Consider the following 142,193-nt stretch of genomic DNA (forward strand, 5'->3'; position numbering starts at 1 on the left):
AGTTTTATGTGTTTTAAAGAGAAGGGATGGCACATCCCAACACTGAGACCACCCTTGCTATGTGCTTGATGACCAGCAGCTAATTACCGACTTTTCTCCAGACATAAAAACATTCTCCCTTATAATTTTGTGTCATCACCTGCATATTGTTGTGGTAAAATGTGCTTTTAGGCAGCAAGATGTTGTTTTTATATATTTGACAGTATCTGGAATTACAGATTTTTTTCTAGACTTATTTTTACATCCATTCTAGCAATATTTCTCTGAACACGGATCTGCAACAGTCCTGCTCTTATGTCAGCACTGTATTTGCTGAGGATATTTAGGGGGATGAGGAACGTCGCTAACTGGAAACACTGTGGAAAAGATGGTGGGAAGATGAAGCAGTTGCCGAGACATGATCCAATGGGCTGTTGATAACAGTCAGGTGAGGTAAAAACCATGAAGCGCTTTGGTATTTACAGCTGAGATTCCCAATTTTACCACTGAAGACATCAAGCACACAGCCCACCCAGCAAACACCTCTCAGCAGGGACAGGGCACCTTCTCGATGGCATCTTGGCCTGGAGCTGGCACTGGATGAGGCAGGAGGAAGCAGAGGAATCGGCAGGCCATGCAGCCCAGTAGTGCCTCAGAGCACAAGGATGGTGAGAGGACAGTGGTATCTAGGGCCCACCACAGTGAAACGGCCACCCTGGGCAGTGGAGCCAGCTTGCAGCCTGTGCAGGGGAGGCCACTGTGGCACGTGGGGAAGCCGTGAAGGCTGTGAAGATGCCTGGCATCTCCCTGGGCCTGCCCGCCTGCCTCCCTGAGGGGCGGCAGCCATTTTGTGAGTGTGCCATGGCGACGGGGAGATCCCCCCGCACCCGCTTCCCCTACACGTTAAGGTCCCCGCACTCCCCCGGGCCGAGGCTCAAGGAGGACATTGGCGCTTGGGATTCTCCCTGTGCCACCTCGGGAGCGATGCCTGGAGGCAGGGGCGAGCGGAGCCTCCCGCCAGCCGCTATTTTGGGCGGCTTCGCCACAAACGGGCGGGGCGGAGAGCGAGACTACATGTCCCGGCAGCCCCCGCGGCCGCACCCTACCGCCGCGCTCCGCCCCGGGCGCGCGGGGGCTGCCGGGGGCCGTAGTCGTGGCGGCGCCTGGCGGGAGCGAGGAGGCGCCTGCGGCGGGCGCGGCGGCGGCGCTCGTTGCCATGCCGGCTTTGTCGCCTCGCGGGCGGGCGGCGCGGGATGGCTGAGCGGGCGGCCGCCGGGGCAGGCGCCCGAGGGGTGAGCGGCGGCGCCGGGGGCGGCTCCGGGCAGGTGCAGCGCGGGGAGGGGGCGCCAGCTCCCGCCAACGGCCGCCGGCGGCGGGGGGAGACACGGCCGGGGCCGGCCCGCGGAGGGGCTCGGCCCGGGGTTCCCACGCGAGGAGGACGGGGGAACCTCCTGCCCCGTCGCGGTCCCTTTCCGAGCCCGGTGGTGCAGGGGGGCGGCTGCGAAGGCCCCTGGGCTCCTCCCCAGCCTCTCCTCTGCCGGGGGAAGGAGAGGCGTCTGCCCCGGCCTCCTCCCCTTCCTCCTCCTCTTCCTCGCCCCTGGAGCTCACGAGAAGGTGCCGCCACCCTCCGTGCACCCCCCTGAGCCCCGCGAGGACCCTTCTTTGCTCGGCCATCCCCGCAGGAGTGCTGGATGTAGGGACGTGGGGTTCTTTAGCCCTCCCTTGCTTCTGCTTAAGAGCCAGTTAAATCCGCAGCATGCGGTAGGTTACAGTTGGACCCAGCTTCTGCAGTTAATGTAGGTCATAAATAATTACAACTACTAACTGAAAGAAATAGCTGGTCACAAAACCAAATGCCATACAGGAGAAGCGAGTCTTCAAAGACATCTTCCCTCCTAATCTCTCACATCAAGATTTTTCTCTCAGGAAGCTCCTTTTCTCTGTCTTGCAAACTGAATAAAAATCTGGACCTTAGAGGGTTTTTGAAACCTACCCTCTGCGCCTAAAAGGTTTTATTTGGAACAGGTATGTTAGCGAAGGAGGAATAATTACCAGAAGTTATAGTTGTTAAAATTGGAATCTAGAAAATATCAGCAACTTTATGTTCTTGATTGAATTAATGCAAAACCTAAATAGAATTATTAATATCCCAAATTATTATTAATATTCCAAAACTTATGTTGAACAGACTTTAGCACAGTTGGCCCTGAGCTTTCCCATTTGAGAGTTTAGGCTCTAGATTGCTAGTGCAAAACTGGACCTAAGTATCCTGACACCTGCATGCTCCCAGTGGGAGCCAGCTATCTCCTGGGATAGTTGTTTGTCTGTGTAATTCACTGCTAGCGCTACATGGCAGAAATCCTTGTTCTCGTTCCAAATACCTGCTGTCACACATTAGTTACTTTCTGGGAATGTGCTTGCTCTGATTTGTGGTTACATGGTGCTCAGTAATGACCTAATTGCAACGTTTGTGCTAGGGAGAACAAATTCTGATTTGCGTTTTGTAGTTCAGCTTCTTGGTTAGTAAATCATTGCCCCGTCATACTGTTTACCATCAATATTGTCACTTTAGCACAACATTTTGAGAGAAAATTTTATGGTGAAAATGCTAGTAAATGCACTCTGAAGTATATGTGTCTAGACCAGCTGCTCAGGTTTGTACCATTATTGTGTCTAATTTAATTTGGAGCAAGCATAGGGCACTTTGGAGATAAAAATGCTTGAATCTGGTTATCTATAGCAGCTTTCTCACCACTAAAGAAAGTGTTCTGTATGTTTTTGGTGTTGGGAAATTTCCCCAAAGATTGGCAATATGCAAGCAGCAAAAAATCCGAAAAAAAAATGGTGCAAGTCATTTTTTGGCAGTCCTCCCATATGGAAGAAGAGAAGGTGTAGAAGGACATGGGATGAAGAACGAATTGCCACTGGTGCAGGTGACGGTCAGCATGGCATGAGTGAGGTTTTGCTGTCACAGCAAGTTTTGCAGCCTAATACTAAGAACATTTTCCTAGTGCACTTAGGGAGGGAGGAGGAGGGAAGAGGATTCCTGGAGAAGTGCACAGCCGCACAATGAAGCCTTTGGTTTCTTCCCCTGCACATTTGTAGAGAGCTCACGTCTTCCTCTTACCCCAGGAGACATTCCCGTTTCCTTTGATTTACCAGTGCTTGGAAGGCAGAAGGAGATGAGGCACTGTTGGGTTCCCTTATTAACTTAATCTCTGGGAAGCCCTACATAAATCATTGAATTTCCTTGTCTTGATAGAAGTAGATATTTGTACAGTGAAGTCAAACAGAAGATGGAGGTTCCTGCACAGCGAGGCATTGATGCTGTTCCAGTCCTGTGCCTGTGACTTTAGTGTGCATTTCTTTGAAGTCTGCAGCTTAGGAGTCTGCATTAATGATCAAGGGACAGAGCTGAATACTGAATTCAGATGGCACGAAGGTAAAGGTGTGGGTCTGAATGTGGGAAGAGAGTATTTAAGAGCAGTCTAGCTTGTATAGTTAATACAAATGAGAGTGTCAGCATTTTAATTTCCTGCAGTTGCTCTAGTTCTCAAGATTTTTAGCATCTTCTCATTCCATATAAATCAGTGATCTCTTGCTGAGTCCCGCCCTGCCTAAAATATTAATTTTACTGAAAAGTATAATACTTCAGATTTGAAACCTTTGCACATTTTGTATGATAAGAAGTTTGCTCCGCTTCTTTGGGCAAAAATCTGTGTGTCCCTATAGGGTGTTGCAGAGCACCGTGCTTAGCATTCGGCTGTCGCTCTTTGTCCTGCTCAGCCGAGAGTCAGTGATTCCGAATGCTTAAAATGTTCCTTGGGACTCTGCAGATGTAAAGCATCTTCTGAAGATGCTATTTGTCAGATATTGAATGCATTAGAACAATTATTTCTGACTTTGATTTACAACTATGTTAAAACTAACTTATTTTTTATCACTGATTTTTTTAATATGACTCAGCTGTTTCTCTAACTCAGGAGCTGTTCTTTACATTGTTTGGAAACTAAAATACAGACATCAACCAACCGAAATCATGAACTAGACCTTATTTTTTAATTTCTGACCCACTGTTTTAATTGCTTTTTCTACAGCTCTACCCTCATTGCTCCTTTTTCTTGTGGTTTTGCATAGCAGGCGGTTATTCTCGCTCCTCTTTTACTTGGTGCTTTTCTTGACTCAACACCAAATCAATTCCCCTCAGAGCCCAGGATTGCATAAATTTGGATTTTTGAAGAGACAAAGGAAAGGTTTTCAGGCTAGATTTTCAAGAATTCAGCTCCTATATGGATTCCATACTAAGCAGATCCTAGGATGGTGTTTATATGCTATCGGATACAGAGCTGTTTTCAAAGCACCAGCTCCAAGCACCAGGTGATTTGCACTCTTACTCTTTGACGTGTCCCGTATGGACGTAGAACCCCAGAGCCTCATGACACTGGTGGCGCAGCTCGTGCTCTCACCAGATTTGGTTCAGCTGGTGCTCGTACAATTCCCCCTTCCACACCACTTAATGCAGCTGTGGCTGCACAGTGCACCCAGCAGCAGAGCTGGGGTCGACTGTGTCCCACAAGTGGAAGAATCGGAGAGTGCCCCATCCTTCCCATGAATTGAATAGGGCCTCTTTCCTCCTATCTATCCTCTGCTGTAAAACTGGATGTCTTCAACATCCAAAATACTTTTGAGCCATCCTCGTTAAAAGCTCCTGAGGGCCTCGCAGGCATTGAGGGTGAGGGATGGCAAGTGCAGCCTTTGCTGTGCGGAGCTCTACTGGGACAATGGCTCCAACTTGGCAGACGTTCTTCTGTGATGGCTTTATTCTGAGTGAAACTGATAGGGTCATGTATTTTTTAGAAGTCAAATTTATGTACGTGAGTGTTTAATGCTGTATTTAAAGTAATATTTATGAAGGTGCTTGAGATTTTAGGCTCAGATGTCATGTAAAACTCAAATGTGAAGCTTGCTTTAGCGCAGGCGAAAAGCCTCATCTTTGACATTGTTCTACCCTCTTGCCCCCGGAGAATGAACGAGACAAGACAAAATTATTTTAAGCGGTTCCACATGTACTGAGCCCGAGTTCATTAGCTAGAGTATAATGTCTCTCCATGACTATTTAAAACTAAAGAACAAAAAGCTACCTTGAAAAATGGCTATTGGGAAGCAGCCTGGCAAAAGTGAAGAAACTTGAGCTCTTGGCTGATGAATGTTCTGTCCTTAACTCACATTGTCTCTTTTGTTTCCCACACTTTCAAGAGCTGCACATGGATTCAATTTGCCAGTTTTTAACTCTTTTAGTGGTGCCTGATCTGTGCAGAGCTCTGAAACTGGGACAGCTGTCGCTTAGGTACTTTGCTGTGCTCTTATTTTTTGCTGCTGCTCTACCCATCCCTGTGCAGTCTCTGGCTGCAGTACATCCAAACCAGGAGCGTGGGGTAGGTTTGGGTGCACACAGGGAAGGAGTCAAAGCTTTGCAGTTTTTCTGGCACATAGACACTATCTAAATGTGCTTGCTTAAAACGTTGATAGCGTTTGGACTGTTGTTGCCGTGGGGGAAGGCATTGGTGCTGCGCTGGGGCATTTTAAGAGGAGCGTTTTTTCCTGGCGTAGCTCTAAAACTGATGGAAAGTCAGGATGGAGCCAGGAGATTTGGCATCATGGCAGCCCTGCACGGCAGCTTTGGGCTATAGCACTACAGAAATACTTTCTGCGGAGAGCGGCATTAAACGCTTAATGTTTCCTTGCAACAGCAAAACTTATTCGAGTGAGCGGCAATTGCCTGTAGTGAGTGCAGCTCTCAGTAATGACTATATTGTTTCCAGAAACATAACTAACTCCTAGAGCTGCTGTTTGGTAAATCGATATGCACCTAATTATTCCTCTGTTTAAAACTGAAATGGCACGCGGCACCAAACCCGCGGTGCCTTCTCCCTCCTCCTTTCCCCCGATCGCCGCAGAGCGCCAGCAGAGAGTGCTGCTGCACTGTTGAGGCAGCGACTACATTGGTTGCAAAATCCAATCGAGCTTTATTCTGTAATTAATTTCTACTTTTCATTTTTGTGAAAATAAAGCATTAATCAATTGTCTGTTATACGATATCTTACTGTCTCTACTTAGCAATCTTTTTATAGTTCACTACCAGATAGAGAGATGGTTTATTAGAAGCACAACCATTTGCTTAAAAAATAGCAGTTATATTTATCCTGCCATTATTTAACAGACTTTCACGCATTTTATTCTAATGCACTTGGCCTTTTTGTACCTTACATTTTTTCCTCTCACTTCTTATGTTTTTTGCTTTAAATAATCTATTTACTATAGGTTGCAGTGCAGCTTCCACCTAGTGGGAGAGGATGGTCCTGTCTCACTAGATGATGATGTCTGTATCTGTTGTAGCACTCAGCTCCCTTACACTGCAAGGCCTTGTGCCCAAAGCTTACTTTTGGCTGGACCTCTTTCATACGTTAGCTCTGAGACCGATTCTGACATCAGCATTAAAACTGAGTTTCAAAAGAGGTAACTAAAAGATGAAAAACCCCATGGTATTTTTCAGTACCTTTGCAACTTTATGAGTCCTAGGGACTTGGGAGGTATTGACTTTTTTGGTTTAAATCAGCCATGCTTTTTTTCTCCCCTCCTATTCATTATGACCATTGAAATATCGATACTACGAGTTGGATTGCAGTGTAGATCCTGCTGTACATCTTAAGATTTCCTACATTCTGCTGTACAGAGCAGTTGGTGACTGTGCTGCAGTACAGAGCTTTCTTGCCTGGCTCTTACACTTCAGTCTGATCCAAATCCGTTGGACGTTGGAGTCCAGTCCTGTGTCATGAACCTGGTTGGGCGAAGAACAGTAGGCGCTGACAAGTCCTGTAAGCTGTAGAACATGCATCCATCTCTTTACAGGTGGTACGAAGAGAGCAGCTTGTGCCACTCGTGCGAGGTGTTACCCAGGCTGGCTCGTTTAAAGCCTTCGCACGCAGTAGTGCACAAAGCCAAAGACGAGCAGGAACCGTGTTGCAGTGTAAAGCTCAACAGAGACAGGACGTGAAGTTGCCTGTGCAAAAAATGTACGTAGTTATTCCTTCCTGCACAGAAGTTATGTGAGCATTAAAGTTTTATTAGCTAGAACCAGCAGAATAATAAACTGTTGTAAAAAGACATAGTAAATGCTTGAAGAGGGACAGAGGAATATATAGAGCATAACTGTTCTGTGCCGGTGTTCTGAAAAGCAGAATTTTTCTAGCAAAAAAATTCCTAGCAGAGTTTTCCCAGCCCAATGTGGGCAGAGGACAGCTCAGACAGCCTCACAGCCTCATCTCCTTCTTTTAGTACTTTTTTTTTTTTTTTTTTTTTTTTACTTTTGGCTGTGTTATTTGTTTATGGTCAGGCTGTTATTTCACAGAATGGTGTATATATAGGCCAGGCCAAGAATTTCCTGCTTTGGTAGAGGAGAATATTCTGTCTGATGCTGAGAGGAAAATGGCATCTCTGAGTGCTGTTAACGAGTTATTGCTATATGCCAGCAGAAAAGCTAAACTGGCCAGAGAAGAGAACCACAGAAATTAATGGGCAGCGCGCTCTGCCACGCTGAGTGGATGCAGGACGGAGCCGTGAGTCCCTTCCATATTTTAGGGATAATTTCGGCAGCTTCCTGAACTCCAGCTGCTGCGGACAAAAGACAGCATTGCAGCGATTCCTGGAGGGAGGAACTTTAAGATGGAGGAATTTTAAAGAATGCAAAGGACAACCTCTTAAAACATTGTAGGTGGAGCAATTCCAGGTCATCTAAACCCTTTGTACTCTCCAGATTTATTTTCCAGCTTTGACATAGTTGCCGTCATGGCGCGTATCTCTTGTGCTTTCTAACGCATCTCCTGTGACCTTTGCATGCAGAAGTTGGCCCGAGCATGCTGGAGCAGTTATTAGGATCCCCTTGCTCGTGTTGTTTCCTGAATTCCCACATTGTGGCGTGCTGTGGGTATGGAAACTGCTCGCTTCCTTCGCTGGCAGCCGTTCAGCGAGGCGGCGCACGAGGGGGCTCCTGTGGCCGGCTGGGCGGGAGCTGGCCAAGGGAGGATGCAGAGGGAGGATGTTTTAAGGAAGAGAATTGGGATTTTCGAGCCTCTCTTTGTTCTCTTCCAGGCCAGATAAAGCTGCTATCGCTGGCTGCGTGGGTTAAACATGAGCTTGCTCCTCTTCTGCAGAGTAAACAGAGGCAGATGACTTGAGGTTAGTGTGCCTCGGGCAAGGCTAGCTGCTTTTCCAGTGTGCGAGTTGAGCAATATTTTTACTTTCCTGCTGACTCTCCCTTCTCTCTTTGCTCCTTACTCTTTAGCGCGTGGGAGGGAGACAGGATGCGTAATTGAAGCCGAGTTGATAACTCCTGCATTCCCTGTTGTTATGTATTTCCCTTGCAGTTCCATTTTGCAGCACCTAGCCGGTGTGTGCTTGTTCTCTGCCTTTGCTTTTGCAAGCCATAAGGATGTTAATGAATTGCTTACATGCATTTCTGCAATTGTTCCAGTGAATGAATATTGGTCGCAAGTAAAAAAAAAAAAAAAAAAAAAAAAAAAAAGAAAGAAAGAAAAGAAAAAACCCACGTTTATACATGGTACGCTTGTGACTGCTGAAATCTGACTTCTAGGTTTTCCATTTGAATGTTAGTTGTGAATGTTGGAAAGGCATCATTTGCTCCGAGCTGTTACAAGGTAAGGACAGAGTTGTTGTGTTACCATTTCTCGCACAAGCAGCCTCACGAGCACAGGCCGGATTGCACGGTGCACAGGTTGGACGCATGGGCAGTCTTGGGGTGCTTGGTACTTTTGGAAATCAGAGTGCAGGCCAAATGTTACCAAATAGAAAATGCTTAACAGAGGTGCTTTTTTGCATGGTCAGGCCTTAATATATACAGAGATAAGTGGGATACACGGTGCCTTGTTGTGTTTTACTCTCTTGAAGTTACAAGCTAGTGGGAAGGAAGCAGGAGACCGAAGCCGTTGCTCGCCGGGGGGGATGCTGCCGGGCTCGGGCTCGGGCCGGGGCTCGGAGGTGCCTGGGAGCAAGGCAGGGTGCCGCTGCGCGCACCGACACCTCCCCGCGCTCTCTGGGCCGTGTTCGGGCCGGGGCGGCCCCGCTCGCAGGCGCAGGTGCGGCCGGCGGCGCCGAGTGACGGGCGGCGCAGCCAGTGGCGGCGTTGGCGGCGGCGCTTCCTGCCCGCCCCCGCGCCGCGCACCGAGGCGGGAGGCGGCGGCCGAGGCAGCGCGGCCGTTCCGCTCCCCTCCGCTCCCCAGCGGCCGCTGCCCGCGCTCCGCGCACAGGTAACGGCGGGGCGGGCCCCTTCGCTGCCCCTTCCCGCGCTCGCCTCCCTGCCCTCAGTCCTGAAGCGCAGGGCGAGCGGCCGCCTCGCGTCCTCCCTCAGCCCCGCACAGCGCCCGGGCGGGCAGCGCCCCTGCCCCGGGAGGCCTTGGGGTGCCCGGCGAGCTGCAGGGTGCGAGGAGAGCAGCCCCGCCACCCGCCTGAGCGGGGCCCGAGGTAAGAGCCGTGCACCGAGCCCCGGCCTGCGACTTCTTGCTTTGCCTCTTGCTCCCCGCTCAGCTCTTCCCCTTGCAAAAGTGTCACCAGCAGCACGATTGTGCTGACGTTTCACCACCGATTGCAAATATCAGTCAGAATGAATGCTGTGCGTGTGTGGATGAAGAGAAACTTTGGGCATAAGTGGGATGTGTTTGAAGGAAGCCGTGCTTCTTGTGCTGCTCGGAGACGGTGACCACGGTCTGCAGTCCTCGTCTGCGCGGCAGGGTTGGCTCTGCTTGTCCCGTGTTGCAGGGAGCATGAACGCGCTGTTGTGTCTGCTTGTATCTTGCCATGGCTTTTACCGCTGGCGACTTCTTTCGTACAGAAGTTTGTTTTGGTTTAAGTGCTTGACTCTCTGTCACAAGGCGTGAAAACGCTGATCCTGTAATTAAAGGTGTGCGAGTACTTTAAGCAGTAGCAAGATTGGCGTTCTGCAGAGGGAAGATCTGCTTTTATTTTTCAGTAAGTAAGACTGGAAAAGCAGCATGGATGTGTGCACATAGTACCCAGGAGAAGGCCTGGCGTGTGTGCAGGGCTGTGTTTGCAGCACACCCTGAACGCGTGTCCACTCCCCAGTGCTAACGCTGCTGTGTGTTGCTTGCTTCTCTTCTCCCTCAGCCTGGCATCTGTCCCTGCTTCCTGTAGGGCAGAGTTCCATTGCTCCCAGCCTGTTGTGCGAGGGAAGGGTCCATGGGGTTGTATATGTAGCTTGTACTCCTGCTATGCCAGGAAGATTATGTTGTTCCCTGTGGAAATGTATGGCATCCCCTGTTGGGAGGATCTAGCTGTTTATCTAGTGCGAGCAGCCTGGATATCAGACTCTTCCCCACTCTGTGTTTTTCCGGTGGATGATGCAGGAAATGCTGAAGACTGGTCTGTTGTGGTCTCTGTTCCTCTTTTTCTTTTTTCTATTTTTTTTTCCCCTCTTCCTCTTCCCTGGAGGGTTTTCTGTTGGATGGTTAAGTAGAAAGGTGGCATGTCCTGAGCTGGGGGACCCTTGGAGAACTGAGGACCCTCAGACTCTGCTGAACTTCTGTGCTAGCAGTTGCACCTCTGGGGATGCTCTAGGGTCCAGTGCTAGGCTTGAGGGAGAGGACGTGGCACAGGTTCTAGTTGCTCTTTTGCTCTTTCTGCTGCACTTGACTTTGTCTGGGGACCAAGTCTCTCTACCTGAGAATCATCCTGTGGAGCTCAGGCTGCACCTTTGCGCTGCTGCTACGTGAGTGATGGGTAGCAGCATTAGTGTGTGCTCACAACTGATGCAGAGATAGGAATCCTACAATCAAGACCATGACCCTGTTAAATCCGCGGGTCGGATTTTCACCAGCATTACCTCACTGACTGATCCCGCTAGGCGGAGGATCATGAGCTGACCTGGGAAAACTTCATCCCATGATGGAAGCTGTGGTTGCAATTTCATTTGGGGCACATGGTTTCTCCCTCTTTTCCTCCAGGACACTTAATTGTAGTATAACCCCTGTCCTTAAAACATTGCCGGAACTTCCAAGCACAACACATAGTGGTTCTTTCCAGCTCTCACAGTCTCCTGAAGAGAGAGTAGTGAGCTCCAGGAGGAGGGAAATGGGAATGTGGTCTTCTGAGCTCACTGTCTTCCTGCTTCTGGAGAAATCCTGCAGGCATCTCTGCCTGGCCTTGAGAGGAGGTCAGGGGCAGAAAAGAAATCAAGCAGTGCAAAATGGGCAGAGATGGTCGTGATACAGTGGCACACAGGACTGCAGATTCATCAGTTATGCTGCCACCTAATAATTTTGGCATGATATATATTTTGAATAGTCATGCCTGGTTAATGCCATAGCTCATTATTTTACCTGCAAGTGGTGACCGAGAACAGGCATTTTGCATTTCTTTGATTCTTTGGAGAATCAAAGAGTTGCTCTTTGCTAGAGCACGTGCAAGTGGCTTTGGACTGCTCTGCAGAGTGTGCACAGCTGGGCAGCAGGGTTTTCGTATGCCTGTAATGTGAATGCATAAAAGTTCTCTGGAGTTTGAAATACAGCTCAAAGGGCAGCTGATTTAGGCGCGCTCGAATGTTAAGGTTAGGAGATCACATTCCAAGGGTTGCTAGATGAAGGCAGTTAAAGACAGTGTAGCATAAATATTTGATTCTAGTAGAAGGGATTGGTGCACAACCTTTTGTTCCTTCTCTGCAGATGCTCTATAGGCAGAGTGCTGTCGAGGGGAAAAAAAGAATCATATACAACTTCTTTGTGCCAGAGGAAGTAGAGTAACATAGTGTCCTGGTGCTGAATTCCCCTGGAACTCTCCTCAAGGGATATGCTGTTGTCAGCAACAGCTAAGAGAACTAATGTTTTTAAATGTAGAGTGACTCATAATACATGGGCTCCTGAAGTTGGGTTTAACATTGTATGCAAACATTGCCAGCTGGTGGGGATCTTTCTGGATAAATAAGAACTCTATTCGTACACGGAGGCTCGAGTGATGTATTTCAGATGCATCCTGATTAGCATAAGCTATTCACTTTGTAAAAGAATAGCAAGAATCTCAGAAGTGTAGATAATTTAATAGTCCTCTTGTTCTCTCTATCCCCTCCTCCATCAACAGACTGCCTGCTCTTTTTGTTTATTTAGAAATGAATTTGCACTTTTTTATTGCCACGTATTCCTAACCATGGCCGTGAGAATTTGCATCCCCTGGGTTCTTGAAATATGAACCTTTCTTCCTCTTCCACTCCTTCCTTTTATCTCCAGCTGGGACTAATGTGTGTGGTTTTCCTTTTGTTTTTTTTTTTTTGTCCTTGATGGAGTCAATTCCTGTGCCAGCACAAGGATGGCTCGCTCTGTGGCTAGGGCTCTTAACGTAGACCAAAGATTTAGGATCATAGACCAAAAGTTCCTGCATGTTAAAATTTGGTGTTAAACTAAAACCTGGCTCTGCACACCTGTAAGCAATGAGATTTCATGCTCAGGCCAGAATATGGTGTGTGTTAGGCTCTGTTCTGAATTACAGAAGAAAACTATGACCTTGTTCTTGGCAAAAAGTTCTCGAATTATTAGATGTTCCCACTTTGGGGCAAAGCGTAAATGCTTTTAGCATAAAGTAAGGTGCCTCTTTCTCCCCACCTCCAATCTACCTCTTCCTGCACATTCTCCTGTGTCAAGGTATTCTCAGACAGCCGCTCTTTCAGGGTGCTTTCTCAAAGTTTTGTGAGCTGAAGCAGGATTCCTTTGCCTGGCTGTTGTGGATGCTCCAGTGGGGGAGGAATGTCCTTGGCTGCCAATGTTTGCTGCTAGGTATCCCCCCTCCATGGAGACCAAATGTTTATAATAGTGCGAGAAGGGCCATTGCTGGTGAGTGGCAATGAGGTGAAGGGTTCCCGTTCCCCTCTTCCAGCTGCTGATATGCCAGGGAGAACTTGGAGCTCTTGGTCTCCGTAGAAGTGTGCCAAAGTGCCATTGCCAGGGTTATAAAGTTTCAGGAAGCACTAGAGGATTTGTCAAGATGATTTAGTCCATTGTGTTGAATCTGGGCTGCAACCAATTTTTCTACACTCATTTTCTGCCTTCAAGAATTCTTCGCTTGTCTTCCCTTATCTACCATGTGGTTGCTCTCTAGATCAGACCTTCAGCTATCTCTTGTGCCTGATCTTCTCTCTATATGTGCCCTCTATGTGGCATCATCATTTTGTAGGCTTTAAATCATTGTCTTTATGAAAGAACAGACACATAGCTGCCCTGTGAGCCCAGACTGGCTGTGAGCTGTTCACGTGTTAAACCATTAGACAGCAGAGAGTGTATTCCCAAATAGCTCGGGAATGCCGTGTTGGCCATGGGGCGAACTCTGTACTGCAGGCTCCGTGCTGTGGCCTCAGCTTCAGCTTTTGCAGAAATATTTAGTTCATGCTTTGCACAGATCTGACACTGAAATAGTATCCATGTGAAAATATTGTACTGTGTAGCAGCAGAACTCCAAAGTCAGCAAATGTCCAAGTTTTGCACGTTGCTTGGCTTTCCAAATTAATCTTGAAACTTTATTATTCCCCAAAGTTGTTGAGGTTGCTTTTTGCTTGAAGAATTCTATAAAGGAGGTCCTAGGAGCAATTGATTTTTAAATATGTAATGTAATATTTGTCTGTCTTGCCTCTAATATTTGTCTTCCTTGACTGTTACGCCTCTAAGTGCAGGGCTGATATAAGTTGTGTATACCAATTTACCTAATTTTCTAGCGTAACCATTTACCTAAAACTTATCTGTATAAATGCCATTCGGGGCAAAGCGGTTGATTTTAGGTAGAGGACTGGTGAATGAGGAATGAATAAGTGAATGAATGGGGATGATTTTTCCATCTAAAGCATCTGCTTTAGAGTGGTTGCTGGAATAGGTACATTGCAAGAAATCAGTTCCCTGAGTGACATAGTTGTGACAACAAAATCATAAATGTAGGTTGGGACTTGGCTAGTCAACTCTGAACACAGCAATATCTCCTTCCATTGTGGTGATGAGGCTGTATTAAACATCTTATAAGGAATTAAAGGTTTCTACAAAAAGCACAAGAAAAATCCAGGTGGTTATGAAAAAAGAACACCAAAACCACTTTTATAACATTATTGCTTTCTAAAAACGAGGCGATCTAGATCTTGTTGAGTTTTCCTTACAAAAGGCAGCTCCATCTTTGTGAAAGCCCGTGCTCTTCATACCACGGATGCACTTGCTTCGTAATTCTGCATCCCACGGCGCCCGGAGCCGCGGGAGCGCAGGAGCAGTGTCGCCAGCCTGGTTGGGATGACTGACATCTGCTAAGCTAACTGTATTTTTAACTAGGTCTTCAAAACAGAAGCAAAACGAGCCTGGAAAGCAACGCTTTGTAAAAAGGAAGGCCTAAGCCTGCTTGCTTTCCTTACTCTGTGACTAGTCCCATTAAATTCTGCAAAGCTCCTTGGTGAAGTAAGAAGAGCTTCTCTGTATGAGAAAGAGCTTAAAATAGTTTAAGCTGTGGTAATGCCAGAAAAGCCAGAAAATTCCCTGCTGAAGTTAGGCGGTAGGGATCGTTTTATTTTCTACACTGTTCTCCAGCCACAGTTTTTATTTGTATCAGAGTAGGATACACACTTTCAGGATGTCACAACCGGAGTAGGAGGAAAAGCTGTGTTAAGGTAATATAGCAGTGAATGTTTTGCTTAGTGTATTTCTGCTTTTTGGGGGATTAAACTTTTAGCTTCAAATTCTGCCTTTATTTTAATGCAGATGCTGATTCTAATCTTCCTTTTATCTTGCCAGCAATTAAAACAGCCTGATCCTATCAGCAGAGACAAATGATGCACTGTCAACATTTTGCTCGCTTCTGATAATGCGCACGAAACCGGTTTGCATGTCTGAAGATTACATTTTAGCCTCACATGGTTCTCATTACCCGAGCGCCCCGAGGAGAGGCCTGGACTAAATCAGCGAGGAATGGCGAAACCGCGCAGCGCAGCGCGAGCCGTGCTGGGGCATACTTGGGATAGTTGTGGGACAGGGGCTGCTGACGACAGAGGCGGGGCGCTGCCTGAGCACTGGAGCATTCTTAAACAAAGCTCAATGCTGTGGTAAAACTGCAGCTTGGGTTTACAGTGAGAATAAGTCCTGGAAACCTGTGGAGTTTGGAGCAGAGGCATCTTGCTTAGCGTGTGCTGGGAGCCAGAACTCTGGAACAAGACCTGGTGGGCCTAAAATGGCACAAACTTAGTCTAGTTTTATCAAGCAAGGCGTCTAAAAGGTGATCTTTTGACCCTTCTAAAGTTAGTGGCAGGGCTCCTACTGCTTCTATTGCAGTTGGGGTTTCAGTAAAGATGGAGAAACGGCTGCACGTGCTGCTAAAGGGCTGTGCCCATGCACATGTGCAGCTGTGCTTTTGCGGGGTGCCTAACAGATCAGAGGAATGAATTTTGTGCTGTATGTTCTCACCAGAGCCAGCTGGATGACTGTTCCTCAACAGGATTTGCTGTTTGCTGGACCAGTATATCTAGAAGAAATCCCTGTGTCCCTTTGAGCAATATTGAGAAGTTCCAGTTGCAAACTCTTGTAGTGAAGGTTAAAATCCTGTATGCTTACTGAGATGCTAAGAGCCATGGGGCATTCCTGCTTGGACAGGGTTCTGCAAGTGGCTTCCTGCTTGGACTTTTTAATGTAAATCCCAAGTTATGTTAAGATTACAGGTGGAGAAATGGATACTTGGTAGTGATGGAGTGGTAATTTAAGGGTCACATAAGGTCTTGGGAGCTCCTCCCCGGAGATGTTACCGCAGGGATTCTTTTCAAGCCTCTGCTTTGCTGTGAACCAGAGCCAGCAGCTCGGGGCTGCCAGCACTTCGGGGCTCTGTGCTGACCCGGTCCGGCATGGCGAGCGTTTGAGGAGCTGCCCAGTGGTGTGGGTCTTGCCAAAGCTGGGCTCTGCTGGGCTCCTGCACTCCCTAGAGCCGTGATGGGTCTGCAGCGGGTCTGGGGCCTTCTCGTTGCCCAATGAGGTAATGCAGTGAGCACGCGCTGCCTTCACACCTCCGGGTGCCGCGGTTCTTGTTTTTACTCGGAAGAAGGAAGTTTTTCTCGTTTGCCCGGTGACGGTGCCGCTGCGGTATGCGGTGAGTCACGCTGGCGCTGCGCCGTGCACCTGCCGGTGCCACCCCGCGCTACCTGAGCCGCGGCCGCTGGGCTGGGACACCTGTCCAGCCGGAGCCCGGAAGAGGAGCAGGTACCAACGTGGCAGGGGAGCTGCGGGGTCTGTTTTGTGCCGCCTCGAGGGGTTGGGCGCTGGGGTAGTGCTGGGGAGCTTGTCCTGCCATGGGGTCTCTCCCTGCTGCCTTCGCACGGGGCCAGCATGGCTAAGGGATTTGGTGCTGGCTTGTGTTGTTCATGTGATAGCTTTTGGGCACTGCCCCTGTGCCAGCACCTCTTGCTGCTGCAGTCTGTTGTTGCCCGTGAACTCCATATCCTTCCCTTTCTGTGCTGTTTAGTAGTCCCTCCCCGTGTTACTGCGTGCAGTTATTCTGAAGGTAGCTGAATCTGAAAAACTACCTAAGGCTTCCGTCTAACTCATGAGCCTCCTGTTACCTATAGGCAACAAGCACAAGCAGCAGTGAATACATGTCTTTTAAGAAAAACATGGAATTACTTAACAAAACCTTCAGGCCGCTTGGAAGACTGCTGCTTGAAGAAGCTAAATCTCCCAAGTGCTCAAGTTTGAAGTCCATCACTGTCAGGGGTTCCTTTTGTATCTGAATGCTGCAAAACGGGCTATTAAAACTGAAAGTGCTTAACTGTCCTGCAGCCCTGTGGAGGCAGTGAACCTGTTCCCATCCCACCTGATGTGTAAGCTAATTAGCCTCTTGGCTCAGCAGCAGTTCGGGGCAAGTGTGTGCAGGCAGCCTGCGCAGGGACTCTTGCATTCCTCTTAGTTTCACAAGCAAAGATGCTTCTCTTCGCTTGCGAGGTGGTTATTGCTCCATGCAGGTTAATTGAGTATAGCATTATAGTCGCTCATCAAACAGTGGTGAGTAGTTCACTTGTCTAAGCTTGCTTATTTTTTATTTATTTTTTTATAATGCTGAGAAATATTTGCATGCTCTACGGAAATGTGCTACTTTGGTTCCTAACAGCCTGGTAGTGTTATCATTTAAAATTCTTCATTAATCTCTGTCCCTCACAGGGGACTGGCAAGGTTCCTGGCTATAACTGAGTACTCTTTAAGGCAGAAGCCTCTGTCACTGATTTTCTGCACCATGCCCTGCAAGCACAGGCCTTTTCTTCCTTAAGCAGCAGCTATAAATTCCCCTTTTATGCCTATTCCTGATGCAACGCTATTTGCAATTTCTGCATTAGTTCTTCTGTCAGTTCTAAACTTAGATTTTTGGCTCAAGAACTATAAACAGATTGTGTATGATTTTATAGTAGAAATTAAGATAAAGTCCAGAAATGATAGAGCTCTGAGCATTGCTTCAGTCTGAGAAGTTTCCTCATGGTGCTGCTTTGAAACAGAATTGCTCTAGAACCAAATTTTCCTCTTAAACGAGTTGTTTCCACACTCTGCAATTAGGAGCAATGTCCCAGCCATACATAGTTTTGCAGAGATTTGGGAACTCTAAAGTAAACCGAGTGTAGCTGACTGTTCAACCTCATGCATTGCAACTGATTTAGGCTGAACCCCCAAAGATGACTAATGTGTCCACAGAACCTACCCCAGTTTTAGCACGAATGAGCAGCTAGTGATTGTGTCTGAAGCCACAAACCGTGTGTGTTTGGAACACTCTGACAAAATTTCTGGCTCTGTGGCAACAGCTTTTCCAGTGCACCTCACTAATATTCAGTACAGGAATCTTTGGCACACTGGAAACTGACATTGCTGGAAGAGTAGCGCAAATACAACTTGGTGTCCAAATAAATAACACATGGGCTTCGGGACCCACTGTACTGTTCGTTTTTATGTTTCACTAGAGAAAAAAGTGCAGCTACTGCCTCTGCCATGGAGCTTCCAGCTTGCTTGGAAAGCAGTTTCCAGGAATCCTGCCACCCAAGTTAGTTGCACAAGATTCTCTTTGTTAATTAAAAATAGTAGGATAGAACTTGGGGGGGGGGGGGAGGGGGGGAGGAAATCTCAGTGCTAATGGTTGATATGTAAAGAAAATTGACTCCTTAGCCAGAATACAGTCCTAGGGTGTCTCAGTCCACCTTTTGTTCTGAATTTGCAGGCTGACTTCTGATTTGCACCCACACTAAAATGAGTAGGAGTGAATGGCAAACACTTTCGGTGTGACCTGTGGCCTGTCTTCCCTGGATCGGTGGAATAAGCTGGCATTGCTGTGCTGTAAAGCGCGTGTGTGAAATGGTTGCACATGCAAGTACTTCCTTGAGCGTTTGAAAGAGTTAAACAGGCACAGATTGACTGTGTCTGCTGAGAAAATCTGTAACGCAGAGAGGCAGAATCTCAAGCTGGGTTGTGTCTTTGTATTAAAAAAATAAACAGCCCCCCCCCCCCCCAACATTTTTCCAGTTGAGACAAAAGAAATCTTTGGGTGGAAAGCAGTATCACATTGCATAATAAAAGCCTTTTTTATGCTCTAATAAAAAGAATTCCTTAGGGTAAATTTTTTTTCTTAAAAAAAAAAAAAAAAAAGTGATGATATTAGTGTGAGGGGGACAAGGAAACTTTGACTTTTCTTGTGCAACACCGGGAAGAGAGGCTAGAAATTGCTTTAGTTATCTGTTATCTTAATGCTTGGTTTAAAGGTTCTTTGCTGCATATTTGCCAGCAGCTGTTTTCAATATATCCCTCTTGAGCTAAGTCACCAGTTAAGAATTTGACATTAGATGTTTTTTTTTTTTTCAACCACCATCTTGAGTACCCTACCACACAGCACAGCCTTGTTCCCTAGCTAGATATTGTTCATGTGCCTTGGAATTGCTGTTGACACCTCAAGTATTTAACTTGCAGATCTCTGATAATTTTTGTAGGGTGTGGATGTGTGCCGTAATAAGGCCGAGACAGAAGTATCCATGTCTGCATTCCTTCACTGCATCTGTTTGTGATATTTTTTGCAACATTCCAGGAAATTAAGTTAAATTATACCTCTCAATGAATACTTTTAATTTCGCTAGTTGTATTTTGTTGCAATTGTCTGCTCTTAAAATACAAGCATGCTGCAGGCACGAGTATGTTCCATTTCTTGTGTGTCCTCTGCCTTTCTCTTTAGGACACTTTTGGTAGTAGATTTAACTCCTTCTTGGCTAACATACCTAAATGCCTGTTTTTCTGTGCTCACTGGGTTCTTCACTCAATAGTTAAAAGTTTTTTTTTCTAGTGCTTTCCATCCTAAAAGGGAAAAATAACGTAATTAAAGAATGCTTTGGGAATTAAGAGCTGAGCTCTGCAATATATTTCTGGCATGTACTTTGGCAATGTCCTTCACTTCTCTCACTTTCCCCATCTGTAAAATAAAGCTAATACCCTTATACAGAACATTCTCACAGTGAATTTTGCGATATAATTCATTGATGTTAGTAAAGCCAGAGCACCTTTCATCAAAGGTTTTCTACTGAAAAAGAAGACATTAACACAAAGTATCATCATCTGTGCTGCAGCTTTCCTTCTTAGCAAAAAATAAAACAATGGAGTTAAAGAATTAGTGGTTTTTAATCACTGTTTCACTTGAAAGTACAGATGGGACAGAGCATTAGTTGGCAACATTGAATTTCAGAGCAGAAATTGTCATGATTCAAGCAGCAGCTGGAGTAGATTGTTAGGTACAGGAGTTCCCTTTCATCCTAAAGGGATCGAAGTTGCTGGACCCTGGGAGAAAACAGGGAACTAAAAAAGAAAAATATGAATTATTGGTCAAGGTTTATTACTCCTTTTGTCTCATCTGCTCATTAAAATGTTTTCAATGCTTTCCTCAGAGTTACTTTGGAGGCGAGGAGAGTATCAAGTGGTCTGGTCTACTGAAGAGGAGCCTGAAGCCATCTCTGAGAGGAGATCTTGGACTTGCAGGAGGGAAGCTCCGTGTCCTCCCATGTGTCAGATCTGCTCTTCCTCCCTGAGGACATCAAAGTGAAGGAAATAGGTATGTGCCTCTTAAAGCAGCATTCAAGAGAATCCCATTCCAGGCCATTTATCAGGGCCTGAATTTCTAGATTGGTAAGGCAGCTGGGAAGGAGAAGGATTTTTTTTTTTCTTTTTTAAAACTAAAGAAGGGATTTGTCTGCCTGGCACATCAGGGCCTTTTATTGTATTGATAGATCCGTGCAGTTGGCTGTCTCGGCAGAGGAGACCCGGTAGTTACAGAGATGTAGAAGAAATGAGACTTGTTTCTCCTGACTCTTGCAGTCTGTCCCTGCTTCTGCCAGGAAACAAGCTATTTGGGGCAAGTCACCTTTTGCTGCAGGACAACTTTATACAAAAGAAGAGTCTCAGAATAAAATGAATGCCACTGTGTACTCTGCTATTGAGGCAGAGCTGCAGCTCAGCCAACAAGTAGAGCACTCTGGGATGTTGTTCTGGGCTGTTCTGCCTCTGCCTCTGCTTTTAGTTATGTTTCTGAAAGGTCTTGTGAATTCTGGCTATTTCAACTCATGCAAGGCCAGCGGGCTTAACTTTCAGTAATGACATATTCCTGTCTCCACTGGGAGGTGGATCGTGCTGTAATCGCTGTTGGATTGAATCCACAGGCTGTTGAATCTGTACTTAGGATGTGCTTGACATGAGCTCTTTACATTTCTTTCATTGGTACACAATGCTTTTTCCTGTCACTCTGAGGTCTTTGTCTGTGCCTTAGATCAGACAACTCTTTCTTTCCTCTTCTTGCTTTTGCATGCATTCAGATGATGATATTTAAATGTGTGAGGATTTGGTTGCCTTTGTATAGCAGGAAGTCCTCACTTGCACTGGTATGTGGGATTTTCTGTAGCAGGGAGACAAAGTGCTGATCTGACTCTGGGTTTTTAATTAGTCTTTAAAATCTGCTGGTTAACCAGGTATTCATTACTTTAAATGATCCAAGCTAAGAGATTCCTTTACTTCCTGTGATACATATATTATCTTAATGGGTGTCCGTTTTTTTAAATTCTTCCTTAAACCTGACAAATCGCTGATTTCACCCTTTTATCCTTGCCTGCCTGCAAACAGGGGAAACGTTTCATTGTTGGTAGCCATAAGCGCAGAGCAAACAGAGTTCAGGCATTTTTACCGTCTTCCGGTGAATTATAGGTCTCCTTTCTGCCTGAAAGTAGCCTTGCTGCCTGATGCATTCAGCACGTACTCTTACAGCTTTCAGTTGATTAATATTCTTCTAAACTTGCAAGTCACCTTTCATCACCTTTGGAGGCTTTGCCCCCTTAGCATGCGCAGCCTTCTCATGTTGAAGGGCCTTAATGACCCCTATTGTTATGGGAACCTTTGGTAATCTAACCTGCATTTTTTACTTATTTCAAGCCATTGCTTTTAAATATCTCCTGCTTGATCCACTCAGGCGCTAATAACCGTGTCTGCTCTCCTCAGGTCAAGGGCAGCTTTTACATTCCACCCAAAAGGCACCGCAGGTTGAGATGAGGAATTCAGACGAGCAAGCAGCTACGACAGTTTTACAGCGCCTGCTGCAGGAGCAGCTCCGATACGGAAACCCAAATGACAACCGCAACCTTCTTGCCTTGCATCAACAAGCCACAGGAAATGCTCCCCCTTTCAACAGCACCACGAGTCCAGCGTCTCAGAACGAAGGGCTGAGCTCCCAGGACCACCAGCTAGTGACTCATGCTGCCCGTCAGGAGCCCCAAGGCCAGGAGATACAGGTGGACAACAGCATCATGGAGAAGCAGCTCTCCCCGCGCCTCCAGAACAGCGAAGATCTCCCGACCTACGAGGAAGCCAAAGTCCAATCGCAGTATTTCCGGGGCCAGCCGCACGCCAGCGTCGGCGCAGCGTTTTATGTAACGGGGGTCACCAACCAAAAGATGAGGACTGAAGGGCGGCCCACGGTTCAGCGTGTGAGCCCAGGGAAGGTCCACCAGGATGAAGGACTTAAGGACCTCAAGCAAGGGCACGTCCGCTCCTTGAGCGAAAGGCTGATGCAGCTGTCCTTGGCCACCAGCGGTGTCAAGGCCCATGCGCCTGTCACAAGTGCACCACTCTCCCCGCTCTCTCCGCTTTCTCCCCAGCAGTCAAGTGACCCTTACAAAAATTCCGGTTCCAATGAGTTCTACAAGAACTCGGTGCAGCCCCCTTCCCAGCCCAATCTCAAAGGGATGGAACAGCGGGGTCCTCCTCCCGAATATCCTTACAAAAATGTGTCCACCCCATCCATGAACTGCAAACCTCAGGACTCGGGACATTTCTATAGCGATCATCGTATAAGCCAGCAGGGAAGATCTGATGGTCCTATGATGAGGTATCAGCATCCCCCTGAGTATGGGTCAGTCAGGTAAGCATGCTCTTAGAAAAAAAGACAAAATCTTTGTGACTTTTAGCCACATAAGGAGCAAAAATACAAAATTCGATCCCTTCCCTCACTCCTGCGGCAGGTTATCATTCAGCAGAGATCCCGTCTCCATTACATGAGATGATGCACCATGTTCAGTAGCAGGCTGTGTGTGGGAGCACTATAACCCACTCTGTTAGCTTTCCTGGAAAGGTCTGACCCTGAAACACATGTGGGTGAAATGAAGTTTTATTCAGGCTGGAATATGGCTCTGCTTCTTACCATCTTACTTCTAAGACCAGATGGGCCTGCAGCATGATGGTTTAGGCTTGACTTTGAAGCTGGAGGGGTGATAGCAAAGCAGCAATGAGAGGGTGTTGCTGCAAACACGAGTGGTGCAAGGGCTCTGCGCACTCGCGCTGGGTTTGGAGGGCAGCAGGAAGAAGAAACGAGGCCATGCGGGAGTAGAGCTGGAGTTTTGGGGAATTTGAATCCGCTCAGGACCTTCCCAGTCCGGCGGGGAGCTATTTTCAGAGTTTGTCCACCATTGTTTTTGATCTGAAATGACTTCAGCAGCATACAAGCCTGATGAAAAGGCCCTTTGATCTGGCTAAATAAATAATAAAGAGGCCAGGAAAAGGGGAAGTAAAGGGCTTTCAGGGGGTGGCCGAATGGTTGTGGAAGCTTGTTGAAAATGCTTTTGAAAATTCCTAGGCCTCGATGCTCTGTGCACACAGGAAAGGGAAACAAATCCTTAATGGCCATCCTGGATCAGAAATACTCAGGATATATAGCGTATCCGCGCTGTAGCCTGCTGCTGGGTGAGGGAGAGGTATTTGAAAACATGCCAGCAGTCAGCTCCTCTAGACAGGGCGATTTTTGTCTGTATTGGACAGATCCTGGCTGCTTAGGAAGAAAAGGGGGGGAGGAGGAGAGAGGTTCAGCTGGCAAGGTTTCCAGAAGGGGAAGTAACTGAAATTTGTCTTCAAAGCCCTGGGAGTCTAATGAGGTTACTTTTTAACCTAAATAGCTGCGCAGGGAAGAGTTTTCCTTTGCAAGCAAATGCTGAAGCAGGAGAACAAATGCCCGAGCAATCCATAAATGATGGTGCGGCCTCAGCTCCCCCTTCCCACGCACTTTGGGAGAAACTCCTTTCTGCAAAAACCTTCGGTGTTCCTCAAGGTGCAGCTCGGTCACAGATTAGTATTTTAAGGGATCCTTTTATTTTAAGGGATCCCATTTCCTTCGTGCTGTGCAGTGCTCACGAGTCCCTGTAGCCTCTGCAGAGCTAAAGGATTCTCAGCAGCTCCAGGTTTCTGTGTTGATCAGGATGAATTTAGGCTGTTTTAAGTGCATTTTTGAACCATATGTCAAGGAAGCAGAGCCCCTTCTCTCCCTTCTGCCGACGGCACACCCTTTGGTGTGGGTTTTTTCCCCTCATTGTTTGGGGGAATTTGAGGGTGACCTACAAGTACGCTTAGCTCAAACTTGTTGAGCAAGATAAACACAGGGGAATTCAGAGCGTGTGCGGCGTGATTCACCCTCCCCGGCTGGGAAAGTAGCGCACCGCACCGGGAGCCCACACCAGGCTGCAAACAGTTGGCCTCACCTGCTCCTGGGCGGCGAAGCTTTGGAAACACGGATGCGTTCCTAAGGATGTTGGTGTAATGTAAATACCAGGCACGCCGGAGGCATTGGCACTGCTATTTGGAAATTGTAAAGCTCACAAGAGGGCTGGTAGCATGGGAAGCTCCAGAATCCTAGTGTCTCCCTGTATCAACTGCACTTTGATATCAGTAATAGGTGAGAATGTTTGGGCGAGGAGGAGAAGGTGGGTGGGCTCTGTGTGCTGCATGGTCTCCATCCCTGGACAGCCAGGCATGAGGGAAGCAGCTGCTTTCGGCAGTGGCTCACCTTGGATCGGTCTCTCCGACCCCAGCACCATACCCTGTTCAGAGCCTGAAAGGCAGAGCTCTCGCTGAGGGATTAATCCCACCGCCTTCCCAGGAGCTTGCTGAGAAGGAGCCTGCAGAATTTGTCCCGTAATTAGCAAAGCACTTCTGTGCGCTGCGTTCCCCCAAACAGCATCAAAGCAGGGGCTAATCAGGTATGACGAGGAAGCAGAGCAAAAACGCAGCCCTTTGGTTTTGGCAGTCTAATCAAGCACAGCCTGCTCCTCCTGTAGTTAATGTTTCCCGGGCTGTGCGAGAAGGGGGGAGGCTGTAACTACTCCGTCATGATGCAGCTGGGGAAACTGGGAAGCTGGAAACGCTTTTAATGAGCCAAAGACCTCGCCTGATCTCTCTATTCTTCATCCGTCGCTGCTTCCCTTCTCTCCCAGCACATTCTGTGCATGGCTTGAAGCTTGCAGCGTGGGGACTGCTGATGGCAGATGTTGCTTGCAGAGCTGTCCGCAGCTTGGGCTTCAGGACTTCAAAGCTTCCATGACCCTCTTAGTTGCAGAGCCATAAATCCAAGCATGGCCTTGGCCACGTGATGCGTTCTCCGGTACGTGCCAGAGGGTTTAAGGCAAGCAGAGGCTCTTGTGTGCTAGTCTTCAATATGAATTTAAGTATTTTATCAGACAAAATTGAAAGTGGTGGTGATGCTAAATAAAGAAAAATATGTATTTGAATGTGTATGAAAAGGTTTGCAAACACAATTTTATAAAGCTGTTAGTTGTCACTGTGAAGTTTCTAGGTAAAACAACCTATCTTTTAAAAATGTGTTCCCTCGTTGGATTATCTTATTTTGGCAAAAATATAGAGGCTTTTGTGGCAGTTTAGAAGCTGTTGCAGAGCTGATGCAACAGTGCAACAGAACTAGTGACTCCTAGCTTTCACATTGTGGCTTGAACCCACAAAGTGGGTATAATTTCAAGATGTGAGAGAGTGTTAGTATCTGAGTGCCAAAATGCTGGAAATTTTGAAAATGTTATCTTGTTTAGAACTCCTTAGCCATGATTTCCTAGAGTTCTTCTTTACAATAGGTTTAAAAAAATAACAATCGTTTCCAGGCATGTCGGTACAGACTGTTGCTTCAGATTTTGTCTGCTGTTGCTGTTTTTAATTTTTATTTTATTTCTTTTTGGCCATACTTGCATTCTTGTTGAGCCCTATGCAAATTGCAAGATGCTGCCTGTGCTGCTTCTGGGATGGCCAAATAACAAGATGCTTTTAGTCAAATGGTTCCCACTGTTTAACATTGGCATCTGAATAACACCCTGAGATCAGCAAAGTCAATCAGCCTCTCCTCACAGTTGCTTCAGGCTCTTTCCAGACTTAAAGAGGTATTTTGTGGATTCAAAATTGGAAGGGTACTTTTGTGCAGCCAGGAGGCAGACTAGCAAAATACCTGTTTTGATCAAACTGAGATTAATTGTCACAACAAGGTTGTTCCATAAATGTTTTTGACATCGAAACAGAGCAATATGACGTTACGTAAAGAATAAGGTCAAGAAGCCAGGTGATTTCTGAAGCTGCAAAGTTAGCACATAGCCTGGGTGAGGAAAGAAGGTAGCTGGAAACCATCTGTGATAAACTAGGTGACCTTGAACATGTCACATGGCTTTTGTGCCTCATTCTTCATTAAGAGAACTAACAAATAAAAGCAATGAAATAAATACAACAATAAATAGAAATGACCTCCCAGGAGAGGAAGAGCTGAGTGGCTGCTACTAAAGTGAACATTCCTGAGGAAATTAGTTGCACATCTCTCGTCTGCATGACCCCTGAGATCCTCATGTGGCATATGGGTCTTCCTGGGGAAAAACAGCTCTTCAAGCGACCCTGCTGACAGGGAGCACAGTCCCCAGAGTGTGAGGAGGAAATAAACAGCATCTAGAGCACTAAGCCCTTATTTTTCCGCTACGTGTTTTGTTTTCTGCTAGGTGGGTGTTTCTGTTCTTGTCCCTTAGCAAGGATGCTTGGCAAAAGTGCCGCCTTGGCTAGAAAGGTGCATGGTGCTGGAGTAGCAAACCGTGTGCCGGGCTCAGCGTGTGCGGCCTCCTCCGTGCCTGCCAGCCAGATGTGATTAATGCGGCCGTTTCCTCTTCGGCCGTGCACGGAGCGTCGGTGCATCCTGCACGGAGCAGGAAGGATGATGCCAAGTGTTTGCACCAGGAAACCCGACGGGTAACCCCTTAGCTCCGAACTCAGCTCTGTGCTTGCTGGTATCAGTGCCGTGCGGCTGGCGCTCCTGGCGAGGCAGGAGGGCTATGCTGGGGGCTCCTTGTGCAGCACATACCCCCAGTGCCCGCGGGGGTGGCCGTGGTGGATGCAGTCAGCTGTGCAGGTGGAACGGTACGTGCTGCTCCAGCTCCAGGGTGAACTGAAGTCAGTGGGGTTGGAGATGTTCTGAGGAGCGTTTCAGAACACACCAAACTGCAGGGATGGGGTTGCTGCAGCCTCAACTCTGTGCTCAAGAAGGGACTAGCTGTGACTTGGGAAGGGAGGGATTTTAACTGCCAGTGCAAAGAAAATGCCAAGAAGTTAAAGGTTGAGTGTCTTCAGAGGAAGAAGCCAAGCCTGCCTCCTGAGGTCATCCAGGGCAGCAAACCCACACAATGTTCCAAGAGTGGATGTCTTCTTGGCTAACACAGCAGAAGTTGGGTCTGGGATCTCCAGGGATTGGGAAATGTGAGCTGGTGAATCTTGAGTTAGTTCTCTAACAGTTGTGCATGATGCAGATTGTCTTTGATATCCTACAGCAGTTACTATTAGCAGTAGTGAACACATGTACAGCATAGGTCTGAGAGAGCTCCTGAACCCAGAGCCTGCTTCTGCCTCTTCTCTTGGTTTTTACATCCTGTAACTCTCTTTTTACCAGCCTGTGGCTTCTTGGTTTGCATTTCAGAGTGCTTGGAGCAGTAGTGCCTGGCATAGTAACGGAGAACTTGGCCAGTGCCTTTAACTGTGCAGCCTCTGAGGAGAACTTTCTTTCTGCATGAGAAGTTGTGCATTTCGGGACAGAACAAAGCCTTGTATTTGTATAAAAGTCTTTCGTGTGGGATGATCAGTTGGTAGCTACCCTTGGTTCACACACAGTATTCTACATGACTTTTGGAGCTTCTGCTCTCTGTTTTCTAGGCAGAACCCAGATGTGCAGCTGCAGTTACAACAGAGACCACCTCACCACCACAGTCCAACTTCTTCCTTAACGTCCCTGGGATCCTTGACCTTGCTCCAGTCTCCACCACCATCCAGGCTGTCCCCTTCCCAGCACCAGCCACCCCTGACTCCAAGCCAGGGAGATCCTGCCATTCTGCCACGGACCCAGCAGCCCTTCTTGTCGAACCAAGTGCATCAGGGAGATTTGTACCGGCTATGTCAGCCCTTCCTAGGCCCACAGCAGCAGCAAGGCGACTCCTACTCTGTGATTTCCAGAGCTCAGCAGATCCCTTCCCCGTATCAGCAGATGCAAGTAGATCCTTTTGCCATAGTGTCCAGGGCTCAGCAGATGGTAGAAATCCTGTCAGAAGAGAACCGGTCTTTACGGCAGGAGCTGGATGGATGTTACGAGAAGGTAGCCCGGTTGCAGAAGGTGAGTGGTTTTGCATATTGCATACTCTGCTGTGCCTAATACCCACCAAAATGGAATCATCTCATCTGCATTTGCTACATTGCTTGCTTAGGGGACTGATTAGCTAGTTTAGAACCTCACATATCTACAGTCATCAGTCTGTATCCTGTCCCTTTGGATGGTAATTTAGTTTTGTCAGAGGATACCGTCATGTAGATGATACCAACATATTTTGTCCAACAGGTGACCATGCTCCAAGCAGCATCCCCATCAGCTGTCCTGAAGAGACTGACTGCTTGGCTGGCTTGCTTAAAGCTGCTGTCCTTGTTTCAAGGATAGCATAGGCCTCATCTCCTCATCAGTCTGGAACGGGCTTAGAGAGTGGTCTCAAACTGTATTCGTTCAGGGGGACGACAGGGGACATTGCTGTAAAACTGGTTGGCAGGACAGTATGCAAGAAGAGTACTGCTGCTGTGGCCGCGTTAGAGACGTTTGGACTGAAACTAATACATTTTTTTGGCACTGAAATTACCTTAAAAAAAGCCCCCTCTTAATACCACACAACTTCTATGGTAACTTAATGTGCTGTTTGAATCAAGCTATTTGCTGCCTTTGGCTTTATGAAAGGACTAAATGATGCCAAGGACGTTTGAGATATTTTAAGAAATACCAGTGAGAACTGTCACTAACACGCGCGTGTGGATGTGCCCTGGGTGCAGCCTCGCAGCAGTCTCATGTTGATGAGCAGCGATTTAACGTTGTGCCACGTCAGAGCTTTGCGGCCTCACGGTGCTCTTTGATCCAAGCCTTCTCCAGGGCCATAAAAATGTGTGGCTGATGATAAAACATCTGTTCGAGTTCACTGGCCAGTGTGACTTCCCATGCAGGTTCATTCCCTATGTTACCTCTATACATTGCCATGTTCATTTTGTTGTATTGTTTTTGGAAGGCTCCTGGCCAGGAAGTGCTTTAGTGACATGTTTGACAGCTTCCTGATAATGAAGCAGGACAAAAATGAACTTGTCTTCCTCCCCTTGGTCTTTACTGCATACCCGGCTGAGGGGTTTTCTCTTGCATGGATCCACCCTTCCATGGCAGTGCAAAATCATGCCAGATGAGAAGTTTGAAATGAACTTCCTTGTGCCCTGGAGGATCAGTTGCTCAAGAGCATATTGAGAAGTTCTACACTGAAGGTTGGGAGGAAGGAGAAGACATGTTTTATTGCAGCTGTCCACCCCACACTTAGAAACTACTTAGTAAATTGAATGTTTAAAAGCTGCTCATGAAACTGTAGAATTATAAGCTCAGAACATCAGGAGGTTTTGTTGTGAATTTTAGACCACAAAAACAGAGAGACTGCTGAGTTCATCAGTAATGCAGGATCTGGCAGTAGCATTTTAGTATAGTTTTGTCTACTTGTCTTGTTTTATTTTACTTATTCAGCTTTGTATCATATCAGCTGTTTATATATATATATTTTTGTGCAAAGTAACAGTCATGCCAAACTATTACACACTATGCCAATCTTAAAAATAAGTAAATAAATGGAGGGGGTAGATGACACTTGTGCGTTTTGATACCCTGGATCTGTGCTCTGATCACACGGAGCAAACACCTAGAGACTAGGAGGAGAACCTAGATTTTTTTTTTTTTCCAGCCATTGGCTCTTTAACAGAGGAAGTCTAGTTGCTAATCTGAGGCACTATAGTTTTACATGATGTATTGATGTATTCTATCTTAATAAGATAGACTTTAGAGCCTCAGAAGGAAGTAAAATTTCTTACTAGTGATAAAATATTAAGTACTTGTTTTCACTTCTACTGCAGCTGGAAACAGAAATTCAGCAAGTGTCAGAGGCATACAAAAACCTGGAGAAATCTTCCTCTAAACGGGATGCTTTGGAAAAGGCCATGAGAAACAAGCTGGAAGGAGAAATTCGTCGGCTTCATGATTTCAACAGGGATCTGAGAGGTGAATGAAGTAACCTTTTTATTTGTTTTATTTTATTACTGTACTTGCTAGACAAGCCCGTGCTTTGCTGTGGGATTTGCTGTTTCTGGCACACTTGGAATATTACAGGATACTCAGGGATACTCAGTCGGGGATTTGAGGCAGTTGTTGAGAATATGGAAAAGACAGGTTTAGGAGCGTGCTGTAGTCTCTCCTTATCGGCCTGTTTCTCACTGAGAAGAAACATGTGATAAGCCAAATACCATAAACCAGATGCAAGCCTGGAATTCTCTCTTGCCTTATATCCTAGGCACAATTTGTACAATTTGTTCAGTTGATAGAAATGGAAAGACGTTTTGCTGACTGCCTAATCCCACACCAGGCATGTTAACTTTATTTCCTGTCCAGTGACCCCTTCACGTTAACATACAAACTGCAGACTCTCTGCTCTTCCTGAAGGTCTTGTCGTTTCTTATCAAAACAGGCATCTGGCTTTTTGGATCCCCCTATCTTTTCCAGGGTGAGATGTTTTCAGTGTCTGGTTCTTGCTAGGAGGCTGAGCCAGGATTGTGCTTGGGAAGGGAGAGTGCTGTTGAATGGTATTTGACCTTAACATGGGCCAAAGTTTAAGCGTTAGAATCTGAAAGGCAAAAAAAAAAAACACTTGTGATTTTAGACATTTAGAGGTGCATAATAGGTTTTTTTTAATATATTTTTTTATAAAAACCTTCTTACTGTTCTATACATCATCTGTTCTCACTGTCCTTAGTTGCTTGCTAGACCATATTCCCAGAAACTGTTTTGCATCTAAGAAGGCCATACAGTGCCCAGTGTTATCAGAAGGACAGTACACAAAGGCCTGCATTAAATAATCTTATTCATAATAAAATTCATAGCATAAATATTTCATGTATATGCTTGTAGCCTGATCTAAACTTCTGATGCCTGTAGCAAGCAGAACTGTTAAACTGTGCTTAGGATCTTGTTTTTCCCTGAAGTCAGATAATTGAACCACAGTAATTTAATCTTCTAAGTCTTTTGATTGAGTGGAGGATTATAGGGGAATCTTTTAACTGCATGATGAGATTTATTTGGGTGGAAAAAATAAGTTTCTTTCTGCAGATGCTTGAATTCATTCTTTATAAAGCAGATGCAATACAAAAGACTGAACTGAATCTGTTTCTTGTACTGCAGTCTATGAAGTGTCTTAACATACTTGTAAGGATAGAAAAAATAAATTTGTAATGCATTATTATTGTTTAAACTAAGGTCTTTGGAACTCTGCTTAATCCCTCTTACTCTTTATGAAAGTCTACTCAAGGACATCATTAGAAACACTTTTTAAACTGCTTTTGCTTTTGGCAGTATAGAATTGGGAGATCTAGCTTGCATTAGAAGTATCCTGAGGAGGTGTGACTTTGTTTTTGCAAGTTTTTGATTCTTTGGTGTTTCTTTTGTTGCAAAATTCTGCAGAACGTATGGAGACGGCCAACAAGCAGCTTGCAGAGAAGGAATTTGAGGGGTCTGAAGACAATCGGAAAACCATCTCTCAACTCTTTGCTCAAAGTGAGTTACATATTTGTTGTGCGTCAGTAGAATTGCTCTGGTCAGCCTGGGAAAGATAAAAAGTTCAGATCTGTCAGTTTTCTACTCATCGACATTCCAAAACTGGCCATGGAGAAAGGAGGTGGAATTCAGCATTCCTTTTCTGTCAGTGTGTAAAGTCCATCTGATGGCATTTATTTAGTAGAGATCTCAGAGCAACTAATGTGCAGCTACCTTGCAAAACTAGCATTTATCCCATAATGTGTAGGATAAATTGTGCATTTTTTTTTGTCCCATGCAGACTTTGGGTTTAAACCATCATGAGTCCTGGGACTCGGTGAGCTTGGGACCCTGAAGGTCTCCCAGCTCTTTCCTCTTTAATTTGCCTCTGCCATATCCAGTTCAGCAAAAATAAAGAGAATTAATGCTGCCTGCAGTATGCTGGGTGAGGGTCATGGATTCTGCCCACAGCATTGAATTTATCACAAGGCAAACCAAAATGACACATGTGAAATGCTGCTTTTTCTTTGTACTGAAATGTCTGGAGGCTGACGGTAGCGAGCCAACTTTCCTCTCACCCCATGGTGTACTCCACCCTTCTGACAATGCTCACTTTTCTCCAATTGTTATATAAAAGGTAATGCAATAAAATTGCAAAATAGAGAAGATTTTCCATGGTGCAACACTCGTTGCTTCTTCTCTTACAAATGCTGGTATCGCTCCCCAGAGTTGTCTTTAGTCTATTCCTTGTGGCTTAACATCACAAGCAGATGGGTATTGGGGCATGAATTAACTCTCCTCGTGGTGTGGTGCTAAGTCTGTCAGTTCAGTCCAGCTTTTAAAAAGAGCTGGTGGACTTTGAGATTCAAAGGTGCACCCAGGGAGGTGGGAAGACGTGTTTAGTTGCTTATGGTATCTCTGAAACAAGGCCAAAGCTGTGAGGACTCGCATGCCCTATGCATTTTGGCTGCTCGTGGAAACCTCTCCGCGTTACTCCAAAAGCCTTGCTGCAAGCGCTTGCAGATGAGCAAGCAGACTGCTGGCACTGATGGATACCTTCTGGCGTAACGCAGTCCCATCTCATCTCTACCCAACCTCAGTACACTGTTGCAGGCTGACACTGTCACCAACTCATCTCCCGAGTGGGGAAGTAGGTAAAAGAATAGGATGGTGGTAATATCAGCCTCTCTCTGAGTGGTCTTTTGGCATGAGGTAGCTCAGAGTTGGGATCCAAGTTAGTTCTGCAGGTCCTGGAGCACCCTGTTTGGGCACAGCTTGCTCTTGCAACCTCTGTGTGGGCTGCACAGCTTTCCTAGCAGAGGGGAATCTGCTACTGCTACTCCTGTTTTTGTTCTGGGCTCTCTGCTGGCAGAAGGAAGGGAATAATTGTGGTCCTGTAAATATAGTTATGCAGATGCTTGCACAAACGGGGCTGTGTACTCCATCTGCAGTCTCTCCTAACACCCAGGATCTAAGTCCTGTTTTTCAAGCCCTCCACTCCTTGTCCTCATTCCTTTGTCGTGGGATGTTGGTTTCTGGAATGCAGTTTCTCTGGTGTCATCAGCACTGGGTGTAGATCACTCCAGGGAGTATTCTGTGGTTATGTAGCCAACGAGTCCTTTAATGTTATCATTGTAGCTGGCTGGCTCCAGCTGAGAATGGCAACATACGCAGAGGACATCAGCGCTCTGTTGTGGCTTTGCTTTGCCCACTTGTGTGATAATTTCTCCAGGCCCCAGCCACTTTGACCAGTTTATTTTTCCTAATGAAGGCAGCTGCCTTGTTCCTGAAACAGCATAACTGCTCGCACCAGCTCCAGCTCTTTCTGGAGAGCAGCCGAAGAGGAAGAGTTCTTGGGTTTGGAGTGGTTCTAGAGCTTTGGGCATGAACTTGCAGAGCTGGGCAAAAGACTCTCCTGGCCTGCAGCTCTGTCTTGCGCAGGGCAGGTACAGGTGCCTCAGTTCTGGGCGTTAAAAATGACCCCATTTTTAAGGGCAGCAGCAGAAGATTGAGAAGGAGGACAACCACCTGGGCAGAGGGTGGAAAAAAGGAACCCTAGTCCTTCAGACACCAAACTACCATCTTCTCTTCCCAGCCTGTGATATTGAAGTTACTCAGTTTGTTTCCAGTGCTGAAATATCAGAGGTGAAGAGATGCCAAGTTTCACTGTATAATCAGAGCAAATTGCTTAACTGTACTGAGGGAGGCAGCTTCTCCCCCTCCCCGCTAGCACTGTGGGGCACGTTCACGTTGTCACTTGACACACCATGCCTCATTTTCTGGGCTGCAAATTCTTCTCTTCCTTGAAAGCCACACACATTTTTCCCCTTCAGGTAGAGTTGCATTCTCTCTCTCTCTCTCTCTCTCTCTTTTTTAAAGGAATCTCCAAGAAAAGCTGCCCATCTTTCCTTCAACTGTGGAGTGAAGGACCTCTGAAAGCTGGGCAGAGAAATATTGCTGTCTAGTGATAGTTCTCCCTCTGTTTTGATAGACAAGGAAACACAGCGGGAAAAGGAGAAACTGGAAATAGAACTGGCTGCCGCCCGCTCCACAAACGAGGACCAGCGAAGACACATCGAGATCCGAGACCAGGCCTTGAACAACGCTCAGGCCAAGGTGGTGAAACTGGAGGAGGAGGTAAGGAGGTCAGCAGAGCGAATCTAGGGAAGCTCACGTTCCTGTAACAGTGACTGTGGGAATGAGTTTGTCTGGTGCAAATTACGAGGAAATCTGCCTGCTTCAAAGCTGTTTATATCAGCTTAGCTTTGTGTTGGTTAGCTAAACCGCTGAACTGCTCACAGATAAGCCACAAATCTCTCTCTCCTTGGAAGAGCTTTCGTCTAAGCAGCCGCATTGCATTTTCTTTTTGTTTTAACTGATAAAAGTGGGTTGAAAGTGAAATTCCAGCCCTGGCAGCTTCCTGAACTTGGCAGAAGTATGAGCCCGGGTGGACTTTTAGCTAAGAGCAAGGGAGCCTGTCTTGTCCCCTTGCCAGGTGTCCTGCTGGCAGCAGGTTATCGTGGAGCGCAGCCGTGCAGATCACGGTGTGTGCCCAGCATTTGTAACAAGCTGGGCATGACCTTGTTTTTTCTGCCTTCCCTTCGTCCCTCTTGAGAGGGAATAATGTGTTTGAGCTGCTCTGCCAGGCAGCTCTCACAGCAGTGTCTTTTGCAGCCTTGTCCTGCTGCTCACGCACGGCTCCCGCCTCCTTCTGCGTCACAGTGTCCGTCCTCTTTCCTCCTGCCTACTCCTTTCCTCTCCAAGGCTCCATTTCCTGCTCTCGGCCTCTGCTTCCGTTACTCCTACTCTTCCTCCAGAGAGAGCCTCTAAGGAAATCTCATGGCCAACTGGACTTCCTTCCACTGCAGGCTTGTTCTCTTGTCCCCCAGCTCTGCCATCTCCCTGCCTGCCAACTCTCATTGCCTCCCTTGGTCACGCACAGGGCCCACATCCAACTGTGCCTTGGAGATGTTGCTCAAACCCTCCCCTTGGCTGCTTCTCCTCTGCTCTCAGTTCAGAGAGAAGTGGCGCTCCGTTCCAGCAGAGAAAGAGGCTCAGATAAAGTGAACATCCTCCTCTATTGTCTTCTCTGCCTTCCTCCTGTCTCCTGGCGCCATTTCTTAATTTTAGTCTCTTCTAAGCTCTGTATTTGCCCCAGAACCCATTCTCCTGAATCCTCCTGGCCATTCCTTCTCCTCCTTTTCACCCTCGCAGCATACTCTGGAGCACTTTGACTTCACAGAAGACCTCCCTCGGTGGCTTGAGCCCTGCGCTTTCATCTGTGCAGTGTTGCCAGGCCCTGCCCCACTGCTGGGAACCAGCTTCTCTGTGAATGCAAATTATAATAATAAAACAACAGCAAAAAGAGCAGAGTCAGAAGAATGCTTAAATATAACAGTCCTGGTGTGCACCGTGAAAAGTCTTTTGATTTCTCTAGAACTGCAGCATCTCCTGGCATGGCAGCTTTGCACCTCTTAGGCAGGGACAGCTTAGACATCAGAAGATTCTGGTTGGATCCTAAGTGATTCTCTCAATTGAGTCTGCAATATACTGGGCTCTTTGGCTGTTGTGCAGACACTCTAGAAATCTGGTGTGAGATTAAGTGAGGTTAAGACATCCTCCTGGCCTGTGTGGGGCTGTACTCCCACCTGGAATGGGCCTGGGTCTAGGTGCCTTGGGCAGGCAGGGCCAGTGCACAGCTGGGCTGGGCTGGATCCCTGTGTGGGCACTAGTGTTTGCAGCTGGAGGCTTCAGAGACAGTAATAATTGTAAAATTTATTTTAAAATGACTGCCTCATTTTACCAGAAGACTTGAATATGGCGCTGCTGCAGAATACTTGCCTAGATGAAATAGGAAAATAAGTAAATCTGGGTTAGGTTGCATGCCACCTTAAAAAGCACACAAGCGTAAGTACCCGATTTTGAGTGAAGTTTCCTAGCCTGGCTTGCCTGAGGGCTTGTGGTCATTTGCATCCAACCTTTGCTCGAATCCCAGGGTGCTCAGGAAGTGCCACCCTTCCTGTTGTAGATAAATATGGAAGCGTCTCAGGGAGCAGGAATTAACTCTGCTCTTTCCTAGAGGTGAGGGGGAATAAAAGGAAGAAAAGATGAGGTGAAGAGTCACTTTTGCAGGTTTTCTAAACGACTTTTTAGTGAAATGCTTAGGATTATAAAGTGTTTGTTGACTCATTAGCATTAAATTGTGGGAAGTTATGAAATGCCTGAGCCATTTGGTAGCTGTTCAGTGCTCGGAGCACCACTTAGAAAAGAGGTTGAAATGTCATCCTGAGCTAATGGCATTCAGTGACCAGGATATATGAACAATTTGTCAGTTATTTCTTTTATTCCTGCCAGCTTCATTTGAGTTGCTAGTGCCTGGAATTGTCAGGAATTTCCAAGCTCATCCTGCAGAAGAGGGTGGAGTTTCTTACGCTAAGGTTTGGCAGCTGCTCTGGCTCAATGCCTGGGGAGTGGGGGGGGTGCATATTTTAGTTGTTGCATCCTGTAATGCAAGTTTTCAACTTTTTTCTCCTTCCTTTCTGACTTCCTATAAGCAGAGCTATCCTGCCTTGTATTCACCAGATTCTTCAGTAAAAAGAATATTTCCATTTTGAGTGCTGCAAGCCGTTTAACACTATAGTTGAGTTCAGATGCTGCTGTGCTATCAGAATCTCCAGATTGTTTTTGAAGTCCTGAATTGCCAGGACTGAATTGCCATGTAAAATGTAGATATTTGTCCACTTCTATGGACCATTGTGAGTATGTTGGATTCTTGCATCCAAGGTAAAGGGAAGAAAGAGAAGCACAGGCACTCCTTGCGGAGGAAAGGAATGCTTTTGGGGATATCTAAATATAGTGAGAAGCAGTGAAAGCAAAAGTGGATGTTTTCAGTGTATTTTTCCCAGACAGTTAGGAATGGTGAAATGACTCTTCAAGTTTTAGGTAAGCTGCCATCAAAATTAGGTAATAGGGAGTTTATATCTGCTAAGTGGCAAAATGCATGAGTGATCATGGGTATTTAAAATAAACATGTCTACAAGCAGACTTGCAGAGTGTGTACACGTTGTATATATAATAGTTATTACTACTCTGCTGTACGTAAAGCTATGCAGCAGTGCTTAAGTCAGCAGCTCAGCAAACTTGTTTCTAGTGAAGGGTTAGTCTGTTCTTTTTTTTAACATTAAAACTGCAATTTATTTTCATTTCACACAGTGAATTTGAGATAAGTTGAATACATCTGAAGTAAAATATATGCTGGCTTAAGTATATACATATATTGCAGTCAGAATTGATCAGTGATAACAATATTAACCAAAAATTCTTTTTTTTTTTGTCATGAGAGTCTCGACTTTACAGTGTTTGAATGGCTGCTGTGTATAGCAGGTATGTAGTTGGTAGACAGTCACGGATGGCCTGTCTGTGGAAGCATTTAAAAAAGTCACGTTACCAGGTGCCTTAAGAACCTTCAGGAAACAGAGTACAGTGTTAAACTTCCCTTTGCTCTGAGCCAAAGGAGAATTGCAGGGTTTATAGAAGGGAGCACCCTGACCAGTCTGCAAGACTCTGGATACAGGCTGGCTTTTTCTGAGCCCTTCCCAGGCCTCTAATACTGCACCACAGAGTTTGTTTAGTGCCAAATATTTTACCTAACCACAGCTGCTGGATGTACAGGGTACAACTGCTACTGCTTTTACATTTTAAAAGTAATTTTTAGAACTTGCATTGAATTTGGATATTTTTGCTTACCCTGGTTGGTTCTTACTGTGGAAGGCCACACTTCAAGTTTAAGATATATATATTCACACACACACACACACACACACACACACACACACACACATATGAAATATATTTGTTTAAGCTTGAAGTTACACTTGTGTGTGTGTGTGTGTGTGTGCATAATAGTGTAATTTGTACTGCCTTGTCCCAAAACTTAACAAATGCCTTAAGGATTAAGGAGACAGTTTTGAAAAATAGTGACTGCCACAAAGATAGAAATACCCATCCACTCTTTGCCATCTCATGCACATAGCTTACAGTGGAAAGAAAAGCTGGACATCCCCACTAATGGATGAGAATTGGGAAGGTAGGCAAAGGGAAGCAGATTGAATGAAATATCCTGTCTGAAAATGTCTTAAATTTAGCGGCTGTCCAATCTTTCAGCCATGAGAGCTCAACATAAAGCAGATACCAGAGCTTAGATCCTTTGCTCGTTTCTCACTCGGCTCTCGCGGTGAGAACTAGCACACTGGCTAACACTGGGGGTTCTGTCTGGGGGGAAAGGCAGAAACATTCGTTTCCAAATGCCGCCTATTGTGCTTTATGCTCCGTATGGAAGATGCTTTCGGAACAGAGCTCGGGCTTGTGGGGAAGAGACCCGACGGAGAGGCCGAGTGCTTGAAGGCTTCTCTGTTCTCCTTTCCCATCATGTCTGTGAGCCTATAAAAAGATATTCCTACGTGCAGGGACTCGCAGAGCTTATATGACTGTTCTTTCAGGACAGAGTTGCTTTTAAAGGGAACGCTTTTTGGAAGTTTTACTGTTCATGGATGGATAGAGGGGAAAGGAGAGAGATTTTCCCCTCTTCCTTGTAACATGCAGATGTTTAATGAGCTGTATCTCTGTAATGACGCAGAACTGGCTTTTTATTACCAGGTCTCTGCCTCTCAGATTCTGCCTGTCAGTAATTTTCCAGAGGTGGCTTCGAGAGTTATAACTTATTTTAATGCAAGCAAGCGGAGGGACGACGTCCTGGCATTCCCATGCAACGAGCTCTGCTCCCCACACGACGATAGTGTTACCAAATTGCTTCAGCAGAAGCTCTCTCTGGGGCCCGTGGCACCTTATTGGGCCCAAATTCAAACAAACTGTGGGCTCAGAGGCATCCAAGAGGAATATATTCCAAGTGCAAGAGGGAGAAGTGGTTCGAATGTGCTTGTTGTCTTTCTCTCTCTCTCTCTCTTTCTCTCTTTTTTTTTTTTTTTTTTTTTTTTGGGTACATTTCTGCCCATTCCGGTGGGGAAACGCATTTTCAGCTGCATCTAAATGCAGGGATAAGGATAAAATACAGCTTCTAGGATAAACCCAGAATATAATGAAAACACCCTGAACGTATTAAAGGACTTTGAAGACCTCCGAGATGGTGGGTGGGAGAGCAGCAAATGCTGACAAGTGTTACCAATTTGCTGCAACAGGAGCTGTCCAAGATGACAAGGGTAATGTCTGCATCTGTCATTGCTCCTGGGAGAGGGTCTGAATTCCAGCTGGCTTGTAGGAAATCCCCTCATCTTCCCCAGAAAAGCGCTTTGCTGAGCAACCCCTGTGGAAGTCACGATGACAGGTGGCTGCTCCTCTCCAAGAGGACCCCTTGGTCCTCAGCCACCGCTTTTGGACCATGCGACTGCTCCCTGCAGCAAAGAACCGTGCAGGCTGCCCGGGCTGCCAGCGTCCTAGGAGACCTGTTCTGTGGAGCTTCCAAGGAGCAGTTCCTGCTCTCCATGCCTCAGCGCAAGCATTTGTTTAATGGTTTCATTCCAGTACATTCAGAGAGGCTGATTCATCTCCCAGTGCTGGAAGCCTCGGCGTTGGGGAATATCACTGCACAGGCGTTTTGAGGCAGTACATCTCTGACTAAGCTGGAAAGGGACTGCTCTTCAGGCCAGCAGGTCTCTGGTGAGCAATGCTGGCTCTGAATCCCTCTCTCTGTCCTGGAACCTCCCAGCCCGCGCTCTGTGTTGGGAAGCAGTTTTAATAAGGGAAGGAGAAGAAGGGAAGACAGACAGGCTTAGGAAGCGCTGGGGAGGAGCTCAGCCCTGCTGAAGGGCTCTACTGTGCTTCCAGTCATGCCTGGAGCTTCTTGGAGATCTCATGGTCTTCAAGAGGTGTTATAATAAAGATGTTGTTATAAGTGCTCTGTATTTCCAGAGCACTCTTCAAGGCAAAGTAGTTACAATCCATTATGCGAACATAAGCTTGCTCCTTAGCTAAGTGCAGTACCATCAAAAGGAAAATTATCATCTTGTCAAATTTGTGCGAGAGGATGTCGGGCAGGGTGTGACGGCGTCCGCGGGGACGCGCTCCTTCCCTGCTGCGGCAGGAAGGGCAGCACCCCCGGGGGACGTCTGCACTGCTGCGGCTGCTGCTCCCGGGGCCGCCTGGGCGCTGGCGGGTCCGAGGCAGGTGAAGGACTCCCCGGAGGTGCTGCAGGTTCACCGAGCGCAGCCACTGTGCGGAATAAGGCAGCCCTCATCGAAAGGAAAATCGTGTCAAAAGGCACCTTAGGAAAGCTGAATTTTCTCTGGTGTGTTTATGCAGTTAAAACCGATTGAGTATCTGTATTCCTCAGAATCTGAAATAATTTAAAGGATTTCTTAAGCCATTTAAAAAAAAACACACCACAAAAAAACATATTTTCTAATATTTTATAATTCTTATCGACACAGTAAAATGAAGTGTATTTTGTGAAGGGAGGAAAAATGAAAAGAAAAAAAAATGCTGTCCTTGAAAAGCCACTGAACAAGCCGTGCCTGTACTTTAGGTCTGGTGCATGAGCTGGACGTGTGCAGGCAGTGCTGGTAAGTTGGGCAAGAGCGCATGTTGCAAGGTCTCACCTGCAGGTTGGGCCCATGGGAGCGCTTTCAAAGGGAACGTTTCACTGGAATTTCTGTGTCCTAATTCTCCTTTTGGCTGGGCTCTTGGTATTCTTTGAGTGTAGGCCAAAAAGTTAATCCACACATGCACATTCCCAGCTTTATTAATTATGAAACTAGGAAAATGTTGTCATCGGCTCCCTTTTGCAAGGAGAATTTTACCTGTGTGTTAGGGTTTTTGTTTGTTTGTTTTAATACTTTGTAGTTGCTGTTGGGAGACAAAGGCCCTTCCTTAATTTTATATACAGAACGATGGGAACACTGTGGTTCTCACTAGGTTGTTATTACTCAGCATATTTCTCTGGTAGCTTCTTAGTTTGTTCCTTACCCATGTGCAGAAGCTTGTGTGCAAAGCCAAGGGATGGCAGGTTCCGCCACTGACTCAGATTGTCATTTTTGACTGGTCAGCCAGATACTGTTAAGCTAACTTAATATATAATTCATTGGCACCTGAGAGCGCTTAATTCAGTGTTATTAAGCACTGTGATCAGGGATAAAAAGGATCTCTGATAAAACGTCCCTATTGATTTTTCTACGGAGCAAGAATCGAGTTAAGTATTAAAATGTTCTTGTCTCTCTCAGTGTGAATGAGTTTGAAATCTTGAGCAATCAAAGAATAAAAATACCTTTCTAATGTACATGCCCTGGTTGGAAGGCCTTTGGCTGGATTACTCAGTACTTACAGTAACTTTTATAATAAAATACTTGTTTGGGGAAAATCCTCTAGGGCAGCAACATTCATGCTATGAGATTAGATTAGATTAGATTCACACTAACTTTAAAAAGAGAAGAAAAGGCTACCATGTCTGGGATTAGTCGAGTTTGCAGATCTCCTCCTCTGCAACTCACACTGCAGTCTCAGGATTGCTTCAAGGAATGTGAAAATATTGAAGGAAAATATGGTAAGACCTTCTTGGAAGGAGAATGCGAGTGGCTCATTGAATTCAGATCAAAGATGCAGCAGGTCTAATATCCTGTCTCCAGTGGGTCTTATACTCAATGCCTAGGGAATACTACAGGAATAGGGCAAACAATTAGCCATGTTTTCTCCAAACACTCTCCCTGCTTCCATGAAGGACTTCCGGAGCTGGACGCAGTGAGCAGCTTTTGTCTTTCATGTCTCTCCTTGCATTTTTCTTCCATTAGGTCATGCTGGAGCTTTTTGAACTTGCCAACTTGCTTGATTTCATTACTTAAGTTACCTTTTTCCCTTTGTTTCAGCTCAAAAAGAAGCAGGTCTACGTCGAGAAGGTGGAGAAGATGCAACAGGCCCTGGTTCAGCTGCAGGCGGCATGCGAGAAGCGGGAGCAGCTGGAGCATCGGCTGCGCACGCGGCTGGAGAGGGAGCTGGAGTCTCTGCGCATGCAGCAGGTACCCAAGGGCTGTCTGTGCTGTGCTCCAGGGCTTGGAGCAGTGAGCATTGCACCAGGCGTATGAACGAGGGCAATATTTTTTTTTTCATCTTTTAAAACTAGAAAAAAAAAAAAAAGGTAGATATTGTCACGGACTTGCTGACTTTGACTTTTCTTTTTTCTTAGTTGATTAAAATATTGCACTTTAGCCAGAAAATGTAGATAAACTGTAGGAGTTCCATAATGTGGCAAGGCTCAGATATAGCCAGGCAGCTGGATGCTCTTTTAGCTTTAAATAACCTGGTTATGCATTATTCCACATTATTTTAAAAAATATTACTCGCAGTTTGAGCCTTTACATAAAATTCTCTACCAGCTGGACTGAAAAGGCCCCTTAAAAAGCTTTTGCCTGTGAAAAACAATTCCATAAATGCAGTTCATGCAAAGTGATAAAAGCTTCATGTAGAATATGTGCTTCTAATTGCAGCTTGTATCCTTCCTGTGGAAGGAATGGGAAGTCAGCTATGCAGTGGTGTTACGAACTGGATGTGCAGATTCAAGTTTATTTTAGCACATCTTAAACATTAGGTGAACTGACAGGTTGGTAAGTTTGGCTGGAAATAGGATGCAGGCTTGTTCAAAATCACATTTACTTCCAGGTGAATTTTAGTTGTCAACTGCCACATCCACATAGGAATGGATGCTTAAATCTTAATCACATTTTTGCATTGGTTTTAATAGGGGTTATGATGTGCAAATGAGTGGGAGTTAAAACTTGACAGTGATCTGTACCCATAAAGTAAAAGGGGTGAAAAGATGAATTGCATCATACCTATACCTTGTATTTAACAGATAACTCTCTTGGGAGCTGTTTCACATTGCATTTAAAGACCTAGTTGAGTGAAAGTTGAGGCACTGTAAATGCAAAGCATGTTCTGTTGTTGGCTTCGTTCATTTTCGCTTGTATTGGTGTGTTGTTTAACTGATGATCTTGCTAATATCACAATAGGTATAAGTTTGCTTAAATGAAGAGAAAACAAATTAGTGTACTTTTATTGAAAGTGTTTCAAAGGAGAAGATTTTATGCGGGCCTTTTTTTGTTAAAAATAATTGTTTAGTAATTCTTCTTGTTTGACACAGATGTGCATAGTGAATGTACTTTGATAAACTTGTTTCTTCTACTTTAGCTTTAGATTAGGTACTGCAGACCCCACAACTTTTGACTTTGAGCCTGAGCCAAAACAGCAAACGAAAACCCTCATGTGCCCAACTTCTTTTCTTTCTTTTTTTTTATTTGTATTTTTAATCCTGCCAATACCAGACAAGACTCCCATAAAAGCTGTATTTTTTATCCTCTGAACTTTTAGCGCAGCCAATCTCAACTCTCTTTCATGTTCAGGAGAGAAATAACAGTGTCTGTCTTTCAGACCTTGCTTTATAACTGATTATTTTTAATCCTCATTTTCTTAATCCATAAATACACGCAGATCATATTTCAATAATCAGGTCATTCTAGAATATTTTAGATGTACTTTTTGAAGGTAGAACAGCTCCTGTAAATTACCTCTAGTTCTCCTATTTCTATTATGCTTTCATCCCTGGCTAGTATTATACAACAGTTCTCATTTAACACTGATCTTTCATTAAAAAGAAAATAGAAATCTGTGTCTTACGAGATTTGGAGTAGAAAATTTAACAAAATCATTTATTTAATGTGATTATGCATGTGCAGGGGGGTTGGACTAGATGACCTCTAGAGGTCTCTTCCAACCTTAAGCATTCTATGATTCTATGATTATTGCAGTAGGGCCATTCTCACATTGTTTGGATCACCTGGTCCACGTGTGAGTCCCTGAGTGTTAAGGTGAGCTGTGTCTCTGTATCCCAGTTCTCCTCTTGTACAGGCTAGGCTGAGTCCCTTTAAACGAAGGTATTGGTGAGTTTTTGCTTGAGGCAGTGTCGGAGGTAAGTCTGCTAGTTTAGACAGTGCGGATGGGCTGAAGACATCAGACTTGAGCAGTATGGTGCAGTTCTCCAGCACATTTTCGTGGCTTTGCATGTAGGAAAGGGTCTTCACGAGTATTTTCCATTGGAGATACTTTCTTGTTGGTGTTCCCAGCTCTGGGAAGTGCCAGGAAGCAGTCCAGCCTAGGTGCTGCAAATGGCGCTGTCTGTTTTGGCAGTGCAATGTCTGGGATTTGACTGTTGAACTTGGGCATTTGAACATTAAAAGGTGCCTTTCTTGTGTTACATGAGCTTGTTTGCAAGTTTTGACAGAGATAGACTGAACTTTCAGCTTAAGCTCCAAAAGATGCGTGAGCATCACCTCATTATTCCCAGCGTGGCACGTGTGCGTTGCTCTCTGAGGGGTTCTTGCACCAAGCTGGTACTGCTCTGCGCCAGCCTCGGTCCCGCATGCTAAAAGAAACCAACCACCCCTGAGTCTGAGGTGCCTCCTGAAACAACTTTCCATTTTCTTTTTGGAAACCAGCGCCAAGGAACGTCACAGACGGCCAATGTCTCGGAGTATAACGCCACGGCGCTCATGGAGCTCCTACGTGAGAAGGAAGAGCGGATTCTCGCTCTGGAAGCAGACATGACCAAGTGGGAACAGAAGTACCTGGAGGAGAGCGTGATGAGACAGTTTGCTCTGGATGCAGCTGCAACTGTGGCTGCTCAGAGGTAAATGAGACTATTCATCGTACAGGGGTTATTTTCTTTTTCCATTTGATAGTCATATTTCCCACCAAGGAATGTTGTCATACCACCCTCCCCTGCTACCTCTCCTTGCAGTCCAAACAGCATCTAAAACTTCTGCATGTAAGTGGAGCTTGGCTGCTTTTCCTGGGAGCTGTGTAAATGCCAAAAATTAGAAACTTTTTTCCAGGGGTAGATTCCTCCCCTACCATGCAAGAGCCATTTGCCAGGCTAGAATTGCTCTGAGCCAGTCCTAGAAGCTATTGATTCCAAAATAGATATATGAGGAGGGTTTTGTTTTGTTTTGTTTTGTTTTTAAACAGGAATCGGTCCTCGCTGAAGTCATGTGAGATGGGGTAAGCTTGGTGATTCACATCGTTCACCCTGAATGGCTTACTTGTTCTCCAGAATATTTTTGCAAATTACTTGGTGGTATTATCTGCAACATGGTTACGAACCCAAGACATCTACTAGGAAATTCTGCTCAAAATGCTCTGCTCTGCGGGGAGGGCACTGCTTGTGGGGATGGGAAGGGAAGGGTACCTCAAGCTTGGTAACAAGCTCACATTCCAGCACAACTGTCCAGAAACACTTAGTATGACTCCAAATAGGCCCGAGTGTTTTAGCTGCTTAGCAAACAAGATCTGCTGTTGAAGTGCAGTTCTTTAACATTAGGTAGTGCTTACAAATAGTTTTATCACTCATTAGTTTCTGACTCTTAGCAGCAGCAGCTTTTATTTTAGCTTGTTTCATGATCCAGCTTCAAATAGGGAGGTTATCGCAGCCGGGGTCTTGGCTCATAACATCATCCTAGAATTCCAGGGGGAAAGTTGCAAATCTGGTAGGTTAGCATTTAAAGAGTTATCTTATCTTGCACCAGAGGTACAGGCTGTTATTTTAGGGTATTAATGTTTCTTGTGCACTGTTTTCCGCTTCTCCAGAGATTCCAAATCTCTCCAGAGATTTCCTAAAGGCCCTGCTACTACTTGTCCCTAGAGGCCATCTTATATTTTCAACATGCCCTGATAAGTAGGGGCCTGGTCTTTCCTTCATCGCCGAATAAGAGGGGATGTGTTCGGCCTGTGCATGTTGTGTTAAATGAACAAGAATGCTTTCCAGTCGAGAACAAGCCAGCCTGTGAGACCCAGTTCTCCATTTCCTCCTAACTTCTCCCCCAGAAAAGACTATACCGTTAGCATACATGCTGTGGAACTTCGTATGCAGTAGGCCATAGGGTAACCCTCCTAAAAACAAGCAAGCAGACAAAAAGCCCCGAGACATCCCACTAATTTCAGGGGCAGCCTCTTCTACATTGTGCACGATTGCTTTCCCTTTGCTTTTATAGTGGGAAAGAGGTTGTGGGAAGGATGCTTTAGAGCAGAGGCAGGAATCTGGGTTCCTTTGTGCCCTTTAGTGCTCAGTGCTTTGCTATTCCGGCTTGTTTGTTTGTTTGTTTGTTTTGCTTTGTTTCTGTAGGGTACTTTTGTTTATTTTTTGTTTTATTTTTGTGTGTGTTTTTGATGTTTATTCATTTTATTATTTTTGCTTGTTTTTATTTGTTTTAGGGTTAAAGGTACGTTCCCTAGCCCATTCTAACTCCTGCTGGATATGAGAGAACAAATTGTTCATTCTAATGCATTGAGCGAGTGTCATAGTCACTTTATTCTCATTGAACAGCAGCAAGTAGGATGAATGATACACTATATTTTTGTCAGTGGACTGAACTACTTAGTAATCTGTAGTGCCAGTCTAAAACCATTTCTTAAAATACCTGTTTTTAGCCTACTACAAGTTGTTTGGACCAAGCTATTTAAATTTAAGAAATGTCAGACTCCCCTATATGATGTTGTTAGATGGGGAAACGACAGCTTTACATATGAACCTAAATTTTCAGCATCGCAATCATGGAAAGTGCCTGATATTCTATACCGTTTCCCACCCTCTTCATGTCCTTGGATTTGCCCTGTCAATCAGCTTACAGTAGTTCAGTTAAGCAGTTCAAAATATCATAGATTGGCATGGGGTAGGCAGTAGATTGAGTGTTGTTTTTATGACTTGTGTATTTTTGTAACCCTCCTTTCGTTAGGACCGAGAATTGGAGTTTTGGAAGACACTGAACCAGCCTATACTCAAAAAAATAATAATAATAATAAAAGGATGTTCTTGTTTGTTGCTTTTGAGCACTCATTTTGTGCTGCTGGGAGGAAAGCAGCAAAGTTAGGTGGTCCTTCATCTGCTCTACTGCTTGTTCCCAGGGACACGACAGTGATCAACCACTCGCCTAACCCTAGCTATGACACCTCACTGGAAGCTCGCATTCAGAAGGAGGAGGAAGAGATCCTGCTTGCCAACAGAAGGTGTCTCGACATGGAGGGCAGGTAATGTTCAGCTTGCTTCTATCTGGATTATTTAGGATGGAATTTTAAGTGAACTGTCTGGGGTAGGTGGCTCGGAACCAGAAATTCTTGTGTCTTCACCAACAGCAACACTGTAAGGTGCCAGACACTTATTTGGCCAAAGAAGCAGCTGCATGACAATCCAAATCCTATCTTCATACTGAGGGCTAATGCTTAAAAAGTCTTGTCTTCGATTTTGCATCTTGTTTATTCTCCTTTTCTCTTCAGGGCGTCTTCCTCAGACCCTATTTTCAAGCCACCTCTTAAGAGGTCCTGTAGAGCTGTTTTCCCTGGGGTTTGGCTCAGTGCAGACTCCGAAGAGTGTTAATTCCCTTATACCTGTTGGTCTCATTTTCTGACCATAACTCTCAGCTCTGTCTCAAAGCTTCTCTAGTGTTGTTCAAACCAGCTTTCAGGAGCCAAAGATGGTAGCTCAGTGGAGTGCCTTCAGGCACATGTAAAGGAAGTGTTGTGTGATCTGCCATGGGGGACCAGCGAGCAGCCAGGATTTGGAGTGCTGAGCTCACTGGCATCTTCTCTCTGTCTCCCCGAATGCCTAAGGGGGTTCTGGCCACGGCATAGGGACACTGAGGCCTCAGTCCAAGGAGACACCAACTCAGGTACCTTATTCCTCTTTGTCCTTCCTGAAAAGGATCAAGACTCTGCACGCCCAGATCATCGAGAAGGACGCCATGATCAAAGTCCTGCAGCAGCGCTCCCGCAAGGAGCCGGGGAAGACAGACCAGCTCTCCTCCATGAGACCCGCCAAGTCGCTCATGTCCATCTCGAATGCTGGCTCGGGCCTGCTGTCCCACTCATCAACGCTGAGCAGCACTCCCATCCTGGAGGAGAAGAGGGAGGACAAGAGCTGGAAAGGCAGTCTTGGTGAGTTTTAAGCAACAGTGGCAGTTCAGATATGCAAGTCACCATTTTAGAGGGGACAGCAGCAGGAGCAGCAGGAAGAAGGTGCGTTTGACAGACTGAATGATGGAGCTAGCATGTGGTAAAGCTGACTGCGAGCAAGATGGCACACATTTGGAACAACAGCTTGTTTTAATCATTTTTGGGGAAGCAGTGGCTTCTGATGGCCAGGCTCTGTCACTAAATATTTAAGCTTTAATTTCCATTTGATTTGAGTACCTGATTTCAGAGACACTTGGGATCTATTTTTCAGAATTCCCAAGCACTTGCTTTCAGCTCAGTTGTTACAGCTGTCCGAAGGTGTAAAGTCTCCTTGAATAAGTAGCCAACAGGGAGATGAATCAGGATTGCTATCCTGTAATGTTGTACCTGCAGTAATGTGACTCCTGCCCGGAATGGCTCAACACCCTTGTTTGGAGAAAGTGGCTTGTAGGAAAGCAAATGTTAGATGTTTTTGTTTTGTTTTTCTTTTTCCTGAAGAGGGACTAGTTCCAAAGCTTCTCCCCATGAGCATAAAAGACCCTGGGATGTAAGTGAAAATGTGCAGATGATTTCAGGGTGTGCAGCTTTATCCTGCCATAGCTAGGCCACTGCTTAGAGATAGGGAAGTAAATTGTTAGTGCCCACTTAGGTATCTTTGCATGCAGCAACAGGAGGCTTCTGTTGTTTGTTAGGTACCTCAGTACTTAGTGGTGAAAGGTGTTACAGAAAGGTAAATTAGTGCTGTCTGCTGAAGTACAAAGTGATTTCCAAATCCTAGAGCAAGTACTATGAAAAGTGGCAGAGTGAATGCTGGTTAGTTTACTAGGGCTGTGAAATTTCCTTCTCTTTTTCCACAAAGGTGTTCTGCTGGGAACAGAATATCGCTCCGAATCCATTCCCTCCACCCCCTCACCAGTCCTTCCTTCCACCCCCTTGCTGTCAGCACACTCAAAAACAGGCAGCAGAGACTGCAGCACCCAGACAGACCGGGGCAGTGAACAGAGCAAAGCTGCATCCTCGGCGGCAGCTCCCACCCCAGCGCGGCTCCCCGGGACCAGCCTGGCCTACAGTGCAGATAAAACAGGTAACACAGCTCAGACGTATCAAAAGGGGGCCCCTGTCACTCACCGTCTCTTCTGCTCCATGGCACCAGCCCTGCATGTGTCTCTGTTCAGCTCTGGAAAACAGAGTTTAGTTTTTGGGAAGACATACAGTTCTCAAGGACAAGTTTGACCTCATTCTGAGGTCATGCTGAGAGGTATCCAATCACCCAGTAAGAAAAAAGCCCTGAGCGGTAGTTACAGCAGGTCCACGCTGGGTGGAGAGCTGTAGCAACATTTGAGATTCCCTCAGCAATTGGAGCAGGTACAGGCTAATCTCAGAGTAGTCTCTGAGTTGGTGTCTGCTCTGAAGTAAATTGCGAGTCGCACATTCACAATTAAACAATGTGTAAAAGTGGGCTGTAGAAAACTGGCTATGGCATTTTAGTGGTTATTCAGAGTGAACTGCACTCAGATGAGGAGGAAGAAAAAGGAAGGGTAACTATCATGATAGAGTTGTCTAGTTGCTGCACTATCCGGTTGCAGGACTGACCTCGGCATTAGCCTAAGTAGGTCCATTTGACAGTGACTGTCACAGAAGCTCAATTTGCTTCCCACAGAGCCCCAAGCTGGCAAGAGAGGCTCATTTTCCATCCAACTCTGCCAAATCAATGCAGATTACACAACCTTGCCTCTTCTACTTACAGACCCATTACAATTATCTTGTTCTTTATGGAAGAGTGAATTTTGGCTGGTCTCCTGTGCACCTTGCCCATGCTGGGCTATTTAATGGATATCAAGGGCGACAGGTGAACAGGTTTTGTGGTGAAAGTCCACACTGACTGCATTGCTTTAAATGTAGTTGGTCCAGTTTTATGTGCCATTGTAGGTCAGTGGGAGGTACCTGAAGGGAATTTGAGAAAGTGCTTCTGTATTTGTCAGGCTATAAACATGAAGAAATGCATTTTTTAAACCAAATAATCAGTCCTTTGGCCAGTGACAGATGACTTTTAAAATTTTAACCCCTTTTTTCTAATCCTGTGCTCACGGTGGTTGTCAGTTCAAGCTACAGCTTTGATTGTCTGTCTTTTGTTTCTCCTCATAACGTAGATGGGCCACTCTTCCACTCCAGCACTCTCGAAAGAAAAGCCCCTGTTCAGAGCGTGGGGCAGGACCTCCCAGATGGAGAGATGGTAGAATACCTCATCTGAAAGGCTGAACTGGGATCTGAGCTGGGATAGCAAGATTTTTTTTTTTTTTTTTTTTAAAAAGACATTTTTATTGGGAAAAATTTGTAGTACCTGAGTAATAAAAGAACACTCAGCTGTTTGCTCTTGTATATTATGTCTCAAAAATATGGACAGGTTAATTTATAATTTGTTCTAAATTATCAAACCCCCTTAACACTTGTTCTTTGAAAGTTTCCCTGCTTATTTTTTAAATATTGGATCTGGTAATGTCTGGAGAAAAAAAAACATGGTCTTAGGTGCACTACATTTTATATATCATTTCAGTATTTTTTAAAGTCTTGTCTTTTTAAAACAAGCAAAAGTATCTGCTCTCAGTAGCTGGTTGACTGTCTAGCTTGAACCTGGTAAGATGGGTGTAATGGCATTACAGTGATCAGACCCGAATGTGGGCCCTGGTTGTGAGCATCAGGGTACAGGTATTCTGAGGAGCTTCTATAAACTTCTGAGCTGTGGTCAAGGAAGACTTGTCTTTACCCATGGTGTGAGAAGTCAAAATAAGTATTTCACATTCACAGGCTGGAAAGACTTCTGTTTTCAGAGTGCTGACTTTTTTTTAGTTGTGAAATTGTGGTATTTCTTTACAGAAAATACAACCCCAGTGATTGATGTAATGTTTGACATTTTTAGTTGCATCAGAAGATTTGTCATACTTTCATGCACAAATACTTTTTCAATAATTTATACAGTTGTTAATAAATAATAAATTTCATTCATGCCTTTCAAAAAAAAAAAGAGAGCAGTGTTACAGGCTCAGTCCTGATCTCTGTTAGATCCAGTTTTCTGCCAGTGTAATCCCACTGGCTTAGTAGAATTACTCCAAATTTACAATAGTCTAGGCCCCTTGCTTTTCAATGTTAGTGAATTGTTCTGCTACCTCCGTGGTTTAGCAGATCTTTCTCTATTTCAAATCCTCTTCTAGCTTGTATGTGCCTCATTCTCAGAGATACTAGATTCTTTTTTTCTTTCTCTTTCAGCAGTCCCTCAGAGCTAGAACTTTTAACGGCAGCTTTGGATAAAGTTTCACATGGAAAATTGTGGCCTTCCAGAATGTTATTCATCATCATTATTATTCATCATCTGACTGGAGAGAGCAACTAGAATCATTACAGAAGATGCTTTCACATTTTAGTGATCCGTTTCTCTTTCAGATTCTTGGGGATTAGCACAAATGCTGCAATACTCTGGATGCAAATATTTTAAGGAGATATTACAACTAATGCAAGTAAATGTTTTAGGGCTTTTTCATAGTGAACTTGCATTACTAAAACATTTCAAAATTAATTTCTACTAAAAATTACTCTTTTTTTTAGCTTGAATGTTAAAATGTTTAATTGGCCGTGGTCACATCTCAGGAACCTGGCTAGTCTCAACTTTCTTTGCGGCATTAGAGTAGACAGATTTCGGACCCTTTCATTCCAGAAATAAGGAAAATAAGTAATTAATCATCTAACAGCTACTGAATGTACTCAGTTCTTACTGAGTTGACACCATTGACATGGTGTTCATTTGAAATGGCCTTACCAGATCAACAGATACAACATGAATTTTCCTGTGGAGGGTTGGGAGGTGAAAGGAGAAAAGTGCCTTTTCCTTTTCCTTTTCTCTGCCACTCAGGTGCCTTGGCAGTGTCTATGGAGCAGCTGTGGCTTGGAGTTCATTTGTCTTTGGAGATAACTCCTTTCAAAAGCAAAGCAAATGATTCGCATCAACTCTAGCCGATTTGCTCTTTGTTGCTGTTCTTCAGTCTATATTCCTAGACCCACTGGAGGCAGAGATGGCAAAATATGTAAGTAACCTCTTTGCTGAGGACCTCTCTAACGGACAGAGCAGAGCCCCTTCCTTCACTGCTGCCTAAGACACCTTGGAGCTGCACTTTAAGGCTTAGACTGTCTCTGTCGTAGGGGCAGCATCTTCCTGGGCGGTGCGGTAGACCTTCCCTAAGTATATTTTAATAATTTGTCTGAACTAGTTCCTCATTCTTTTCTGCACAAACTGTTAACAGGCATTTCGTTCTCATCCCTGAGAACAACTTACGTTTATTTCTGTTGGCTTAATTCCATCCCATTATGTGAAGTAATGCCCACGCTGGACAATTTTAAGTGATTTCTTTTCCTCCTCCACAGTTGTCGGAAATGCAGGAGAATCTTTTCTCATTAGGTCACTGTGTTCATCTTCCTGCCATTTCAGGATCATTTTCTCTATTGCATGATGTGCTTCAGGCTTCGGATGAACAGAAGGGGAGATTGAGTGCCCGTGGTGTGTGTGTGAAAGGGATTTTACATCTGTAGAGCTCCAGACAACCTGCTCCAACTCAGTTGATCCATGTTAATCCTAAAACACGTAGGAAAAAAACTGGACTGTTTACTGACAATCTGCTTTAGAAAACTGATATCCGCAGCAGGTATTGACTGTTCAACTAGGTTAGCTTGAAAATGCATCTATTCTCCTTGCAGCTCATTGTTCCCAAACTGAATTCCACCATAATCTACTTTTACAAAGGAAGAAGTATATAATGGCTTTCTGTGAAGAAAATACAGCAATTATCTCCTCCAGCAACGGGAGCCAGGAGGTCTCTGGCAGTACAAGCTGTGGGGATCACATAGTGACCTTAGCAATTCCTAGACCAGTGCAAGCAAAATGAAAGGAGATGTCAGTTTTATACTGCTCTGCTCAGGTTCTTTGCCCTGTTTTTTAGTTTGGGTTTCTTCCAAAGTTAACTCCCCCTCCCTAGATCTCTTGCCATGGAAGTCTGAGCTCATCTCCCTCTGCAGACAAACGGGGAGCCTGCACGAACATAGTCATTCCTTGGATCTTTCTCAGAGCCATCCCGATGTGAATGTAAAAGAGCTGCTTGCTTTGAGGAAGATGTGTACCATAGTCTTTGGTCTCTCTGTACAGATTTTTATGTCATTTTTAAGCAGAAACTGCTTTAAGGAGACAAACTGCACACCTAGTTCCTTTTTCTTCTGTAGAACTTGTTTCTAGTAGAAAGTAATCTTTAACACAACATGATTGCAATGACCTTCTTTGCAAACCAAAACTTTAGACCAAGAGTTTTTCTTAAACTCGGGTATTAGGAGCAGAATTGTAGCTTTTACAAAGAAAGCCGCATATTCTTCTTGGTAGAGCAAAACAAGAAAACGGAATTTAGTTATTTTTCCTCTCTCCCTTCATTGCTTCCACAATGGCCAAATTCATGAGTCCTCCTCTTGATCAGTCCCCTGGCCCTGCGAAGTCTCGGGAAGCTGCCTAGGAGCTGGAGCCTTTGGTTCCCATATTATTAACAACGCTAAACAGCTCCTGCCTGGCCCCTGCTGCAGAGTCTGGAGCAGTAGTTTCCATCTGTGGTTTGAGGACCCTTGGGCATCTGTGGGTCGCTCCGTGCAGGGGAGCTATGGTGAGCAGCTGCTATTGGGGAGCATAAAGTCTTTGCACGTGGCATGTGCCTGCTGGGCAGCTTGGTAGAGCTGAGCAGAGGCGGAGGTGCCGCGAGCGGCGTGGGTTTTGCATCCACCTTGAGGCTGCCCGCGCGCGGGGCCCTGCAGGGCGTGAGGCCGGAGCCCTGGCCCAGGAGCCCGTGCGTGGCTCTGCGCTGGCGCCCAGGGATCCGGGCAGTGAATTCTCATAACCACAACCAGGCACCCGTGTTTCCCATGGTCGCAACGGGGCGGCTCTAGAAACCCGGCGCAGCGCACGGAGCAATCCTGAGGGAGGTTGGCTTTCCCTCCCTTCCTGGGCCCGCAGGAACCTGGCGAAGGTTGGCCCGGGATTCACTGTGCTGCTCTCTGTGTTTTGCTCTCTGCAAGGCCAGGGCTTGGGGGATCCTCTTTTCATGTATTTGTATAGGAACCTTTTTTAAAAAAGCTAGCATTTTTATGTCTAGAAAAGTTAAAAAAAAAATGTAAAATGTAATTGTACTGTATTTATGAAGAAAATACATTTCTTTTCAAAAAGATGCCATTCTAAATTGATTTTAGATTCTGGGTTCGGACAGTCACCTTTCCTGGGCTTTTGGGAGCACGAGATCTGCGTCTGCCTCGCGCTGCAGAGCCCAAACACCGTGTTGGGCTGTGCAAAACTGTGGAGGCCTAAGGAAAAGAGCCCGGCTGCCTCCCAACTCGAGCGGAATGTGGGAAAGTGGTTGTGAGGTGTCTGAGGACCTGCTCCTGTGCAGCGTGCTGGGGTGGGACGTGGGACACGGAGGCGGCAAGGGAAGAGCCCAGGCACGATTTATCCTCCCAGCTCGGCCTCGCGTAGCCTCTTCGGACGGGCCCCTGGGAGCTGGAACTTGCCTTGTGGAGTGGGATTAGTCCCTGGAAGAGGGCAGATGGGGCTCCTGGCCAGGTGTCTGCCCTTCACAGGATCACAACTTACGAGGGGCAAGGGGAGCCCCTTCCCCTTTCAGAGTTGTGCTCCAAGGGCAAGAGCCAGGAAGAAAAAAAAGGGACAAATAAGCTACTTATCTGTAGCATCCCAAACATCAAAGCATGTTTTCAAGTATTAAAAGTTTACAATCTTAGAAAACATGACAAGAGAAGGAGCTTTCCTATACAAACCTAGGCTGAAAGGAATTACATGGATTATTTTTTCTTCTTTATTTAAACTGTCGAGTTAATTTTGTAATTTGAGAAGGAGCTGTTTTGTAATTCTGCTAGGGAAGCAGCCCTGAACACTTTGAAGATTTCAGCTGCTTTAATTCTGGAAAAGAAAACAAAGTACAAATATGCACTAAGGTATCCTGTAGATGTCCATCATCGTGTCTATAGTTAGCCATAGAAATATTTGGTGTATTTTTAAAGAAAGGATCTTGTTTTCAGTTTCTTTTTCCCACCAAATTGCTTGTTTTGCAGTAAATATTCTTAGCACAATAGTGTTGTTGATATAAAACAAAAATAATCTCTGACTTCAGAGGAAACTTTTACTGAGCGTGTGCTAGCACCTCGGAGACCTCGCTGGGTCGTGAGGAGGAGGTTGAGGAAGAAGAGCAGCAGTGGCAGCTTTGCGCATTGGAGCCCACAAGAGGGAGCTGGGAGCCCCTGCACCGCAAGGATGAAGGTGGGAAATTTGGGAACGTGGCCCCTGGACACTCTCGTCCTGCCTTGGGCACAGCATGCTGGCCTTGTGTGCAGCGAGGAGGAGGAGGGTTGGCCTTCCTGTCACCATCCAGCCCTGTTTCCACAAGCCCGGACATGGAGCCCCGCTCTGCAGGGCTGCTTGCCAGGCTCCTTCTTGGTGCTTTGGAGACCAAAATCCCAGATCTGGGGGAAAGGAGCAGGGAGACGAGTGCCCTGGGGACTCGCCAGACCCCCGGGGCTGCTTCCCGTCCCCCAGAATTGGTGGACACGGAGGAGCCTGTTCCCCTCTGTCGGTGCTTTGCCTCATAGCCGGGATGAAATCCAAGGCAAAATTGGCAGGATTGGTCAAGCTAGTGCCACGACAGCTTCCACAGGGGAGAATTTGCAAGAAGCACGAGCACTTTTGTGCTTCCTGGGTGTATTATTTTTTTCCCTGCAATTTAGGGGTTTGTGCCAAGATTGGAGATTTTGTTAGCTTTTCCACGCACAGTTGCCCGTAGCCAAGGGAAAAGCAAACAGGGAGGCCGGGCTGCTCCCTCCCGCGTGCTGCAGGGCCGAACCGCTGGCAGCGGCGACGCGGACCTTGCTCCATCCAAACTGCTGGGGCAGCTGAGGCTGCATGGGCCTTGACAGGCGGCAAGCAATTACCCTTCATGCACGTCTTTGCTCTAATTACAGGGCCATTCTGCTTTTTTATTTTTTCTTTTTTAAATCACACAGCAGTGGAGGGGCAGAGGTACAGAATCCTTGCCGATCCCTCCCGTTTCCACACAGAAATTGGACGTGCAAGGCAGCGCAGCGCATAGTTTCTCTCAACGCGTAGCCGCACCGAAACGCCTCTCTGCGATGGCGTGCTGCGGTCGGCAGCAACGTCGTGGCCCTGGCACTGCTCGCTCCCCCTTGCGAGGTCATCGGGTCTTACGGGGCCTGATGAACCCCAGCCTCAGCACGATGACCTATTTATGAGGGCTACTAAGAAGCTGAAGCGCATGGAGCCTCTTTCTTGTGAGGAGAGGCTGAGGAAGCGGGGCCTCTGCGGCCTCAAGATGAGCAGGTTTGAGGGGGATCTGAAGGGAGAGGATGGAAGGGACAGTGCTGGACTCCTCCGGCTAGGACAAGTCCTCGTGCCCTTCCTGGCAGCCTCTCCTGGCTGCGTGCGGTTTCCGAGTGGATTTCCATGAGAAGTGCTCTCCTTTGCTGAATTTTCACAACTGCTGCGGGTCTGGATGTGCCCGGCGCTGCTATGGCAACGAAGCAGGAGCTCAGCACTGGGTGCCGCTCCCTTTTCGTCCTTTTTTTAACCCAGGAGTAACAGGGGATGGCGCTGGCTCTCCTTCCACACCACTCGCTCCTAAAGAGCCCGCAGGCTCCCGAACCCTCGGCACTGCTCAGCTTCTCCCACACCCTGCAGTGTCGGCCCTGTGGGCCTTCCCAAATGCTTTCATCACTTTTATCTCCCTTTCCGGGCTGCCTCTATGAGCCATGGCTTAAGTAACACTTTTTCTAGCACAGTCCCTGTGTTATCTTTCATCTAATCCTATAGGAGCCAGAGCCCTCAGGTCCTGCGGAAACTCGCCCCTGTGGTTTAAATGCAGCTCCTTCACTTGGGATCTTTAGACCGCAGCAGCAGGAAAATTGCAGAAGGAACAAAATGCTGCCTAATTCTCATCCTGTAAGGGGCCTTGTCCTCGCCCCATGTCCACATGGAAGATGCTTTTCTGTTTTAATGTTTCCCACTGAAATTCTTGTACGGTGGTTGCTCCTTGCATGGAGATGTTATAAGGTAAAACTGCCGCTCGGGCAAGGTGAATGAGGAGAAAGGACACGTTTGCCTTGCCAAATATTTACTGCTGATGCTGGTAATCGCTATTTTTAAGCTATCTTTGCCTTTCTGAAAAACACACCAAGATGAGCTGGGAGCATCCCTAGCAGCAAGAAATCTGTCAGACCTTTCTGGGACGGAGGTATTAAGTTAATAAAAATTGTCTATAAAATGAGATAGGTTTTATTAAGCACTAAAACGTGCGGGCTGTTTTATGGCTGCTTTATAACTAATCTGCCAAACCCTCTTCGTTAGGTCTATAACTAAGAGGCTGAGTCCACGTGCGGATTTATGGTGGTTCCAAGGCCGTGAATCACCGGCTGCATTAGAGGGGCTGCAGAAACCGGCTCTGGGTTTGCACAGATCCGTATGCTCCTGGGCCGCAGAGAGCAAGAGGCAAGTAAAAGCGATGAGGAGGATCTCGCGATCCCCACAGAGGAGCGATAATCTCCGCCGTGTATAGCTGTGCATACAGGCGTGCGTTTGGATGCCCGTGTCCATGGGGATGGTGTGCTGGGATGCGTGCCCACGTGCCAGCCTGGTGCTAGAGCCGTGGCGCGGTGCTGCAAGCACCCTGCAAATCTTAGTGGCGTATGAATTATTCAGAGCAAGCCCAGCGGCGCATGAGCGGATGTTTATTGCTCTCGTATAAACAATAATTGTATTAGCGAGGACAGCGTGATTAATATTAATAGTTTCATGGCTGCAGCCTGCATTTACATATTGCACGTTAGCGGTGTCATTACTCCAATGGGGAAGCACCGTCGGGACCACGGCGGGATTTTCGGAGCAGGGGAACACGGCAGCCGGCGCCTCACTCTTCCGTGGCTGGACGAAAGCCAGCATGGAGCACGCTCAGCACCGCGCTCATGAGCTTTACTGGCTTCAGCTCCGATCCCTCCCGTTGATTTTCCCGCATTGAGCCTCAAATAGTGTCACCTTCCTAGATCCTTCCAGGCCTGGAGAACAGGGCCGTCACTTCCATCTGGGCCTGGGGTGAAATTAACCCCTTACTGGAGGAATATAACTTCTATCTAAGTCATCTGCTGCATCTTCAGCCACCTTGGCTCCAGTGGTGAAAATGCACTTCTGTATTAAAACTAATATCTGCCATAATTTTATATTTTTTTTCCCCACAAAATCCCGAAAACACTCTTCCCGAATCCACTCCTAGATGGCCGTGGCATGGGATCACTGCAAACTGTGATATTACATGCAATTAATAAGCCCTGGTAGCTCAATGCGCTTGTGTGCACAGGCGTCTTGGTGTAATAAATATCTGCTCACAGATAAAATGAAGATTTTATAAAGCAGCGTAATTAGTACCCCACTCTGTTACTGTCTAACCCTCCCTCGTGCCAGCCAGGAACAGGCCCAAATAAATGGCAGTTACTAGAGGAAATGACAGAGAAATGTGGCTCCAGCAGCCCTCCAGAAAGTGCTCATGGCTTCTTAGAAGTCACTGGCGATTTTTAGTGATGGGCAAGGCCAAGACCCTTGCAGAAACCTCGTGGACTCTCCTTGGGGTCTGCATTAGTGCAAGACCATTAATGAGGGGCGGCTGGTGGCTCGGTCTGGAAGCAGCAGCTGGGGAAGGATTTCTGCGTGATGACTTTGCTGTATTTTGTCATGGAGATTTCTGTGACGAGTAATTGCATGTGTGTTTTCCAGCCGTCCGTGCCACTGTAATTGCTTTCTTCTCGATGTATGGTTTTGGAGGCTGGCTATCATTAATCAACAGAAATGAGGCCAGATTTAAAGCTAATTAAGCAGCTAATTGTTGCGCGAGGCCCTTGACCACCTGCATGAGGGAGCCCAGGGTGTGGGGAGGGTTCGATCAAAAAGTCTGTGTGCACTTTTGGCAAAAAAAACAGGAAAAAATAGCAACAGCATTCCCCCAGAAAGGCAAAACACACCCACGGCCTCTAGCTCCCAGCTGAAGTCCTCCTCCAACAGCCAAGAGGGACACTGGAAAGTGTTTAACTGCTTTAGCAAAAGGAGAAATTGTAGCTTTGATAGGCAACAAAGCTGCAGGATGGGACGTCCAGTACATGGTGGGTGAGGAGGTGCTGGCTTTGATCGTGGTCCTAGGCCTGGTCCTTAAAACAAAGAAGAACTAAAAAAGAGAAGCAAAACAAGGTGCTCCCTCCACGAATAATGCTGGAAAGAGCATTTCTGGTTCTGTCTCAAGACCCCTCCATTTCCCGAAGCTCCTGCACCCAAGTCCTGCTGCCTTCGCGTCTCCCTTTGGCGCAGTCCCTGGCACGCCGGGATAGGCCCCCTCGGTGAGAGCGGCTGCAGCGTCCCGGCCTGCAGCGGAGGCTGCTGCTCCCCAGGGTGTCTCGGCCCCGGCTGGGGCGCAGCGGGACGCAGGAGGAGGCCTCCGGCGGGAGATGCTGTGGGGAACGCTGTCACTCAGCAGCTACTGACAGGGCTAATTTGTTTCTAAATGCTGCAATAAAAATACTCCCAGAATAGTGCGGCTGCGAGCCTGTGGGGAAAGTATTAAACCGCCTTTATCATTTTTGTATATGTGTATTTGGTGCTAACGGTTGTTGAGGCGGCAAGGTGAGGCCACCAAGGCTTGGAGGGGTCTGCCCAGCTGGGGCTGACATCAAGGGAAGGTGACACGGAGGGGTCCCAGTTCCACTGAGTCCAGCGTGAGGGCGTGAAGAGTGTGCAAGGATGCATACAGATGTAGGTAAACGATGTATTAGGAAGCAGATAAGCAGGTATCTCACTAATAAAAACTTCCTAGGAAGTTAAGAGGACACTAAGTCTTCAGCCTGGCATAGTCAGGCTCACTGCAGGCCTGATGCCTTAAAGTAAAAGCAAAAAAACGAATGAAATAGTGTCATCACCTTTATATTCTGACCCAGAATATATCATCTCTCCACATAAACCATGTAGCACTTCATGACTTACCCTTCATAAAAAAATTATAAAGTCAACAACCGCTAGTGCTGCCCCCGGGAGCAGCCTTGGGAATGCCATTAATATTAAAGCCAGGATGTCTGTCACTGTACTCACTGCCTCTCTTCAGCTCCTTATTTGCAGGTCGAAAAATCATCTGGGCAGTCAATACGTATGAGTCGGACTCGCGGACGGGTGAGAACCGCATCTCGGTTTAGCAGTGCCGGGTTCTCTGCTGGAGATCGGTGCCAATAAAGAGAATATTTTTCTTTGAAGAAAAATTAAACCCTGCCGCTTTGCCCCCTGGGCAGTTATTTTTTAAGAAATTAGGCTATGAATGGTTGTAATTTTGAGTCCCTTACATGCATAATGCAAAGCAGCGAGGCCTCGGCAGCGCTCAGCCTGCCCGATGCCATTAGGAGATGTAGCTTGAATAATTCAGGGGCGCCTTGCCTTGCGCTCCGCATGCTCCGAGCATCCGCTTCCAGCGTGGAGCGGCCGGGCCGGGAGCTGCCTGGCTCTGCCCCTCGCCTTCGCTCCTCGTGCGCGACCCCGGCTCCTCGCAAAGCCTCTGGCTTTTGCCAGGGTTTGAGCCCTCGCTGGCTCTTTCGGCTGCTCAATCTGATGCCACCAGCACTGAGCATGGGAAGAGAAACAACAGGTTTGGCAGTGATTGATGGGAGTCTATAAATATTTGGAAATATTATTAGCAGAACACAAGGGGAGTGGAAATTCCATGAACTGGCAGCCAGCTCGGTGATTTTAGTGGAAACGCCTTATCAGGAGGCCCTAAAATAGAGCAGGTCTGGGGAGCTTTCCACTTCTACCAGCCCGTGGCCACAGCCAAGCAGCGCATTCCCTCAGGCGGATGCCACAGTGTCCAACGCCCCTCCAGGACCAATTTCTCACACAACGATCAGAGCAGGAAGAAAACACAGCCTAGAATTAGAGAAGAAAAAGCGGGAGATGATGGTGAAGACATGGACCAAGCGCCCAGGAAGGGCCGAGCACTCTCCCCGCTGTCCTGCTATCTGCTCTACCTGCCTTTTCCCAGCAAGGTGCAGTATTCCTGGGCAGCCAGTTTTTACGATCCATACTCGGTAAAAAACGAAATCGAATCCCCAAAGTCTCATGTACCCATCTCTGTAATTAATGGGTGGAGAAAGAACTTGTGTTTTGAGAATAAAGTCAGGGAAACTATAACTTTGATTCAGGGTATTGGATCTTTTTAATGCTGCTTCACTTTGTTTCTTCATGTAAGCTCCCATGTGATATTCAGCACTAACTCATGGGGCATTATTCACCCATTAAAAATACATGGTGACAAGGAAAGTGCATTAGTGGGTGCAGGGGAGAACCAGGCTGCATCCCGCAGGACCAGGAACGTTGGTGGCACTTGGAGATCAGTGACACCTTTTAACATTGCACTAAACCTCCTGCTCTGAACCCACAGTGCAGCACGAGGGTGCAGCACTTATCCTCTCCTTGCTTGTTATTTCTGAGTTGTCTTGTACCATATATCTCATTTAGGGCAAACCAAGTCACAGCCAGATTAGATTATGGCAAGGAAATAGGATTATTTTAAGTAGATAATATAAAACATGGCTATGGAAACGCCATAATAATTGTATTAACTTTGGTACATTGTGCGAGAATTATCTGTATCGCATTAAGTGGTGGAAGAATGCCAAAAAGCTGTTTAAAATGTGAGTTGGTCATGACGACCAGTCAGTCACTGGCTGCAGACAGCTTGAAAGCTGGGAGAGATCCACGCTCATCACTTCTGACCAGCATTTTGTCCCCTGCTGCCACGGCTGGGGCTGCGGAGAACAGCCACAAGCCAACAACTTCAACGCAGACAAGACACTCTGAGGACTATTTGGCGTCAGGCAACCCTTTGGAAGCCCTCCCTGCCCTTTGGGAACCGTCAGGAAGGGTTAAAAACGTGCAGGGAGCCAGTGCCAGCAAATGCTGCTTGGAGTCAATGATTCTGTTTTCATGAAACATTAAAGTTTCTATCATGATTTGTCCAATCTGGCCCAAATGACAGTGACAAAATTTGTAATGGATTTTTTTCTCCAGCTGACAAGCATCGGGGAAGAAGAGAGGCGGCTGTCAGCAGCGCCCTGGTGCCTTTGGGCTGGCTTCCCTCCAAGAGACATCAGCAGGATCAGAGGTAATTTATTTGACAGGCTACTAATGAATCTAAATACGACAATGAAAATGACTTTCTGATCTAGCTGAGGATTTCGGAATGGGAATGCCTGAGCACACTGCTGGTTGGAGAGTCAAACTGCCTTGGTCTCCATTCTCAATCTCTGAAGATTCAGGGGAGAACTGATAAAATTACTAAATCCCCAGTAATTTGGCTGAGATGACCACAGTCAGACTACAGAACTGGCAGCCCAAGTCTGTCATCTGGAGCCGCCTCTGCCAAGCACTTGCTGTGCAGCCTTGGGCCGCTGACCTCGTCGCTCGGCTGCGGGCGGATGGGAACTGTTTCCTCCCTGGGAAGCTCCTTCTACAAGCAGTGCTTTCCTTCCGTGCTCTGAACGCCCCAGGGTCCCGAACAGGCATTTCCCCCAGGCAGCAACAGCGGCCAGCAGGATTCAGACGTCGCTTTGTAGCTCCTCACACCTGGGAACAGGGACCTTCCTCCACTTGGAGACCACGGGCCAGCACAATCGCAGAGAGCCTGGGATGCAAGTATGAGGTGGGACTTGGTAACTGTGATGTTTCCTGTAAATATAAGGTGCGACATGGTAACTGTGATGATCTCGAAGGGAAGGGCTCTGGAGCAGACGCTCGTGCTGGAGCACCTTGTCTACAGGCGAACAACTGCGGCAAAAACCGCCAAACGAGAAAGCGCAGGCAGCGAGAGGCAGCCCCAGCTGCCAGGGCGTGGCGCGGCAGTTAGCGGCAGTTGGTGCAGGCACGAGGTGCAGGCAGGGGGCAGGGAGTCTCCTCCCAGGTGTGGAAAAGAATTCTCTCCACAGACTCTTCCACCAGCAGGAGATCAGGTGAAGCCATGATCTCCACTCGGCAGAGAGCTTCTGCCAGGAAGACTGTGGCAACACAGACTGAACTACCACATAAGCATGCAGAGGTCCAGGTTTCTAGCTGTGGGGAATGCCTGAGCCTCTCCATGTTACCAGGTGGTAGCGAAAACATCGCCTGCCTTAGGTGTGAGCAGGTGGACGACCTGCTCAGCCTGGTGGTGGAGCTAAAGGAGGAGGTAGAAAGGCTGAGGGCCATCAGGGAATGTGAAAGAGAAATAGACTGGTGGAGCTGCGTTCTGCAGTCTTCCCAGGAAAGCCGCTCAGAGAACCCCCCAATTCAGTCTGTAAATCCAGTACCCTCTTGCCATAGGGCAGAGGGGGCAGAATTAACAGTATCGAGGGACGATCAACAATGGAAACAGGTCCCTACTCAAGGTGGCAGGAGAACCCTTCCACGGCCCGCCTCACCTCCACCAGTGACCACGTCCAACAGGTACAAGGCCCTGGAACTTGGGGATCAGATAGAGGAGGTCATGAACCAAGGCCCATTTAGGGGGCTGTCTACAGAGAGGCAGTCAGGTCCACGCCCTGAGGCTGCTCCCCCTAAGGAGAAAAGGAGCACCCAGAAGAAGGCAGTGAGTGATCGTCATGGGTGACTCCCTCCTGCAGGGCATGAAGGCACCGATATGTAGACTGGACCGTTATCCAGAGAGTCTGCTGCTTGTCAGGGGCCCGAATAAAGGATGTTACAGAAAGGCTCCCAAGGCTTGTCCAGGAGTCTGATTATTACCCCTGGTACTGTTTCACGTGGGCACAAGTGATGCCATGGGGAAACTGAGGGATATCAAGCGAGATTTCAGAGCCCTAGGGATGGCCGTCAAAGGTATGGGAGCCCAGGTAGTGTTCTCCTTTATCCTACCAACGAGGGGAATGGATTCAAGGAGGAGAAGGCGGATATGGCAGATTAACAACTGGATGCGCCGCTGGGCTTGGCAACAGGGTTTTGTCTTCTATAACCATGAGACTCTGTTTTATGACCACCAGCTAGTGGGGAATGATGGGAACCATCTCAGCAAGAGGGGCACACGTCTCTGTCAAAAGGCTGGCCAACCTGGTTAGGAGGGCTTTAAACTAGACAAGAAGGGGGAAGGGGAGTGTCACACAGGCAGGGCGATCAGTACCATCAGCGGGAGTATGGTAGTGAGGAAGTGAGGATAGGATATGATTATAGAGGGTCCTGAACTTCCTGGGGAACCTGCAGGCTCTATTACTTCCCTGAAATGCCTGTACACCAATGCATGAAGCGTGGGGAATAAGCAGGATGAACTGGAGATCTGTGTGCGGTCCCAGCGTCATGATCTCATTGGAATCACAGAGACGTGGTGGGATAGCTCGCACGACTGGAGCGCTGCCATGGAAGGCTGTGTGCTCTTTAGGAAGGACAGGCTGGGAAGGCGAGGTGGTGGAGTAGCTCTTTATGTGAGAGAGCAACTGGAATGCATGGAGCTCAGCCTGGGGGTGGATGATGAGCGAGTTGAGAGCTTGTGGGTAAGGGTTAAAGGGCAGGCTAATGTGGGAGACACTGTGGTGGGTGTCTGCTACAGGCCACCTGACCAGGCCTTCTATAGTCAGCTGGATGTTGCCTCATGGTCCCAGCCCCTGTTTCTCATGGGGGACTTCAACTACCCTGACATCAACTGGAATGTTGATGTTCCTCCACGCCCAGCAACAGTGCATCCGTGTGTGTAAGAAAGCAGGCAGAGGGGGCAGGAGACCTGTGTGGATGAGCAAGGAGCTTGTGGCAATGCTCAAGCAGAAGGCAGCGGTATACAGAATGTGGAAAAAAGGACAGGCCCCCTGGAAGAAATACAGGAACGTAGTCAGGGAATGCAGAGATGCGACAAGGAAAGCTAAGGCATGTTTGGAACGCAATCTGGCAAGGGATGTTAAAAATAACAAGAAAAACCTCTTCAAATATCTTAACAGCAAAAGGAAAATAGGGGAAAATGTGGGTCTGCTGGTGAACGGGGTGGGTACCCTGGTTATGAATAACACAGAAAAAGCAGAGTTGCTGAATGCCTTCTTTGCTTCAGTGTTAAACAAGGGCAGCCCTTTAGAGCCCCAGGCCCTAGAGAGATGAAGACTTGCCCTGGGTAGAGGAAGACTGGGTCAGAGAGTACCTGGGGCAACTCGATACCCACAAATCCATGGGCCCTGATGGGATGCACCCCAGAGTGCTGCGGGAGCTGGCAGAGGTCATAGCTAAGCCACTCTCCATCATCTTTGAGAGATCCTGGAGAACAGGGGAGGTGCCGGAGGACTGGAAGAAAGCCAATGTCACGTCAGTCTTCAAAAAAGGCAAGAAGGAGGACCCAGGCAACTACAGGCCAGTCAGCCTCACCTCCGTCCCCGGAAAAGTGATGGAATGGCTCATACTGGCCGTTGTCTCCGGGCACATGGAGGACAAGAAGGTGCTCAAGAGTAGTCAGCATGGATTCACCAAGGGGAAATCTTGCTTGACTAACCTGATAGCCTTCTATGATGGAATGACCAGCTGGATAGATGAGGGGAGAGCGGTGGATGTCATCTATCTGGACTTCACCAAGGCTTTTGACACCGTCCCTCACAACATCCTCCTGGGCAAGCTCCAGAAGTGTGGGATAGATGAGTGCACAGTGAGGTGGATTAGGAACTGGCTGGATGGCAGAGCCCAGAGGGTGATCAGCGGTGCAGAGTCTAGTTGGAGGCCTGTAGCTAGCGGGGTCCCCCAGGGGTCAGTCCTCAGGCCAGTCCTGTTCAATTTATTCATCAGTGACCTGGATGAAGGCACAGAGTGCTCCCTCAGCAAGTTTGCTGATGATACCAAACTGGGAGGAGTAGCCAATACCCCAGAGGGCTGCGCTGCCATCCAGAGGGACCTGGACAGACTGGACAACTGGGTGGTGAAAAACCTCATGAAATTCAACAAGGCCAAGTGCAAGGTCCTGCACCTGGGGAGGAATAACCCCAAACTCCAGTAGAGGCTGGGGACCGACTTTCTGGAGAGCAGCTCTGCAAAGAGGGACCTGGGCATCATGATGGACGACAAGGTGACCATGAGGCAGCAGTGTGCCCTCGTGGCCAAGAAGGCCAATGGGATCCTGGGATGCATTAAGAAAAGCGTCTCCAGCAGGTCGAGGGAGGTGATCCTGCCCCTCTACTCAGCCCTGGTGAGGCCGCATCTGGAGTATTGTGTCCAGCTCTGGGCTCCACAGTATAAGAGGGATGTGGAGCTGCTGGAGAGATTCCAGTGCAGGGCTACAAGGATGATCAGGGGCCTGGAACATCTGCCCTATGAGGAGAGGCAGAGGGAGCTGGGTCTGTTCAGCCTGGAGAAGAGAAGGCTGAGAGGGGATCTAATCAGTGTCTATAAGTACCTCAAGGGAGGGAATGCAGAGGATGGTGCTGGTCTCTTTTCAGTGGTGGCCACTGACAGAACTAGAGGAAATGTCCAGAAACTGAAGCATCAAAAGTGCCACAGGAACTTAAGGATAAAATTCTTAACAGTGAGGGTGCCAGAGCACTGGCACAGGCTGCCCAGAGAGGTTGTGGTGTCTCCTTCTCTGGAGATCTTCAAAACCTGCTTGGATGCAGTCCTGTGCCATGTGCTCTAGGTGACCCTGCATGTGCAGGGGAGTTGGACTAGATGATCTCTAGAGGTCCCTTCCAACCTTAAGCATTCTATGATTCTATGAAGCGGTCTGGGTTTTGATGCTAATCTCCATCTCCTATCTGTGCTTTATTGGCTGCAACTTGTTGTGACACCTCACTTTCTGGGAGAAACAGAGGAGGAGGAGAGCCCTCAACTTGGCTGTGCATTTCTGCCCGAGGCTTTTTAATAGGATAACTGGCTACAAGTTGGGTAAAGTCTTGGGTATGGAAAGCTTGTTGTTTTGAAGACAAATTTGAAAATCCATGTTAAAGAATGTTTCCATTTTCTGTCATTTATAACCCTGGCTTTACAAGCACAGGAATCAGGATGTTCATCAAAGCTAGTTTCAAATTTGATCCAGAAATTCTCCTTTTAATGAAACGTTGATCTTCAGTAAGAGCGTGCCATCCAGACGAGGAGAATAGCCACTGCTTTCCTTCAGCTGCACATATGGGAAAAAGCCATTAAAAGTGTTTCAAAGCACTACTGATATTCCCATAAATGGGACGATTCCAATAAATGGAACATTCAGCATCTATGGTGTATAATTACAGGTTTCTCAGGTTAGTGCCCCCATTAAAAATATCCATTGCCAGAACACATAGGAAGCTCTTTTAAGCCCCTGATCGTCATTGAGCCCAGGTATTTCATGGTGATGTCTGTGTGCTGAGCCAGAGTCTCATGCCTGGAGCTGGACACGGAGCAGGTGGCCTAGGAGAATAAAGAAAAAAGTGAGTTTTATATTCAGCTTTTAAGCGAGGACGATAGCGCTGTGCACTTCAAAGGCCATCTATCAAGAAGCTGGGCCATTATATGTTTAATTAATTTGAAAAATGGGCTGTTACTTTTCTGTGTTATTATTCCTTCAATATCATTCTGCCTTTTGCCAGTTAAATATATGGCAGGAGCTCCTTGCTTGAAGCAAAAAAGCTGCTTCCTTTCCTGTTTCTCTTCTGGCTCTGTAGAGTGCTGAGGACAGCAGAGCGCCATGAAGACTCAGTCCTTCAAGGGCGCCTCCTCTCCACGTGCTAAGAGCATTTATGTGCATATATACACAAACATATATATATATATAGAGAGAGAGAGACACTGGTAGCTGTGGTGTTGGATTCAGGTAGTTTCCACCGTAGACACCTCAGAGACCTCCAAAGGGTCCCGAGCTCCTTAGAAGGAGACTTCCCAATTCCTGGACACAGAAGTTCCTCCTCTCTGGGCAGTGGGAGGTAAGAAAGCGCTAACAATATCATTTATCCCATCCAGAGCCACCTTTGTATTCCTGCAAGCAGCACCTGGGGGAGGCCTCGTGCTGGGGAGGTAACGGTGCAGCTCCATGTCCCGCACCCGGTTCTGCAGCTCCTGCCTCGTGAAGGGTCAGAGGGAGGGAGCTCCACACGCTGCCTCCGCCGCATCTGCTGCTCTTGCCAAGTTGCTTCTCATCCAGAACCATCGTTTTCCTCCTGCCTTGAAAGCAGAGGCAAAGTTGTGAAAGGAACCCAGATCTGGGGATTTATTTATTTATTTACCATTGAGGACTTTTTTTCTTTGCCTGCTCTGCTTCTTTCCAGCCTGGACATGATTTCATTACGCTGCATGCAGGCAGCGTTTTCCAGCAGGTGTGTCATAACTCATGGGCTATTGAATCTTCCACTGAAATTGGCAGCTAAAAATGCCCCATTTCGCTACTTCTGACAGCCTTCCACCTCAGGAGGACACGTCCCCATGGCTATCTCAAAACAAGGCATGTCCCTGTCCTGCTCCCACTGGCGTCCACTGCATCTATTGTTTGGGCTTCTGTGCTTCTTGTAACAAAATTATGATGCTTTCTGGCTGCAGTGAAAGTTGTCCACCCAAACAGGTGAGAAGTTCTGAGTTAGGGGAAGATTCTGGCCTTGCTTGGGTCATTTCCACCTTTCCTTCAATGACAGTATCCACAATTTAATGTGAATGGAATCAGGAACAGATCCTCCTTGCTTTACAGCAATAAAACAACTTTTTCTTTGCTTTACAAGCCCACAGTCCAATGCCTTGATGCTTTTAACACAGCAGCGTGTTCTCAGCTGCAGCTTGCATTAAATGCGTGGCATACGAGAGAGCTCAGTAGATTCCTGCCGAGGTGCCAACCCTGCTCCAGTGGAGAGGCCAGGGGTGACAAAACCTGTCAGTGTGTTTTGCTCTCCCTATAAATCTGGGCTAGAGGCACATTTTGTTCTACTCTCATAGTAAGGATGATCAACAGCTACAGAATGAATGGATATATATGTGTGTGTGTGTATAAATATATATAACTACTGAGAATCTTTTTTATCCTGCAGTGTGTCTGACATGCGTTGCGGGTAAAAGCTCCCACACTTAGGCAATGTATGCTACTATACCAGCACCCTCTATAGTGACAAGCTCAGTGGCTTGAAAGTATCGCAGAGCTGGTGACATTCGGAGAGCTGCGGTGCGTAGGAGACGGGACCTGACTGTGGCACTTTCAGCGATGCTGTCTGCTACATTCCCCTGCCTGGGAAGTAGTTGTCCAGATCTTAGGAAAAATTCTGGTGAGACTTTGCCAAAATGCCCTTTTTTTCTCCGCCTTATTCCAGGAGCTCATGATCTGCCCTAACATGGGACCAATTCCTTTTTCTCCAGTGTCACTTTGGTTTTTGCTAGGGTTTTCCCTTCTCTCCTTCCCCTCTCCCCATGCCCAACAGAAGCAGAAGTGTTTGCTAACCAAGCAGGAGCACCCTGCCTTTTTCCTCAAGAAAAAGCACCAAAAGTTTATGTCCTTTAATAGTACCTGGTATTAAATATGCGATGACAGTAGTATATCGTGGAGTTTATATCAAACCATGGAGTGCTTTCACAGCACATGGCAGCTCTGAAGCTCACTGGGGGTTTCGCATGTGGGAAAAGCATAGGAAGGAGATCAACTCTTTTTTTTACGGAACTTTGCTATTAAGAGGCACATGAAATAGAGAAGCCAAAGGTATGACTTGAATTCTAAAAGCTAGCAAAGTATCAGCAATGTGATGAACAGTCATATTATATGTCAAAAGAGAAGTTAATTTCAAGACATATAGGTGTCATTAATCTTAAGTGCACTCTTACTAAAGAATTGGGCTTTCTGTGTTTGCTAATTTTTTGTGACTTGATCCTGCTGCATTTGGAGCTGAGGTGCTTGCTCAGCCCGATCTTGGAGATTTTTTAATAATGTTGCTCATTATGGATCAGTTTCCAATGTGCTTTAGGGTCAACGGGCATAATGTATTTGTGCTAGCCTGGGGACATCTGTGGGCTGCTCTGAAAGAAGAGGAAATTGGAAAATGTGAGAACACATGGAAATGTGTGCGGGCAACAGCCCCCGTTCTTCTGCTGGTAGCATTCAAGTTGTGGCTTTTTCTCAAGCTTCAGCATTTCACCAGCACCTTTTGACTGATCGGCAAGAGCCTATTAGGAACTAATGAGTTGAGAAGCTGAGCACATGCACAGCATAAATTCCTCTCGGGCTTTGGATATGAAATGAAACCTACCCAGGCTTAATGGCAAACAGGACTGATATGCACATTCTGGGACTGTTCTTACCTTCCTCTTCCATTTTACAAAGTGCTTCCCAGCAAACACAATGACAAGAGGTCATGCACGCTGAAGGACACTTTCCCGCTGGCTCCTGGGCCACGGGAATGGTGCAGGCAGGATGCTAAGAGATTCCTCAAGAGGAGAAATGGAGCAGTGTTTTCCAGTGCTTGAGGCTTCACGAACTTCAGCAAGGACTTCTGATGAGAGTGATGAGTTGACAAGGTGCATGAATTGGTTGATTGCTCGTGTGGCAAACAGGTGGCCGAGCATCCCCGTTACCTCACATATCTCCCCCAAGGAGATGGCCAACGTCCTGCAGCTCCAGCAGATGCATCGTGGACACATCCAGCCATCAGTGAGGGAAGGGACCATGGAAATGAACGGCTCAAATCCAGCCTGGTTGCAAGGATCAGAGCCACCGCCAGGGCAAAACAACAAGAGCAGGTAACACGAGCATTGAAATTAGTGAGTAGAATTAATTCATCCTTGATTCAGTGTTTAATTTCCATGTTCTCCAAGGGGAACTGCTCTGACACTTAAGGCTTGAAAGCAGAGCGCAACGCAGGGAAACAAAACCATATTCCACATAACTAACGATGCAGGCAACTGCCTCCCACAGAAATTATATTATATATGGGAGCGTATTTCATCCTTGGCTCTGGGGGAACATATTATAAATTCTATTTACTCGAGCAGCCTGAAACAAAACACTGGCATTTCCTAACATGGAGGAGCCTGGCAGGTCCCGCCGTGGTGTTCACAGCTCCGTGTTGTCCCTGCTCACCTTTGTGCTCTCCTGCCTATTCTAATAGCAGTGGAGTGATGGCAGAGCGCTGAGAAGAGTGAGAAGTGCTAAAATCTAAACTGAACTCACAAGGTCAACTTTTCTTAGTGGGAAGAAAGCGCTGATTTTTCCTCATGCTACTCCTTGTGCACAAATACACATGTATGCAAGCATATATAAATGCATAACACACATACCCAAAACGACCCATAAAATTAAAAACAGCTACTTCACCTACTGGCAGCTCTGCGTCGCTCCTCACAGCTGCCGGAGCCGCCGGTAGGTCCAAGCAGTGAGCAGAAGAGCCGGGTGCGCATTCCAGGTGGCCACGTGAAATTTCACTCTTCAAAGCACCTGAAAATACAAAGCAGCCGTTTGCGGTGAGTAAATAATAGCATATTTGCTCTGCAGAGCAGCAAACAAGATTTACGCAGGGTGAATGAAGTAGCTAGAGATTAGATGAAGGAGCTCGCATTAGAGGACAAAGCAGCCATAATGATGTGACCTAACTCAAGGTGTCTGCTGTTCAGCCTGTGCTTTAGTCCCCACTGGCTGCTCGCTGTCTCTGTTACAGCAGAGAGCAGCTTCAGCCTTTGCTGTGCTAGGACCTGCTGCCTTGACTTCTCTCTGCAAAGGTCACCAGGGCTCTCCGGGCTCTGGCATCCTCAAGTCCTTTAGACACATGACAGCCCTATGAGAAATAGCAAGAGCTGGCCATGCCTTTTCACCCCAGTATGTGTCTTCTTAGAGGCTTTCAGGCTTTGTTTTTCCTGGCAGCGGTGCCAGAGGCCCTTGAGAGCACAGGGTTTTTATCCTCTTCTTCTGCCCAACCTTGTTGCCCTGCAGTCTGCCCGATGTAGGTTTCTCCTCAGGTAGGTCTCCTGGAGACACAGGGTCTCACTTCCTCCTGAGCTTTTAGAGTGGCTGTGTCAATGCTGGCCAAATGATACTAAATGGTCTCTTGTTTCCATAGTGACATTTCTGCCTATATGAATAATTGCAGGCTCTTTCTTGTCACACTCAAAAACACAGAGCAAAAAGGAGCTGCAGCACGCAGCAGGACACCCCGCGGGACCTGCTGTGTGGCATCCGGAGAGGATGGCACCGCACAGACGCAACTCCCGCGGCTGGGCACCCGTGCAGATTCCTGCCCTCCATTCCCGCCATGTGCAAATCCCAGGGATGATTTCTCTTCTGTTCAGTTTGCTGTCGTGGCAGTGGAATCTGGCCAAAGAAGAGGCAGCATCAGATGGCATCAGGTACCCAAGACAGCCTTATAATACTGTTCGCTTGGCTGTGGGTAACACCACACAGTGGTGTAGCTCTGGAGCTTCTACCCTTGCTCTGACAGTATCCAAAAACCATGAACTTGTGCTTATGTTTCTCCAGATTCACATTCCCTAATAGCAAAAGGGATTCTGCAGTCTGAAGAGCGACAGATCAGGGTCTAGTGAGCAGACCTGGTGATCAGTATGGCCACGTGGGCTCTGTTTGCTCCACGGAGTTCAGTTGTCACAATATGCTTCTAGGCTCCGTGGAGCAAATTAATTTTGTATCCTTTAATAATAATAAAAAAATGTGTTTTTCAAAACAACACTCACTTTTCCTTCCCTGAGGGCCCTGCAGACCATAAAGCAATGCACAGAAAGAAGGAAGGAAAATAAATGGAGAAAATAAACAGAGTGACAACATGACAAATCTTTCTAATCTGGTAGATTTTTTTCCCCTTTTTTATTGTTGCATGAATCTGAGCCCTGGGTTTTGTATCTGCTGTGATAAATAAAGATGAATTAATGTGGAAAAAAAAGCATATTTAGAGCATGAATGCACCTCTGAGTAATCTACTGTTTTTTGCTTCTTCAGAACACAGCCACCAATTGTTACCTGCCGAAACTGCCTCTATGCTTTTGTGATACTGCTGAGTGTGTCCTGCAGGCACTGTCCTGAACTTCTGAGCAACGCTGGGATTTCCATCCAGGGGGCAACCAAGAGTCCAAGATTGGAAGAGTAAGTTCTGACCCATTCAAGAGATTTTTTTTTTTCTTCACGGAACAGGCAAATCAAATGTGCATAGAATCATAGAATCATAGAATGCTTAAGGTTGGAAGGGACCTCTAGAGGTCACCTAGTCCAACCCCCCTGCACACGCAGGGTCACCTAGAGCACGTGGCACAGGACTGCATCCAAGCGGGTTTGGAAGATCTCCAGAGGAGACTCCACAACCTCTCTGGGCAGCCTGTTCCAGAGCTCTGTCACCCTCACTGTTAAGAAATTTTTCCTTAAGTTCCTGTGGAACTTTTGGTGCTTCAGTTTCCGGCCATTTCCTCTAGTCCTATCAGTGGCCACCACTGAAAAGAGACCAGCACCATCCTCTGCACTCCCTCCCTTGAGGTACTTATAGACACTGATTAGATCCCCTCTCAGCCTTCTCTTCTCCAGGCTGAACAGGCCCAGCTCCCTCAGCCTCTCCTCGTAGGGCAGATGTTCCAGGCCCCTGATCATCCTTGTAGCCCTGCGCTGGACTCTCTCCAGCAGCTCCACATCCCTCTTGTACTGTGGAGCCCAGAACTGGACACAATACTCCAGATGCGGCCTCACCAGAGCTGAGTAGAGGGGCAGGATCACCTCCCTCGACCTGCTGGAGATGCTCTTCTTAATGCACCCCAGGATCCCATTGGCCTTCTTGGCCACGAGGGCACACTGCTGCCTCATGGTCAACTTGTCGTCCACCATGACACCCAGGTCCCTCTCTGCAGAGCTGCTCTCCAGAAGGTCAGTCCCCAGCCTGTGCTGGTGTCTGGGGTTATTCCTCCTTATATGTCCTTGACATGGATGCTGCAAGACTGAAGGTGCACGCTGTGCTCACCAAAAGGGAGCAAGGTTACACAACATGGTGCTTAAAGCGGTGGCATTTTGGAGGTGCTCTCTCCAAAAAAAGCAATAGTAAATAGTAAATTTAGAATAGTAAATAATAATAAAAAAATAACTTTAGCACCTGGAAATCTCAGAGAAGCCAGGCTAACATGCAGGCAGCTCACTGCCAAAGTTTTGCATGGAAAGCCTCAAATTCAAGTATTTCTATGTGCTTGGAAATTAAATACATGCAGTTCAGAGGGACAGGGACTAGATTTAGTCCAAGAAATAGAATTAAACTTTTTGCCATAACAGTATCCCAGAGTGCTCTGTTCAGTTTTGCTTTAAATATGTTATTGCTTAACATAAATCTTTTTTTTCCTCCCAGTCTCACCCTGCCTTTTTACCATTGATGGTAGTGGGGAGAGGTCAGAAATTGCATCTCTGGAAGGTGCTTAAGGAGGAGGAAAACCGTAGTGTTGCACAGCAGGAGGGAACTCCTCTTCTCTCCTGTTTGGCATTAAAGACTCATTATTGTCAATATCTAGGTTTTGTGCCCGTAGTGCCGAGGGAGCCAGCCTTTGGAGAAGGATTGCGGCGAGATGATTCACTTCTGCAACGGGAGCCATCCTCACAGCCGCGCCGGGCAGAAGGCGAATGACGAAGCAGAAGAGCTTTCATTTACTGAGAACGGCATGTTGCATGGTCTTCTCATATCCCTTTGCATAATGGCAAGAAATTACACACAGATATCAAATCATCAGATAAAGCCTGAGTTTAACATGGACAATAAAGCGCATACCATCTTATTACTGACATTTATCAACATAATACGGAGATTACAGAGGGACTTTGGTAGTCAGCAAAGCAAAGCTGAACGCGCTGTCCACACGCTGGGAGAAAAGGGGAGATTTTGGCAGCGACCGCCCACTCTTGTGTTAAGCTGCCGTAAGAGCCTCTACCCCACCACAAGTTTTTCTTTGGGTATTTTCCAAGCATTACAGATCAATAAATTACATTCATCAAAGGAGGTTAGCAACTAATGATAGTCCTAAGTCAGTGTAGACAGTGGCGGTCTTCAGGTCGCTTTATTCCAGGGCCTGTGGGTACACAGAGGCCCCAGACTTCGCAGATGTGTGAGCAGAAGTGAAGCGAAGGTCAGGATTTTGTCTTTCAGGCTTTCAGGATTTTGGGGGCAAATTTAGGCTAGCAAAGAGAATCACGTTGTCAGAGCCTTCCATCTGGGTGCTTCTCCGTGCAAGCTCAAGCCCCAGAAAGTTTGTTTGGGAAAGCAGTATTATAAGTGGTTTTTATACTTACTCTCTGTGGTGAAGCTTTCCTAAGTCTAAAGCAGCTATGATTTTTTTTTTGTTTTTAATAGACCTAGGTGCTTCGGCAGGCTTCGGGAGAATAAGAGAGTTGAAAACATCTCTGATTTTCTCTTATCTTGTTCTCAAGTGTCAGGAGAGAATGACAGTTGATGAGCTGAGCGGCCTCTCTGCCTATTCAAAATAAATTTGTGTTTTCTCAGGCTGCAAGGAGCTCTTGTTCAGCCTAGCATCCTACCCCAAAGAAGTAGCTAACAGGTAGGGCAAGAGGAAGTGGGAGAAAATGATGACAAGCTGTCGTTCCCAAATTACTAGCCTTGTGTATTGCAAATTCATAAACAAGGGCCTGATGATAGCCCTATTACACTCAGTGGCAAATCTCCCTCTTACCTCAATGAGTGCAGAATTGCTGCTGGGCTCTATTGCTTTCTGTGCCATTAGTCATCGTTCTTATCCCAGAGCTAAATAAAGTTCATGCCTGCAAAGGGTAATCACAGCAACGTTTTGGCTTCACTGTTACCTCAGACGTTACTTCTGAGCCAGACTCGGGAATATTCTTTGGCAAATACCCGATTTTCAGCATGTGGGATAACTGTGGTGGGACTTCTATGTGCTGAGAATCAGGCGCACACCCAAGTATCTCCGTGAATCAGATCTGCGAGTTTCTGTGCCTGAACAGGCACGTGCACAGAGACAAAATCTGTGCCATTAACAATGATGCAGCATTTCACGTGCAATTTAATTAGTGATCATTATTTTATGGGGAGTCATCAGTATCTTTGCCTGCTACCTGAAAGCAATATATTCCGCAGAAGAATTTGTAAACCTAGATTCCAAGTGGTGTGCAAATAAGCAAGGTACTCTGAGGCTTTCTGACACATTTTCTGTTACCACAAAGGAACGTTTAATAAAAAGCGGCTGTAATAATCCTTGCAGAAACACAGCCCTGATTCTGGATGCTTGAAGATAGGCCTTTGGACGCTGTCCCTACCTGCCAGGCCAGGCAGCTGCTCGCTGACACCCCCTGCTCCCGCCGCCCCGGATCGGCTCTGTGCCCCCAGCCTGCGCCGAGGGAAGGACCCAGCCCTCCAGCCGCTGCCAGCCCCTTCCCTGCGGAGACACCACCTTCACAGAGAGCCGGTTCAGCTGGGAAGGCCCCGCTGCAGGGAGCAGGGAAGGAGGTGTCAGAGCACCAGCTTATTACCAACTGCAATTCCATTTATGTCTGCAATTACAGATTACAGTTTATCCACCAGGTCTACAAAGAGTAACAGATAAATTCAGCCTCTGCTCTGCTTTAATTTTTTCAGATGAATATTTCTTTTTATTCTAAGCATATGGTGCACTAGATTTCAAGTCCCATTGATAAAGACTCTAATCTCTGTAGTCTCCTTATTATATTTTTTTTCCAGTTTCTGCTGAATTGGAAGAAGACATTGCATGCCATCTGTCAGCCTGAGCACGGTGCAATTCGCAGAAGTTTCAGGCCGGTACGCAGCTAGTGGCATCTTATCCAGCCTTGGGTTCTTATGGAAGCAATATAGTCCCATTTAGCAGTTGCTTCACAAACAAAACCTCACTCATGCAGCATGCTAATGACAATAATGCAAATGAATCTGTCATGTTCATAGCTACTATCCCTAACCACCCTATGCCTGAATATATGGTAATTAAGCTATTACTGCTAATGTAACTGTGTCAGCACCACTAAATTAAAGGCTGTACTGTAAATAAAAATGGGTCATAAAAAGGAAGGGAGGCAGTAAAAGAGAACGGTTAGAAATATTAAGGGGAAGGTAGGACAAGATTTATTTTAAAGGCTTCTGCTAAAGAATCTATTTTGATGTCACAGCTTGAGACTGCAGATAGAAGCTGATACCAAAAAACAAGCAGTTCCTTTTGTCCTCACATACCATACTAAATCTCATGACATTGGCAGGTTTGTGATAAAACTGTCATAAGTGATAATCAATTTATTACACCTTTGTTGTTGCTCTGTCTCTAAACTCATTAATATCTGTGTTTAAGGTACAGAAGGTCGACTTAACAGGCCCTTTCCATAAGAGACTGCAATAGGAAAGTGAGAAGTTCCTATTCCCAAAAAATAATTTGTAGTGTGAGCTGTGCAAAATCAGGGGTTTGCTTACTCGGTAAACTCAATCCTATTGCACACCTCCTATTCTCCTGCAGTGTCCCCAGTACAGCCAGTTTTAAGAGCAAAGCAAAATCACTCCCACCCAAAGAGCCCTGTCTCCAATAAATAGAGGAGAGCTGGGGGAAGCTGGCTGAGCAGTATCCACCATGTGAGAGAGATGTAAGAGTTGCTGAGATGGTGAGTGTCTGAACGAAACAGAAAAGCTGGGGCCATTTCTTTTGGGGAAGAGATACACAGATGGAGACATGCAAAGAGTGGTATGTGCTCTTGAACTGTGTATTGCTTGTTCTGTAATTACCTGTTTTTTTCCTGAGTCAGTGATTTGCATAGAATAGAACAGCACAGTTGTCAAAACCACAGGACTCTGCCTTTAAGACAGACAAAGGCTTGGAGATATTTTTGAGGATGGCATCAAGATTTATCTGTAAAGTGATACTGTTTGTAACTGTATCAGATAGGGGAACTTTATATTTTTATAAGGGATATAAATCCTTCATGCTTTGGCACAGAAGCCAATTGCCAGCCGGGACTGGAAGATGCCTCATCGCCAACCATCACATCCACAGAGCGGCTCTATCTGTAACTCAGCTAGAACAGACCCCTGGCAAGGTAAGACACTGGGTTTGGTAGCTAGGATCAGACACGACATGCAGTTCCTAATTAAACACGCACAAGGATATGCTGCATCAATCTGCTGCATCAAATTGCTCGTAGGCTCCCTGGAGACTGCCTGGTACAGGCAGAGGCAGCATAGGGAGCTCTGTGGTTAGCAGCACTGTGAGACACTGCCCGGGGAGAAGATTGCGGCATGACCTCCGAAAGCTGCATCAGCCGGCACCACCCCCCGGGGCTGAGCCCCTCAGAGTGTCTCTGCTCTGGGAGCGCTGAGGGTCTGCGCTGGCTCCAACTGCGGACTTTGCAAACGGTCCCTCTATTTATAAAGCACTGGCTGTAAACCAGAGCTGACACAAGCAATCACCTTCCAGCTTTGCAGCTCAAGCAGTTTGGACCCAAGTTCTTACTCCTTTCTTGCATCCGAGGTCTCTCCTGAGGCTTGTGCTGAGGCCGTGGAAGGGAAATGCTCTGCCTGCTGCAGCCGTAACAGGTAGGGCCAACCCTCGTGCTCAGGCATTTGATGTCACCTGCTTTTGCCCAGCTGGCATGGGGTGAAAAGAAGGACATTGCCAATAAGTTTCCAAATCTATCTAGAAACTCGAGGTTTCCTTGAAATGCAGAGGCACTCAGGGTGACTGGGGAAGGAAGTATGCGAGCCAAGAGCAAAACCTAACAATAATAATGCAAGGCAGTGATGGAACGTAAAATAGTTGCAGTTACTCAATCTAGTGTAAACTATGAGTAGCCCAGGAGTCATTATTCATTTTTAAAATCTTCTTTAAAATAATTAAGAAAGGCACACTGAGAAAAAAAAGAGCAGAGATGAGGACAGGTATCCAGACTGTAGGAAGAGAGCTTAAAGCAAAGATATAAAGGTATTCATCCTAAACACTAATATTGGAGGTGACTTGGGGGATGCTATAAATTAGTCTAGTCTCATACAACTCCCTGCAAATAGTAGCACCCACTCTGGTTGCCTCTGTTGCAATTGCAGAGGCCTGAGCTGTGTCGGTGCAGAGTGTGGTGAGCGCGAGCTGCTGGTGGGGCTCGTGGGAGCCACTCAGCAGCACCGCACACACCGGCCACGCACGGGGCGAGCGCGGGCCGCGTGAGCAAACACATCAGCCTGCGCCCGCGGCGTGCGGGAGGCACTGAGCAAGGTGCAGACGGCACTCGGCTAACGCGAGCAGTCTGCTGCACCACGGCCACCGCTTGTGATCACCTCCTGCTTACGCTGGTACCGTGGCTCATGTCACAGTGTGCACACACGCGATGGTTCGTGGACGTGGCCCGTGGAGCCAAAGCTGGGGGAAAGCTCAAGCAGAGCAGATTTTGCTTGGTCGCTGATGCAAAACAGATGAAACTCCAAATAGTGATGATAAGGGCAATCTAGAGAAAAATAGAGCTAGCTGCTGGAGAGGAGGCACAGCAATCTCTAGAGCAGGTCTGTGTCACCAGCTGCTGCCCCAAAAGTCTTGTCAAAACGTGTTTCATCAAGCTGTGCTGTTCCTGGCCACGGTGAGGGAAAGGGAGCGCCCCGGGGACCACCCCATGTCTGCTTAGCAGCAAAAGGATCCCAAAGTCTGTAAAGTTAACAAGATTTCCAGTTTCCATGTTTAATTTCCATATTCTGATGACCAGCAGCGATTTAAAAAAAAAAATGGCATGTTTCTTAAGGAATGAATTATTTTTAGCCTTGCAGTTTTACAGCTCTCTCCAGGTTCCTGAACTTTGAAAACTTTCCTTCAATAAGAAGCTTGGCAGCCAAGCAGGTTCTCTTTTCCCCAACCTTTCCACTGATCTAATTAAAATATGCAAAAATCTCATTTTCTGCATGATGAAAGAATATGCATTTTCTCCAATGAGATAAAAAGCATTTTCCACGGGATTTGTTGCCAAGAATAATTGCTCTGTTTTTAGGGCTCAGCGACCATCCTGGTTTACTCTGTGTTAGAGAAATGAGGGGATAAAATCCAGTTAGAGAAGTAGCAACTAAAAATCTACCCCAGCTCCTGTGACGCATGGGGTCTCAATTCCAGGCATAAATGGGAGCCAGAGACTTAACATGGCAGTTATTGCTCCTAGGAAGGAAAGTGAGCAGATGCTGGGCCCTGGCTACCACAGTGCCCGGGCATGGGGAGAGCAGTGTGAACTGGCGCTGCTCCAGGGGACGGGCGTCCTGCGATGGTGCAGCCAGGCCCTGGGGTGGCACGATGTGGTGGGACGTGGCGGGACATGGTGGGACATGGCAGGACACAACAGGACACAGCAGGACATGGCGAGACGTGGTAGGACATGGTGAGACATCGTGGGACGTGGTGGGACACAGCAGGACACGGTGAAACTTACTGGATCTTGGTGGGACATGGCAGGACTGGAGCCTGATGTGTGTCACTGTGTGCATGTCCGTCTGTGTGTGTGCACACACAAGATGAATGTGGGAGGAATGGAGAGTGTCAGTGTGCACAGGAGGTGCCGAGTGTGTGTGTGTGTGTGTGGCGGGGGAGTTGGCGTGAGCTGTGAGCGGTGTGAGAAGCCAGGTGTGCATGAGGGTGTCTGTGTGAGGGGCCGTGTGTGTGTGAGGGTGTCTGTGGGCACGGTGCGTGTCAGCCACTGTGTCAGTGAGGAACAGAGTGTCAGGGCATGTCTGCCCGTGAGGCACCGACTGTGCGTGCAGGGTGTCAGTGCGCACCTGTGAGGCGCATGAAGGGCTGTGTGTGTGTGAGGGGCTGTGTGTGTGTGAGGGCGTCTGTGTGAGGGGCAGTGTGTGTGTGAGAGTGTTTTATGTGAAGGGCTGTGTGTGTGTGTGAGGGGCCATGTGTGTCCAAGGGTGTCTGTGTGAGGGGCCGTGTGTGAGGGGCTGTGTGTGTATGAGGGAGTCTGTGTGAGGGGCGATGTGTGTGTGAGGGTGTGTGTGTGTAAGGATGTCTGTGTGAGGGACTGTGTATATGTGAGGGTGTTTTATGCGAGGGGTCGTGTGTGCGTGAGGGTGTGTGTGCGTGAAGATGTCTGTATGAGGGGCCATGTGTGTGTGAGGGTGTTTTATGTGAGGGGGCCGTGTGTGTGTGAGGGTGTGTGTGTGTGAGGATGTCTGTGTGAGGGGCCGTGTGTGTGAGGGTGTGTGTGTGTAAGGATGTCTGTGTGAGGGTGTTTTATGCGAGGGGCCGTGTGTGTGTGAGGGTGTGTGTGTGTGAGGATGTCTGTGTGAGGGGCCGTGTGTGTGAGGGTGTGTGTCAGGGTGCGCCTGTGCCCCCCGTTGCCGCCGCTGCCGCCGCTGCCGAGGGGCGGTCGGAGGCGGCGGGGGAGGCCGGGCGGGCGCGGGCGCGGGCGCCGCCGGAGCGGGGCAGAGCGGTGCCGCCGGCGGGCGCGGAGCGGAGATGCGGAGCCCGCCCGCCGCTGCCCGCCGGCCCCGCGGCTCCGCGCCGCTCGGCGCCGCCTGAGCCCGCTCCACACTCGCGCACCGGGCGGCGGCGGCGACATGGGGGCCGCGGCCCCGCGCGGGCCGCCGCGGGTGCCCGGTGACATGTAGAGCCCCGGAGCGGAGCGGCGCGGCGCGGAGGTGAGCGCGGCGGCGGGCGCGGGGGCTCCGCGGCGGCGGGCGGGCGCGGTGACGGGACCTGTGTGTGCTGGTGGCTGTGGGGGGCGAAGCTCGCACAGCGCCCACCTCGCTGAGCCGCTCCGACCCCCTCCGCCGGCATCTCCCTGTTTGCAGCTTGATAGGTTGTCCAGTCCGAACAACGCGGGGGGCTACTCGCATGGCCGACGCCACAGCACCGCGAGGAGCCCCCGGCCCCTTGGTCGCTCCCTGCCAACTTTTGCACCGTGTCACGACAGCGCTTCACCTGCCCGGGAATGGGATGGTGGCGGCTGAAGAGCCTGCATGTGTCTCGGTGTTTGCATGTGCCCACGGGGGACCGAAATGCAGGGGGGTTATTTGCTGTTTTTTCATGGACATCCTGCCTGATGCCAGGCAAGTCGCGTCTCTCAGAGCTGCTCGTTTTCCATGTAAAATAAGGCTTATTCTATCGGTTTCTGCTTCTTGGGTCTGGGAAGCCCACAAAAGCACTTTTCCGCCAGGAAGGTCCAGATTCCTGTCATTGCTGTTTCAAAAATGCTCCTCCAGAGTGGAAGCAGCATCCTTGAGGCAGCTCACTAAAACTCTGCAGCCAAATATATTCTGAGACGGCTCAAAAGCAGACCGGGGGAACCGTTTTTCCCGAGTGCTGAAGCCCTGCCAAGAAATCCAGCATCCTCAATCGAGAAAAAACCCCACGCGTGAGTGGCCCCAGACGTGTCACTCTGTGCTGGGGCCACGAGTGATTCCTGCTAACATCTCTGCGTGGGGACCCGCGACACCTGCACGGACCGTGGCCCCAGGGTGCTCGGCGCATTTATTGTGAGCGAGAGCAGTGATCAATAAGCGATCAGCTAAGTGCCCGACCTGCTGGTGAGAGCCGCAGCTCCCATGCTGTGGCAAGGCACCTTACTAGCGATATAACCAAAAAAAAAGGGGGCCAAGTGCAGGCTTTTTTCTGCCTTCTTAAACTAGACTGAGAAAGGACTTGAGTTGGAGACTAACCTCTGTGCAGCCTTAATTTGTTTGTATGTGAACAGATCGTTATTGGAATTGCTTATTCCTGTTATTGGGATTTTGAGAGAATTATTTGTATTCTGACATTCATTGCTCTCACTCCAGCACCCTGAAATCCTGTTGGTTTTGTAGTATATTTTTTAAAAGGCGGTGTTATTTTCCTCAGTCACCTTCTGCTTTTGTAGTGTGCCTGAATAGCTTCTCCTCAGGATTGCGTTTGAAGTAGCGGCAAACAAGATCCCCCGGCTGGTTTGCTGCTTGCACAGATTCATTTCAGGCAACGCTAAAAAAATGTATTAGAATGTCAGTCCTGAGGTCTTTTTAAGTTGTGGGTTCGATAGACACGGCACTGTCAGCTGAGTTATGAGTCTTGCTAATAACACAGTTGTGCTGTTTTTGAGAGATACAGTTCTTGAAAACATACCTCAGAGGAGAAAATTTTCAAAACCGATGTGCAAGTAATTTTCTCCCTACAGCAGATGGAAGAGTTTGATAATCACCACTCTAGGGTGACTAAAATTAGTCTGAAACAGAAAAGATTATTCCTACAAGTGCAATAGTATGATTTGTACAAAATGAGTCAAAATCCACTAATTGTTGCACTGGTGTAAATACGGAGTAATTCATTTGCCCGGAGTTCCTCCTTTCCTGCAAAGTACCCGAGAACACGGGATTGTGACGCTGTGGAAATTGTAAATGTTAGTAGCAGAGGTGAGTTCTGGAAACCCAACGGCAGAGTACGAGGCCAACATAATGTTCCCTCTCCGAGGCTCAGCTCAAATGTGCTCTGATACGATTGTGGGGAGAGGGTTGCTGAGTGACTCAGATGGATGCTGCTCCGAGTAAACAAACATGTAAATCACTTCTGGCTAGGCAGGGAGGAAAACCTTTCTGAGAGAGCAGGGAAAAACCACCCTCAGAGAGGAGACAGTTGTAGTGACATAATGGGCAAGGACCACCAAATTCAGCAGGATCCGGCCATCAAGAAGTCTGGGCTGGGTTTGCTCTGCTGCAGGTTTTTGCCTTCTTTCACAAGAGGAACGTGTACTCAGCACATATGAAAACCTGTGTGTTAAAGCGAGCGGCTCTGTCGCGAGCCCGGGCGGGTGGGAAGGTTCACAGCTCGTGGCAGTGGCTGTGCCGCGCGGGGATCGGCACTGCTAGGGCTCTCGGGGGTCAGTGCTTGATGGTCTCCATAATGTCCAGTGTGGGGAAAAGACAAACTAGCCAGTGGTTCCTGGAAGTTTCTGGACCCCAAAACCTGGACGCTAATGTGGTCTTGGCATAAGTCACTGCAGAAGGATCCAGACCCAGCTTGATGTGCGGGTTATGAAGCACCAGGGCAGGTCAGTGGCTTGTAATCATCTTCTGAATGCCCAGGTCCAGTGCCATGAAAGATGGCACAATTAAATCAGTTGCAATTAAAAGATAGAGGAAGATTGAGCTGCGCTTTTCTGGAGGAGGCTGCAGTTGTGGGAAAGCTGGGGCAGGTTTTTATCCACTGCTCTGCCCCAGCTGTCAGTTCTGTGTTTCCTCAGGGTGAGTTACGTTAACGCTCTCAGGTAAGGGAGAGATGGGCTGGTATCCAGGTTGGAAGTGAGGTGAGCTGGGGTTGCTCAGTCCCTGCACAGTCCTGCCTTGGGCAGGACGTTCCCAGAGTAGGTACCGCATCTCCCTGGCTTTTTTTTTTTTTCTCCCTATGAGATGCTGTCTGGTAAGGGGAAGAACTGCAGAGACAAGGTATGTTGCTCTGTGTGTCCCAGTAGCATGTACACCTCACTCTTTATTTTCCCATTTCTCTGGAATAAATGAAGTTTTGCAGTGCATGAGTCGCAGTGGCCGTGATGGGAGACATGGATCCAGCAGTGCAATTGGATGGCAAAGACTCCAAGATCAAATCCTTGCTAACAAGAGTTATGGCTGTTTCTCCCAGAGCGTTAGCCACACATTGTTATTTATTCTCAGCACAGTCTCTGGATTGGAGCCAGGGAGCCCTTTTGTCCTCAGTCCCTTCTCGCCAGCCCAGCCTCTGCTTCCCTCCCTTGCCTGCATGCCGCGGATGTGCTTGGGCGAGGGGTGAAGCATCTGGGCAGCCCCATCGTGCTCCCCGCATCCCTCCTGCGCCCTCAGCGAGCGGCCCGACCCCCCCGCTTGGCGAGTGCCGATTTGGCACCTGAGCACAGTCAGATACGTCTCCCAACATGCCTGCTAATTAAATTGCAAGGTTTATTACCGGTGGATGCTGTGGAGGGCACAAGTGGGTTCATAAAGATCAGAAGAGTTCCCAAAGTGCAGGGGGTGGACAGGGAACACACTGCTCTGGATGTGACCTCTGTGTCTGTCCGGCTGTAACTCGCCAGGCGCGGGGAGCACGCGGAAGGGAGCAGGCACCATGCACGGGGTGTGCGCGTGCTGCCTGCCGCCGCCGGACACGTCCTGGGTGCAGGGACCATGGGCCTGACCCATCAAGGCATTGCTGTGTTCTCCCAGCACCTACACACATGCTTGCTAGAACAGAGCCATTCACTTCGCTTATGGTAAAATAAAGAGGGAAGAACAGAGCTGCTGAAATAGAGTTTATTGGGCCTTTTGGTTCCGAATTGATAGACAGAGCAGAGCGCTCGGGCTGCTCTCACAGGTATTAATGGATTAACCATAGGAATTTGCAAGAATTTCATTGTGTGAAGCCTTCCTGATAAAACCGTGAAAGCGTGGAGCTGTTTGGGGCCCAGGGCTTTGGCTGGGGCAGGAGAATGAAATAATTGCATTTCTCTTTCCGTCTTTGTGTCCTGCTCCTTCTGTGCTTGGCTGCTTAATGAAATGGAGGTGCTGATCTCTTAGTTAGCCTGGAGCTGCAGTTAAGGGAAGCATCTTTATTTAACGTGCACTGGGTACTGGAAACATTTTTTAGGTGGAGAGGCCTCCAGGATTATAAAATTGATTATAAAATGGGGAGAAGGGAGTACAGATTCCTAGGACATCAGCTCCTCCCCGCTTGTGTTTCATCCAGCTCTCTTGGGAGATCAAGTTGGGCGCAGCAACGCGGTGAGTGAGTAAATGGGCCAGGGGCTGGGACTTCAAGGGCAGCTAGAAAGGTTGTTTCCAAGAGAAGCAACTGCTCCAAGAGAGGGATCTTGAGGAGAGCACAAGGAGAACCCGACTGAGGCCCGCACCATCACGGGGGCTCGGTGACGGTGTCCCGGGGCCGTGTCACACGCAAAATGGCTTCGCTTCCACGTTATCTCCCGCTGTTTTCCCTGCTCCCTCTCTGTAACCTCATCAAACAAGCGGAGCAGCTGGTGAGTGGGCGCCTTGCCTGTCAGAGACATGGGTATGAATATCAGCAGTCAACAAGGCATCACATTAGCGATTGGCACGGTGTAATTAGTGAGGGTAGACGCTCCTCCCCAAAATAAACCCATTGCTGTCCACTGGGGCCACACAAGCCTCTGGCTGGCTGGCACAGTTTAGAAGAGAAAAGTTAAAAAGGAGCTTTAGGTGCTTTAGGCAGGATGCTGCAGTGGATGAAAGGAAGAGGCGTTTACGAAGTCTCCCCATGCTCCTCTTTTAGCCTTCCAGCTAATCTCCAGGCAAAGATGCCTCAGCTGCCCTGTCCGTACATGTATAGAGCAGGTCAAGAAGTACAAGTATTAATAGCTCTTTATGCAGTGTCTTTCTGTCAGTGATGTTGCAGAGGATTTGAATATATTCGTCTACAGAGAAGGTAGAGAACGGGGTTTTCCTTTCCGTGAAGAGTGTTGTGTGCATCAAAAAAACAAAAACAACAACAAAAAACTACACACACAAAATGGAAAACCAACCTCTTGATCTTGTTCAACTTACAAAACATATCAGACACCAATGCAACCAGCCCATTGCCGTGCATGGCATGCTTATGCTTATGAGAGTGCCTCTAATACTGAATATTGAGTAATACTGAATATTGAATCTCAGCTGAGGAGGATGCCTTGACTGAAAAGTGTCATTCTCTTCTGCTCCAGAAAGATTTTTTTTTGTCTAAATCTCCTAGAGAAACTAACAATCTGGTTCTTAAATTGCTTGGCAGAGGGCAGGGAAAAGAGTAGGAAAGGCTGGAATGTGGCCACTAACACATGGGTAGGCCTGGCCCAGATCCGCCTGACCTTCATGTATTGGGCTCAGATGTGTCAGAGCTATTAGCTCGCTGCCCAGAGACCTTTCGGACCCAAAGGCTCAGCTCTGTTTCCAGCTGGAGGTGGCTCTTATCTGCCTGTCCTTTCATCAGTCCTGGGACTGACTGCGAGTTGACTTGCTCATCATACCTGAAGGGCCCTTCAGACCTGGGAGAATGTCAGAGGTAGGAGTGGGAAATGGAAAAGTTCCCTCAGATTTCCGAACACCCTTTGGATCTGGGCTGGTGGAAGGACTCAGGGTTTGGCACCAGGTGAACAGCTTCCCCTTCAAATATCCTTTTTACTGTGCTCCGAAGAGCTTATTTTCATGCTTTAAGGCCCAGTAGCTAGTGGTAATAAAAGCCACTGTGAAGTATCTGGGGTAAAATGGAGGAGCAAACTTGCTGCTGCAACCTCCCCTTACATGTTGGGATTAATCTTTGTTTACTCCCAAGAATGGAAGCAAAGCTTCCTGCCCATGACGCTGCCCCATGCCAAGAAGGCCAGATCAGGGCTATGTTGTGCAGGAGCCACTTTGGGGTCAGAACCACTCTTTTTTTCCCGTTTTCTCCTGCTTCCAGTGCTCCCTGTCAGGGTCTGGACATAGGCAAGTGAAGCAGGGCCAGCTGCCTTCACCTGCAGGGCTGGTGACATGAAGGCGACCTCTCCAGCAGCATCCTCTGTCCCTCCTGAGCGGGGAGTGACTCCGACAGGAGTCCGGGTTGGTGCTGGAGCTCAGCTGCTATGGAGCGCACGGTCGTCAGCGGCGGGATAAGGGGCAGGCGCGTGAGATGCACCGTGGCAGGAACCCCCAAGTGCCACAGAGGCCTGCAGGGCTGCTGCACAACCCATTTCATGGCCATGCTCCTTTAGGGTCCTTTAACTGCTCCGTGGAGGTCCTTGCTTGAAGCCTGGGGGCCTGAGGGGCTCTCAGAGGACCCTGTGCCTGACGGCTCCTGCACTCGAGCTGGGATCAGGCCACAAGCGCCTCTCAAGTCTCTGCTGCTCCTTGATTTTTCCTTGCAGCTCCCTTGTTTGTTAGATTCTTTTTGCTTATGGACATCTCAGACCTGGATCCAGCTTCTACCCATGGCTGTCATTCCTGGCTGCTTCGCCCACTACGTTTTGGCTGGTAGTGGCGCGAGAACCGCTCGCTGCCTTTACGGTGCCTGTGAGAGCATCTCGGCAGGAGCAGGATACGGCTGTTCCTGACCCAGCTGTGGATGCTGTGGCCCCGGAGCCAGTGCTGTGCTAATGCCTTGGGATAGTGCTGGAAAGCTGAGCACACGCAGATAGATCTTAGCATGTCCCCGTGCTAAAATATTTAAGTGATGTGAAAAGGATGCAGAATTCAATAGAAATAGTCTGTGTTCATTTCTGGAAAATCTGATGTATGCTAAATGATAATGCTATGCCTGTATTGCAGTTACTGATTGAAACAGCTTTATGGGTTGAGCCTCTTAACATGGAGTTAGGATAGATTAGCAGCATCAAAGCCTGTTTTACAGGCCAGAAAACAGAACCTCAAGAGTATTCGAGCAGGAGAGCTCAGAGGAGAGGCTCCCGAGGCCACAGGCTGGTTCTCACCTTGGTCTTTCCCAGGTGAGGTGAGAGGGCTTGAGCAATAGGGCAACCTTGTATCTCCTTTACAGGTGCCAACCGGTAGCATCGCTTCTAAGCTCAATCAAGAGCAGGTGTAAATGATTCTTAATACTAATCTGTCAATGTGAGAAGTGAATAATGTGGGCAGGTCTTCTCTTCTGTGGAAATAAATTCTTTGATAAGAAAGGTCATTTATAAATATCAGGAATAAATGGTGCTATTCAAAAATGCTGGTTTGTTTCCAAGTTAACCAATGCATAAGGACTACTGCTTTTCTCATTTAAATTTATTCATTTTTTATCTTTATCTTGATTTGCATCCAGAGGCCTGATCCACAATTGTTTTTCATCCAGAGCTCCTGCTGAATCCATGCAGCTCAATTATTATTATCAGGAATGTCAGGTTGGTGCTGAACAAAACTTCTAACATTTAAAAAATCAACCCAGGAAACAGGCTCTTCACACTGCAAAAGTTTTCCAGCCTAGATAGGCTGCAGCTGCATATCTGGGCTGCTGGGGACACAGGGTTTTGTTTGAAGTTCAAAAGATTTTTTTAGTTTGACCATCTCTATTTTCACAACTGTCTGGACAATGACTGTGTTCTGTGTGAGTGCTTGAGTCCCTGGAAACTGATGGATCCTGCATAGTAGTGGCCCGTTCCCAGTGGAACGGTTGTATTTTCATATTACACCAGCCTATTAGATATTTTCAGTGTTACTGACTGCTTTTCATACATTGGCACTTGTTTCTTTTGCCTTTTTTTTGCGGGGGGAGGGGGGAGGATCTGAGTGCTTAGAAGTCTGAGTGCCAATCGACTGACTCAGAATCCAGCCAGCTTTGGGTCTGAAGATGGGAGGAGTTGGGTAACGGCATGTGAGGACTGCCTTGGTGGCGCATGAAACGAGGAGCAAAGCACTGGGGCGCTTTGAAGCGCTACCAAAGCTCTGCGGTACCTTCCCGCTGCGCGAGAGGAGTTTTAATCTGCTGAGCTGAGGCAGGAGCCCAGGACACTCCTGCTCTCAGCTTTACCCTTTCGATAGGGATCTCGGTCACCAAGGCCGAAAGACACGTGGACCTGCGCAAGCAGGGTTGGATCCAGAGCATCGAAGGTACCTTTGAAACAATTTAGCCCTGCTTTGGCTGAAATAACGAGAAGAAAGGGTTTGGTGTGCTGATAAATGATGTTGGAGAGGAAAATGGAAGAGGAAGTTGAAAGGAGAGCTCTAAATGTTTTATTGAACTAAGATGATGTATAAAGGCTTTCAGTCAGTACAAGGTAACATGAAATCCTAGTGCCAGTTATGGAATTTCTGACTTTCTCACAATATGTTGCTACAGTCAGGTATCAAAAAAGACATTTAATTAAAACAGAGGTATTTGTCCAGTCATGCAGGAGTTACAGCGAGAACTTGAGCCTTTTTGTTCAACTTAATGAGGAGCAATAACAGCATGGGAAAGGTATCATCTTCTATGTTAATGAGCAATATTCATCCCGTGTACCTCAGCATTGCTTAGCTCTGATGCATTCGCCTCATAGGCTGCAGAACACCCTAAGATTCCTTGTATTCCTTGTCCTGTATTTGTCGTGTGTGTGTTTTTTTTGTTTGTTTTTTCCCTCCCCCCTGCAAAGGAGTGTTTTCCCTCAGACACTTTCAGTTGCAGTGCTGTAGTTGCTTATATTGCTTACTTGGATTTCTGCGTGTGCCCTAAGGATTTGCAGTCCTATGCTAATGTAATACATAAAGTAGAGTCACCTTGACTTCACATTTATCAGCTTATGCAAGCGCTAACCTTTTACTGCACTGCAACAGAAATGTCATTGCTGCTCAGCCTCGGGATGGCAAACACGCAGCCCCGCTCTCAATAGCCTCTCTGGGAGCCTGGGTGGCTTGTGGGGAGTGCGCTGGGCTGGCGGCTCTTATTGCACGTTGGGGTTTGCGTCGTGTTTAATCTTAGCTTTTTCCCTGGAGAGGGCTCATGTTTGTTTAGTTGTTTCAGTGGTTTCACCCTTTTCAGGCTAGGAGGGGAGTGTGTCTGAGTGATGAGGCCCGTGTCTGGTCAGCTTTTGCCCCGCTGCGTGCAGCAGCGGCGGGAGCAGAGGTGAAGCTGCTCAGAGGCATGAGCCGCTGTTGCTCCTTGTTCCCTTCATGCAAGTTGAAGCCCAAAATGGAAGCGGGCTGCTAAGGGTTTGTCAGGAGATCGGGAGCGTTGGGAATTACCGTGGAGGTTCCGTGTCTTTGACCCAGACCCCAGCTCCCCCTGATGGCAGCGCATGGCGTCTTGGCTGAATCAGCAGAAATTGGGCACTGCTGTTAATATCAATGAGATACTTTGGGCATGCTGGAGGCCTCTGTGGGGTCTCAGAAACCTGCTTGTTTCCCTTATATGACCTAGCATGTTCCGAGCTTGAGCTCTGCACCGTTCAAAGCTCTGCAGAAACCTCTGGGTCAGGATACAGGGAGCTGTGCTGTAATCCTTGCAGAAAACCTGCTTTCAGGCTCAAGTGCTGGCAGAGCATTTTGGCTTTGACGAGGAAAATTGGCCACCCATGACAGCACTGTGGTCCCAGACACCAAGGGACCTTGGAGCTCGTGCAGTGTAGAGAGGCTGTTGTAATCCAGGGAGAGCCCCAGAGCCCCTCGCCCTCCCGGAGGAGATACAGGGGTGAAGAGAAGGACGTCTGCGTGCCCAAGTGAGCCGGTGCCAGCAGACACCCAAGTGCCTGGCTCCCTCACAAGGGGGTTTCCTAAGCTCGTGTTAACTGCAGAGGAACTTGAGTACATACTGCAGGAGAGAGGAGACATCAGTTCTTGCTGCATATAAAATATCCCTCTTGCAAAGACTGAGGAAGGAGCGAACAGGTCCTGGTCCTGGGGTCGGTCAAGCCAGCAGCATCCCTCACTTGTAGAGAGAAAGGCAGCACCTCTGCTCACCCAAACGAGTGTCTTAAATGGGAACCTGCCACTGCCTAGAACTTGAGGACTTGCTGCAGGCATGATAGACTCCCTGGCATTTTCTGTGCCTAGGTGTGAAGGAAGCTGGAAAACTCTGCTGAGTAAAGAAGAATTTCACTTTAGTTCACGAGCATAAAAATTTCATGTTTTTATTTATTTTTGGAAGTTTGTGGTAGCAGAATCCAGCTGAAGCCCGCTGAAACTGCTCCTTCAGTACAGTTACAAGGAGGGGCCGGAAAAACGGTAAGCACCCAATCCTTTGTGGACTGGAATGTTTTGAAAAAAATCATGCAAAGCTAAATTAAATTCTGGAGCTAATTAAGCCAGTAGGGATGCAGGGTTTGCTCTCAAGGGTCACACAATTAATTTTAGAGTTGCATCGGAGAAGCCGCGAGCTCAGTGAAGCTCAGGATTTCAACCCACCACTCAGTTCAACTTGAAAGAATTCAGAATTTGAGGAAAGTCCCAGTTTTCCCCCACAAGGATGCAGGGAACCCATTGTGCCTTTCACAGCTCCTCCTTCTCACAGTCATTTTCATATGCTGTTATGAAAACTTGATTGCAGGTAATTAATGAACTATCTTCAAGAGTCATAACTGCTAATTAGACAAACAAGCAAAAAAGAGCTTAAACTGGGATTGTAACCATACCCATTCAGTGGGCATAATGACCACATACAGCTGTTAAATTTCAAGCTGTAATAGAAGAAATTCCCTAGCTCTTCAGTCAGTATCTTTGGCAGTTGTTTCAGTTATATAGGCTGGGTTTAGCTTTTTGGATCTGTTTTTTAATCAGACACTTTATCTGCTTTATGCGTCTGGAAAGAAAGGTGCTGACAGAATCTTGAAAATGAGAGCTGTGGAGTGAAAGTTATCAAAAGTGGGAGGAAGGGAAAAATAATTTTAGAAACCAAATACATTCCTGTTAGAGTAATCAAGACCTGGGTCTTCTTGTGTCCTCACTTGTAGCCAGTGACACCATTTCCTGTAAAAACCAAGTAAGAGAAGAAAAGAAGAGCAGAGTTGAGAAATTACTTGCTCAAAGGTGCACCAGAAAACTTGTAGAAAATTCCTCAGTTTTCCTTGTTGCTGGGATGTGGCATCAAGTCTGTAAAAATGCTACTGCTAAAACTACTGGCTGGGGTCCCCAAGAAACTCTGAATGACCTCAAGGCTTTTGCCCACCCTCAATTTTGCCACTTTTGATGAAATACATGTTATTACAGGCAGACTGATTGCAGTGGAAATCACCGGACCCTTCTCATACTTGACACGAGAAGCCACATTTGGAGCAGAACGGGGGACGACTCTCGTTTCCCCCAGGGCATTTTTGTTGGTTTGCAGTAGAAGTGAGATCAGCGAGAAGCTTGGGCACAGCACTGCGGACGATAAATAAAGGCAGCCAGTGACTTCCTATGTCTGCTGCAGTGCTGGGAGTGGAGCTGCAGCCACTGCCAGTACTTAGACGACCGTGTCCCAGCATTAGCTCCTCTCTGGGTGGATGGGACTGTTCAGACCTCCCTGAGCCTGCTGTTCCTGTACCAGGCTCTCTAACTCGTGTAGATGTTGAAGAATCAGATAGTCACAGTTACAGAGTTTCTTCACAGCCATTGTAGATGGAAACTTTCAGAAAGGTGGGATTTTTTAGGGAAAAGATGAAGCCAAATGAAAATGAAGATATGAGAGCAGCACCTATCCAAAGAGAGCAGCGAAGCGTCATCATCTGGAGGACACTTTGGCTGTTGGCCCCAGGTGTCTGCTCCGGAGCCAGTCTCCTGGCCTTCCCCTACCAGGAAAGCCAGGGCGATGGGGTGCTTGGATGCACCTGCAAAAGTGCCTTTGGGAGCATCCCAGTGATGCCTGTGGACTGAGCCCTGACGCCCTCAGCGCATGCCCGGCCGCGCAGGCAGCCCGGGGAGCGGCGCGCAGGCACCGAGGGGCAGGAAGACGTCCCTCGCGCCAGGGCCGGCTTCCAGCCAGGAACGGGGGTGCAGAAGAGCTGGCCCTGTGCTCTGCAGGGCTCTGGGGTGCCCACATTAAGCAGGCAAGTATCGTCAAGCCCCTGACTACAAAGTCCCAGATCTTCTTCCCCCTTGGATCTGCAGACTTTGCCTCACTGCTAACAGGATTTTTAAACCTGGAGAATTTGGGACACTTTCTGTTGCTGCCTGGTTTCTGCATCAATGAAGTTCACGCAGTGACTCACATTCTTTACTTCACACTCCAGAGACTAGATTTTTTTTTCTTTTATCTTTTAAAGAAAACACATTCTCCTGTAATTATTGAACTCTCAAAGTTCAGGGCTGAGAAGAAACCTCCACATTTGCTGGGGTTTCTCCTCCAGCCTGACCTTCGTGCTGAGAACGTGGCTTTTGGGGGCACTTCAGAGCTCGTGTTGCTGCTCGGCTGGCACAGATGGGTATCTTGAAAGTCCTTTGTAGGGCAAGAATCAGCTCTGTCCCGGCAGCGAGGGGGGAAGAGCTCCTTGAGGTGCTAGGTGCCTCCGGTTTAGCAGCTCGGGAGGCTCTGCTGGAGCCTTGGAGGGAACGGGAGGCTGAGAGCAAGAGAGAGGAGAAGAAAATGAGCAGATCTGGGGGAGAGAATTTGCAGCAGCCCAGACTGGACTGTGAATGCAACCGCGAGGACGGACCCGGGCAGAAAGTCTCTGACAACTGTTTCCTTTCTAAAGTTTGCAAAACATTAATATTTTAAATAGTTTATTCCTCATTACTATAATTAAGAGTGCACAAGCCTAAACTCACTGAAAACAGAATTAACAAATTAACAGGTGCGGGGATCGGGAAGTGAGAGGTTTGGGAAAACAGAGCTTGCAAATGTCGGCATTAAGCAGAGTAGTGAAACGATGCCAAGCCTTGGAGCGAAGCGGTTCCTTCGCAGAGTCCCTTTCCTGCAGCCGGAGGGATATGGCTTAATTTAAACAAGAACCTCCTGCAGCTACAGTGGAGCCGAGCCTCAAACTGAGAGCATACAAAATAAATCTCTTCTGAAGAAAAGCTGACGAGTCTCACCTCAGATGTCTCTTTAAAGCCATGCTATCTCGAACGAGCACTTAACTCAAAACGGAAGAAAGATGCAAAAAGAAAACCTAAAGGAAATGGAAGGGAATGTAGAAACAGCAGCTCAAAGGAACGAGAAGCAAAAGAAGCAGCAGCAGTTGTACTGCAGGCAAGAATTGGGGTAAGAAGAGAAGTATCTCCTGCCATGGTGCTAAGGGCCTGCTCAGGAGGCCGGGCTAGTTTCTAGGACAGCGTCTTGCAGACCTTGCACCATTACAACTTACTGCCAAATGTTAGTAGCCAAAGGGCACTATCTAAGTATGCAAAGATTAAGAAATGACATGGTTACTCTTACAAATCTCTGACCCAAATCTCTAACTTTATATTCTACGAATGATCTGGTGGTTGAATAGGCAATTTCATGCTGGAGATATTATCCAAGAACCTTATTAGGGCATTAATCAAAGCAAATCTCCGTGTCCTATGCATTTCTTTATTTACAAGCAATATTACAGTGTTACTCCTCTTCCATGCTGGCTTATGTCTGCGGCTTTTATTTGTGTCTTCTAGATTCACGTGCCTAAATCTCACGAGAACAGCATTTTTCTGTTTTAAATGAGTGTGGTTTTATATCCCCCAGCCTTTCTGGGGATCTTTAAAAACTCTCTAGCTTGCAGTTCCTGGCCCTCTCCTGAGCTGTGTTAATGAACCGGGGCCTGGGTTTGTTTATTTGTGTGTGCGCTCTCCCGTTTGATACCCGTGCCAGGGGAAGCTCCTCTCAGCCACTTCCTCCGCTTGCTTTCCATAAGGATTTCTCTCTTTTTTTGTGCAGTGTTTTCCTGGCCCCATAAAACGCCCCTCTGGGCTGCACAGCTGAGGCAGTCGAGAGCTGCCTCGACTGAAGTGTGGGTTGCTCAGATCAGGCCTGACTTGTAGTCGACCAAACCCAAGGCAAGGCACGGGAAGCGAGGTAAGCCAGGACTGCAGTGCCAGGGAGCTCTGCAGTGCAAACCAACCCCTGCTCCCAGGATGCAGGGACTAGCATTTCTGGGATTCCTTTCCTTCTCCTGGAAGCCCTTAGAAAATCCATCTTTCTGCCCAAAAGCTTTCAGGAAAGTGTCACAAAGCTCCTTCCCTTTTGGCAGCTGCAGCTCCCTTTTCGGTTGCTTTGTCCCGTCCCAAAGCTGCTGTACGTGGGCAGTCAGGGACTGTTTTTGTGAGACTTGAGTGTGTCGTTTTTCCCTGATGGCCTCTTCCTTCCAAGCATCTCTGATCCGCTTTAAAGGGCAAAACCAGGAACAAAATAAAATGGAGCTTGAGTTATGGGCGCGCTGTAACCCAGGAGACCATCAGCATGAGGCCGGGTGAGAGATGCTGCTTTTCACACAGGGCCAACGAGGACGCTCCCAGCAGCGCCTGTCCAGCTGCAGTAGCTGCTCCCTGCTAAGAAATCCACCCGTTCCCAAGACAAGAAGCAGAGCCTGAGCAGCCGTCCCCGCTGTCCGCCCTGGGCTGCCCTGTTGCTCATCCTGCCGCTCCTGCCTCTGTCCTGGTTGCCCTTAGCACGCGGGGATGAGGGAGAGGAGAGCAGTGCTCGCTCTTCTCCTGTGAAGAAGCTTGGCCCTTGGGCTCCGTGCCGGAGCATTTCCCACCATCCCTCCCGTTCCCACGTGTGGGAAGCTGCGTGGGGCTTTTGGGACACATCTGACCCAATCAGGCCTCGTCCATGCTAATGTGAGATGCTGTAACTGCTTCTCTGCAACCAGCCTGGAACAAGAATTACCACAGGTGCTAAGGTAGCAGCTAGTGAAGGGCATAACACAAACTAGGGGGTTCCTAATGCTCATTCCCTTGTGTCCTTCAGCCATGAAGTTAACGCTAGCGTGTCCTGCCTGGGCAAGAGGCCTTCAGGGTCCTGTGCAGAGGGAGGAGCAGAGAGCAAAAATATTACCCTGAGCTGGGCCAGACAAGTACAAATCTTTTTTGTCCAGAAGCCCCTGCCAAAACAGAGCCTCCAGGAGAAGTATTTTCCCATGCACTGTTAAAACTCAGGGCATTACTCATTTGGACAAATCAAGCAGGCTGCCCACAAAAAAGAGCCAATGTATATTGTTATTCTGAGTTTTATCATATACTGTTTTGGAAGAAGCTTCCCAGCGAGGGTAAGAAGCTTATTTAAGCTACAAAGGTAGCAAAGATAGAGCTCCAGACAATGCCTTTTTGAAGGCAAGTTCTGCCCAAGAGCACATGAGGCTTCAGTAGCTGGAGATGGAGGACAGGGAACCATGAGGGATGAAAGGGAGAGAAGGAACTTTTCTGGGTTGCTCCAAGTGATTTTGCCAGCGGTGCATCAGCTCCTTGGAGAAAGGCTGCAGGGGAAAGTCCCGCTCCTGTGAAGCAACGTTTTGTTCTTGTGCTCGGTGTTTGAACCACAGAAGCAGTAGACTCAATAGAGGAAGCTGGCAAGTACAGAATACAATTCCCAGTCGGAGCAAGGGCTTGGAGGGGAAGGCAGGGGCATCTTTTTAAATCCTTGGACTTATCAGGTGACTTATCTTTCTGGTCAGGTCAACTCAGATGCAAAGAAGGGATTAGTTTGCTGGATGACATGTTCTTTTGTTCCCAGCTACAGCAGTTGGTCTTGCATCTGCAGAGACCTCTGCAAAAGCTGCAGGACATTTTAGGCCAAAGAGCTCAGTTTGACCCTGAGGCCAGCTCCACTCCTGCAGTCATCACTAGAGCACAGGAGAGCCCTTCAGCCCCTCACTAAAACACCATGACTCCCATCTGCTGCCTGCTGTTTTTCAGGCTCTCCCCATGGGTTTAAGCACATGCAGTGCAGTGGTTTGGTGCGTTATTTTCCTTTGAAATATATATGGAGTTGTGCTCCTCCGCTAGAAGAAAGCCAGGTCAAACAAGCACCTTGCACACAGAATGGAAAGAGGCAAATTTTGCAAAGCTGCTTCCTTGCAGGGCTACAGGATTGCAGTGGCTCTCAAGAAGGCTCCATCCAGCAGGGAGAGCTACTAATCTGGCAGGGATTCAGCTGTGCCAGGATCTCCATCCTGCAGTGCTACATGCTCTTGTAGGTGACCTGACATCACTGAGCACCTTAAAGGCAGAGGGCTGGGATGCTGAGTTGGTTCACAAGTCTTCATCAAGACCGCTGGTTAAACAGAGAAAAACAGGTCCTTTCATAAGCCCAGCAGTGTCTCCAAGACTACTATATGCATGACATCTTTTGTAATGATATTTTTATGTATATATACATACATATATATATATGTATCTACCCATACCCATATGCAGTTGGTCATGACTCATCAATTGATTATACAGCAGAAGGGAATTATACCAAAGAGTTGGCCTTTCCAAATCACACACATATAACTTTGATAATTGTCAGCCTCTCCAGGAAGTTCAGAATTGCAGCTGGGATTTGAGTCAAATTATGACATTTTGCATTACTGGCAAGGAATTTTTTTGGCTTCTGTAAATTTATAATCTCAAGTTTGAGATCGTCTTCTTTTATAAACACTTCTTGGATTAGAAGTTTAATTACAGTCATTGGGGTACTGCATATATTCTTAACAGTGCCTTAGATGATGATGAGCAAGAAGCATTTTAGGAAGACGAGGAGCAAATTTTCTTTTAAGACATATCCACCAGATTCCAATGTGAATCAGGAGCGACTACAGCCTTGCATTTTATTGCTTGCTGTTAGTGCTCCCCCTTTCACTCAGCCTGGGCAGGGAAACCAGATTACTCATCTTCAGTTTTATTAGCTGGCAGTTCCTCATTTTCATGTCATACTCCAAGCCTGCAAGTTTTGGAAAGCACTTATTCCAGGGGAGTGATTTATCTTGCATAACTTACGAGGGGAACACAAACTTCCTAAGGTCGTTGTGTCTTTGCAAGGGGAAATGACACAGCCATATACAGCCAAAGGTCATTGCATTTTGATGTCTTTTCCAAGATTTCTGAGGCTGTGGCTTTTAACAGAGCGAGGAAAAATTTCTGCTTCTGACCAGACAGGTGGTGAGTGATACAGAGCCTTCATGAGAAGCAGTGAGACTTAGGGTTGCAATCCAGTTCCCACTGAACTCTATGGAAAAAGCAATTTTCAGGGAGAAGAGAGCATCTTTGCAGAAGAAAAAGAACTGCAGAATGTTATAAAGTAAGTTTTACCTCCTCAGACTGCAGGAGATATGAGCTCATTTGGGCTTTGTTAGTAAATAAGATCCAGGGCACTTAAAGGAAGGATCCAATCACAAATTCAGTTGGTCCATTAACTAAATGTAATGTTATTTACCTAAGTGGCCCTTCTGGACTATTTCATAACTTGAGTTTGTAACCTTTTTGAAAAGATCAATATTACTGAGTGCACAGCCCCTGAGCATGATGAAAGAGCTGGACCATCTTAGCAGATATGGTCCATGGTTTCACGAGCTCTGAGGGTCCAGGTTAGAAGCTCAAAATGAGGAACATATCCTCCCTGAAACACTAAAAAGGAAGAATTGCCTTGGAAGGCTGGAGAGAAGCAGTGAAGTAAGATACATTGCGAAAGATCATCTCTTTCATTGGACTAGCTGCTATAGCTAGGAAATCCGGGCAGACTTTCCAGCATATCAATCCGTCTCGCATCCGAGAGAGATGAGGTGCCATTTAAAGCCACACGCAGAGTTTTGCCAACATGTGTGAGCGCGAGTCTCCAGCGGGAGGGAAGGAGCAGCCGCTCCGATCCCGCCTTGGCGGGTGCCCGTTTCCTCCCGGCTGCGACGCACGGTGCGAGGTGGCTGCTCCCACCAAGGCTGCAGGTGGGAAGGGCCAATCCCGGGCCATGGTCTTCAACCACGATCTGGGATTTGACCTTGTGCTCATCAGGGGGTCAGGTGCTCATTTGTAAGAAGTCATATGGAAAATGCGTGTTTTCAAGATCTAGGTGCCGAGTCCAACATTTTGATGTGACTGTGTTTTTATTTTTGTTCCCTTTTGATGGTATCTCATTGTTGGTTCTCTTTAGTTCCGTCAAAATCACTTACCTCTTTTCTTATCTAGACCTCATCAATACTGTTTGTTTTTCTTAAATTTTAAGAGGGGGGCAGTAACACACTTGAATAGCAAGAGGCCCAGGACTTGCTCACTTTGGCTGTTACTTTTAGCAAGATATGCTGCTTCCAGGAGACTGGCAGCTTGGGAAATGATTGCGAGGGAGCAGGGATATCTGGGATCACTTGCTCCATGTCTGAGCAAATGCACATGCTCAACTGATGTTCTCTTCTCAGGCTTTGGAAGCGAAAGACATCAGGTGTGAGAGGTCTGTCTTCAATCACGCTGGATCTCAGGCTGAGAGGCTTCTCAACAGCTAATGTCTTGCTGAAATCCTCCATGTAGGCCAGGCAGAAATGTATTAGTTTTGACACTGTATGCTATAATTTCCAAACCCTGTTGACAGTTTGTCTTGGTTAGGCTACGCATATGATAGTAGCAGAAGAATTCAGGGCAAATCATCCATCTGATGGCTCTTTCCTGTTGGGTTTACATGGGCTCTTTCCATGTATGCTTGACGCATTAAGGTTTTTTTTTTTTTTTTGCACTGTGGTTGTACTGAGAGATGGCATCGCATTGAGGAGTTAAGATATCTGTAGCTTTTTTCCTTCATAACTGTTGGAATGGGAAGGGATCCAATTCTGGCATGATGTTTCATAAGGTGACATTTGTTATAACTCATGGCAACTGTTACTCACCACCTACAAAACATTCAATTAAACTGAAGAGCAGTGAAAAATACCCAGCTCCACTTCAGCAGCTGCATTTCTCACCAGAGTCCTGCAGGTTTTTCTGGAGCCAGCAGCTGCTCCCCAGAGACCTGCAGCCCATGGCTGCTTTTCCTCTGCCCTCAGGAATATCCGTGTGCCCGTTGGGGCTCCCTGCTGCCACGAGCCCAAGGGTCCCGGGCAGATGAGGTTTCCCGTGTCCTTTGGGCTTCTCCTCACGTTCCCAGAGGTCATTCTGGCCCACGTTGTCCTGCCTCTGTCTGTGCTGTGCTGGAGTTGCCTGGCCCCTGCAGGGACAGCTTTTTCAAAATTGAAATTTCAAAGATGAGTTGCGATCCTTAGTCCTTTGGAAAGTCAGAGCAGTCCATTACACACATCGTTTATTAAGAGTCTTCAAGTTCCTAAGTCACTCAAGATTGTTCTTTAGTTTTAAAAGCTTTACTGGCATAACATTTCTTTAAGAAGGGCATTAAATGACCAAACTGGGAAATGGCTTAGCTGCTTTCCATGCTAGCAGTCATCCTAGCACATCGATTTGCCCAAATAAATCACCTTCCTGCAGCACACAGATCCCACAGCTGATACATTAAACAAAACCCCCATAAGCTACTGGCTGAAAAGTCAAGAAACTATGCCAATATATTTATGAAGTTTTGTACATAGGTTATAGGACATTTTGCATCTAACGCCTTTGTGTCCTCAGATTGGAACTCATGAGCAAAGAGCTGAAATTCCTCAAATGTAACAAACAAAACTTTTCTTGTGCTTGCGGGAAGCCAGGAGATGAAGAGAGCACATTTTTCGACATGCCAAATTCATCGCTGAGGATCTTCAGCGCCCCAGGAAATTTGCAGCTGCAGCTTTGCTGTGTGCTACAACTACCCACTGCTTTGCAGTGTCAGCAGGGTGGGACTCGGATCTCCCACGGCCGCCGCACGGGGACGTTCCTGGAGCTGCTGCCAAGAGGCAGGTCGGCCCCAGCACCCGATGGCAACCGGAGGGCTCAGCGCACCTCGCTCCGGTTCAGCCTCTGAACCGTGGAAGCTCCCAAACCACGGCTAGCCCGTCATCCAAACCCTCTCCTTCCCCGGGATGGAGAGCAAAGACGGGGTACAGCTCTGGCGAGGCTGCTGCAGGAACCCTTGGGCTTTGGGCAAAGAGATGGAATAAGTGATGCAGGCACTGGTAGCTGCTGCTGTGGTGGGTTCCTGGATGGCAAACAGAGCTAGATAAGCACAGGTTCCTCCATCCTGAGGAGCAAGCACCTTTCCAGCCATGTTTCCAATGACTCCTGTGGCTCTTTGGGCCAGCGGAGAAGGCAGTGATGCTTTCAGGTGGCTACGCTTGATGCAGGGCAGATTTTTTTCCTCTAGACTGTAAGCAAAGCCAGGGCTGCCAGAAAGTGCGAGTGGGGCCCTTCTGCATTAGGCTGTCTTTGGGTCTTATTTATAGATGAGAAAAGTGAGAAAAATATGTTAGAAACACACAAGCTTTAAAATAAAACTGTGACCTAGTCAAAGAATAAACATTAGAGAAAAATGAAAACCTATTTTAAGAAACAGGAGCAAAGAAGAGATTGAAAAATATTGAAAACAAACCTTATTACTGTAAACAGAAGGGTGTACTTCATCAGCTGCCACCAGTAACAGTTCAGGGGTGCTGAGGATCTGGCTCAGCAGTTACAAAGCAGGAGGGGGTGGACAAAAAAACATTCAGAGTGAGAAAAGGCAGAGGTGAGAAATCCTCCTATTGGCACACGTGGATAGATTAGCCGTAAACAAGACTGCGCTGCTCAGCAGATGAAAGAAATCATTTGCCTAGTGTTTACACCACATTTAAGAGCATAGCCAGTGTCATTCTGTGCACACTAGTGGCACCACTTATTTTTCCAGGTTGCCTTTTAATGCAGGGTTGCTCAAGGAGTGTTACTGTTGCGTTGGGAGTGCAACACCTTAAAGAGGAATCAGAAGCTTTTACTTCTTGTTCACCAGGAGGAGCTGGTAGGGGTGGCTTGTCCATTTTGTCACTGACGTGTCTTCTTCTTGCCCGCCAGGTTGCCCGGTCACTATGAACAATGGCCCAGCTATACTACAAAAAGGTGAACTACTCGCCGTACCGAGACCGGATCCCGCTGCAGATCGTGCGAGCGGAGGCAGAGCTCTCGGTGGAGGAGAAGGCCTACCTCAGCGCTGTGGAGAAGGGGGACTATGCCAGCGTGAAGCATGCCTTGCAAGAGGCCGAGATCTACTACAACATCAACATTAACTGCATGGATCCTCTTGGTCGCAGCGCCCTTTTAATAGCCATAGAGAACGAGAACCTGGAGATCATGGAGTTACTCTTGAACCACAGCGTGTACGTGGGAGATGCTCTGCTATATGCAATACGGAAAGAGGTGGTGGGGGCTGTGGAGCTGCTGCTGAATTACAGGAAGCCAAGCGGTGAAAAACAGGTTAGTCACGTGTTCCACTTCAATTTTAAGTCATTTACCTAAGAAAAGTCCTGCGTTGCAAAGAAGTTACTGCACAGGGGAGATGCAGAATCTTCAGACAAAGTCCTTATTGTAGTTACCTTCCCTTAACTGCCCAGAGTAATTGTGGGCAGACTGTTTGGATGATAACTTCCCAGTCTGGGCAAACATGTCCTACCTGACTTAAGTACTTTGGGCATTTTCCATTTCACTCAGTGTTCTTTTCAGTCTCACAGTATCTGTGGCCTTACTGATTTATGGATGGATTTACAGATGCATGCTTTATAAAGGAATTTGGGACTGTCTGGAATTACAGTGCCATCTATAACTATGAACTATTGCTGTGCTGTTTTACTGATATTAATAAGTGGATTGCTTTTCAAAAGTAAATCCTGAAAATGCACAAGCTTATAAATAACTGTAAGCAAACAAGCAATCTGCTAAGTTTCAGTCCTTAGCCATAGTACAGACATATCATCTTAGTCTCCATCTCTGGAGAGCTCCAGAGATGCAGAGCAGGAGAACATGATGTTACAGCATGAGCTAAAAGTGATATATATATATATATCTGAGCACTGGACAGCTCCTGTGATGGGTATGACAGCTCCTTAGCTACAAGGCAGTCAGTAGGTTACGTGAGGATCTTTGTGCAAAATCAGAGTCCAAATCCTGTCTTTTTGAGTGTCACATGTCACACACACCTTGACTTCTCTTTTTATTTGCAAGTAACACGCCAGGAGCTGGGATGGATAATGCATCTGACCACATTACTCACCACTGTATGTTCACCGCTTAGAAGGCAACTTCCAAAACTTAGATGATCTTTGTTTCTAAAGCCCTGTTTTGAAGTCTATTTGGACACATTACTCACACTACAATACCACAGGAGAAAACTCTTTCAGCATGTAAGCCCTTACTATGTGGTTTTTCAGTAGTATGTCTTATAGTCAGACAGTGAGGAAACACTCCAGATCAACCCTGACAACCTTCAAGAGTTTTCAGCTCTGCACTTAGAAGTGGCAGCATTGTGAGTGCCATAGAAATGTGCTTATCCTGACTTACTCATTCAAGACGTGGAGAATCTCTACTGCCAGAGCTAAAAACTGAAATGTTAGTGTGGCAAAATACAAGTAGCAAAGTACAGGTCACTCATGGAGAATGAACTCTTTTTGTCTTGGTCTTGCGGAAAGTTTAATTGTCCTACTCCAAAATGACAGAAAGGGTAGAAGATCACTTTACTGCAAGCGTTCCTAAGTAGCATGAGTATCGCCGACTAATGACAAGTGTTGTCTGAACTGTCATGAAAAGCAAGTGATGGCTTTTGCTGTGGATTTCTCTAAAATCACCTGGATTCCAAACCCGGTGCCTACTCTTAACTCCCAGCCTGGCTGGCTTAAGCGGGCAGAGCCAGAAGTCTATTAAATAAGGCAGATTTATTTTTGAGCTGGAGCTCAGCTCCAACATCTCTAGCTTGGTGCTATATTTCACAGGAGGGCTGTTTCATTTTCCCTGATCTGTATGCCAGCGCATCGCTGTCTTTCCGGAGCTATGTTTATACCTGCCGCAAAGTTTATAACTTGGAGGGGAACATGTGTGTGGTGGGGAGAGCAGCAGTGCCAGCCCAGCTTTATTTACAAGCTTTGTTCAGGACCAGATTTCATCAGCAGGTTTCAGAGTGGTGCTGGCTGGATGCAAGATCCTACATCCAAGCTGGGATTGCTGATTTCCCTGGCTCAGGCTCCCTGTTCCTCATGGAAGGATTTGCCCACAGAGGACTGGACTCTCCCTTCTGCAGCTTGTGTGGTGATAGTGATTAATATTTATTTCATGTTCGGTGTTATTACATTAAATGAAGTGCCTAGCTAAGCAAAGGTGGGACACTCAACATAGCTTGTCAGATCATAAAGTTGATGCAGGAGGGTTTCTGAATGCAAATTCCTGATGGTAATGCCAGAGTGGTCCCAATGCACATCCAGGGATTTTTCTGCTGGGCCCTTTCTTGGGGAATCCTTCGAGAATCCCACACCCAGTTGCTTTCACAGAAAGCACCCAGAAAACCAGATTAGCACAACTTTGTCCTCATCAGAGTAACTCTTATGCCCTAAAACATACAAGAAATGCTGCTTTGGTGCTTGAGCAGTAACCAAAACTCATACCTCATGAAACAGTTTCTGCCTGGATGAGAAATCTGTAAGACAGAGATGTAGCATTTCTATGTAAGGTGCAGAACAGTCTGTGAAATGCTTGCAGGCTTTACACCATCCCCAGGTGTCCAGCTGTTGGCGCCGAGCGCCGCTCCGTTTGCGCCGCTTCCCTTCAGCTCCGTTTAGGCTGTCTTTGCATCCGCATCCCCGAAAGCAGAGAGCGGCATCGTTCAGCACAAGCCACTTCATGGGCACGTGTCCCTGCTCCTTTGCACAGCCGCGTGCGTGAGCACAAGCCTGGCTGGAAATGGCCCAGCTTGCAGCGTGGCTGTAACCTGACTGTACCCTGGTTAGCAGAAAATACCCCCAAAATAAGGAAGGGCAAGGAATAGCAAAGCACGGGCCCACGCGGTGCAGGGCAAGGCACTGGCAGTGATGTGCAGGGGTGCAAAGAGGAGCCTCAACCGGTGCCTTGGTAGGTAGCACTTGCTTTTGAGGACTGCACGCTGCTTGCCATGGGAATCCACGCTCAGGCCCTCCAGGGGATCCATGCTGTGGTATGTGCAGTGAGTAACTATCATTAAGAGTGGGGCAAGGTTAGAAGCAGCAATGAGCAGCACACGAAGGTCAGTGTGGCATCCCCTCTCCACAGGGTGTAGGTGGTCACAGAGCTTTGGTGGAGTTGTCTGGGAAAACAAGTGTCTTTGGGTCACTCTGTAGGTACCCCTCAAAGCCGGGGCCTAGCTGAGGCCCTGGGGGACTGTGTTTATCAGGGAAGTGATTCTTTTGTTTGTGGATTCAGTACTACAGCTAGGAGCAAGGGAATGTAGATTTCAAGCCTACTGAACAAATTCTCTTCCCTAGTAAAACCTCTTCCCCTCCACTATTTAATCTTTGAAATTGTTGCTTGCTTTTTGGTTTCTTTGGAAGTGATATCAGGTACAGTTTTTTGCCATACAAACTTCACTACAGTGGAGTGCGTTTTCCGTCAGGCTGGAGTCTGCACCTACTTGCACCATCAAAGAGGAAATAGGCATCTGAAAATGCACATTTTCCACTCTATTTGAATCTGCATTTTTATGTCAGCATTAGTAATAGCTGTTTTTCCAAAAAGGCTGCATCCCCCTGGCATCAGCAGGGCTCTTCCCTTTGACTCCAGGTGAGGTCTAAAGCATCCAGAGGACTTTCTGTAACCGCCTTTGTGCAGAGCAGTCCAGCTCTTGCGCCGGGCAGCGTCACAGCGCGCAGGGCACCGCTCTCCGTGGCACTCATCTCCCGTCCTGTTTCGCCTCATTACGGCGGCGGCGTTTCCAGCGCACCGCGCACGCCCGGTGCTGGAGCTGCCTCCCTTCTTTAAGATGCTCTGATCACTCATCTGAGCGACTACCTTTTCACAGACCAGCCTTATGCACCTTTGTGGGTGGCTGTTTTGTTCGCAGTCAGAGTTGACATGAAATGTTTACATAAGGATGATACTAGCGTCCCTCTGGTAGCTGCCAGAATTAGCAATTTGCTCACTGCAGATGGCTCCGAATTAATCTGGTTCACAGATGGGGCCACAAATGCAAGTCCTCAATAACGAGAATAAAAAGAAAAGGGATCTTAGTATTTATAACTGTGATTGAATTTATTTTGACTGTCCAAAGGTCTTATGAGTCAATGAGATCTCAGCAGATACCAGTCCATATGTCTTTCAAAAGAAGGAGCTTCATAGAAATAAGCCCTAGAAGAATATGGTTGTGAAGAGGAGCCTAGGAAAAAATAAAGGCAAGTTTTGAATTTTAGGTAGTTGCTAATCCTTAGGCACCTGCTGGAGGAAGGTTGCTTAACTTTATAGTATTTGCTAACCTAACGTTTGAACTCAAAAATCCTTTTTCAGATGAGCTGATGAGTGAAAATCTGCCTTAATCTGTATAAACATCATAGATCAGTGGCCTTGAGACAATTTTTTGTAATCAGAAATTATACGGTGCATTAAACCGTTTCATTCTCGCTCAAATCCAATAGCTTCTTTGATTCAGGCTGTTTCGTTAAATTTCCCTACTCACATGGGATTTCTTTGTCCTGTATGCAGAGTCCAGTGCAAAGTTTGGCTCTTTCTCCAACTCTCCTTGACTTCTGCAAACCTGCAGATAGCTGTTGGACCTGCAGGGTCATTGCTAGCAGTGTCACACACCAGCAGGCTTTCATAGAGCTTTTTTAAAGCTTTTTAAGGAAGCAGGTGTCAGGTAGCTCCTGCCATAAAAGTTAAATTCTACAGTCACCCAGAGAAGAGGTGCAGGAGCTGCTGGCATTCCCAATGCCCTGCCAGAAGCACTTGCTATGGATCTGTGTCACCTGCAGGCAAATTGAACAGAGGAGCGCTGAGATAAGAGCAAAGGACCCATCTTCTTCCTGGGGTTGGGCTGTGAGAAGTGTTAGCCCTTCTCCCTCGGTGAGAGGTATCTGTTTCCTCGATAATACTTAAAGAGAGAGATGGAGGAGGGACCTGGGGAGGCTTAAGCTAAAACTGCTGAACCTTGTAGCAAAGAGGATGTTGAAATACAGGCTGGACAAACAAGGTACTCATGTGCACTGTGGTAATGGATATTCTGCTTAAAAGCACTGTCTGTTCCTGGACAAGACCTCTGTCAACAAGCGAGGAGCGTTGCAGAGGCAGGGACGTGAAGGCGCAGGGATCAAAGCAAGCCCCAGTGTTAGGGGGTCCATGTAGCATTTCTGTGGTCTTAGTCACTGCATCCAAACCATATTTGTCATCTTCCATAAGTTTAAAAAGCAGCTCAGCTAATTCTAGGAGGCTGCAGGTGTTGGGCTGCTCAAAGCTGGGCATCTCCACAAGGAAGTGCATAGGCCTGACCGCTTCTCGATGTCTTCCTGAGTCCTCACGCACCGTGACAGGTAACGGGCTCTTTGGGAGGACTCGCTGCCCACTGGCGTTGCTCACTAGGGCCCTTTCCAGGCCCATATGAGAGGTCCAAAGCAAAAGGGGAGGCCTGGACCCAGCTAGGGACATTCAGAGCCAGCGCAGGTGCTGACGAATAGAAGCAGCAGAGAAAAACTGCTCTCGGTAGGAAGACATCTGAAAGGCACAATAAGGAAGAAAGATTGCGTCTGAAAACAGAAAACTAGCAGTTACTGCTCCAAAGCCTGATGGCTCTGCCAGCATCCAAGCTTTTCATTATTTTTATTGATGCAGTAATAATTCACAGCTCTGGTTAACGTGCCTCTGACACTGGCGGCTGCCTTCAGAATGAATTCCATCTAATTAAACTAAACAACAGAGAAATCAAAGACCACTTCAGCTGATGATTACATTTAGCTAGCAGTCTCTTTCCTCCCTCCCCACAGCCTTCCTCCCCAAATGACCTTAAGTCTATGAGAAGGAGATGGGAGGTGGAGGCAGGAGCTCAGGAACATGTCAGAGGGGTCTCCTAACATCACATAATTTATCTTTTTTTGCTTCTGGTCCATATGACTTCAGAAACTTTGAATGTAGAGTGGCATCCTCGCAGCGTGCTGATCGCTGTGTTCAGTGCGTGATGGACAGAACCTTTTGGTGGCAAGAGTGGGAAAAATTCAAAAGGCATCGAGTGTATGAGCAAGGAAATTCTCTCTGCTGTCTGCATGGCTATGGGGAGGGAGCCAGGTACAGCCAGGTCTGTGCTCTGCCAGCGCCTTGGGAGAGCGTGTTGGAAACCGCTCAAGCCCGCGAGAGGCGCGGGGTTGCACGCGCTCTGCTGCTTAATTCATGGAGGTGACAAGAGGCCTCGTTTGCTGCTCTTAAATCCTCTTTGTGCAGATAGATGAGCTAGACCCCGTCTCCGCAGCACGAGCGGGCTGCCATTAGCAAGATGTTTCAAACTCTTCAGCATCAGAAAAAACAAAGGTAATAAAAGAAGACATGAGGCCGCGCTGGGCTGGCACCAGATGCCATCACTCACTCTGTGCTGCCCTCCTACCCCGAACAAGTCTGATTTTTTTTCTATGGTTTTTAAATGTGATCAAATAGGATCAGAACCCTCCAGCATCATGCTCAAAGCCCTCCCTTTCCAAGCCCTGTTAGCAACATCTTACCTCACCTAAACTTAATGACACATCTCTCATCTGCACACACTAATGAATTACAGGAAATAGGGATGTTTTACGTACAAGGATGATGACAAAAAAGGCTATAGATAGCATGATTATTAGGCCGTATTAGCACATCTTGTCCTCGTAAGCACTAAGTCAGAATAGAAAATACACAGGTCAGATATAATGAAGTAATTAAAAAGCTGGGCAGGCAACTCTTATAAATAAATCCTGGGAAAATGCTTTATTAAAGAATAAATCCTAGGAAAATGCATGAAAAAAAGCCATTATAAAGACAGCTTTCCAGACAACGCCTGACAATGGCTGCAAATTTCCAGCCAGCTGTGGATTGTCTCTATCCCAGCACTTTGAGGATCAGGGAAAAGCTCAAATGAAGAAAACATATAAGGTACAGTGGAGTTCCCAAAAGTTTTGGTGTATTCAGGGAATTAAAAAAAAAAAAAAAAGAGAGAAAGAAAATTGAATATGCCTGAGGTGGTGTGAGGGGATCTCAGGAAGCAGCTGGATCCACCAGGTAACTGGGAAACCCGCATGTGTTTCAAGAGCCAGGTTCTTGTTTCAGTCATGCCTCATTTTTGCTCTAACAAACAGAAGTGTCTCAGTTGGACTAAGCCCAAGCTATGTAAACATGGGATAAAACCAGGATTCACTGGATAGTTGGTTGTAGAGGACATTATGCAAACTGTGAGTGCAATAACCTTCCCAACCGTCCTTGTCCAAATGAGAAGTCATAACCAGGAGAGGGTGCAATTGCTCATGGACAGCACTGGGCTTGTCCTCTAAAGGAGGCCAAGAGCCCCGTGGGGACAGGAGCCCCTTTCCTGCTGGATTCAACCAAGGACGGGAGCACTTCTTCCCACTGGATTTAACCCTTCTGGGCTACAGCAAGAGACAGGATTTCAGGGCGAAGCAGAAGCTGTCTCAGACACACACTGCCCAGCTCTCTAACTGCATCCTTCTGGGATCCGGAGAAGAATCTCCGCACTGTCCGCACTCTTGTTCTGCGTAACCAGCACCAGCCTCACCATATTTCCTCCTCCGGCTTCGGAGAGGGAGAGTGGCTCTGTCTGCAAGGAGTCATCACGGGCTGTTTGAACACGTCTTTGCAAAATTCTTCTCAATTCCTCTTTTTTAATCCCCTACAAAAAGAAGTTGTTAGGTAGTGTAAGCCATAAAGGGTGACATCTTGTGACAATCTTGCTGGCCGTGCTGCATTTCCTAAACACATGGCTGAACACAACAAGCTCCGATACGTTTCTTCTGCTGCTGTCAAATGCACTAGGTTTCAGTTTAGCTCCACATAACCAATCCCTTGGGCCTGCCTCCATTTTTAAACACATGGATAAGCAGCTAAATTAAAACTAAAGTATCTAGAGCAGATATATCTGGATTAATATCTGTTTGGCTTTTGCTTATTGGTTTCAGAGAAAAAAAAAAGCATGGTTATGTAAGGGCCGTGAATCATCTTATTTTTTTTGCATTATTTCAGTAATAATGCATTGTATCATGCCATGTTTTATTCAGAGATAAGTATTTTAGTGTTAAAATGTATTCTCCAGTTACCTAATACTGGCATATGGTTTGCTACAGGGTGCTGCAGATGTACCAGTTGGTTTGCTGCAGGGTTCTGCAGATGTATCAGTTTAAGTTCTCAGTTTGGAAGTGTCAGGCTGAGGTGCAGAGACTTCGGCTCCGCAGGTTTGTAAGTCACTGAGCAGATTTGAGACCAGAAGGAGCTTTTTCCTCAGCTGGGGTGCTCTGGGATACCTCAACTGGTGAAGCCACCAGAATTGCTTCAATGCTAACAGGAGAGCTTGCCCAAAACTACGTCTACAGCCGAGTTTACTTTATGCCAGTTAGAGGCTTTTCAGAACCAACGAAAAGGCCATTACAAAACATTACTTTTTGTACCAATCGGTTTGCATTGTTCATTACATTTCATTAACCAAATACCATCATTTCATCAATTAATTGCTCTTCAGTGAAAAATCGTTACTATTGATATCGTCACTCTCAGTGATACAAGATGTCTCCCAGGGCATGTCTGATGAAGATATTCAGTTATGGAAATCAGCAGCACTGTAGCACCTAAAATTATTATTAAGAATTGTATAAACATGTACTATTTTTCCAGTGTTCCACATCTGGAAGCAAACTCCTAATGGGCTCTGTCAGTGAAAAAAATTGGTTGCAGGGCTTAGGCAGGGAGCAGGATCCAGCTGCCCGTTCAAGTCACAATATATATTTTTTCAAGACCATTCTGGGGTAAACGTGGCTGATCTGCAGTCTAGCAACACCGACTCCATCTCTCATCCTCTATTTATAGAGCTGCATGTAGAATTGCCACGGGACTGAGTCTCTGAACAAAATCACAGTCCCTGTTGAAGTACCTACTGACCACCGAGCCTCACGCTAAATTGATAGACTGCAGAGTCCTCTCTTTAGAGTGACAAAACCTGGCCGTGCCTTTTACCATTCTTGTGGATGGCTTCTGCACCTCCCCCGTAGGGCTACATACAGCAAAATGAATTAGAAGTAGGAAATCCTTTTTCAGTAAATTACTCGGCCTTCCCTCCTGTCAGTATTGCATGTGGAGTCTTCTGTGAAGTTGCACGGTTTTACTTGTTGAGTACAACATTGTTTTGGCAGTTAGAAAATCTTTTTCTGATACATAGTTGAGTCAAAAAGTCACACTAGCTGAAAATAACACAGTTAAACATAAAGGCAATATTTATTATTTCTATTGGTCCAAATGAGGTGCTAGTTTTTGGAATGGAGATGGACAACCAAATGTGGAACAGGGAAAGTATTGTTAGTTACTCAGCGTTCTCCGTGCTAGACAAGATGTGTGGTTAGACAGCCTCTGAGCTAAGAAGCTTGTAATTAAAGAGATGGTTAAACCTGGGTATTAATTTAGCTTCCCCAGTGCATAAAAGGCAAAAGAAGTGGCATGGTAGCGTTTTCGTTTGGATCAGGAATGTGCTTGTGAAGTGAATCTCCCTCTCCTCTCCAATTACCAAGTGCTTTGGTTCTCACTGCGGCGCAGTCTCGGAGCTCTTGAACTGGATTCCTTTTGGTGACACTAGCCCGGACCCCCTGGATGTGCTCCAGGGCTACCCTTACACCAGACTTGAGGAAGTCTGAAGTGAAGCCCCCAGAAGAGCCAGAGTGTGGCCATCAGGTCTCCAGCACCAGCCCTTTGGCACAACAGTTTGGCTCCCTTACACTGTCCTCGTTATTAGCAGAAGCAGAGTCCTGCTCTTCCTATCTGCAGTGGCTTCCTAGGCATGCATTATTTGCTAGAAAACTTTGATTTTCCCAATGATGAATAAAAAAAAAAAGTTCAGAGGAGAGCTCAGCTATTCTGAACAGTGCTTTTATGTGAGCTTATCCTCCATTTCTTATCCTATAAGGAGCATAGCTCATTTTCAGCCTTTCTTTTTTAAGAAGGAGTCTTTCCCTCAGTGCAGCATCACTTGGGAAAGCGGCTATGGCAGCTGAGCTTTAGGAGGATGGATGCAAGGAAGATGCTAACAAGCAGTCGATGGCTTGTTGTGGATGGTGCGTTGCTACGCTGAGACGCAGATGAGGCACGTGCTCCGATGCGGGTTCTGACAGCCCCGTTCTGAAGGACTCAGCTTAACAGTGCGTGTCAGGGGCTGAGGTTAATGGAAAAGAATTTGTTATTCAGGTCACTTAATGAAAATAACCTTGGGAGAGCTTTTGCAGAGCCCTTAGGGTAAAATAATTTATTCCTCTTCTACTTCCAATGCAGTGATTTAACCCACGATGTAGAAAAAGATGATGTGAGCATGAACATAACCCGTTGGAGCAGGGCAGGAGGAGCATCGGCAGCTACGATGCAGCGCTGTGAAGACCTGAGCTCCTCCGCTGCGACATGTGCGCTGCAGCCCCAGAGCAGAGGCTTCCTATAGACAGCCCCATCTCTAATGCTAGAGGGATTGATGATTAAGATGTAGTTTCCAAAGCACCATGCAGGGCAACACGTGCAAGATGTTCTTAGCTAATGTCTTTGGATGAACTAGTCATTGGAAAGACAGGGGCCACCGCGGCTCCGTGTGCACTGCCCCTGCTCCGGGCTTTCCCTGCTTCGTTTTGCAGCTCAGCTAGCATCAGAAATAAGCTGCAGTTCCTGCAGTTTGAGGCCTTAGCCTGGTCCGTGTCCAGACCTTGGAGAACACTCCTTTTTCTCCGTGCCACCATTTCCCTTCGTAGCCTGCAATTAGAAGTGCTGGAAGCTATCCGAGAGGACAGCTTGATTCCAAGAAAAGCTGAGTTCCACTTTTGGGGTGAGGGCTTGTGATATGTGCCAGAACAAGGATGGGAGATCACCTAGTAAATACCTTCAACTTGGTCCCAAGCCTTGGGATGAACACTTTGAAAGCCACAGGTCCAGATTAAGAGAGAGCCTCCAGAGAAGAGGGCTAGTAGCAGATAACATTAGCCCTATCCTCACCTATAACATTACCACTTTTGTCTGCAAGGGCCTGTTTCATATTCTGAGCAACATGAATACCTCATCTGTGTAAAGCTGAAAATCCTTTTTACAGCCCTGGGTACAATAACTTCTGTAGAGAAAAACAAGATTAAACCTGACAGTAATAGGAGTGATAGAGGGGGAAGGTGTTCTTCCTTTGAGGCAGAGGCTCTGGATGCAGCAGCCAGCAGCTGACTATAAAAGGAGGAGAAGAAGAAAGATAAATGCAGTTATACAAGCATCAGAGATTAAGAAAGAGCTTCTAGGAGACAGAGAAAAGAGCAACCTGCACCTTTCTCTTGACATTTAGCAAACTGCCTGAACCAGCTAACCAAAGAAAGAAGGTCAAAGTCTCTACAAAGAGAGCTGCTTGCAGATGTTTGCTACTTGAGATCTTTAAAAAAAAAAAAAAACTAATCTGGCTAAGAGATACTCAGCTCTCCACAGCAAAGCCTGACGATGGCAGGGCCTCACTGCAGGGACCGGCCCTGTTAGCAAACCTCTTTACACCAGTGCAGCTGCAGCTGCAGGATTAACCCCTCATCTGCTGCGTCCAAGGTAGCAGCCGTGCATATGGCCACGAACACCCCGAGCCCCGGGACGTGGCCCTGCGGCGCGGGGACAGCATCACGGGGGGTGGCAGAGGCCCTGTCCTGCGGCAGCCATTGGGTTGTGCAGGGTTCTGTCACGCGGCTGTAGCCTGGGCATCTTTAGGACTGTAGCACTGTAGTCACTTAGCTCTGGGGCAGTCAGATTCACCGGCCCAAGGTTGAGCATCTCACAATTGCTCTTAGCTGTATCCTACAGAAGGGTTTCCAGCGGGTTACTTCATGCTATTTTGCCGTTGCTTTCCTTTGGGATTTTTATGGACTGAGTAATGTTTCCTGTTGTTTGAACTCTTTGACAGCAGTTTCTGGGCGATGTCTTTGACATTTGCACGGGGGAGCGGGTCTGCTGTTCTCCAAACCCAGCAATCACCCCTTGAGCAGCAGGCTGCAGCTGCCAGGGCAGGAGCGGTGGGCACAGGCAGTACAGTGTGCTCGAGCAGTGATTAACACACAACAAAGAGAGCCGCCTGGGCTGCAAATGGAAACACACTGCGTGCTTGGGATGTAAGAGCATTTCGGTCTAATTTTGCACTCTGCATATAGTAATAAGCCGCAACAGGGTGTGCATTAAGCTCATCTTTTGAGAAGTGCAACAGTAGCTGAATAATGCACACCCCGTAGTGGCTTATTTGTAGTAGAGTATGGCTCATTAATTTTACATTTAATTTTTTTCAAACTCTTTAAAATAAAAACAAATCTATTCTGAGGGCAGTTATGTAATGTATCTTTCTACCAAAAAGTAACTTCAAGTACAAACAGTAGGGAAAAGGTGAGGAAGGGCTCAGCTCAACTACAACCCAGTGTTTCGTTTGGTTTGTCTAAATTCTGCTCTCAGAAGGTGTTTGGGCCACTAATGCAAATAAGCAGTGCAAATTATGACAATTATTGAAATCTATTCAGTTTTGACTTTTTTTTCCTCTCTTTTTGTGTGCTCCCCTGGGCCTTTTGTCTTCCCTTTTTCTCACAGAATCCACCTTTCAGTATATGAACAAATATCCATTTTAGAGCAGCTTCCCATACACAGCACTGGCATGGAGTTGCCACCGAGTTCTACACCAAACTCTGCACTGCAGGGCAGCTCTCCCTGCTGGGAAGGTGGTCGGGTATGATGTGGGTGAAGATGGTTTTGCCCGAAGAGAAGTGTGTCTGTGCATGGATTCAACAGGAGCTAAGGAACAGACTAATTTTGTTAGAACATCACTGTACATGTATGAAGGAGGAACTCTTTTTTTTTTTTTCCCCTGCTCTCCCAAATGAGATATTACTCTAGTTTATTCCTTTATATAGGTTCCAACCCTGATGATGGACACCCAGTTTTCAGAATTCACTCCAGATATCACCCCAATAATGCTGGCGGCTCACACCAACAACTATGAAATCATCAAACTGCTTGTCCAAAGACGGGTGACAATTCCACGGCCACACCAGATCCGATGCAACTGTGTGGAATGTGTCTCCAGTTCGGAGGTGGACAGCCTGAGGCATTCCCGGTCGAGGCTGAACATCTACAAAGCCTTAGCCAGCCCTTCTTTGATTGCCTTATCCAGCGAGGATCCCATCTTGACGGCTTTCCGACTGGGCTGGGAGCTGAAGGAGCTCAGCAAGGTGGAAAATGAGTTCAAGGCTGAATATGAAGAGCTTTCCCAGCAGTGCAAGCGTTTTGCTAAGGACCTTTTGGATCAGGCACGGAGTTCCCGAGAATTGGAGATCATTCTTAATCACAGAGATGATCAAAGCGAAGAGCTGGATCCCCAAAAATGTCATGATTTGGCAAAGCTAAAGGTAGCAATAAAGTATCACCAGAAAGAGGTAAGAGTCATCTGAACGCGAAGGTGTGTGAAAGTTGCATGTGTTGGGTAAAATGATTCACTTCTCTAGTTTCCATGGGTTTCTTTCTACGGAGGCAGGGTTGCTAGTGGAGTGCCAGCAGGGCTGGCTTGCGATAAAATGGAGAACTATTTGCAAAATGGTTAATCCAGCAAATCAGGAAATTCAGTGCACTTCAGTGACAGCTTGAGTTTAGTGACAAGTGAGGACAACCAGGACATGCCGCAGTGGGTTATGGCTTGTATGCCACCAACACTATATGTTTCAGAGGTGTTTGAATCCTGTTTCAGGATAACCCCTCCCTGTACAAAGAAAAACCTTCGGAGATTTCCAAGTTTGTTATCTCCAAAAGCTCTTCCCAGTAACTGCCAATATACAGGCCTAGAAGGGATTGTCTGGGCACATCTGTGCCTGCTGGAAACAATGCAATATACTCTTCACTTCCTCCAAACACTGCCTTGGACCCACTCAGCACAAATTCATGAGGGCTCCAGAAGCTAGAGCAGCACAAGAAGAAAGGAGGAGAGCTCAAGGGCATTCCCAGTGCCCCAACTCTCCATGCAAACAGTGGTTTTGTTGGGCAAAACTCAACTATCCTAGGAAGTGAACCGTCCCATGAAAATACCTCTTCATAGCTGAGACACCTCAGCTTAAGTCTTGCTCTTTCATTCATCCACATTTTAGGGACTCAGAAACAGCTCCCAGAAGTTCAAACTTCTGCCCACAGTACCATAAAGGAAATAAATATTTCATCTGAAGGACAGAGCCTTTCAAAAGCCTCTCAAATCCAGAGATTTGCTAGTTGATGCAATGGGGCCTCGAACCCAAGGAGAATGCTGACAATAGTTTCATTAGTTGCCTCTGGCCTTTCTTTCTCTTTCCAAATCTGGACAGGGTTTAGTAGATTATATATTAATTGCTGCTGGCCAGTGATGTTCCCAGGTTATCTGAAGGAAGAGCTTAGTTTGCTTGGTGCAGGAAGTGAATTTCAATGTCTGTGACATATTTTTGTGTCCAGAGGGTGACAGGACTGGCAGAAAACCTACCAAATTATTCTCTTTTCATTGTCATTGCTACATCTGACCTTTTGCTTTCTGCATTGACCCAGATGAGATGAGCCTGATGTGATAAATTCCACCTCCCATGCAGGCTGCTCATGTCCCTTAAGGGAAACTCTCAAGAAGGGCTAGATGCAGATTTTCCTCTCTTCCCTTGGGTCTGTTGTGCCTCCTGCACACCATGATGCAGCAAGCTGGAGCCGAAGCCATAAGCTTCCCGGGATCTAGCATGTGCTCTTCTCTTGTGCCGGAGGATGCGGCTGGCACTGCTGTGTGTGGGTCGCTGCTGATTTCCACATCTTGGCACGGTTTGGGTTCACTAGTGACACCCAGGCACAGATCAGTGACTCCCCTCATCTTGTGTTTATATTAGGAGACTATAAGTGGAAGGAGTTCACTGTGTTTGAGCTGTAGTCCTGAACAGCACAGGAGCTCTTTCAGTGCAACAAATTTTGACTCTTTCTGTTTGGTTGCTTGACAGATTCCATCTCTCTTTTTTTGAGTCATGTTTGACTGAAGTCCAAATATCTGGACCAATGCCATTTTTTGTGACACATTCCTGACAGTTCCAGTGTATAAATCACAGCAAATGAGCACAAGTTCTGCGCTGCCAGATAAAGTCAGTGCTGTTTCCAGGTGGAAAGCTGGTGGGCAGCAAAGGAGTGAATGAGTTTGAGAAACCGACAGTGCTAAACTAGACTGCAACCTACCTGGTTATTCACAGGTACCTGATGAACGCAGCACGTTGCTCACATGCAACAAAGTTTTGTAGTAGTTTTCTGATAATTAATCCAAAACAAAATACCAAGCAAAAAACAAATATCATTGCCATCATTGAAAGAAAACGAGTAGGAACATTTGGTGGGAGACACTGAGAAATGCTTTTTAATCATGACTGAAAAATATGAGACTGGGAGAATATCTGTGGGGGACAAGAAGGAAAATGAGAACGAGTTGGTTTTTATAAAAGACACTTTTGCAGAGAAAAACAGCAGGCATTGCAGGGGTAGAGGTAGATCATCTTGTGTCTTTGAAGTAGTTTGTGTCTTAACATTGGGTGGGATTGCATTGGGTGAGATGCTTTTTATATCTTAACATCGACAAACTCACAAGTCAGATCTCCAGTAGCCTGACACGTAAATCTGTAGATGACCGTAGCTGTTTTTTGGGGCTCTGAATTGTTACCTTAGTTGGCCATTTCTGTATTCACCATAAAGAATGTGTAATCTCACATTGATTTTAGACAAATTGCTAGAGAAAGTGTCCTGCAGCTTTTGCTTTTTGAGTGAAATAAGCCTCAAAGATACCCCTCCAAAATAACTGATTCCATTTCAGCCTAATCAGGCAGATAACATTCACCGGGATTCTCCTAACAGAATTGTTAAGCGGGAAGCGGTACCGAGATCTTTGCCTTTGGATGGACACGTGGTACTGTCCACCCTCCCTGGGGAGGGAGCAGGTCTTTGAGTCACTCTTGATTTATACCAGCATAAGTGGGCTGGGAATCAGAGTACTCTTCAGCAGACACATCACTGAGTGTTTATTTCTCCAAGGCATTCAGATAAAACCAACCTGCCTTTTCTTGCTTTTCCTTTTTCCATTGCACTCCTGTATAGCAGAATAGCTGCCGTTTTGCTGCAGCTATAGGAGAGTAACAGCACTTAAATGCCTAGTGCAGGTTGATGGATGTCCAGCAGAGAGCCTACAGAAAAAAAGAGAACATAGAAAACGCCCTGATGGGAAAAGCTAGACACCCCTGGGCAGTTCTTGCTCCAAATGAACCCCCAGAGAAGGGGTCTTCAAAGCTAGTTAGGCTGCTAATATGCAGGTAAGGAGGCAATAAGATTTTAAACAAAGTACAATCAGGTTAAGTGCCTAAATCGTGTTGGAGATTAGACACTTACCTTGCTGAAATCCTACTGCTGAACTAGCTGCAGCTTTTGGTGTGTAGGAACTGGAGAAAAACCCTGGCTTTTGTGTTGAGTTTTAGCAAGCAGTTAGCAATGTGCCTCACAGTGAACACAACTGCCTTGTGTGCCAAAACACGCGAGCGGCACCGCCAGCCGCGTGCGTCTGCTCGTCCCTGCCCTTCGCCGAGGCCCGACTCCCAGGCTGCCCTCGTCCCTCTGCAAGCAGGTTTACTTAGGAGGCATGAAGGATTTAGTAGTTGTGATCTGTGTTCGCGTGGCATTCATAAAATACTGGGGGAAAATGAAGGCACCTTTAGTACACTGTGAAACATGCCTTAGATCCAGCAGAGACGTGTCAGCCTTTTCCAGGTCTGCTTTCCAGGGAAATGAGCTGCGGATCACTGAGGTTCATGTCCCGGGAGACAAGTGGGCTTTCCCATGAGGGCTCTGCAGGACCTGACATTTGCCTTCATCCTGCCTTTCTAATTCCTTTGTTCATAGCTAATTTTGGAAGGAGAAAGGTGCTGAAGACGTTCTACGAAAAGGCACACTCAGCTGCTAGGGCTCAGTCTTCACTATTTTGTGAAGAAGAATGTGCTGTTCTGCAACAGATTAGCTCTGCATTTATTAAATTTGTTAATTTGTTGGGATTTCTAAGAAAAGACGGGGAGAAGTCATATATTCACAGCCACTTAAAGCACAGTTCTGTGTCCTGGGCACCGTACCCGTATTAGAGTCTGAGCTTGAGTTGAATACAGATATAATTTGTGCCCCTAAGTTATTTATTTTTTTTTTACATTGGCAAAATAATGTAAGATAACCATAATGTAGCTGTGAATCAAGTCTAATAGGGCAAATTTTACCTTACAGAGTAATTTAAAGTTGTGCAAGTCTATAAACATCCTTCTAAGCCACAATATTGCCAACATGTCCTCGTGCTGCTCCTGCACTGCTGCTCCCCATCAGAGGTTATTTGCGTTTCCAAATGAAATGCAGTGTCCCAGGAGGGGTTTTTCAGTCCCTTTCATTTTCCTGGCATGGAGATGACTGTGCCCGTTCAGTCTATGTGGCTGCAAGAAACCCACACAGTGCAGGGCCCTTGGAAGAAAAAAAGGACATTTTATCTGTGACTATATTGCTGGCGCTTTCACTGCATTAGATCAAAGGACTGTGTGAAATTCCCTCTCAGGAAGCTTAACCCCAGTCTCTGTCACTCACTGTAAGCCAAATCAGCGGCAGGAAAGGCGAGAGACTAGATTTTCTAATTCAGAGCCACTGCTCCTTGCTCTTTCCTCCTCAGAATGCAGCTTCAGAAGTTCTAGTTTGATTTTTCCGAGATATTTACATAGCCAAGGAGCTCCCGGGATACGGCCGGACGGCAGGAACAGTCACTGCTGCCATGCCTCATATTTTTCAGCTGTCTTGACTCTGTCAACTGCACGACTGCAGTTGGAAGCACAGCCTCATCCTCCGGGGAGCGAGCACAGACCCAGCGGGTTTCTGCGGGCACGTCGGCTAATGTATAAAAAAGAGCTTTTAAAATATCAAAGATGCATGAAAAATGGAGCATGGGGTCTGTGACAGTGCAAGCTCACCTGCTGCACCTCATTTACCTGTTTTGAGCCATTTGGGGTTCGTGAGGGACAGGCACAGATCGCTCTTTCCTTGCAGCTAGTGCAGAGCTTTCTGCCATGGTTTTGTCTGTTTTCTTGCCACAGAGCCTGGAGGTGCAGCGAGACCAGGTTCAATATTTTATTGTGCTCTTTAAAGGTCCAATTAAAGGCTGAGGAGCCTGCAGAGCTCTGGCAATTAATAAATAGGCTCTTACTTCCATTTTTCTAGAAGGAAATGGCATCATGTAATGAAAAGATCTTTCGTAGGCCTGGGCAGGGGGAGGAGGAGCTGTTCCTTGAGGATTTTTTCCCCTCCCTTCTAACCTGGAACATCTCCAGGAACAGGCTGTTGCATGGAGAGGATGGCATGATTACACCTCTTTAGATCCATCCTGTACCCCAAACCTGAACCAAAGCACAGGAATTTCAACAGGGCTGCATGTCCATACGTCACCTTTCATTCCCTGCCAGCATTCATTCGTTTCTGCACGCAGCAAAGTCACCCTCTGACGTGTGAGCAGTGGCCAGCACTAAATGAAGCTGTTTATTTTCTCAGACTCACTCCTGGCAGCAGGTGACTGTAAAGTGTTCCCTGTGCGGGGCACTAACGGAGCTGTTAGTGACACTCAGCAGCGGGGCCTTGGGGTAGGACAGGGACATGGGTCTGTGCTTGCACCCTCTGTGTGTGTTCGTGAAGTCACCGGGGTTTTCATTCAGTTTTGGAAACCAACATGGAAATTTAACCCATACAGCTGCCAAAATTAGGACCCTTCCCTAAATTTGGAAGATTAAGAAGTCATATTCAGAGGCTCATCAGTTTGACAAAGTGGACTCGCGTATTCATATGCGGAAACAAGGTTATTTCTTGTATTATTCATGCAGGACCAGAAGGTTCAAAGCTGGTGAGGTGAGCAGGGCAGCCCCATCCTGCAGCTCTGCTTCAGAGCAGCGCTGCAAAAGACTGTCTTTTGCCAGCAGAATCATCTCTGACTTGTCTTGCTATGTGCAAATTAGACAAAAAAAAACCCAAAAGACAGGTATGTCAGTCAAGGGCAAGGGCGCTGCTTGAATGAGTGTAATGTGTATTAGGCAGTAAGTGCATGGATCATTCTTTTAAGTCATTTTTGGTGCCTTGTGCTTCAGAGCCAAATGATCTCTTGGGCGAAGAGGGAATATGCTGAAAGCTAAAGGGACTGTCACTGTTTGAAGAACATTCAAGAATGATTTAGTGAGTTTGTCAATTCCCTGAGCTTCATGTATCCCATCAGTCTTATTGCTAGCAACAGAAGAGGCTTTGGAAGACAAAGTTAAGTACAGGGCGTGATTGATTAGCTTTCTATAGAGAGCAGAAACAGGAACAGAAAAAGGATATTTGTACATCTTGGAAGCAAAGTGTTCAGCTTAATCTTGTCTGAAGGTCTAGTCTGCTTTTCAGAATCAACTTTTTATCCCTGTTGAAGATTATGTCATGTTTCTTCATACTTCGAGTGATACCCCCAAATAATAAACTCTCTGGAAAAACTATTTCTCTGGATTCCCTCTTTTGGAGGGAATGGTAATTACTGTGCACCTAATTCCAGTGGATTTCCATTTTTCTCCTGTCCCTTAAAGAAGTGCATTGTGAAACCCCACGGCCAACAGAAGTGAGAACCCACTTCCACCTGCTAAATGCTCGTCAGATCCATCACCATCCCGAGAAGCCCTTTGGGGGCGACATGACTGCATCACTTCAGCCTTCCTCCCTCCGAGGGACGTGTGATGGACAAACTGCTTAATCATCATCCTCCCCAGCTCTGTCCTGGGCACCACGGCGCTGAGGCACCGTGACCACAGATCTGTGCTCGTTTTGTGCCATTCCGCACTCCCTGTCTGGCTGAGCAAACATCCTTGAGCAGCAAAGCTCTGCCCTCGCGCTACGAGAGCGAGATCGCTCCGTAGCCTGTAGAGGATCCTAGTGCAGCGCCTGCGCTTCCCTGGGGACCGGAGAACGTTCGCTCCGGGAGGAGAAGGCGAGAGGTGAGGTAGACACACGAAACCCAAAGGAAGGAGGCTCAATGTGATGTTCCTCAGGCTAAAAAGGGAGAAAATGAAAAATATTTTTAGAACCTTCCATTAGTACTAATAGGGCAAAGTAGGTGTGTATGTAAGCTATTTGTGAAAGACTTCTAAAAATCTTTTGTTTGCTTTAGTTATCACTTATTTCACATAAATGTTAGAGATTCACTTGGGAGAATAAAGCCAGGCTTGTACTCAAAAGTCAGCATGTTCTGCACTTGAGCTGAAGCCTGCGAGAGCTGCCAGGAGTCGCTTGCGAGGCCCGTGGCACTTGGAGCGCTGTCTGCGACGCTCATGGAAGAGGCTGCAGGGTTTGTCCCGAGCAGCTCGGAGCCTGTGGGTTTGCCCAGTGCTTCTGCAGGCCGTGCTGACACCTCGGGCTCAGGTTCTGGAAATGTGGGAGCGCTCCGTGCATCAGCTGCCGGCCGCGGGCTCCCGCGGGGCAGCGCTGGGCTCGGCAGCACGGGGCAGCAGCGCTGCCTTCCGTCACCGCAGAATTTACGCCTGCGCTTAAATCCCACTGGCATCCGTGGGCTATGAATACAGGCCTATAGCTAAACATGTTTAAACATTTTCTGAGTGGAGATAGATGTAATTATAAGCTTAAATACTTTGTTAATTACTTCTCCTGTGCATAGACACCCAGGATTTGCAAGCTTCTAGTTTTGTCTAGAAATACACAGGACTTCTCTTTGAACATTTAATAACCAATCCAGTATAGACTCATAGAAACGATGAATTTTAGGGGAACTGTACTAGGCTTTTAGAGATTGTTTGGTCTCCCCAACATTCACATCAGAGGTGACTTGGCAGCTGGTGGTGCTTAAACCAAGTTCATGTGTGGCACCATCAAGAGATGCACCAAGGATAGGAGACCTTTAGTTAAGATTCATGTGTCATCACAACCGAAAATATTTTAAGAACAGATTAGCCAAAGTTTCATACAACTTGAGGCCATATGTTCATCTGTGAAGGATCTGGAGCTTGTTTGATTCATCATCAGAGGGACTGAACAACTTGGGTAGTGCTTGGTTTTCCCGAAGAACTATTGCAGCTCTGCTAACAACCTTAATGGCAAGAACAACTGCCTTTTGGATTTGCATCAGTGCTTTGCTGTTAATTGTAACATACATGTGAGAAGCAGCTGTGGTTTTGATAGGATGTACATCCTGTATTTTCCTTAGGAAAAATAGGATTATCCCTTGGAAATGCCTAGAGAAGAATGTTGAGTTGGAGTCTCTTTTCCCCAAGTTATACCCCAGCCCTCCAACATCTTGGTTTCATTTCTGCCTTTTTCTCCTGTTGCAGAAAGTATTTAATTAACAGGATGAGCAACCATTAGGTGTTCACCCTCCTCAGCTTGTGCTTGAGCAGCAGAATGTAAATAACTCTGCAGTCATTAACAAGGTTGTACTTAAAAAAGAAAGGTGCTGCAAAAAAGGATTTTCGTATTCATCCCAGCAGAATCTCAGAGTTGGATTTGCAGGAAATCTTATTCACATGCCAGCAGCACTGCAAACTTGAGGAGACAGGTATTTTGTGTGTGCAAGATCTGCTTTCCTGGCCCCCTGCAGCAGACATCGAATTCAGCTACAGATAGTGTTTCTCTCTGTCTTGGGCTAATTTAGAAATGTAGCTCTTTCTTCGAGTATTTCCCACTGGAATTTCCTTTAAGAGCAATCCGACTTACCCAGCACTCACATTTCCTTTCTTCCATGGGGGATCTTGCCCTTGGTTCCAAAGCAGAGGCCGAGTGGCCTCCCCATTGCGCTGGCAGTGTCTGGTGCCACTTGATTCCGAGCGGCCCTGGGAGCGCAGGAGGAGGAGGGAGTTTGGAAGCCCAGGCAGTTGCTGATGCTGAGCACCTCGCTGGAGCAAGGCCGGAGCAAGGCAGACGTCCTCCCGGGAGCCGCGCGGTGTCGGCGCTGTGCCCGGTTGCAGCAGGCTGGGACCGTTCCTCAGCGTAGGCTGAGCTTTGTGGGCTTGGATGGTTCATTGCTGCACGATGAGGTGGTCACATTCTCATGACAGGAGCTGTTATCGAATGGCAAATGGCAATGACATTTATGCCACATTTTTGATGATAGGGTTGGATTCGCAGGAAATCTCCATTCTCCACGGTATTGACTAAAATGTACTTAGGCCACAGCATCAGGCACTGTGCAGTTACTTGACTTGTCACACAGACAGAAAAATCTGGCCCAGTTTGCATGAGAATCTGCCTTTTCAAAGCAAAAATAGCTTGAGTTGTAAGAGGCAGCAGTGTGTAATACCCCAAACGAAGTAGCACTGCAGCTGTGCAAATGCCGCGTTTTGGATAGCGGCTCTCGGTGAGGTCTGACCTGCCAGAATGAGGAAAGCAAAGTTGATTTTATGGCTCCTGTGCCAGATCTGGCTCTCAGTGGTAACCCCTTGTGATCTGCTGCAGCTCATTCGTCTCCAAAGAGCATTTACTACCACTATCCACAGCAAGGAAGGGACCCAGCAAACTCTGCACGAAGAGGCTGTTTGTAGCCGTCGTGCTGGTCAGAGGCGGCGCACGGAGGCACCGCGCTCAGCCCTGCGATGTCTATCAGGGAGCTATTTCAGCGGCTCCCCGAGGCATTCACATCTCAGCCCATCTGTGTCTGATCCTAAATTACTTGCGACTGTGAGAGATAAGGGATTTTCCCACAGTTAAGGGGAGGGGAGGGGGGGTGGAATATAATTTTTGTGTTTGATATTTACTTTAATGACCCAGCATGCAGAAAGCATTGGAATCCTGGGAAGTATAATTTAGATGACATTAAAATACCAGTAAAGATTAGATATTAAGAAAAAAAAGACCTTCCATCCAGCAGCTGTGGCTTTCCCTTAAAAACTTTCTCCTTGGTGGAGGAGCAGGTGACAGTGAATTTGATGAACATTGAGAGTGAAATTCCCTAATAGCACAGTCAAGCTGCAAGCCAAATGTTATACAAAAGACCTTGGCAAGATAAAAAGAAGAAAGAAAGAACATGAAAGACTTGGTATCGCAGTCGTTTCTCCCCTCAAAGGGCTTCCCAACCACCACTGAAGTGGCTGTTTTCATTTGTGGGTAAGGTGAAGATACTTAGCGCCATTTTCATAAGTGGAGAGACCAAGCAGCTTGCCCACCAGTGACACAGTGGTGTTGTCCTCACAAGAAAATACATTGAGATGCATCTTAAATTAAACGAGCTGCATCTTCAGCAATGGACAGGTTCTCAGGAGCCTCATGGAGAAGGAGCTGCCTCTTTGGGTTTCCTCCCTTACAAACACATCTGCAGCTTTTCAACAGGTAGGGACAGTCCTCGAAAATGTTATGCCAGTGATACCATGGCCTTCATAGCATTGAATCTTTGTTTCATGTATTAGCTGAACTGAGTGCAAATGCTGTGTATTAGAAACTTTCCTTTTCATTAGCGCAGCTGTCAGGACGTCCTCCATCGTGCCCATGAAATGATGTCTTGTGTTGCCAGTTGTAATGGAGACTGGAGACTCCTCTAGCACCAGAGTCCTTGAAAAACACGTTTGAAACCCTGTCTGCTATACAGTGGAGAAAGACACAGTTTGCAAGTCATATGCTCATCTTCTCAAACAAACAGAGAGTGTCTGGGATGCTACATCTGCCATTGACTCTGAACCGTCTACAAAGCCAGAACAACATACAGCTTTTTAAAATACCGAGATCTCTCTTTCCACCATGCAGAAACTTCAGCTGATATCAAATCCTGTCACATTCAGTATGTTCATGTGAAATGAAAAAAGAGGGTGATATTCACATGTACTATTTCTAACTATACCAAATGAAAAAGCATGAGAAAAGGATTAAAACCATCTTTGGGACTCCAGTTACACAGGAATTGGACATATACTCGGGGAAGGCAGGTTTGTAGGATTGCCTTGGCATAAGTGGTATTGGAGAAGTCAGTTCGCCTTTCCAAATCTTAGTTTTGTCTATTTGCAAAGCAGAAATACAACTATTCCTTAACTTTATAAAGCGGTTTGAATGTATGGATGAAAGAGCAAGAAAGCCATGATGGTATTACAGACTTGCAGGCCACCTAAAAGTGCGCAAGCTGATTTTTTTTCCACGTTTTTATATTGCATATGTATTTAACACTCTGAACCCTAGACTATCTTGAGTAGGTTGATTATGTGGTGGTGAAGTCAATGAAGACTGGTAACAACACCTAGAAGTGGAGATGAGCTTGGCCTTCCCAGTCATAGTCAGGGAAAAAGCCCGTTTCCTTAGTCCAGAAGAGGATTCCAAGTTATCACAAAGGCCCTGAGAAACAGCAGTTTCCTTGACCAGTGCACTCAGTGGTTTTCCATGCAAACCCCGAAGGCTGGTGTTGCTGCAGATGGGGAATTCAGCATTTCAGCCAGCTGGGATCCTTGCGTGACTTGAGATCCAAGCAGCAGCTTACTAATTGGTTAGTTACACTAATCTGGGTTAGTAAACCCTGCATTGGTAAGCGCTTTGACTTAGCTTTAATAAAGAGACCGTTTGATGGTTCATGGCATTAATGAGGGTTTTTTTTTTTTTTTTTTTCCCCTCGTGTGCTTAAACTTCCCTCAGACCATTTTTAATGAGGCTGGAATGGGCTTGATGGAGAATTTAACGGCGTTTTCCTGGTTTCCGTGCCTCTTTGCCAAGCTGATCATGAAAGCTGCTCTTTCATGATGTGCGAATTTCTCCCCATTTGAAGAACGAACATCACATGCGGCACAGAAAGAACATTTTAGAAATGAGCCATTAAGCAGAGAGGAGGCACTTTTCAGAGGCCTGCAAGTTGCACAGCAACCAGGGGAACATTTGATTTCTCAAGTGACTTTGACTCAGGGGGAATACAGATTTATTTTCCCCTTAAAGCTTTCTATCATAGGTGATAAAGAGAAAATATGTTTATACATTTCCCCCCTCAGAAAAGAAGTTGTACCTGATCTCAGAGAAACAGCAGTCGCTATTGCCATGTAAATTACTGCAGAACACATGCGGCCGCAGCTGCTGCTTGAGATCTTAAACACGCAGCGCAGTCTGTATCTGCTAGCTTTAAACGTAACACGTCACCTCTTCTGAAGTCATAGATTAAAAACCAGCGACCCAAACAAGCATCCATGCTTGATGTTTTTCATTCTCTCTGGAATAGTTGCTTTCATCACCGTTCACGGATTTGGCTTTTTATAGTAACAGTTTCTGGTAGTTCTGGGCAAAAGAACTTAGCTGTTTCCTGTAGATAGATAGTCTCCGTATCAGCTATTAGCCAGCTGCTGGTGCAAGCATGTGTAAGTTGATTCAGAATCAAATACACTCCTGATTTTCTTCCCTGGTATCCTCCAGAGTCATCTGGTACTTGTATGCTAGAAGCAGCAGTCAAGTTTATTATAGTAATAGCACATAAATGTCCAGCTTCATAAATGCTTGCTATTTCTCCTGGAGATTTTATTTTCAATACTCATTTTGATCAGTCCATCTATTCAAACTACCCAGTCCAGAAAAGATCTAATTTTGATCCAGGCACTCTGTTACAGCATGTAAAATATATTCACAAAATCTAAAAATATGCACAGAATTGAATGACTTTGTCAGACCTTGTCTGACTTCCATCATGTGTTAATTTGCTTTCTGCAACACTGTTCATACCAAAAACCCATTCTCAGAAAGAAGCAGACAAAGATATAAATGCTGCAGAAAAAGAGTAAGAGATCATCTTTGTTATTTGATTTTTCCTTCTCTGAGCACCATTCCAGGAGTTCTTCCCAGGTTATGTCTTCAGCTACTGTGGGGGGCTCAAGAGAAGTGCCTCCAAGTGCCATTTGTCATTGGAATGGGGGCTTGAGATACCACCACCCCTTCACACAGTGGGGATAAACTATTCAGGACAACCCTGTTGATGAGTCTGGCTGTTGCCTTTGAGTGCCTGACACCAAGCAAAGAGTTTTTCCTTTCAGACCGACCGTGCTTTAGTCATTTCGAACATAGCAGTGATAGCGCACTGCTTGTGAGAGCGCTTGGAGAACAAAAAATATTGGCCAGTTTCAGCAGTGGGTAGATATTCAAAAGACACAGATGCCAGCAAAAGCTTTTATTAAGAAACGGTTGCATCAAGTCTAGGTTCCGTAGGTACAAAGACCAATGGAAAGTTGTAGGTACAAACATGTGGGACATGATGAAAAGAACCTTGAATCCATCATACAAACATGCACGTGAGGGCTGATTTATGTGAGAGCCCAGGCCATAGCTACGCTAAATATAATAGAGTTGACGTCAGAGCTTCTGCTAGGGTAGAAACACGTAGCCAATTTGGGATGACAAAACCTTGTGTTCAGAAGACGGTCCCTTTGCCACCACAGCGTGCTCTGAGGAGCTCGCCGAGCCTGCTTGCTAGCACCTCTTTGAGGGCTGTTCTCTGCAGCGAACGCTCCTAGCACTGCCGTGGTGATGAGCAGTGGGGTTCTCCCTGGTACTGCCATATCCTGCCATAAATGTGGTTCTGTCGTTACAGGATTATTCTTGCTGATAACTGTATCTGTGTAGGACAAGTTTTTTTCTGGTTTAGCTACAGCAATATCAGCATAAAATGCATCCTCAGAGCAACTCTTGAGGGCTTTTTTCTGGAACTTGTGGAGCCCAGTGAAAAATCTGAGCTCAGCAGATCAGAGGGATAACTTCATTAAGATAGATTAGAAATTAAATTCAAAAAGAAAAGCAATTATGTTTTGATCTTGCAGACATCGCTAATTGGCTGTGGGAATAGGGTCCATAAAGAGCATATTTCTTCTGCAGACTATGGGGCTTTCCAGGTATAATCAAGAACATAAAATCTTCTGGCAGAAGCCAGAAATACTCTGTCTTAAGTTTGCAAATCCAAGGGCTGTTAGGTATTAAAAACATCTAAAGTAGCTGCAAACTGAGCAGCTACCTGGTCTTCTAGTCACTGCTGAGAAATGCTGGCGGGGGTCTGGGTGAGAGAATGGGAAAAGTGACTTACTGCTTTCTCTTTCTAAAATACACCCTTCTGCCCCATAGCCGGCTTTACTATGGGGAGTTGTGTGGACTCTTCTGTATCCAGCAACCAGGAGCCCGTCTGAGGCACCAGGCAGTAGGAACAGGGTGGGAAAACTCTTCTTAGCCCACCAAAGGCTCTTCCAAATGCTGTGTCTCATCTTCCCTTCCTCGCTGCCCCGAAGGGTTGTTTCTCACCAAACATGGGCAGTATGACTGGGCCTGGCCCTTTCCTGGCAGGAACAGATTTTTTGGGATAGCACTGGAAGTTGTCACATGGAAGGAGGGGTGCAGGAAAGGTGAGGTGCTTCTTTTTCTGCTGTTGCTGCTGCTGCTCCTTCTTCTTCTTCTGCTTCTGCTGCTGCTTCTTCTCCTGCTCCTGCTGCTGCTGCTGCTTCTTTTTCTGCTGTTGCTGCTTCTTTTTCTTCTGCTGCTTCTTCTTCTTCCTCTTCTTCTTCTTTTTTTCCTCCTTCTTCTTTCTTCTTTATTCTTCTGGAGCTGAGGAGCCAGCGAGGTCCGAGGACACACATGTTCTGCCGTACATCTTGCAGCAGTGCATGTTAGCACCTTTGAGAAAGGGTTTTCACCTAGAATAAGAAAGAATTGGTCAAAAGGCTTCCCATCCAGCTCTGAGCACTGGGCTGATAGGTCCAGTGGGGGCAAAGCGAGGACATCAGCCACGCGACTCCGATCCACCAGAGTGACTGTCATGAGGCCAAGGTTGAGAAAAGCCCTTTAGAGCTGATTGTTCCTGTGCTTCCTCCCCAGTTTGTCGCTCAGCCAAACTGCCAGCAGCTGCTCGCGACTCTCTGGTATGATGGCTTTCCAGGATGGAGGCGGAAACACTGGGTGGTGAAACTGTTGACCTGTGTCACCATCGGACTGCTGTTCCCCATGCTATCCGTGGCGTACCTGATTGCACCGAAGAGCAGGCTGGGACTGTTCATTAAAAAGCCATTTATAAAGTTTATCTGCCACACCGGCTCTTACCTAACGTTCCTCTTCATGCTGCTGCTGGCATCGCAGCACATCGTCAGGACCGACCTCCACATGCAGGGACCGCCACCCACCATCGTGGAGTGGATGATCCTGCCCTGGGTTCTAGGTAAGTCACCAAAACGCCCGTGCGTGATGGTAGCTGTGGGGGCTCACTGCCCATCTCAGCAGCACCAGCCCGGAAAGAGATTTGGCAGCCAGCTTCATGAAACAGCTGGAGTCCTTCTGGAGCAGCAGAGCCCGCTGGCCTGGGGCTCTTCTCATGCGCATGTTGCCATCTGACGTGCCTTGAGACATGACCCCGAGTAAACTGCAGCAGACACGGCTCTCTCCTGGCTTTCTGCACGCTCTGTGCGGGGCCTGGGCGCAGGAACTCGCTTTGGGATTGTGCTGGTAACGAGTGGGTCATGGCTAATGCTGGCAGCGCTCTGCCAGCTGGCACGAGGCGGGAGGCAGAGCCGGGAGGTGCCTTTCTGCTTCCCGTGCGGGCACCTCCCGAGGAGCACACAGGGCAGTGGCAAAGGGAGCAGAAATCCCCCTCTGCCTTACGCTGATAAACACTGAGCAGATCAAAACTGAGCTCTCTAGTGCAAGCAGATGAAGGAGGAGGTATCTATTATCAAAATGTCAAATCGGAGGCTCCTATTCCAGTGTGTTTGGAGACCCGTGAAGCAAAGGAGGGTCTGTGTTCCCTGAAGGTCAGATAGACAGATGAGGCAGTGGGACAGATGGGTGAAAGCAGGTAGACCCACGAGGGAGAAGACTGGGGAGGCAGATGAGCGAGGTGTATCTACCCTTTCCGACTCGGCTCAAATGTAGCAGGACTGGGAACATGGAGGCTCATTAGAGGCACAATCTTGGCTCCCAAAACAAAGTGCTCTGTGAGCTGCTGTGTTACTGGGAGGGTGGTGGTCTCCGCTCCTTCCTTGCCCTCACCAGCCTCTGCCCATACACCCCGCTCAGGCCAGAGCATGTGCCAAAGCCAGCAATGCTGAGGAAAAGCAGGGAAGGAAAGTGAGCTGCAAACATGTTCACAAATCGCTTCCCGTCGTGACCCAGGGCATCTTGCTCCTTTCATAGCTCCACGGCATTTTATATAAATGGTAACTCAAGCCTCCTTATCTCACTGATCTAATTTATGGCATTGAAATACCTGTGTTCATAGAGGTTTCAGAATAATCTGAGAAGGTTAAAGGTCCTTTCTGAGCCTACACGATTTCTTCACTTCCCTCTTACCTCCAGTTTAAATTGAGGGAAGTGGTGGGCATTTCAGCAGAAGTGATGTGCAGATGAAAGGAGGATAATCCATAAGGAAAAATGCCCTTTCAAGATAGCCTTTCACGGTTGTCTGCTTCTCCCTTTGAGTTCTTTTGTTTTGGATAAATAGGGGTATTGTGGGACTGTTTATTAAACGGAGACATTAGAACAATTTCACCAGATTAAAGGTTATTATTTATGAAATATCTTCTGCTCTAAAAGGAGAGAGAGAGAACAGGCACACACAGCATTGCTGTAACTATAGTAACCAGCAAGGATAACTCACTATAAATATAGTATACGAGTTCTTCTACAGGATCCTTTCCATTGATTTATTTTATGGTTTTGAGTGCATGCAAAGATTTGGAGGCAGCTGTAATAAAATTACCTTATTGGCCTTGACATTATGTTTGCCTGACCGCTGACCTGCTGGCTGGCAGATGAAGAGCTCGGATTGATATTCCGATGGTTGCAGCAGTTTATTTCAGCGCTATCTGCTCCTCAGATTGAACTTTCAGGTCCTAAACATGAGTTGCAAGTGGCAGTTCAGTTTAAATGACCATTGCAGTGTCCTGTTGCTGGGTCTGGATAGCAATGTGGGTAATCGTATTGAAGGCACACCTTGAGATGTACTCTGTATTGTTTTTCTCTTCACACTGAATGTTTCATAGCTTTATTTGAGGATTACGGTGTAAACTGAGTAATTCAAAATACCTGGGGACTTTGAAAAGAAGTCTCAGAAGCATGTGGGTGATACAGGAGCCAAGCTGCCACTTGCTTTTCAATGGTCCATAGGTTCAATAAAGTATTTTAAGTGTTTTTGAAAAAAGGATGTGGTCAAATAAGTTATTATTTGCAATGAAGATGTTACCCTAGGTGAGCTTTGCAGTGAGGTAATGAACCACAGAGCTTCCTGCTTACCCTGCAGCTATAGCAAAGGTGAGCGACTGCCATATATTATTACTAGAAGACATTTTGGATTCAGATCCTATAGGATCAGCCAATCTATTAGAAACGATACCAAATTCAGTCTTTTAATAATTTATGCATAGAAAACACTTACTGTCTGAGCAAGTTCCCTCTCACCAGTTAAAATTCACATGTCTCAGACAGTCTCCTGGTGTTTTCTATCTATCTGGAGCCCTGGGTAGGAAGCGTAAGTCTGTTTCATCTCTCTACATTGATATTTTTTTGTAAAATGTGTTAGAAAAATGCCGTATAATCACCATTATGAGGCTGTTAATTTATAATTTTTGTAATAACTTTTTATTATATCTGGTACACGCTGATTTAATAACAAAGAAGATCTCCTCATGTAATGGACTCTCTTTCTTTCTACAGGTTTTATCTGGGGAGAGATCAAGGAAATGTGGGATGGAGGATTCAATGAGTATGTACATGACTGGTGGAATCTGATGGATTTTGCAATGAACTCCCTCTATCTTGCAACAATCTCCCTTAAAATTGTTGCCTATGTCAAGGTACAGTAACCTGGGATGGGTTTGTGGGAGCTGCAGGATAGACACTGTGAAAATCAGAATTAAAGATGGCAGAGAAGAGCTGCCTTGCGAGCAGCCCAGTTCTGAAAATTTGCTTGAAAAGTGTATGAATTTGTTTGGAGAATGATCTTCCTTCTCATCCTTACTGCTTGCTTGAGATGGAAGTATTTGGCTGTTTGGGTCCAATTGAAGTTTTTTTGGCTGTCTGTGCTGTAGCTACTCAGTTGACAAAGATGTGGGGCTTTTTTCCCACCGAAAACATGATTTTTATATAAAACAATAACAGAAAAAAAAAGGCATAAGATTATCAGAAAATTTCTACAGCAAAGATGTATAATAGTAGCCTGTGAGCCCCTATGGATCTGTAGATTACTTATCAGGAGTCTTAATGAAAGTCTGCAAAGAAGCACAAGCTGCTGGTAGGAGGTTTCCATCCGAAACACGAGAGTTGGCTTCTCCTCCTGAAAATGTAGCGTTTGAAAGTGCAGGCTTGGAACTGACAGAGGGAGAAGCTGGATCTTTAGAGCTGTGCTGCAGATCCTTTACTGTGACGCTCCGTGCATGGCAAGCGGCCGCATCAATGTTCATCTCTGAAGCACATTTTAAAATTAACAGACATGCGATGCTCAGCGCTAATGCGTGCACAGCTTTGAAGCCAGATGACCTGAAGCACTTGCTCCCTGCCTCTCTTCTTGGAAGCTGGAGATGACATGCAAAGGGCCTCCCGCAAACCCCTTAACACTGTGGCTGGCTGGGTGTGCAGTTGCAAGGGCTCCTGAGCCACTTTTTTGCTTGGCATGAATCAGCAGGAGCCTCTCTGTGCTCAGGGGAATTGCATGATGTCAATCAAGGAGCCTGGCTGCTCCTTAGCCATGGATGCGCTTGCATGTGTCCCTGTGCCGCGTTCCTGGCTTTTCCCTGGTAGTCGGGAATTGCTCCTTCCAGCCCAGCATGAGCAGTTGCCCAAAGTTCCCTTGTTCAGTCTCAGCCAAGTGCAATGCAAATGGAGGAGAAAAGAGGTGCAGATTTCACAAGCGCATCGATGCCAAAGCGGGAAGGCGCTTGTATAAACTCTGTAACAAGCAGCCCTGCTGTGGGGCCTGCTTAAAATCCAGGAGGTTGCATAACGTGGAACTCGTGTTTTTCAAAGGGAATCGCTTGAAGATGGTTGCTACTCCCTGAGCAGGCAGCCCTGTAGCAGCATCAAAGCGGGAGCAGATTACATCTTTTTTTTTCCCCAACATTCAGAGGGAAATTAGACGCTTGAAAGGTTGGTCTTTAAACTGAGCAATACAAGAAATGCTGGAAATTGTAAGATTCATGAATAAATCTTAAAATGTTAACAATCTCTTTCTTTCTCACACACAAATTGCTAAAAGAGCCGGGCATCCACAGATTTATATGGTCACACACTGGGATTTAAACTCACAGCCAAACCACGCGGGCAAACAAAATACAGCTTTGTATATAGGCTTTGTATGAACAACAGAAGCCTATATGCAAGCCACAAAGACCTATATGCTGGCACACAAAAGAAACCTAATAGGAATATACCTATTTGAGTATGGATCAGATCCCTGTGGATTAAACCTGGCGTGTCTGACAAGGACCAATGTCAGGGAATTTGGAGAGGTTCATAAAAACGTATATAGGATCCATTTGGACTCAGCATTCCCGTAGGAGTTCCCAGCTGACCTATGTCACTCAGAGGCTGCGCCCTGAGCTGAAAAACAAGGATTTATAACCCTGATAATGGTTTCAAAACCCTTTGCAGCATGACTTCTAAAGGTTTTTTGTTATTTATAGAACAGCCCAGGGCTGGAAAAGGCTGGTATATGTGCCAGTATGGTATAGCCTAACACTTCTTGGAACTTCAAAGGCTTACATGGACGTTTAGCTTTCTGCCAAATATCAGAAAAATAAATTGCATCTGGACACTAATGTTTTCCATCCTTGTTTTTTACATGGAGACCTTTTTATTTTTTTTTTCTGATTTGACCAATTTCCAAGACCTGGCATCAATGTTGTCCAGTACCAATTAAATCTGCAGGCTAATTATAGGGTAAAAATACTTCCTTAATCAGTTTTCATTTGCTGCATTGAATTATCCTGTAATGAGGAAGCGTAAATGTGACTACTTGGCTTAGCTTATTTGTCCTGTTCTTTATATGTCTCTGCTTTGTTCCATCTTCATCTTCTGAAGTCTAACCCAAACAACTGCAACCTGCTCAGCTGTCCCAGGTGCCCAGTGGTTTTCATTAGCTACCTCTGAAGTTGGCTCTTTGTGTTCTCGTCAGCAGAGCTGCATGGCTCAGAAGTGACCACTGCTTTCCAAGCAGGGATGTGCAGTCAGTTTACAGAGGGGCAAAGCATGACCCTAAAAAGTTGCTTTAAAAATATATGTGAGAAAGAGCTTTCCATGGTCCTCTGTATGCCATCAGTGATGAACCCGAGCAGAGAGCCACAGGGCTGAGTGTCCGGCCAGGCTGCGGAAGGGCAAGGAGAGCAACGGCACAATCACCCTCCTCATCATCACCGCCTGCCTCCTGCTGCCGGGGCTGGCAAAGGGTTAAAAATGTTGGCCCCTTTGCAAACATTTTAAGAGGCATCTCCAAATGAAAGGAAGAAAGTCAGTCCGTGATGTTCATAAAATAAAGAACAGTTTGGAAATGTCAGAAGCAATCAGAGGTTATGTTGAAATGCCTTTGTGTGATATCCGAGCTGCTTAACGCAGAGACATCAGCATGCTTTTAGCTCCAGCCCTAAAAAATGCCAGCTATGTACATCGGAGCTTCAGATTTAAATGGAAACTACTTACAAATTCATCTGTCAGACCAGCATGATATTACACCTTTCCTTTTAAAAGGTACAAATATGATTTTAAAAGCCCTAAACACTCTGGCTACATTATTGACTGTATTATTGTAAGTACATTTTTGCCCTTTTCTAGTTGTTAAATGAACAGAGGCATCTGATAAGGGGGTAAACAATTCCTTGAATGTAAAATGCCTGATTCTGTTGAGCCGCGCTAGGCCAGCGTGGCTACGTCCATGGGAGCAGCTCCGTGGTACCTATTTGCGTCAGGCTGCCCTTGAGTCAGCTAATGCTCTGCCTTTACAGTTGCGTTACAAACCGAGTTAATTTTATAATTGATGCACTTAAATGTAGCCACTGTTTCAGCTGTAATTACGACCTCTGCTTTAACAGCTTTCCTAAAATTGCTGTGACAAATTAACTAATAAGAAAATTAATATGGAGGAAGCATTTTGGTTCTGGGCTGTTGGCACTTTTTTGAGATTACTACGGAAGGAGAGCACCCACTCCTCGTGTTCCACAGCTCGGTGCCTTCCCTCTGCCCTCCCTGCTCCCTCCCTTGCATTGCATATGCAGTGGGTGTTTGCTACGGTTAGGTTAGATAAACCCAACACAGCCAAACAACCTCGAGGAAAACTGGTCCTGCAAAACTATCCGTATCAAGGGGACAGAATCTGGCAGGGGAGTTGGTCATTAAAGCTAAATCTGAGCCCATGTTAACTCAGCTTCAAGCCTGAATCCTGAATGTTAGTCTGGTGCTGAGACACAGAGCTGAAAAGCACTTCTTCCCTCATCAGTACCCAGTTAGCATTTACGCACAACGCACTCGTTTCAGCAGGTGTGACATTTCAAGCTATCTCAAAGCAACTACAACATAATTCACTTTTATATCCTTGTTATTTCTTGCAGTATAACGGTTCTCGTCCAAGGGAGGAATGGGAAATGTGGCACCCGACGCTCATCGCAGAAGCCCTCTTTGCAATATCCAACATTTTAAGTTCCCTGCGCCTCATATCCCTGTTTACAGCAAATTCACACCTGGGACCCTTGCAGATTTCTCTGGGACGCATGCTGCTAGACATCCTCAAATTCCTTTTTATCTACTGTCTGGTGCTTCTGGCTTTCGCCAACGGACTGAACCAGCTTTATTTTTATTACGAGACCAGTGCCTCGGAGGAGCCCAACAACTGCAAGGGGATCCGATGTGAGAAACAGAATAATGCCTTCTCCACGTAAGACAGCCTTTCCTTCCCCTTTCTAATGCTGACTTGCGCTGCCCCCGTTTTGCCTCCCTTGGCACACTGGCTGTCAAGGAGCCTCTGCTTAGGCTTCGCAGCGGGGTGAGCCACACGGTGCGTAGGGAGGCTGCGAGTCTGTCAACACGATGGGCTGTTTGTACTGCCATGGCTGAAGTTTTACGGTGATCAATGCATAATTGCAGCATATTTTAGAAAATGGATATTCCCTTGCCAAAATAAGTGCTCTGATTCTGGGGTAGCTAATGCAATATAGGAGACAAGGGATAAGCGTTAAAAATTTTAAGAAAAACCAATGTGCTAGAGCAATAGCAGCACTCTCACCTGTTACATACACACAAGCACACACGCACATATACATACATTTTATATATCCATGATGTTGAAGGCTTCTCCAATTCCCTTGGGAGAGACCAAAATCACAGTGAAATCCATTTTGCTGGAAGTACAGGTTCTTTGCTGAGATGTTGGCATGGAAATGGCTGCGATGACAGCTGGCTGGGCTGAAAGAGATAGCACATGCTGCAAAATAACACGCATTGTCTTTCTAATGTATTTGTTTTAATTACTACTAGTGGAAATAATTATAATAATCAGCCCACATCCAATTGCTCTCGCTGCTTGCACAATACTTAAAAACACAATGGGGAAAGAAGTAAATAAAGTGCCGTCTAGGAAAGGCCTGCGCCCCGTGAGCAAGCAGAGCAGGATTGTTGTCCACCACTCCGTGCTAAATTAAATCAAACTTCTCCTGGCGCCCAGTCATTCTCTGCCTGTCCTCAGCTGAGGGCTTGAGGTTAGGGAGGGCTTTGGGCGCACCGCCTCTGTTCTGGAAAGCCATGAAGCCACGGGAACAAGGAGCCGCGGGCCAGTTCCCCGGCAGAGCAGCAACGCCGCCGGCTTGATTAATTCTCATTAATTCTCCATCCATATCTGGAGGAAGTGGATGGAATTGCGCTGCGCTAATGAAAAACAGAATTAAAGACTTCAGTCTTTTTTTCTATTTTAATTGCTTGAATCCCCAACAATGTGTTGTGTGGCCCTTGCACCGAATTAACTAGGAAATGCTGCTGCTTCTGGCAGGCTCGGTGCAGCCTCGAGCGCAGGACGGGTCCAGCGCCCCAGCTCGGCGCCAGGGCCCGTTTGCCTGGAGCGGTGGTGAGCAGCTCCGTTCCCCTCCTGCCTCCCCCTTTGGAGCCACCTCGTTGCCAACGGTCGCTTTTTACCATCAGATGAGTGGAGGTAACAACAGCAGCACGGCCCAGCTAGGGAAAAAGAACATTTGGTCAGTGGGGAGAAAAGAAATGACAAGTTTCCGAGAAGGGACAAAGTCTGGGGAGCTGGGACGATGCAGAGCCCCGGGAGGAGGCTGAGGACGGGCGCCAACGCAGCCGGCACCCAAGGAGCTCAACTCTGCCGCGGCTGCCGGGGACCCATTAGGGCTGCGCTCTTGTGGCAGGGGCAGCGCGCTCGGCACTTGTCCTTTCCTTCCAGCCTTGCTTAATGAAACATTTAGCGTATTCCTAAACGCGTCGCTGCTGGCTATGAGTTCCCCAGGGACCCGCTGGCACTCGGCCGCGGAGCCACACAGGGCCACACACTCCAGGGGCCATTGGCGCTGCCTCAGCCTTGCTCGCATCCCTCCCTCGTGCAGGAAGCAGCCACAAAGCCCCAGTCAGTCCCCCAGGACCCCAGCCGGGCTGGGCACCTGCACAAAGAGCCCTGATCCTGTGAAGGCACCAAACGCCGGCCGTGCGCGCGGCCCTTTGCCCACGCGTTACTTCCTACCACGCCCCAACGCCAGGCTCAGTGTTTGTGCTGGAGAGGGAGATTTCTGCATCGTGGAGATGCACTTGTGCTTTGTGGCAGTAAGGTGGTGACGCCATGAATAATTCTCATCCTCGTGCCTTGGCCTCCCATCCCTCGGAGAGCAGCTTCTCAAATAGGTTTAGCAGCCGGCACACGGAGGAAGAGGAGGCCGCAGTGTCCTCTGGCCGTCCTGCTTCAGGCCCAAGCACTACCCCAGGCTTCGGTGCTGTCATGTCAGAGCAACGCACTGATCCCCTCCGAGACTGGTTTGGGTTTCACGCAAGCACGCAAGCCCGGTCTCCCCAGAGCGTCCAGTCCCATCAGCGGCTTTACTAATATTAGTTAAAACACGTTAAGAGTTAACGAGGCCTCCTCTATTTTTAATAAAGAAATAGCATTCTTTGGCTAAGCCTTATTTAACTGCTATCTCACTCATTTAATAAACCTAACAGCTGGGCTTTGGGGAGCACGGGTTTTTGCTCGAAAGAGTCTTTATAATATTGGCTAGTGAAAAACACAAAATGTCTGCTAAACAGAAGGAAATTGAATCCCCCAGTAACACACTGGGATCCACGGGATGTAGGTGCCAGGAGGCCAGATCCCCAGGGTGTCACACGGAGTATCTGTTTTTATTGATTTTCTAGTAGGAGCATTTGAAAATATCTACTGACCCCAGGCCAAAATGGAAACTCTTAAGCAGGCATATAAATGTCGTTTCTCTGATGACAGAAATGTCATTTTTTGGAAAGCCAAAACAAAGATGCCCAAACAGAGCAATTATTTAGATTGCTGATGATGTATTTGACGTGACGGCGAAAGGTCACTTGTCTGCGTCCGCAGCCAGCAGAGACCTGGCACGATCTCCGCAGCGCCCAAGCACGGCAAGGTCGGCTCTGGTTGAATTAAGCGGTGGCTCTCCTTGATCTGAGTCATTAGTGATCCCTCATGATCCGGAGGGGGCTGAGGGTGCTGCTGGGTGGTGGTGGGAGCTGCTGTGCAAGCCAGGGCCCTGGGCTACATGCAGGCTCCTAGCACACTGGCCTGCTCAACTTAGGGGCACTCACAGGCTCTCAGCCTCTGTTCGAGCAGAGGGATCGAGGGGATGCGATTTCTCGCAGCTCCTTCCTCCTGCTGCTCCCTGCTTGAGCACGGTTTAACCCTGGCCATGACGTGCTTGAGGCAGTGCGCCCCAGTTAGTTGGCAGAGCGGCTAACGATGAAGGCAGTGTTTAATTAGGAGAGGTTATCTCACTTTATAATAGCAATATTGCCATAATTGGGGCAATATACATTGTTCTCCCAGTAGGGCACTCCCAGCACGGCAATGCTTCCAGTAGCACTGACAGAGCTCTCACATGGCAGGACATCCAACCTCAACAGGTCCAGAGCTCCTAAAGCCATTAAGTGCTTTCTGTTCCCTGGAGTCAGGTAGCCAAATAACAATCTGTTTTTTTTTTTTTTTTTTTTTTTTTTTTGCAGACTTTTTGAGACCCTCCAGTCACTCTTCTGGTCTGTGTTTGGCCTGCTGAATCTCTACGTCACCAATGTGAAAGCCAGACATGAGTTCACGGAATTTGTCGGGGCCACGATGTTTGGCACCTACAACGTCATCTCCCTGGTCGTGCTGCTGAACATGCTCATAGCCATGATGAACAACTCCTACCAGCTCATTGCCGTAAGTTATCTCCTTCTCCCTGTTCCTGCTGTCTCTGCTCCCCGGGGGTCTCCCCTGGTTGGCTTGCAGCAAGTGCATGTCTCCCAGGAGGCTGCAACCATGCTACCCCGCGTCTCCAAAGCCAAGAGCTGGAATTCCCACCCAGGAGGCTGAATCAGGCCCGTGGGGGAGGCTTTGCTCTGTTGTAGTGCTGCCTGTCTGCAAAAGGCTTCTCCTCTCTGGTCTGCTCTTGTCTTCTCCTGGAGACTAACTTCAGTGATCACCTTGTCATTAACAGCTGGTTTCCTTCGTAGCAGTGAGGGGGTGTAAGCGGAAGCCTTCCCACTGCTTCCAAACGTGCTTTGTTTTCTGACTTGAGGATTTTTTTTAAAGTATGTTTGATAGCTTTCTTCCTCTGCTCTATTATTATTTAACCATTTGAAATCATGTGTGTCAAGAACCTAGTCCTGTAATTTTTTGTTCCCTCATCTTCCCACTGAAATTAAATCGCCTCCGCCTGGAGCTCAACGCAGTTCTGCTGATCCGCAGGCCGGCGTGTCCTGACGGCACAGCAGCTCCTGGGCAGGTTGGCTCTGGCCCCAGGCAGCCCCTTAGCTGTAGAGCCAGCTTCAAAGTCAGCTTTAGCTTCATGTCCAAAACCTTGCTCTGAGCTTTCATCCCATCCTATGTACCTAAAAGCCAGTCTGGACATTTATGGTTAAATTTGCCAGTGGATTGAAAAGTCAAGCAGCACAGCTCGGCAGCTCAAGGCCCTTTAGATAAACTGCTCCTCAGCAGGACAGGAGGACGCAGGAGCTCACGTCCACAGCACGTCAATAAACCCGTGGGCTCTTTCCAGTTCTGCTTCCCAACACAACAGACCTCGTACACTGAGCTGATGAAGTGTGAGATCCTTGGCAAGCAGAAGCAAGAGTTAGGAAAGTTATATGTGTCCTCAGCTGGTCACTCAGAAATAGAGGCAGATGGGAGACTGACTACTGTAGAGAACAAGACAGACAATAAAACAGAGCAAAAGGACCCTGCACCAGCTCGCCGATTACTTCCACTCCCAACTTCCCAGAAGGATCTCTGGGGAAATGTCTGGATGAATTCCTTTCCGGGCTGAAGCACATGGAGCCGCATACTGACTGCCTGCTTGAACGGTTCCCTGTTGTTGTTGATCATCTGATTCAAGTGGCTCCTAAATTCAGTTATCTAGTCAAACAGAGCACATATTCAATTGAATCAGTGATACTTTTGAGCCTCTGATCTTTATCATGTTAAAAATTACAAGAAAAACAGGGGCATTGGCCTTGCTAGCAAGGATCCAGAGAGTGTACCGCAGCGGCACCGCTGTTTCGGCAGCTGTGTCAGTGTTCTGAGCACTTCCTACTGTGCAGCGCCAGCCCTCGTGTCTGTGGGACTCTGGATGAGGGGCAGGGTGCAGACAGAAGCTCCGTGTTTT

At 47.0% G+C, this 142,193-nt stretch overlaps 2 protein-coding genes across 6 annotated transcripts in view; both read left to right on the forward strand.

Annotated features, from left to right (window-relative positions):
• The first annotated feature begins 1,160 nt into the window (after positions 1–1,160).
• Positions 1,161–50,272, forward strand: AMOT (angiomotin). 5 transcript variants are annotated; one of them, XM_088527502.1, is made up of 14 exons: positions 1,161–1,271; positions 19,961–20,124; positions 21,558–22,476; positions 27,561–28,014; positions 29,820–29,964; positions 31,417–31,509; positions 33,980–34,125; positions 41,859–42,008; positions 44,481–44,671; positions 45,010–45,042; positions 46,942–47,064; positions 47,735–47,967; positions 48,845–49,069; positions 50,136–50,272. In XM_088527502.1, exons 3-14 carry the CDS (start codon positions 21,605–21,607, stop codon positions 50,234–50,236), a joined length of 2,766 nt encoding a protein of 921 aa, XP_088383628.1. In that variant the 5' UTR covers positions 1,161–1,271; positions 19,961–20,124; positions 21,558–21,604; the 3' UTR covers positions 50,237–50,272. The 5 variants fall into 5 exon arrangements, with proteins under 5 accessions (XP_088383628.1, XP_088383629.1, XP_088383627.1 ...); XM_088527503.1 differs by lacking the exon at positions 1,161–1,271 and adding an exon at positions 3,158–3,421; XM_088527501.1 differs by lacking the exon at positions 1,161–1,271 and adding an exon at positions 8,128–8,214.
• A 51,945-nt stretch (positions 50,273–102,217) lies between these two features.
• TRPC5 (transient receptor potential cation channel subfamily C member 5) overlaps positions 102,218–142,193 on the forward strand; it is a 50,474-nt gene continuing 10,498 nt past the window's right edge. The window contains exons 1-6 of the mRNA XM_010227423.2: positions 102,218–102,612; positions 115,260–115,781; positions 130,213–130,549; positions 133,039–133,178; positions 136,920–137,242; positions 140,554–140,749. Coding sequence (XP_010225725.2) covers positions 102,235–102,612; positions 115,260–115,781; positions 130,213–130,549; positions 133,039–133,178; positions 136,920–137,242; positions 140,554–140,749 — 1,896 coding nt within the window. The 5' untranslated portion in view covers positions 102,218–102,234. The remainder of the gene's footprint in view (positions 102,613–115,259; positions 115,782–130,212; positions 130,550–133,038; positions 133,179–136,919; positions 137,243–140,553; positions 140,750–142,193) is intronic.

The sequence above is a fragment of the Tinamus guttatus genome, unplaced genomic scaffold, assembly GCF_059628265.1.
Source record: "Tinamus guttatus ecotype Peru unplaced genomic scaffold, ASM5962826v1 Tinamus_guttatus_pri_ptg000287l, whole genome shotgun sequence".
Classification (NCBI taxonomy): domain Eukaryota; kingdom Metazoa; phylum Chordata; class Aves; order Tinamiformes; family Tinamidae; genus Tinamus; species Tinamus guttatus.

Excerpts from the sequence above, each read along its gene's own strand:
- AMOT (XM_088527502.1), top strand. The coding sequence starts at position 21,605 with ATGAGGAATTCAGACGAGCAAGCAGCTACGACAGTTTTACAGCGCCTG. Across the intron at positions 28,015-29,819 it reads AGGTAGCCCGGTTGCAGAAG|CTGGAAACAGAAATTCAGCA; the intron begins GTGAGTGGTTTT and ends CTTCTACTGCAG. Across the intron at positions 34,126-41,858 it reads TGGTGAAACTGGAGGAGGAG|CTCAAAAAGAAGCAGGTCTA; the intron begins GTAAGGAGGTCA and ends CCTTTGTTTCAG.